General features: G+C 45.5%; 1 long non-coding RNA gene and 1 pseudogene across 1 annotated transcript; one reads left to right on the top strand and one right to left on the bottom strand.

The window, feature by feature from the left end:
* The first annotated feature begins 32,605 nt into the window (after window positions 1-32,605).
* On the top strand, window positions 32,606-121,832 carry LOC149452035 (uncharacterized). The gene is made up of 4 exons (XR_016314948.1): window positions 32,606-32,831; window positions 32,914-33,188; window positions 49,162-49,284; window positions 117,210-121,832. It is a non-coding gene; the product is annotated as an uncharacterized LOC149452035 (long non-coding RNA).
* Window positions 103,461-107,027, bottom strand: LOC149452036 (uncharacterized; annotated as a pseudogene).
* Window positions 121,833-144,179: the final 22,347 nt, after the last annotated feature.

Here is a 144,179-nt window from a genome sequence, read left to right as displayed (position 1 = left end):
AGCAGATTAGGGGCCTGGCAGCAGCTATGGGAGGCCCGTAATCTGCCAGCACCCTATGTCAAAAAATTGAACACACCAGCAGTGTGTGAGGAGACCTGAAAGTGGCACATGGCAGAGTGTGGCGATGGAGACAGCAGCAATGGGAGGCCGTACAGGGACCCATGAGAGACTCTGGACTTCGCAGCAGCATGAGGAGGCGGTATAGGGCCCATGGCAGATTAGGGGCCTGGCAGCAGCTATGCGAGGCCCGTAATCTGCCAGCACCCTATGACAAAAAATTGAACACACCAGCAGTGTGAGGAGACCTGAAAGTGGCACATGGCATGAGACACTGTGGACCTGGCAGCAGCATGAGGAGGCGGTATAGGGGCCCATGGCAGATTAGGGGCCTGGCAGCAGCTATGGGAGGCCCGTAATCTGCCAGCACCCTATGTCAAAAAATTGAACACACCAGCAGTGTGTGAGGAGACCTGAAAGTGGCACATGGCAGAGTGTGGCGATGGAGACAGCAGCAATGGGAGGCCGTACAGGAACCCATGAGAGACTCTGGACTTCGCAGCAGCATGAGGAGGCGGTATAGGGGCCCATGGCAGATTAGGGGCCTGGCAGCAGCTATGGGAGGCCCGTAATCTGCCAGCACCCTATGTCAAAAAATTGAACACACCAGCAGTGTGTGAGGAGACCTGAAAGTGGCACATGGCAGAGTGTGGCGATGGAGACAGCAGCAATGGGAGGCCGTACAGGGACCCATGAGAGACTCTGGACTTGGCAGCAGCATGGGGAGGCGGTATAGGGGCCCATGGCAGATTAGGGGCCTGGCAGCAGCTATGGGAGGCCCGTAATCTGCCAGCACCCTATGACAAAAAATTGAACACACCAGCAGTGTGAGGAGACCTGAAAGTGGCACATAGCATGAGACACTGTGGACCTGGCAGCAGCATGAGGAGGCGGTACAGGGGCCCATGGCAGATTAGGGGCCTGGCAGCAGCTATGGGAGGCCCGTAATCTGCCAGCACCCTATGACAAAAAATGGAACACACCAGCAGTGTGTGAGGAGACCTGAAAGTGGCACATGGCAGAGTGTGGCGATGGAGACAACCCACCGACTGTTTTGCTCGCTGCCAAGCTGCCACCCTCTTCTCCTGATGATGCGGAAGCAATAGCCTGATGACGACGAGGCTGCCAAGTGCGATCAGCCTCATCATCATCAATTAGGGTCTCCGCCTCACTACTAGCCCCCTCGGCTGCGTGTGGGTCAGGAGACAGACCTGTCTATAGACCGGCTACCGAGCCACTCTCCTAGCCACTACTTCTTCGCCTGGCTGCTGAAGAGGCGGATGTCTCCCCCCGTTCCTGACCGCCCTCTGTTAGCTCTTCCTCACTTTACTGGATGACACCGGGAGCACTGGCCTCTGGCTGTGAATAGTGCTGCCTCGACCCCTTCCTCTGCTGCCACGTCTGCTCGCTCCTAAAACATTGCCTCCTCTGCCACTTCTCTGCATGTTGTCTGACATACTCTTTAATTAAACGATTCTGTGTCCCTGAGTAACAATTCTGTGTCTGTCCCTGAGTAACAATTCTGTGTCCCTGAGTAACGTTTCTGTGGCCCTAAGTAACAGTTCTGTGGCCCTCAGTAACAATTCTGTGTCCCTCAATAACAATTCTGTGTCTGTCCCTAAGTAACAATTCTGTGGCCCTAAGTAACGTTTCTGTGGCCCTAAGTAACGATTCTGTGGCCCTAAGTAACGTTTCTGTGGCCCTCATTAACAAATCTGTGTCCCTCAGTAACAATTCTGTGTCTGTCCCTAAGTAACAATTCAGTGGCCCTAAGTAACGTTTCTGTGGCCCTAAGTAACGGTTCTGTGGCCCTCAGTAACAATTCTGTGTCCCTCAATAACAATTCTGTGTCTGTCCCTAAGTAACAATTCTGTGGCCCTAAGTAACGTTTCTGTGGCCCTAAGTAACGATTCTGTGGCCCTAAGAAACGTTTCTGTGGCCCTAAGTAACGTTTCTGTGGCCCTCAGTAACAAATCTGTGTCCCTCAGTAACAATTCTGTGTCTGTCCCTAAGTAACAATTCTGTGGCCCTAAGTAACGTTTCTGTGGCCCTAAGTAACGGTTCTGTGGCCCTCAGTAACAATTCTGTGTCCCTCAATAACAATTCTGTGTCTGTCCCTAAGTAACAATTCTGTGGCCCTAAGTAACATTTCTGTGGCCCTAAGTAACGATTCTGTGGCCCTAAGAAACGTTTCTGTGGCCCTAAGTAACGTTTCTGTGGCCCTCAGTAACAAATCTGTGTCCCTCAGTAACAATTCTGTGTCTGTCACTAAGTAACAATTCTGTGTCCCTAAGTAACGTTTCTGTGGCCCTAAGTAACGGTTCTGTGGCCCTCAGTAACAATTCTGTGTCCCTCAATAACAATTCTGTGTCTGTCCCTAAGTAACAATTCTGTGGCCCTAAGTAACGTTTCTGTGGCCCTAAGTAACGATTCTGTGGCCCTAAGTAACGTTTCTGTGGCCCTAAGTAACGTTTCTGTGGCCCTCATTAACAAATCTGTGTCCCTCAGTAACATTTCTGTGTCTGTCCCTAAGTAACAATTCTGTGGCCCTAAGTAACGTTTCTGTGGCCCTAAGTAACGGTTCTGTGGCCCTCAGTAACAATTCTGTGTCCCTCAATAACAATTCTGTGTCTGTCCCTAAGTAACAATTCTGTGGCCCTAAGTAACGTTTCTGTGGCCCTAAGTAATGATTCTGTGGCCCTAAGTAACGTTTCTGTGGCCCTAAGTAACGTTTCTGTGGCCCTCATTAACAATTCTGTGTCCCTCAGTAACAATTCTGTGTCTGTCCCTAAGTAACAATTCTGTGGCCCTAAGTAACGGTTCTGTGGCCCTAAGTAACGGTTCTGTGGCCCTCAGTAACAATTCTGTGTCCCTCAATAACAATTCTGTGTCTGTCCCTAAGTAACAATTCTGTGGCCCTAAGTAACGTTTCTGTGGCCCTAAGTAACGATTCTGTGGCCCTAAGTAACGTTTCTGTGGCCCTAAGTAACGTTTCTGTGGCCCTCAGTAACAAATCTGTGTCCCTCAGTAACAATTCTGTGTCTGTCCCTAAGTAACAATTCTGTGGCCCTAAGTAACGTTTCTGTGGCCCTAAGTAACGGTTCTGTGGCCCTCAGTAACAATTCTGTGTCCCTCAATAACAATTCTGTGTCTGTCCCTAAGTAACAATTCTGTGGCCCTAAGTAATGTTTCTGTGGCCCTAAGTAACGATTCTGTGGCCCTAAGTAACGTTTCTGTGGCCCTAAGTAACGTTTCTGTGGCCCTCAGTAACAAATCTGTGTACCTCAGTAACAATTCTGTGTCTGTCCCTAAGTAACAATTCTGTGGCCCTAAGTAACGTTTCTGTGGCCCTAAGTAACGGTTCTGTGGCCCTCAGTAACAATTCTGTGGCCCTCAATAACAATTCTGTGTCTGTCCCTAAGTAACAATTCTGTGGCCCTAAGTAACGTTTCTGTGGCCCTAAGTAACGATTCTGTGGCCCTAAGTAACGTTTCTGTGGCCCTAAGTAACGTTTCTGTGGCCCTCAGTAACAAATCTGTGTCCCTCAGTAACATTTCTGTGTCTGTCCCTAAGTAACAATTCTGTGGCCCTAAGTAACGTTTCTGTGGCCCTAAGTAACGGTTCTGTGGCCCTCAGTAACAATTCTGTGTCCCTCAATAACAATTCTGTGTCTGTCCCTAAGTAACAATTCTGTGGCCCTAAGTAACGTTTCTGTGGCCCTAAGTAATGATTCTGTGGCCCTAAGTAACGTTTCTGTGGCCCTAAGTAACGTTTCTGTGGCCCTCATTAACAAATCTGTGTCCCTCAGTAACAATTCTGTGTCTGTCCCTAAGTAACAATTCTGTGGCCCTAAGTAACGTTTCTGTGGCCCTAAGTAACGGTTCTGTGGCCCTCAGTAACAATTCTGTGTCCCTCAATAACAATTCTGTGTCTGTCCCTAAGTAACAATTCTGTGGCCCTAAGTAACGTTTCTGTGGCCCTAAGTAACGATTCTGTGGCCCTAAGTAACGTTTCTGTGGCCCTAAGTAACGTTTCTGTGGCCCTCAGTAACAAATCTGTGTCCCTCAGTAACAATTCTGTGTCTGTCCCTAAGTAACAATTCTGTGGCCCTAAGTAACGTTTCTGTGGCCCTAAGTAACGGTTCTGTGGCCCTCAGTAACAATTCTGTGTCCCTCAATAACAATTCTGTGTCTGTCCCTAAGTAAAAATTCTGTGGCCCTAAGTAACGTTTCTGTGGCCCTAAGTAACGATTCTGTGGCCCTAAGTAACGTTTCTGTGGCCCTAAGTAACGTTTCTGTGGCCCTCAGTAACAAATCTGTGTCCCTCAGTAACAATTCTGTGTCTGTCCCTAAGTAACAATTCTGTGGCCCTAAGTAACGTTTCTGTGGCCCTAAGTAACGGTTCTGTGGCCCTCAGTAACAATTCTGTGTCCCTCAATAACAATTCTGTGTCTGTCCCTAAGTAACAATTCTGTGGCCCTAAGTAACGTTTCTGTGGCCCTAAGTAACGTTTCTGTGGCCCTAAGTAACGATTCTGTGGCCCTCAGTAACAATTCTGTATCCCTCAGTAACAATTCTGTGTCTGTCCCTGAGTAACAATTCTGTGTCCCTAAGTAACGTTTCTGTGGCCCTAACTAACGATTCTGTGGCCCTAAGTAACGTTTCTGTGGCCCTAAGTAACGTTTCTGTGGCCCTCAGTAACAAGTCTGTGTCCCTCAGTAACAATTCTGTGTCTGTCCCTAAGTAACAATTCTGTGGCCCTAAGTAGTGTTTCTGTGGCCCTAAGTAACGTTTCTGTGGCCCTCAGTAACAATTCTGTGTCTGTCCCTAAGTAACAATTCTGTGGCCCTAAGTAACGTTTCTGTGGCCCTAAGTAACGGTTCTGTGGCCCTCAGTAACAATTCTGTGTCCCTCAATAACAATTCTGTGTCTGTCCCTAAGTAACAATTCTGTGGCCCTAAGTAACGTTTCTGTGGCCCTAAGTAACGATTCTGTGGCCCTAAGTAACGTTTCTGTGGCCCTAAGTAACGTTTCTGTGGCCCTCAGTAACAAATCTGTGTCCCTCAGTAACAATTCTGTGTCTGTCCCTAAGTAACAATTCTGTGGCCCTAAGTAACGTTTCTGTGGCCCTAAGTAACGGTTCTGTGGCCCTCAGTAACAATTCTGTGGCCCTCAATAACAATTCTGTGTCTGTCCCTAAGTAACAATTCTGTGGCCCTAAGTAACGTTTCTGTGGCCCTAAGTAACGATTCTGTGGCCCTAAGTAACGTTTCTGTGGCCCTAAGTAACGTTTCTGTGGCCCTCAGTAACAAATCTGTGTCCCTCAGTAACATTTCTGTGTCTGTCCCTAAGTAACAATTCTGTGGCCCTAAGTAACGTTTCTGTGGCCCTAAGTAACGGTTCTGTGGCCCTCAGTAACAATTCTGTGTCCCTCAATAACAATTCTGTGTCTGTCCCTAAGTAACAATTCTGTGGCCCTAAGTAACGTTTCTGTGGCCCTAAGTAATGATTCTGTGGCCCTAAGTAACGTTTCTGTGGCCCTAAGTAACGTTTCTGTGGCCCTCATTAACAAATCTGTGTCCCTCAGTAACAATTCTGTGTCTGTCCCTAAGTAACAATTCTGTGGCCCTAAGTAACGTTTCTGTGGCCCTAAGTAACGGTTCTGTGGCCCTCAGTAACAATTCTGTGTCCCTCAATAACAATTCTGTGTCTGTCCCTAAGTAACAATTCTGTGGCCCTAAGTAACGTTTCTGTGGCCCTAAGTAATGATTCTGTGGCCCTAAGTAACGTTTCTGTGGCCCTAAGTAACGTTTCTGTGGCCCTCATTAACAATTCTGTGTCCCTCAGTAACAATTCTGTGTCTGTCCCTAAGTAACAATTCTGTGGCCCTAAGTAACGGTTCTGTGGCCCTAAGTAACGGTTCTGTGGCCCTCAGTAACAATTCTGTGTCCCTCAATAACAATTCTGTGTCTGTCCCTAAGTAACAATTCTGTGGCCCTAAGTAACGTTTCTGTGGCCCTAAGTAACGATTCTGTGGCCCTAAGTAACGTTTCTGTGGCCCTAAGTAACGTTTCTGTGGCCCTCAGTAACAAATCTGTGTCCCTCAGTAACAATTCTGTGTCTGTCCCTAAGTAACAATTCTGTGGCCCTAAGTAACGTTTCTGTGGCCCTAAGTAACGGTTCTGTGGCCCTCAGTAACAATTCTGTGTCCCTCAATAACAATTCTGTGTCTGTCCCTAAGTAACAATTCTGTGGCCCTAAGTAATGTTTCTGTGGCCCTAAGTAACGATTCTGTGGCCCTAAGTAACGTTTCTGTGGCCCTAAGTAACGTTTCTGTGGCCCTCAGTAACAAATCTGTGTACCTCAGTAACAATTCTGTGTCTGTCCCTAAGTAACAATTCTGTGGCCCTAAGTAACGTTTCTGTGGCCCTAAGTAACGGTTCTGTGGCCCTCAGTAACAATTCTGTGGCCCTCAATAACAATTCTGTGTCTGTCCCTAAGTAACAATTCTGTGGCCCTAAGTAACGTTTCTGTGGCCCTAAGTAACGATTCTGTGGCCCTAAGTAACGTTTCTGTGGCCCTAAGTAACGTTTCTGTGGCCCTCAGTAACAAATCTGTGTCCCTCAGTAACATTTCTGTGTCTGTCCCTAAGTAACAATTCTGTGGCCCTAAGTAACGTTTCTGTGGCCCTAAGTAACGGTTCTGTGGCCCTCAGTAACAATTCTGTGTCCCTCAATAACAATTCTGTGTCTGTCCCTAAGTAACAATTCTGTGGCCCTAAGTAACGTTTCTGTGGCCCTAAGTAATGATTCTGTGGCCCTAAGTAACGTTTCTGTGGCCCTAAGTAACGTTTCTGTGGCCCTCATTAACAAATCTGTGTCCCTCAGTAACAATTCTGTGTCTGTCCCTAAGTAACAATTCTGTGGCCCTAAGTAACGTTTCTGTGGCCCTAAGTAACGGTTCTGTGGCCCTCAGTAACAATTCTGTGTCCCTCAATAACAATTCTGTGTCTGTCCCTAAGTAACAATTCTGTGGCCCTAAGTAACGTTTCTGTGGCCCTAAGTAACGATTCTGTGGCCCTAAGTAACGTTTCTGTGGCCCTAAGTAACGTTTCTGTGGCCCTCAGTAACAAATCTGTGTCCCTCAGTAACAATTCTGTGTCTGTCCCTAAGTAACAATTCTGTGGCCCTAAGTAACGTTTCTGTGGCCCTAAGTAACGGTTCTGTGGCCCTCAGTAACAATTCTGTGTCCCTCAATAACAATTCTGTGTCTGTCCCTAAGTAAAAATTCTGTGGCCCTAAGTAACGTTTCTGTGGCCCTAAGTAACGATTCTGTGGCCCTAAGTAACGTTTCTGTGGCCCTAAGTAACGTTTCTGTGGCCCTCAGTAACAAATCTGTGTCCCTCAGTAACAATTCTGTGTCTGTCCCTAAGTAACAATTCTGTGGCCCTAAGTAACGTTTCTGTGGCCCTAAGTAACGGTTCTGTGGCCCTCAGTAACAATTCTGTGTCCCTCAATAACAATTCTGTGTCTGTCCCTAAGTAACAATTCTGTGGCCCTAAGTAACGTTTCTGTGGCCCTAAGTAACGTTTCTGTGGCCCTAAGTAACGATTCTGTGGCCCTCAGTAACAATTCTGTATCCCTCAGTAACAATTCTGTGTCTGTCCCTGAGTAACAATTCTGTGTCCCTAAGTAACGTTTCTGTGGCCCTAACTAACGATTCTGTGGCCCTAAGTAACGTTTCTGTGGCCCTAAGTAACGTTTCTGTGGCCCTCAGTAACAAGTCTGTGTCCCTCAGTAACAATTCTGTGTCTGTCCCTAAGTAACAATTCTGTGGCCCTAAGTAGTGTTTCTGTGGCCCTAAGTAACGTTTCTGTGGCCCTCAGTAACAATTCTGTGTCTGTCCCTAAGTAACAATTCTGTGGCCCTAAGTAACGTTTCTGTGGCCCTAAGTAACGGTTCTGTGGCCCTCAGTAACAATTCTGTGTCCCTCAATAACAATTCTGTGTCTGTCCCTAAGTAACAATTCTGTGGCCCTAAGTAACGTTTCTGTGGCCCTAAGTAACGATTCTGTGGCCCTAAGTAACGTTTCTGTGGCCCTAAGTAACGTTTCTGTGGCCCTCAGTAACAAATCTGTGTCCCTCAGTAACAATTCTGTGTCTGTCCCTAAGTAACAATTCTGTGGCCCTAAGTAACGTTTCTGTGGCCCTAAGTAACGGTTCTGTGGCCCTCAGTAACAATTCTGTGGCCCTCAATAACAATTCTGTGTCTGTCCCTAAGTAACAATTCTGTGGCCCTAAGTAACGTTTCTGTGGCCCTAAGTAACGATTCTGTGGCCCTAAGTAACGTTTCTGTGGCCCTAAGTAACGTTTCTGTGGCCCTCAGTAACAAATCTGTGTCCCTCAGTAACATTTCTGTGTCTGTCCCTAAGTAACAATTCTGTGGCCCTAAGTAACGTTTCTGTGGCCCTAAGTAACGGTTCTGTGGCCCTCAGTAACAATTCTGTGTCCCTCAATAACAATTCTGTGTCTGTCCCTAAGTAACAATTCTGTGGCCCTAAGTAACGTTTCTGTGGCCCTAAGTAATGATTCTGTGGCCCTAAGTAACGTTTCTGTGGCCCTAAGTAACGTTTCTGTGGCCCTCATTAACAAATCTGTGTCCCTCAGTAACAATTCTGTGTCTGTCCCTAAGTAACAATTCTGTGGCCCTAAGTAACGTTTCTGTGGCCCTAAGTAACGGTTCTGTGGCCCTCAGTAACAATTCTGTGTCCCTCAATAACAATTCTGTGTCTGTCCCTAAGTAACAATTCTGTGGCCCTAAGTAACGTTTCTGTGGCCCTAAGTAACGATTCTGTGGCCCTAAGTAACGTTTCTGTGGCCCTAAGTAACGTTTCTGTGGCCCTCAGTAACAAATCTGTGTCCCTCAGTAACAATTCTGTGTCTGTCCCTAAGTAACAATTCTGTGGCCCTAAGTAACGTTTCTGTGGCCCTAAGTAACGGTTCTGTGGCCCTCAGTAACAATTCTGTGTCCCTCAATAACAATTCTGTGTCTCTCAATAACAATTCTGTGTCTGTCCCTAAGTAAAAATTCTGTGGCCCTAAGTAACGTTTCTGTGGCCCTAAGTAACGATTCTGTGGCCCTAAGTAACGTTTCTGTGGCCCTAAGTAACGTTTCTGTGGCCCTCAGTAACAAATCTGTGTCCCTCAGTAACAATTCTGTGTCTGTCCCTAAGTAACAATTCTGTGGCCCTAAGTAACGTTTCTGTGGCCCTAAGTAACGGTTCTGTGGCCCTCAGTAACAATTCTGTGTCCCTCAATAACAATTCTGTGTCTGTCCCTAAGTAACAATTCTGTGGCCTTAAGTAACGTTTCTGTGGCCCTAAGTAACGTTTCTGTGGCCCTAAGTAACGATTCTGTGGCCCTCAGTAACAATTCTGTATCCCTCAGTAACAATTCTGTGTCTGTCCCTGAGTAACAATTCTGTGTCCCTAAGTAACGTTTCTGTGGCCCTAACTAACGATTCTGTGGCCCTAAGTAACGTTTCTGTGGCCCTAAGTAACGTTTCTGTGGCCCTCAGTAACAAATCTGTGTCCCTCAGTAACAATTCTGTGTCTGTCCCTAAGTAACAATTCTGTGGCCCTAAGTAGTGTTTCTGTGGCCCTAAGTAACGTTTCTGTGGCCCTCAGTAACAATTCTGTGTCTGTCCCTAAGTAACAATTCTGTGGCCCTAAGTAACGTTTCTGTGGCCCTAAGTAACGTTTCTGTGGCCCTAAGTAACGACTCTGTGGCCCTCAGTAACAAATCTGTGTCCCTCAGTAACAATTCTGTGTCTGTCCCTAAGTAACAATTCTGTGGCCCTAAGTAACGATTCTGTGGCCCTCAGTAACAAATCTGTGTCCCTCAGTAACAATTCTGTGTCTGTCCCTAAGTAACAATTCTGTGGCCCTAAGTAACGTTTCTGTGGCCCTAAGTAACGATTATGTGGCCCTCAGTAACAATTCTGTATCCCTCAGTAACAATTCTGTCTGTCCCTGAGTAACAATTCTGTGTCCCTAAGTAACGTTTCTGTGGCCCTAAGTAATGTTTCTGTGGCCCTAAGTAACGTTTCTGTGGCCCTAAGTAACAATTCTGTGGCCCTAACTAACGTTTCTGTGTCCCTAAGTAACGTTTCTCTGTCCCTAACTCTCTCCCTGAATACAGCCAGGTCTGCCTCTGTTGAATGACTGGAGGCAAATGGAGAATTCTAAAATGGCCGCTATTTATAGCTCGACCATTACACTGTGCTGGCTGGCTGGCTGCTGATTGGCTAATGCGATCACATGTCATGAATGAATGCATTATGGGTCAGCGCGCCTTGTCTGCGCGCCTTCCCAGACATTCCCGCTCCGTCGCCGCACATGTCGCCGCCATTTTAGGAAAAATTTCGATTCGCGCATCCGAAGTCCCTAAGTAACAATTCTGTGGCCCTAAGTAACGTTTCTGTGGCCCTAAGTAACGTTTCTGTGGCCCTAAGTAACGTTTCTGTGGCCCTAAGTAACGATTCTGTGGCCCTCAGTAACAAATCTGTGTCCCTCAGTAACAATTCTGTGTCTGTCCCTAAGTAACAATTCTGTGGCCCTAAGTAACGATTCTGTGGCCCTCAGTAGCAAATCTGTGTCCCTCAGTAACAATTCTGTGTCTGTCCCTAAGTAACAATTCTGTGGCCCTAAGTAACGTTTCTGTGGCCCTAAGTAACGATTCTGTGGCCCTCAGTAACAATTCTGTATCCCTCAGTAACAATTCTGTCTGTCCCTGAGTAACAATTCTGTGTCCCTAAGTAACATTTCTGTGGCCCTAACTAACGATTCTGTGGCCCTAAGTAACGTTTCTGTGGCCCTAAGTAACGTTTCTGTGGCCCTAAGTAACGATTCTGTGGCCCTAACTAACGTTTCTGTGTCCCTAAGTAACGTTTCTCTGTCCCTAACTCTCTCCCTGAATACAGCCAGGTCTGCCTCTGTTGAATGACTGGAGGCAAATGGAGAATTCTAAAATGGCCGCTATTTATAGCTCGACCATTACACTGTGCTGGCTGGCTGGCTGCTGATTGGCTAATGCGATCACATGTCATGAATGAATGCATTATGGGTCAGCGCGCCTTGTCTGCGCGCCTTCCCAGACATCCCCGCTCCGTCGCCGCACATGTCGCCGCCATTTTAGGAAAAATTTTGATTCGCGCATCCGAAGTCTGCTTATTCGACGCGAATCGAAATTTTCCTAATATTCGAAACGAATTCCATTTCGCCTACTTCGATTCGCTCATCTCTAATTGAAAGCCTCACACATGTCAATCGTTTTGTTTAAAATCTGCTTGCTTATTTAGACTCCAATGCATTTTTCTGACAAACCTGCTGACAAATGTATGTGTAGGGGATTTGTAGAGGTGGGAGGGTTTTTTTTCACATGCTTTGTTTTCTTTATATTTTGATGTGTAGACTTTTTTTGTGAATGGATCTTCATACTAAGTGATTGTGTAAGTAAATCTTATGTGCAAGAAAATTTTACTTGATTCATCTTCCCCTTTGTTTCCTGCTATAACCTGTGCACACACAGTTCATTAGAAGTATCTTTAGATTGTAAGCTCTTATGAGCAGGAGTGTTTTATTTTCGCCACATCAGTGCTATTCTTTTTGTGACTCACCAAGATATTGACTCTACCTACTTGTTCCTGCTGACCAAATAAATGAAGATATATTTCATTAATAAATGTTGGACTGTTGTTTTTGTGTTTATTTTATGTTCAATATATGAACAACCTTAATAGTTACTTTGTATACTTACAAGCTACATTTGAGTAGATTATATAAGAGTGTGAATATGCAAGTGGGTGCAAACTGGCTTTTTCAAAAACAAAACAAAAAAAAGAACCAGTTTGCACCACAATATTATGTACCAATGAATACGTCACATTCACTGTGCAGCCAGCTACAGGTGTTCTACAATTCGATTTACAGTTATAAAATAGTCCACACTGTGTTGATTTTAGTGACAAATCACTAAGTAACACACATTCACGAAAGCTATCATAGCCGCGCATACAAATGCGCGATAGGGTACAAAATTGCGCGATCGCATACGAATAAGCGCCAAACAGGTGTACCCCATGGCGCACGAGCGGCTGTCCTCCCAGAAGTCCGCCATCACGTGCGCGCGCACCCGGAAGTGGTTGTGGGGAGTGTCAGTGGCTGAGGAGTGGTTGGCGGTTTTCCTGTGTCATATATTTTGAGAACTCTAGTGGCATTTGGACATGGCGAGAGCACAGTTTTCAACTGAGGAGATGATCCTTATATGTAAAGTAAGTATGGCCATTGCAAATATGTTAATAACATGTGAGGGACAGGTAATTGTGATTTTGTGGGTGGGGCCTAACAGAATCTCACTTGGTGCACATGCTACTTATCTGTACATTAGCTCCTGGGTATTGATGGGTCAATTATATTAACCACTTGCCTACTGGGTACTCATACCCCCTTCCTGTCCTGGCCAATTTTCATCTTTCTGCACTGTTACCCTTTGAATGACAATTGTGCGGTCATGCCACATTGTACCCATCTTAAATTTAGATCATTTTTTTCACACAAATAGAGCTTTCTTTGGGTGGTATTGACTTGCTGCTGTGTGTTTTACTTTTTGCTCGATAAACAACAAAATAGCTCATAATGAATAAAAGTCTGTTTATATTATAACATTTGGTAAACTGGTAATTTAGCAACACTGATGTGCGTTGATGAGGCAGCACTGGTGGGTGGCACTGCTGGCCACAGGTGGGCGGAACTGTTGGGTGGCACTGGTGGGCACTGATCATCGGTGCTGACCCCTGCTCTGATAACTGCTGGTTCTTGGCAGTACTTTCCAAACATTCTGACAGCGTGATGAAAGTGCAGCCAAGACCCGGCAAATGCATTTCCCTGTGATCAGCGTGTCATTGGACGTGGCTGATCACATGGTAAAAAGCCGCTGTGATTGGCTTTTACCATATGACGTGATCAGCTGTGTCCTTAGGACACAGCAATCACGGAGAGCGCGTTCTGCCAGGATGTCATATGACGCCCTCCCAAAGCTGCCTGGATGCAGTGTAGCGTTATTCGGCTATCTGCGGTCGCCAAATAGGAAACCAGCTAGGCCTTCATGGCTAATCTTTGAATATCTGGACATGTATACTGCGTATAATGCATTACATTCTACAATGTGTTGGTGTACATGGTATTACAGTGTGCAATGCGTTGCTGGATTCTGCATGACAGTGTACAGTGCATCACAGTCTACAATGTGTGGGTGTACACGGTATCACAGTGTGCAATGCGTAGCTCTATCCTGCATGATAGTGTACAGTGCATTACAGTCTACAATGTGTGGGTGTACACGGTATTACATTGTACAGTGTATTACAGTCTACAATGTGTGGGTGTACACGGTATTACATTGTACAGTGTATTACAGTGTGCAATGCGTTGTATACTGCAGTCTGCACTAAAGCATTTTACACTCATGCACTGTACACACTAACGCATTTGACATTTCTAGTGTGCAATGCGTTAGTGTGCAATGCCTTCGACAGTACAATGCATTTGCAGTATTGGTGTATGTTTATTAACCTCCTTAGCGGTTTTCCCGAGTGTAGCTCGGGGTAGAATTTCTATACCAAGAACGGTAACCCCGAGCTACACTCGGGCTTACCATGCAGCGTTCTCTGGGGGTCCCTGCAGCACTTACCTTGTCCTTCGCTCCCACGATGTGTCCCCTGCAGCGTCCCCGTCCATCTCCTCCGGCGGATGCCGGCATCTGACTTCCGTGTTCCGGTCCCCGTGACGTCGGAACGTTCGGGCGGCGGAACCGGCGGGAAATTTGAAATTTTTAAAAAATGACATTTTTGCTGTCATTGCTTTTTCACTGCATTTCACATACATTTTGTCCCCACTGCTTTGTCCTGTGCCCTGCCTGCATTTTGACTGTTCTTTCTGCCTGGAAACTTAGAAAAGTCCATGGCGGCCAAAAAGCGTCCCTTTACATCAAAAGCGGTTTTAGAACAGCGATAGTAAATCAGAACCACTTGCAGAATTGAGTGATAATGATTTGTGGGGAAATTCGTCATCAGACACTGAAAACGATTTTGCGACTTTGCTCAGCGATGTGCGAATTTGCCTCTGTATTTCAAATTTCAGTGTTTTTGGTTTGATTATATTATTGAATTAAATTGATTATTATTATATTATTATTTTTTATGATTATTAATTAAATTATAATTTATGATTTTGTGTTTCAAGTTTTATCATATCCGGAATGTTTAATAGACTCTTGTTCGGACAGATTTCAGTGAGTTATTCCTAACAATTACAGCCTACAATTAAAAACTACATATTTCCATGCAAAAAAATGGTACCGCTTTCAGCACAAAATTCCTGACATGATCATACCGCCAGGGAGGTTAAGCACAGATAATTAATCTGATTTTAGTTATCAAGGAGAAGTCTTCTCTGTCCCCCTGTTTATGAGGTGGAGGACAATTGTTTTCCGAAGAAGAGAGGAGACATTTTTTCAAGGAGATCTGTATAGATTTCCAGAGATATATGTAGATGGTTGAGGGGCTGCATGTGATCTCCGGAGATAATTGTGATTAACGATCACCTGAGTTAAACCAGTGAATGAAAAGTGTCAAAAAACATGGATTGAAAATAATCTGCACTGACCACTGTGCTTTGTCAAGCCACATATTGGCACATTCTGGTTTCACACAGATGCGATGTGAAATTTGCAGTGTTTTCTGTGCAAGCGCTGCACCGCATCACAAGCGCAACCCCTTCATGCCACCTGCTGCGGCTTTCTAGGTGAAGTTACCAACACACCAAAATTGGTACACAAAGCGTATTGCGATTTGCCAAATTGGATGGCATGCCTATTCACACCCATGTGCATACCCTGAAAAAGGGTCCTGCACATTTTTGGCCCGGATGCGGTGCAATTTGAGGTGTGCAAAATGTTTGTCTCTAATTGCAACGCACACAAATTGCATGTGATTTGCCCAGGAGTGCGGTGTTAGACCACAATGCATGTATGTGAAGCCAGAATAAAAGGATGTGAATTTTGTCTACTTTTACTTGCGCATGTTAACATTATGGAAGTGCATTATTCTTCTGTTTAACATGCTATAGAAATGCAACATGCATTTGGATGTAGTGTTTTTGTTTGTGCATTTTGGAAGTATTCTAAACACATATTGACCCTAGGGCCACACCATATCTTATGCAGGCCATAGATAGGTCGAAAATCGGCCGATTTTTCGGCCGAAAATAAAATCGGCCGATTTTCGGATCGTTAGTGGGCTATTTGTTCGGCCATTTTTTGGTATTTTGGCAGATTTTTTTTTCCGGTAAAGTTGGAAAAAAAAACGGGCGAATTTGCCGATCGGCCGATTTTCGCGGCAATGATGGGCAAATCGGCCGATTTTTTACTGATAAAAAATCTGCACATGAGCAGTGACCTGCAAGAGGAAGACAAAAAGAAGAAAAAGAAGAAGAGGATGAAGAAGAAGAAGAAGAGGATGATGATGAAGAAGAAGAGGATGAAGAAGAGGATGATGAAGAAGAAGAAGAAGAGGATGATGGTGAAGAAGAAGATGAGGATGAAGAAGAAGAAGAGGATGATGATGAAGAAGAAGAGGATGATGATGATGAAGAGGATGATGATGATGATGAAGAAGAAGAAGAGGATGATGATGAAGAAGAAGAAGAAGAAGAAGAAGAGGATGATGATGAAGAAGAAGAGGATGAAGAAGAAGAGGATGATGATGAAGAAGAAGAGGATGATGATGAAGAAGAAGAGGATGATGATGAAGAAGAAGAAGAGGATGATGAAGAAGAAGAAGAAGAGGATGATGAAGAAGAAGAAGAAGGATGAAAAATGAGAGGAATTCCAGTATGGCAAAAAGTGTCCCTGCAGAGAGCTCCGCTATTTCTTTGACAGTTCTTTGACATTTACAGCGGTTGCAACATTGTATCTATTTGTTTCCGAATAAAAACATCTGTATCCTAAATGGATACAAATACATTGTTGCAACCGCTATAAATGTCAAAGAACTGTCAAAGAAATAGCGGAGCTCTCTGCAGGGACACTTTTTGCAGGCTGTAGACGGAATGAAAATCGGCCGATTTTTTTTACCATTGCTTGAACAATCGATTTTTCATTTTTTAAAAGAAAAATCGGCCGTTTTTCTCCCCGTCTATGGCCTGCATAAGCATTAGTGTGCCTGGGGGAGGGGGGGACCTTTGGCCTTTCCAAACACAGTAGATGCTCCAAGAATGTTTCCTTGAACTCTTGAAATGGTTAAAAAGGAAAGACACTCTAGATAGCCTGCACTGAGAATTGACTGTCATGATGACGTGTCAATAATTATTTGCTCTCATTTTTCAGGAGTGGTACTGCTTGCGGTTGAAGCTGGTAGAAATCCACCTTCACGTCCTCCACTCACCTTCACTTGTGGCCAGTGGATATTTTGTGGCCGCAGGCAAGAATTGGCATCGAGGACCTGCATAATGACCCTGGCATGCCAGAGGTGGTTTGGAAGCAGCACAGCAATTTGACCATCCCTTTCCTCTATGTTGGTTTTAGGGGTGCAGAATTGCTTCTCGTTCGTGAACGGACTGTCGCCGGATATCAGAGTTCCCATATTTTCAAGATATGTTTTAGCCATGTTGGCTTATTTTTATGTTATTTTCCAAGTGTGTCGCACCTAACCGCACAGTAGTGTGGTGCCATGCGTATTAGTGGCTGTGAATGGGGCTGTTTTTAATAGACGTGTGTAGGTGCAACAACGTTTTCATCATGGTACCTGCGCACATCTACATAGGGCATTGCATTTCTTTGCTGTGCTGGAAAATGTGTGTTCTTGCATGCGTTTCTGCACCACCAATGGTGTGAACAAGTCCTAAGGGCCGGTTCACACTATAGAAACAGTCTAGATGTGTTCCTGATGGGTTTTTTTCATGCCCTTTTGGCATGCATGTTTAGTGTGTTCCAGTACATTTTGGATGCGTTTTGGACATGTTTACATTGCATTTTTGTATCCCTTGATCAATAAATAGATAGTTAAAGAGTGGGGCGGTGATCCATAGATTTGCATATGGGACAGGTGATGACGGGGTGGGGGAGGGGGTCAAGTTGTATAAGGAGACAGATTTAAAAGAGAAAAATGTTACAATGAAATATACACGGCATGAAACTTGCACATTTCCTAACTGGCAGAAGAACAGTACATAGGTAACATTCATCCACTTTCTAGTCATTAGGCAAAATCATAATTGATTGATCAATATTCCTGGCACTGACACAACCCAGAAAATTGATCTCCATTTTTTAGGATGTAGCCATGACTGGGATTAGAACCCATGACCCAAGTGCTGTAAATTCTGAGCTCTAACCACTAAACCACTGTGGGAGACACAGTTTGAGCTATAATGTAGAATAGTTACATTGTTTAAAAATGATAGAGCAAGCGCTGGTCGCTGATATAGACTAGTAAAATGGTATTACACAAGATAAATATAACCACGAACAGTAGTGCATGAAGTCGTGAAAGGTCATCCACCCCTGTGACAGTGTACTACACTATTGAGCACCTTTCTGGCTCCTGTGGCTGAGCGAATTCCTCCCCAGGACCATTTGGGCACCCACCCTGATGGATGGATTGAGCTGGATGGCTAACCCATAGCTGCCAGCATACCGCTGCACCCCCAGATGTGTGATGTGTATAACCCATGCACATTAATACTTTTGTTCTGGTGAGTGTAGACCAGTCCCAAGGGTGGTTTACCTTTCACGAGTTCATGCACTACTGTCCGTCACGGAGAGACCACACGTGCCATTCATAGGCACTCTCCGAGTTGGTACTCTCACCCGAAGGACATTCCAGTATTCAGGAATGATTCTATGAACTTATTTTAGCACCATTTACAATATTACATCATTGTTGCAATTCTTTGCACTTTTTGGTTTTTACATGCGTTCATTATTGATCACATGCATTTATAGCGCTGCACTTGTCTTTAACATAGAATAGTTACGTGATTAAAGAGAATGAAGATATATAATTATATTGGGAAATTAGAAGTATATAAATTATTTGAGATATAAGTGTGAAAATGTTTAACATTTGAATACAGAATGTATGACATTCATTAGTAAATGCATTAGTTTCCTGATCATTTTGGAGACACAGCAAAAAAAAGAAATAGAAGAAAATAGAAAATTCTAATACAGGTGTACTATTTATTACATTCTAAGAATTCTCTTTTGCCATCAAAATAAAGCCCGCGCTTGTGCGCCATCTAGCGAACATATCCGGTATTGCACCTAAACATGTGCCAGACGGGATACCACATTTAGTAATAGCAAAGTAGTCAGTAGACGCTCGTCAATGAGCTTGCTAGACGCTGGTCAGACGACTGATTGATTGACTGGAGTCTGCCTGAATGGTCAGACTCTGCTGATAGACTCACATCTTAGTGAGTCAGGGCCATAGAGTCTCTGGTAAAAGCAAAGTAAGAAGTTATAACAATATCGGATTATGCACCTGTCACAATGAGGTTAATATGGGGAAGAGAACATAAAAAGATAAACACGTGGAGATTAAATGAGACACTTCTTCAAGATCAGGAGATGGAACAGACAATTAAAAGAGAAATAGAGCAATATTTTGAAAGAAATGAGACTGAGGAAGTGTCGATGGCGACTGGAAGCCCATAAGACCTATATTAGAGGAATCTTGATAGTGATTGGGGCGAAGAAGAAAAAGGAAAGGAAATAGAGGATTAACATGCTTCATAAAGAATTATTTCAATTAGAACAGGTACATATAAAGAAAATAACAAAACAGATTAAGCAGCATTTAATGGAAAAACTAGAGGAACTAAAATTAATGGAGGAAGAAAAAAGGAGAGTGTTTAATAAGATGATTGGTGAAAGATATCGGTGGGGAGATAGACCAGGAAAATGGTTAATGAGAGCTTAAAGAAAAAAGAAAGCTAAGAACTATACAGAGAAAGTAAGAGATAATAAAGGCGAATTAAAATATTCTACCAAAAATATTGCAAAAGTGTTTAAAGATTATTATAGTAAGTTATATAATATAAATCCTCAATGGTCCATAATGGAAGAGGAAGAAAGAAGTAAAAAAAGACCAATATACCTAAAAGAGGCGGGGTTACCGAAAGTGAGAGAAGAGCAGTTAATATCCCTTGAGAGATCAATATCAGAAGAAGAAATCCAAAGTGCATTGAAGAGTACTAGGGCAGGGAAAAGTTCGGGTCCAGACGGATATACTGTGAGATACTATAAGAAATTTAAAGATCAGTTAATACCTAAATTGAATATATATATATGAATGCATTGGTAGGAGAGATAGAAATGAGGGAGGAATCCCTGTAGGTTCATATTACAATAATACCAAAAGAAGGTAAAGATAGTACACAATGCTCTAGCTATAGACCAATATCCTTACTAAATATAGACACTAAACTATATGCAAACGTTTTAGCAAATAGGTTAAAGGATTTAATGCTGGAGTGGATCCATATGGATCAAGTGGGGTTTGTCCCTGGGAGAGAGGGTAGGGATAATATATTAAGATCAATATTGCTTATACAAAAAAGTAAAAGAGAAAAATTCCTGGTTTTGTTACTGTCTTTAGAATCCCTCCTAGCAAAAATAAGGAAAAACACAGATATTAAGGGAATTTGGATAGGAGAGACAGAGCATAAAGTAGCGGCATATGCCGATGACTTGCTGTTCTATGTAGGTAAGCCAAGGATAACATTACCCAACTTATTGAAAACTTTGGAGGAATATGGGGACTTAAAAATAAATCCAACTAAAACAGAAATCTTGAATATAAGTCTTTCAAGAGGAGAGAAAAAAGCATTACAAAAAGAATTTTCTTTCTCGTGGAAGGAAAAAGAACTAAAATATTTGGGAATAAATTTAGCCATTTCCTTAAAGAACCTATATAAAGCAAATTATATTCCATTATTAAATGAAATCAACGATAAAATTAGAGATTTTGGCATAGGTGGTATATCTTGGATAGTGTTAAGGATCCGGGTATGACCAGAAATGTGTGGGAACACAGCCGTAGTCAGGGCTGGAGAGGTGGAATGGTCAGGCAGGCCGTTAGGTACTGTCAGGCATCGCCCGGCGGGATCTCTAGTACCCACAGAACAGGATTTCCCAGGGCGCGGAGTCTAAGCCCCAGTCTGCCTTTTCACCAGAGCCCCTGATGGTGGGGAAGGACTTGGCGCAGGACTGAGACCAGGTCGCGGCCCCTGAGTGCACCCAACTGTGGTAGAGGGGTCCGCCGAGGGTAGGTACCGGGGGAAAGCCTGGCGTGAAGAGGCTGGCAGACCTGGTAACAGGGACAGATCTGTGCAGGATGGATGGATGGATCGTCTGGGTAGCGTCAGGCGTAGTCAGGCAGGCCAGGTCAGCAACGCGTGGGCATCGAGGTACCGGAGGAGCAGGCAGAGAATAGTCAGGGTCACAAGCCGGGTTCAGTAACTCACGGGCAGCGCGGTACAGAGGATCAGGCAGAAGGATGGTCAGGCAAGCCAGGGATCAAGCAGGAGAAGTCAGCAGAGGTCAGGATCAGGCAGGGTCGGCAACAAATCAGATAGTCAGCAGAACAGGAACACAGGATACACGGTATAGGGTGCTCATGGGAAACATACACCAAGGCATTGACTGCAGGTCTGGCCATTCCTTAAATACACCTCCTGCCATCAGTCCCAGGTGTTGGCTGATTGCAGGAGTGAGCTTCTGGCTGCTGAGAGCACCCGCTGGTCAGCCCTGGTACTGCCGCCCACACAGCAGGTGAGTCCCACCACCAGTGCTGAGTCCATTCCTGACAGATAGGACGAATAAATCTAATAAAAAAATTGTTCCAAAAATTTTATATAAATTTCAGATGATTCCAATAAAGCTGCCAGGACAGTATTTAAGATAATGAAAAAAATTATGTTAAAGTTTATTTGGAGAACTAAAAAACCTAGAATAAGTTATGAAGTTCTAACCAGAGACAAAGAAAATGGGGGATTGGGTGTTCCTGATTTTAAAAGATATTATAACTCAGTATTGATAGCACAAATTTTTGACTGGACACATAATGCACAGAGGAAAAGTTGGATAAATATAGAAAACACATTAACCAACTCCCGTCCACCATATACAGTGAGGAACAGAAGTATTTGAACACCCTGGATTTTGCAAGTTCTCCCACTTAGAAATCATGGAGGGGTCTGAAATTCACATTGTAGGTGCATTCCCACTCTGAGAGACAGAATTTTTTAAAAAATTCAGGAAATCACATTGTATGATTTTTAAATAATTTATTTGTCTTGCACTGCTAAACATAAGTATTTGAACACCTAAGAAACAGCAAGAATTCTGGCTCTCAAAGACCTGTTACAGTGCCTTTAAAAGGTCCACCTCTACTCCACTCATTAATCTAACTTAGTAGCACCTGTCTGAGCTTTTTAAAGACACCTGTCCACCCCACAGTCAGTCAGACACCAACTACTACCATGGGCAAGACCAAAGAGCTGTCAAAAGACACCAGAGACAAAACTGTGGACCTCCACAAGGCTGGAAAGGGCTACGGGGCAATTGCCAAGCAGCTTGGTGAAAATAGATCAACTGTTGGAGCAATTGTTAGAAAATGGAAGAGGCTAAAGACAAACTGTCAGTCTCCCTCGGACTGGGGCTCCATGCAAGATCTCACCTCACGGGGTATCACTGATAAGAAAGGTGAGGAATCAGCCCAGAACTACAAGAGAGGAGCTGGTCAATGACATGAAGAGAGCTGGGACCACAGTTTCAAAGGTCACTGTCGGTAGAACACTACGCCGTCATGATTTCAAATCATGCATTGCACGGAAGGTTCCCCTGCTCAAGTCATCACATGTCCATGCCCGTCTGAAGTTTGCCAATGACCATCTGGATGATCCAGAGGAGGCATGGGAGAAAGTCATGTGGTCAAATGAGACCAAAGTAGAACTTTTTGGTCTAAACTTCACTCATCGTGTTTGGAGGAAAAAGAAGGATGAGTTGCATCCCAAGAACACCATCCCTACTGTGAAGCATGGGGGTGGTAACATCATGCTTTGGGGGTGCTTTTCTGTGAAGGGGACAGGACGACTGCACTGTATTAAGGAGAGGATGAATGGGGCCATTTATTGTGAAATTTTGAGCAACAACCTCCTTCCCTCAGTCAGAGCATTGAAGATGGGTCGTGGCTGGGTCTTCCAACATGACAACGACCCAAAGCACACAGCCAGGATAACCAAGGAGTGGCTCCGTAAGAAGCATATCAAGGTTCTAGAGTGGCCTAGCCAGTCTCCCGACCTAAATCCAATAGAACATCTTTGGAGGGAGCTGAAACTCCGTGTTGCTCAGCGACAGCCCCGAAACCTGACAGATCTAGAGGAGATCTGTGTAGAGGAGTGGGCCAAAATCCCTGTTGCAGTGTGTGCAAACCTGGTCAAGAACTACAGGAAACGTTTGACCACTGTAATTGCAAACAAAGGCTTCTGTACCAAATATTAACACTGATTTTCTCAGGTCTTCAAATACTTATGTTCAGCAGTGCAAGACAAATAAATTCTTTAAAAATCATACAATGTGATTTCTTGAATTTTTTTAAAATTCTGTCTCTCAGAGTGTGGGAATGCACCTACAATGTGAATTTCAGACCCCTCCATGATTTCTAAGTGGGAGAACTTGCAAAATCGCAGGGTGTTCAAATACTTCCTCACTGTAGTAATATGAAGGACGCAAGGTGGTTCTCTCATTCTGGGAGGACATCATATGACGTCCTCCCATTCAAACCGCGCATGTGCGGCTCCCTCGGACACAGCGGATCACCGATCCACGGAAAAAGCTGAAGACGTCAGCTCGGTCATGTGATCAGCTGTGTCCAATCACAGCTGATTACATGTAAACAGGGAAATGCCGGTTATCTGCATTTCTCTCCCCACGAGCTGTCACGCTGACAGCTTGTGAGGAGAGGAGAACCGGTAATCAGCATTCCTCGGAGGGGACATGTGCACAGATCATCAGGGCACTAATGATCAGTGTGCCCTGATGATCTGTGTAGCCCCAGCAGCGCCACCTGTCAGTGTCCATCATTGCCAGCTCTCAGTGCTCATCAATGCCATCTGACAGTGCCACATCAGTGACACATTTCAGTGCCACATATCAGTGCCCATCTGAGCTGCCTTTCAGTGTCACCCATCAGTGCCAGTCAGTGCTGCCTATCAGTGCCGCCTAACAGTGCCAGTCAGTGCCACCTAACAGTGCCAGTCAGTGCCGCCTGTCAGTGCCACCTACCAGTGCCGCCTATCAGTGCCATATATGAGTGCTGCCTTTCAGCGCCCATCAGTGCCACCTACCAGTGCCTCCTCATCAGTGCCACCTATCAGTGTTCATTAGTGCAGCCTATCAGTGCCCATCACTGCAGCCTCATTAGCGCACAGCAGAGAAGGAGAAAAATCACTTATTTACAAAAATTTTTACCAAAAACTAAGAAAAAACTTTTTTTTTCAAAATTTTCAGTGGTTTTTGGTTTAAGAAAAAATAAAAAACCCAGAGGTGATTAAATACCACCAAAATAAAGCTCTATCTGTCACAAAAAAATTATAAAAAATTCATATGGGTACAGTGTTGCATGACCGCACTTATTTTCATTCAAAGTGCAACAGCGCTGAAAGCTGGAAATTGGCCTGGGAAGGAAGGGGGTATAAGTGCCCTGTAGGCTAGTGGTTAAGTAACACACATTTGGATAAGATAATATGGTTACCACCCCACTGTCGTGGAATGATAGGCTGCACAAGTATATTTACAAGAATTGTTTTGAGAGTTTGGGACACAATGCACAAACAGATGGGATGGGAATTTAACTCAATGTTGATGCCTATCGTAAACACAGATTTCTTCCCACCGGGGAATGAAAAGGTTGCAGGGTGATGGATAAAAAAAAAGGAGATGCTCAACTAAGAGACCTAATGAAAGGCGAGAAAATCTGTCCCCTAGTAGAAATGAAAAAGAAGAAGGAGTTGTTCACTAAAGTAGATGAGTGGCGGTATTTACAAATGAGACATTTCATAGAAAAACTCTGTGGGCCCCTAACGAAGAAAGAACAGTGGAATCCATTTGAACAGGAAGTGCAAAAAAAAGAGATTGGATTAGAAAGGTAGATTAGATATATAGAATGGAGGAATTATACCACATAGATGAGGACAAAATGGAGTGGTTTCGAGAGAAATGGAAAAAGATTTTAAGAAGCTCAATCTAATTGAAAGTATATAGGAATGGAGGAAAACCCCAGGATCCTAAAAGAGAGAGGAATGATGCCGAGGGGAGGGGGAGGTGGGGGAAAGGGAAGGGAAAGTATTGAATGGGTATGGGTGGGGGGTAGGGGAGGTTTTGTAATTTTGTACTTTGAATGAAAATAATTGAATAAGTTATATTGAATCCTTTTTGTAATGGATGGAATAGATGAAATGAAAAACTCAATAAAATATTAATAAAAAAAAATAATTGACTCCACTTGAGCCAGTTTCAATGGATACTGTGGTAACCTATAAATGATAGCATCTGGTTTCAGCTTGATCTTAACAGGAGGGCAGTGGATCATATGTCCCGTGTTACCCTATTTAGCCCAAACATTTGAATTTGTGCTTTCGGATAAATTACTGGGCAAGCTCTCTGTAATATTGGTATTTAGTTCCAATTTACACAAAGCAATGTTTCTACCATTTGATGTTGGTCCGGATCAGAAGGTATGTTCACCTCCACTCCATCCTCGGAAAATTGTATTTGTGCTCTCATTTGGGAGAGCAAATCTTTTCCCAGCAAATTGCAAGGAACTGAATCGCTCAAGAGCTGGGAGGCTTCAGTTTGGGTCCAATTCGAACTTTAGTGGGATTTGTTTCCAATAGGGGGTATGATATACCCCTAGACCAGGGCTTAAAATTTCAAGTCCTGAGGTACTAGCCAGGCCTTAAGAGTTACTTGCCACCAACAAACACACACACACACACAGACACATGTATACACACACAGGCATGAACAGACACGCACACAGATACATGTACATACACATAAATACACACGCACAGACACATGTACATACAGAGACACATGTACACACAGACACATGTATGTACATACACACAAACACACACACATGTACATGCACATACACACAGACACATGTACACACACACATACATGTACATACACGCAGACACATGTATAGATACACACATGTACATGCATACACAAACACACATGTGCACACACACACAGTTAAGTGCTCTCTCCTCTCCCCTGAAGCCACCCCTGGCTGACGTAGAGGATCATGTGACCAGAGTGAGCTGAAATTAGGTAGGCACACACACACCCACCTATAAAAAGTTGCAGTACTTCGGTGTTCACTCACAGAGCTGGGTGCTACACTCTAGGGGGAGGCAGAGAGCACAGCACACACTTTTTCCTTTGCTTTCACTGCGCTCAGCTATCAAGCAGTCTGACGGCTCCCAGTGCCAATGACAGATCCGGCCTGAGCTCCGAGCCTGCTCAGCAAGACGGCCCTGGGGGATACACTCACCCCCACCATAATTTCCACTCACCATTGGCAAGCAAGCGAGTGGAAATGTCAAGGCCTGCCCTAGACCAACTCCCCTAATTGTATTTTGAATGGGAAGATTGAATGGGACTTCACTGGATTTAAAAACAGAACAAGCTGCCCCGGTGTCTACTAAACAATTTAGGGTCTGATTATTCAGTTGCATTTGTACATAAGCACTTCCTTGCGCATTTGTCAAGATTACAGGTAACACTGGGAGCTCTCCCCATCACTTGGGGTCTCTTTTAGATTCTTTCCAGGCCGCAATGGCCTACTTTGTCTTGGAGCTCTACACTCCCTCTTAAAGTGTCCTGGTCTGTTGCAGTTGAAGCAGACAGGTTTCCTTTTCTGTTTTAGGCCAAGATCTGCACCGTTCGACTGATCAGTGACAATGCAAATCCTCTGAGGTTTCTGTGAATCCCAGCTATATTCCTTTCAATAGCAGTTGCAAGTGACAACAAAGAGGATAGGGGCTTATCTCTCCAGTCTGGATTTGCAGTCAGTTTTTCCCTGATCTTTCCTCTCAACCCAGTAATGAAGCTATGTCCCAACACGGGTGATAGGGCACTGTTAGTAATGTCCCCACTAGCTGATTCCACAGCTTTTTTCAAAGTGATTGTAGTAAGTCATACAATCTTCCTTTGACCCTTGGGGCACTCCAGACACCTTGGTCCAAGACTGGGGAGGATAGACTGTTTTAATCCATTGTACCAATTGTTTGGTGAGTACACATTCTTGATGGCTGGAGTCAACATACAGACCCCCATTTACTAATGTGCCTAGGCACATTTCTGTGGGCTAACATCTACTTTTTAATAGCGACCGCTACTTTTTGCAGAACACATTTTAGCCGTCTGCTGTGGGCGCTTTCTTTTTAGAAGCTGTTTAATAGTAAATCTCTGTGTGGAGTCCTCTGACAGACGGCACTCGATCACGTCTACTGTGTTTAACAAACAGCACTATTTGTAGCTAGGCATATCTTTATGTATTCTATTTTAATTTCCTTAGTTCTATTTACTCTGTTTTGGTTTCTTATCCTTTATAATTATTTCTGTAATGATTTTACATATTTCCGGGGACATCATGCAGGTGACATGGGGCGGGGTCACTCAGATAATGTCCCTAGGTGGCTCCGCCCCTTACATATTTAAGAGCTGTCACCCAGCCTTGGAGTATACGGCTGAGCAACCATCATCAGGAATGGAACTTTTTTTTTTCTTCTAGTTTCGGGTCGCAGGCGCCTTACACTGTGATTGACGTTGGATTTACTTCGGGGGATTTTTCTTTTATTAAAGGACTTGTCAAAGACGGTGTCCTGTCTTTTGTTACACTACACTTTTGTTTTTTTTGTGAATTAGTAGCGGTACCATGTACCCCATACTCATTCACGTTAGGGGGGGCCAGGATCTGGGGGCCCCCTTGTTAAAGGGGGCTTCCAGATACTTATAAGCCCCTGTCAAGCACCGCCTGGCGGAGTCTCTAGCAACCCACAGCGCGGGGTTCCTCAGGGCGCGGGGTCTAAGTCCCAATCTGCTTATTCACCAGGGCCCCTGATGGTGGGGATGGACTTGGAGCAGACTGAGACCAGGTCGCGACCCCCGAGTACATCTGGCAGTGGTAGAGAGCACTGTCAGGGGTGTGCGGGAAATAGAGCCTGACGTGAGGCTGGCAGGCCTGGTAACAGGGACAGATCCATGCGGGATGGATGGATCATCAGGGTAACGTAAGGAGTAGTCAGGCAGGCCAGGTCAGCAACGTGCGGGCAGAGAGGTACCAGAGGAGCAGGCAGAGAATGGTCAGGGTCATGAGCCGGGTTCAGCAACGAACGGGCAGCGTGGTACAGATTATCCAAGCAGGAGACAATCAGCAGGGTCAGGATCAATGCAGAGGTCGGCAACAGGAAGCTTCACAGGATCAGAATACAGGAACAGGACAATAAGACCAAACGGTGCAGGGCTGGTTTAAATAGCCCACCTGGTGCTGACAGGCGCGCCTGGGTCCTAGTGCCTGCCAGCGCCGTCATAGGTGACAGGCGCGCCTAGGTCCTAGTGCGCGCCTGCCTGCATGTCTTGTCGGACACCTACGCATGTGCAGACTCATGCGTCGCGGTGATCCCTGACATTGCCCCCCCACTCTACTGGCAGCCTCTGGCTGCCCAACCGATCTCTCCTCTGTGGGTGGCTGTGAAAAACTCTTGGACAAGTCTAGGGGCGTGAACGTTTTGGGCTGGCTCCCATGAGTTCTTTTCTGGACCATAACCCTTCCACTTAATCAGGAATTGTGTCTGCCCGCCCCTTTTCCTGCAATCTATGATTGCCTCTACTTCAAATTCTACTTCCTCATCAATGGTTATGGCCTCCGGGGGTCTAGATCTCCGGGTCCAGGAATGGATCCGGTGTTGCGGGTTTCAACAAGGACACGTGAAAGACCGGGTGTATTCTAAAAGATTCGGGAAGTATGAGTTCGTACGCCACCTCGTTAATCTTTCGTTTCACCCTGAATGGACCCATGAATTTTGGTCCTAATTTTCTTGATGGGCAAGACATTTTCAGATTTGTTGTGGCTAGCCAGACCTGGTCCCCAGGGTGCAGAACGAGTTCGCCTCTCCTCCTCTTGTCGAAGGCCTTTTTATTATCTTCTTGGGCCTTTGTGATAGCTTCTTGTAAGATCTTGTTTGCTGAGAAAAACTGTAGCATATCCTGTGTAGCTGGCACTGGACTTCCGGAATCGTGTTGGGTAGAAATGTGGGATGGAATCCATAATTGGCGAAGAACAGAGATTGCTGGGTAGCAGAGTGATTCGCATTGTTGTATGCGAATTCGGCCAGTGGCAGGAGATTCAGCCAATCATCCTGAAGGAAGGAGGTGTAGCACCTGAGGTACTGCTCCAGAGTCTGGTTTGTGCGTTCTGTCTGCCCGTTGGTCTGTGGATGATATGCCGATGCCGATGATAACGACAGCTTGATTCCCAGGGTCTCGCACAGTGCTCTCCAGAATTTAGGTGAACTGGACCCCTCTATCTGAGACAATGTCCTTTTGGACCCATGAAGTCTCACCACTTCCCTCACGAAGACTTGTGCTGTCTCCGCAGCCGATGGCGTGTTTCTCAGGGGCAGGAAGTGGGCCATCTTGGACAGGCGGTCCACAATCACGAAAATGGCAGTGTGATCTTCGGATGGTGGAAGCCCCACGATGAAGTCGATGGAAATAATTTCCCATGGCCTGTTAGGTATTGGTAAGGGTTGTAGCAGACCCCAGGCCTTGCTCCTGGTGGGCTTGTTCCTCTGGCAGATCGCACAAGTCTTCACGTACGCTTCACAATCTTTAGTCATGCTTGGCCACCAGAACACACGTTGCAGCAGTTCCAAGGTCTTCCGTACCCCGAAGTGGCCAGCCAGAGGGTGATCATGGCAGTGGCCCAAAGACTGCGGTATGGGTTTCTTCAGTCACCATGATCCATCCCTCCTTCCACAAAAGTCCTTCCTTACTTTGTAAAGAAACCCCTGGTGGACTTGGCATCCCTACAGATGCAGCCTGTAGCTGGGACTGTAGCTCGGTCTGTAGAGCAAGGAAATTCCCTGCAGACAGGATGGTGTCCGGTTTGTGGGTTTCTTCAGGGTCTTCAAACATACACGAGAGCGCTTCGGGTTCTGTGTTCTTTGATCCTGTCCTGTATGTGATATGGAACACAAACCTTGAGAAAAAGAGTGCCCATCTAGCCTGACGTGGTCTCAAGCGCTTCGCCGTCCTCAGTTATTCCAGATTCTTGTGGTCAGTGAAGATCAGGATTGGGTGTGTGGCTCCTTCCAGTAGGTACCTCCACTCTTCTAATGCTGCCTTGATGGCCAGAAGTTCCCGGTCCCCAATATCATAATTCCTCTCTGCAGATGAGAGTTTTCTGGAGAAGAAGGCCACAGGGTGCATCAGTTCCTTGACGCCCTTCCTCTGGGAAAGCACAGTCCCTATCGCATTCTCAGATGCATCCACTTCCAGAATGTAGGGTAACGAGGAATCCGGGTGGCTCAGTATGGGGGCCTCGGTGAACAGCCTCTTCAAGCACTCGAAGGCCATCTGTGCCTCAGGTGTCCACCTAAAACGCACCCCTTGTCTGGTGAGTTGGGTGATGGGGGACACGAGGCCTGAAAAGTTCTTGATAAAAGTTTCTATAAAAATTGGCGAAGCCAATGAATCGCTGCCTTCTTGTCAGCCGGCACCGGCCATTCCAAAATAGCAGAGATCTTTTGGGGGTCCATGGCTACTCCCGTAGTAGAGATGATTAGTCCCAGGAAGGAGATGCTGCATTGTTCAAAGCTGCATTTCTCTGCCTTTGCGTACAGCCCATGCTGACGGAGCCGCCCCAACACGCTTCTAACATGATCTCTATGCTCCTCCAGGGACGCAGAGAAAATCAGGATGTCATCTACATAGATGACCACAAAAACGTCCAAAAAATCTCCGAACACATCATTGATGAAGTGTTGAAAGTGTTGAAAGGTGGCTGGGCATTGCACAGACCGAAGGGCATGACCAAATACTCGAAATGCCCAAACCTGGTACGGAAGGCTGTCTTCCACTCATCTTCCTCCCGAATACGGACCAAATTGTAAGCCCCTTAGATCTAATTTTGTAAAAATGGATGCTGTCCTGAGCCTCTGAAATATTTCTGGTACCAAGGGAAGTGGGTAATGGTTTTTTACCATGATCTTATTTAGTTCCCTGTAGTCCACACAGGGCCTTAGGGATTTATCCTTCTTCTCAACAAAGAAAATTAATTGTAATAATTTGAATATTAATTTGACCTACGAATGCAACTACTGGGAAATACATTTTTTAGACTTAACACTTTTTAGGGAAGGCACCAGGGTTTTAACCAAAAGTTTTTTTAAAGTAACAGATCATAATAGTTTCATCCCAAAAAATAGTTGCCATCACCCAAGATGGCTAAATGGCATTCCCAAGGGACAATTTCTACGTATCCGTAGAAACTGTGACAGGATGGAAGATTATAGTATTCAAGCAAACATTTTAAAATCACGGTTTGTAGAGAAAGGCTATAACACCAGCACTCTAGATGAAGCAATCCAAGAGGTGGGTAATCTTGATAGAGAGGACCTTTTGATTCCCAAAGTTAAACATCAAAAGGAAAGATTTTGCCCGTTTATTACCGAATTTTCCATTCACCATAAAAAGATCTCTAATATTATTAAGAAAAATTGGTCTATATTGAAAAATGACCCTATATTGGGAGGAAGGCTACCAGACCATCCAGAAATTACATTCAGAAAAGCTCTCCCATTAAGAAATATTTTAGCACCAAACATTGTCAATCCACCTAGACAGCTCTCTTTTACTTTTAATCATCAAGGTTTTTATCCATGTAACCGGTGTATGCTCTGTGTCTGTAATGGCATTCATAAAAAGCCGATAAAAAGTTTTCGATCGAATGTTACTGGCAAAACATACGCCATAAAAAAGGTAATAACCTGTTATAGCACCCATGTAGTGTACCTACTTGAGTGTTCCTGTGGTAAGCAATACATAGGCAGAACTACGAGAAGATTGAGAGACAGGTTAAGAGAGCATTTAACCAATATTAAAAAAGGATATAAAGACCACTCTGTATCCATGCACTTTCGTGTGCCTCATAATAAAAATCCACACAGTCTCAAATTTACCGGTATTGATATCGTTAATAACCATTGGAGAGGCATTTGTAAACGTAGAGTCGTATCTAGATTGGAAACGAAGTGGATATATACATTACATAGTTCAGCACCAGATGGCCTTAACATTGAGTGGGACATTAATTGCTTTATAGATACTAGTTGATAAAAATATGTCCCATATACTATATATCTTGAAGTTATTAATTACCACAGAAAGGGAAAGGGGTGTATATGGTTTCTATATTTACTCTGCATACATATAAGATAGTTATACTTAAAGGGTTTGATCCATTATTAGGAACATTTTCTTAGGGCAACGCTTTAATAGTATGCACACTACCCTGCATACTATTTTATGTTTCACTTTTAATGATTTTATTATATAGTGATATTTTTTAAGAATATTGGAAGATCTAGCACTCTATTAATATATAGAGTTGTGTGCATTGCAACTATTTTTATTCACAACTGGTTCTTTTTGGTACCTGTTCTTTAAACCTACTCAGCTTGCAGAGAAATAAATACTGAGTACATAGTCGAGTATAGATGATAACACATCCTTATTTAATGTGAAACTAACATCTTACGAATAAGACTAGGATGTCTATGGATGCCTACATATGCATGCATTTTTATGAAGATTCCTGCTATTATTATTATTATCCATTTTAGGTATATTTTATGATGTGCACTATTTGTTTTATATTTATATTTAAGATTCTATACATAATATTATATATATGTATACGTTTTCTGTATACACTGTTGTTTTACATATAACATACTTGTAATCATTATTAATGCTCACTATACATATTAGAGTGTATATGCTATCTAAAGATCCGCTGGTACCTGTAGTACTACAAGTGCTGCCAAAGAAAAATACATATGCTTTTTCCTCTATTCAATTTTAAGTAATCTGGCCCTGCATGATAGAGAATTCTAAATTAAAACTTTGACCAAATAAGAGTTTCAGTAATCTGCAGTAATCTCTGCTTGACATATGATTACCATATGGCAATAAATTTATCCCAAGAACATTATGCCGAATAAAGGAGGAAGTAGAGAGATCACCTCCACACTCCTTCCATTGATTTGCCATGTCTGCAATACCAGACTATAATCAACATGGGTCTTCAACAAAATGGCCGCCGCTAGCGCGATCTGCACATGTGCGAACGGCCGGAGCGGCAATCACCGCTAATTGATGTGCAGCTGTCATCTTTGCATAACAGGAGAAGTCACTGAGGGGGTCAGCCTTCTTTGATAACGTGCTAGAGCACGAAACATGTCAGAAAGCTGCCCTCAGTGACTTTTTTTTTATTCCACGTGGATACTCTATGCTGTGCATAACAGGAGAAGTCACTATACTCTATGCTGGTCTTCAGGCCAATTATATCTATACATGTAAGTTTTTATTCTTGTCATTACTTTATACTTAATAAAAGCAGTAGTGCACTAAGATACTCCTTTTGTATTTTCTTTTGAGCCTATCCCTAAGGGAATCGTCAGATGCATTTCAGAGCCCAGTTTTTCTCTGATGATCCTGCTGAATATACTACACATTCCTGGATACCTGGTTCATAGAAGGTTTGATGACATCCTGGTTGCTGGCTCCCTCCGGTGGTCTCCGATCAGAGTTCGGTCATTTAGAAGCCTGCCGGACATGCTGTGATTCCTGTCGCTGCTCGTCAGATTACCCGGGTCCAGATGTCCTACTTGGATGATTTCATTATCTACATGCGCTTAATATAGCGCTATCTGGTTAGTGTAACTCATTCTCACGCTTACCACCAGTGTCACGAATATTGCCTTACGTCAGACAGACTGTCACTCGTCATCACCTTATGTATGGAATAATCGAACTTTTGGCCGATTCTCACTTATATGTGAATTTAGGTGTATTATTAATCATATTTCATTCTAGCGCTGCATGCACTTTATTTATATTTTGCTTATAAGAGGTTTTTGAGGTATTGCCTTTTCATGCTAGCTGCTTCACATACATAGATCTAGCGCTCGTTTTTCTACATCAAAAAGATGTTCAATTCACATTCTTTGGTTTGTAGGGGGATCTGATGCTGTGCTGCAAAACCTAGGTCTACAAAGCAGCTACAGGCTCCGGAATCAACGATTGCCGTCGCTGATACGGTCCTTCCGGGTAGCTGGAAAGGGATAGGTACTTCTAAGTAGTTAGAACTATTAACGTAAGTGGAAGATGCGGCAGAAAACACAGATGCACACTTACCCAGTTTCGCTGGGCAGGAACGTACCATATGGCCCGCTTCCCCACAGTACAGGCAAAGATTGCTGAGCCGGCGTCTCTGGCGTTACTCGAATGTCAATGAGGGACGAGTTAACCCCACCTGCATGGGTTCAGGCGCGTCTGCTATCTCCGGGTATCGATTCCCAGTCGGCAGAGCGGCCTGCACTGGGACGTGGGGTAACACATACGTAGGTCTCTGACCCTGGCCGGACCTTTCCATCCTGCGTTCCCGCAACCGTCGGTCAATCTGGATAGCCTGAGTGATGAGGTCCTCCAATGTGGCTGGTATGCCCACTCTGGCTAATTCATCCTTCAGTGGCTTGGACAAACCTATGCAGAACTGGTGGCGCAGGGCCGCATTGTTCCACTGCGTATCCCCCATCCAGCGTCTGAATTCCGCAGCATATTCTTCAGCTGCCCTGCGACCCTGCCGGGGTGTTTGTAGGGCCGATTCGGCTGATGCTGTCCATTGTGGGTCATCATAGAGAAGCGCCATAGCTTCAAAGAAGGTCAATACCGACTCCAACTTTGGTTGACGGGTCTCCAGTAAATGGTGGGCCCAGGCCTGGGGTTCGTCCTGCAGCAGCAAAATAACGAATCCCACCTTCACGGATTCTGTGGAAAATGTCCGTGGCTGCAAACTGAAATATAGCTGGCAGGCATTGCGGAAGGCCCTGAATTTAGTGTGGTCCCCATTGAACCGTTCCGGTATCGGCACACGAGGTTCCGGTAAAGGCACAGAGGCCGCTGCTCCGGCAGGTGCTTCCGAGGGACTTCCGGCCGACGATGAGGGACCCGAATCCAGGGATGCAGGGGTGGATGTAGTTAACGTCTGGATCCGTCCTTCCAAATGGGTATACCCCTCCTGCAGCGTCTTTACTGCCTGGGTCAGTGCCGCCAAGTGCTGGCTTATGTCCTCCAACGGGGATGGTCCTCTTCCAGGCTTTGACATTTGGCCATTTGGTACTGTCAAGCACCGTCTGGCGGAGTCTCTAGCAACCCACAGCGCTGGGTTCCTCAAGGCGCGGGGTCTAAGTCCCAATCTGCTTATTCACCAGGGCCCCTGATGGTGGGGATGAACTTGGAGCAGACTGAGACTAAGTCGCGACCCCCGAGTACGTCCGGCAGTGGTAGAGAGCACCGTCGGGGGTGTGCAGGAAATAGAGCCTGACGTGAAGAGGCTGGCAGGCCTGGTAACAGGGACAGATCCATGCGGGATGGATGGATGGATCGTCAGGGTAACGTAAGGAGTAGTCAGGCAGGCCAGGTCAGCAACGTGCGGGCAGCGAGGTACCAGAGGAGCAGGCAGAGAATGGTCAGGGTCATGAGCCGGGTTCAGCAACTAACGGGCAGCATGGTACAGAGGATCAGGCAGAAGAATGGTCGGGTCAAGCCAGGGGTCAAGCAGGAGACAATCAGCAGGGTCAGGATCAATGCAGAGGTCGGCAACAGGAAGCTTCACAGGATCAGAATACAGGAACAGGACAATAAGACCAAACGGCAACTTGTGTCTGTACAGGGCTGGTTTAAATAGCCTGCCCATCGGGGACAGGCGCGCCTGGGTTCTAGTGCCTGCCAGCGCCGTCATAGGTGACAGGTGCGTCTGAGTCCTAGTGCCCCCCTGCCTGCATGTCTTGTCAGACACCTACGCATGTGCAGACTCGTTATTCGTGGTGATCCCTGACAGCCCCCCTGCCCGCAGATCCCCACAACCACCGACCAGGGTTGTGGGGAATAGGCCCGGTTGCTGAATCCTTACTACAGTTAGAAGAGATGGGGGAATGGTCTGAAAAAGAGGAACTGCATGCTCCATGGCACACTCAGTTTTTTAGACCACAGGCTAATCAGCCCCGGAGGCATAGTGAGGGGAACCACATGCTTCGCCGTAGTGAGCTGTTCTCTTCACTAATAAAGAATGATGTATCTAGACAGCAGATAGATGGCATGAACACAGAAAAACTTTATGCTTTGTATAAAAAGAATGGATTGCATAAGAAAAAGGTGAATAATATGAGACAGAAACCAGACCTTGTAAGCCCATCAGCCCCACCCATGGATTTGTCCCCATTTAAACTGCCTTCTTTTGGGGACACAGGGGTTGCAAGTCTCCTTTTATCCCACTGTGCCCTCAGCCCCACCGCCTTCTCCAGCTCTGGATTTGTCACTCCCTAAAGTAACAGTGGGCAGTGTACTCCCTCAATGCCCAGCACCCATTGTAGTTGTAACTCCCCAGCAGTTGGAAGGGTCAGAGCATAAACTTGAAATCTTGGGGAAAAGGCTGGATGCTGCCTTGGACGCTCTGGCCTGCTCAGGCTCTGATGCTAACAGGGAGGAGATCTTGCAACACCATAACAAAATAATTGAGGAAACCATTAAAGAAAATGCCATTTACTTTAATTACTTGACAGGCTGTTGGAAGAAGCTGAAGCTAGTGGGCAGCTAGATGCTCTTCCCAAATAGGATAGTGGCCAAGCCCTGCATGCCCTAAGTATTCAGCAAGTAAATTCGGTAGATTCCCCAATTCATATTTTTTTTAATGCTGAAACCTGCCCCCATGTGGAGTTAACTATCTGCTGGCGGAAGGGTAATATTCAGACAGGGCACTTGTGGATATGGGAGCGGAGGCCACATTAATTTTATGGAGACCCTAGAAACCACAAAGGAATCCCAGCAGTAGTCACAGGACTAGGAGGTAAAAGACGTTAGTACTGAGGTAGAATTACAGATAGGAAAAAACCCTTGTAAAAATTACAGAGTTTTGATTGTGCCAATCAAGGAATACATTAATTGGATGGACATCCTGAGAAGTATGACCTTGCATTTAACAGATGGCACTTATGCATTTGCAGTTCACAAAGCTGAAATTAGATTAGGGGAGGCTAAGGACATATTGGTAGGCACATTACAGATACCACCAGTAGTATTGCCCCCTGCAACACAAAAGGTGTACACAAAACAGTATCTCATACCTGGGGGACATAAGGAGATTACTCAAACAATTGAGGGCCTCCTCAAAGCAGGAGTTATAAAGACAATTACCTCTGCTTGGAATTCAGCTATTTGGCCATTGCATGAACCGGACGGTACGTACTGCATGACCGTGGCCTACCGAGCAAACAATATGGTGACCCCCACCAATGACAGCAGCAGTTCCTGAGGTGGTCACAATTATACAAAACATACAAAGACACTCAGATGTTTGGTATGGGGCCTTAGATCTGGCTCAGGGCTTTTTCACCATTCTTATAGCTGAAGTGAGCCAGGAACAATTTAGTTTTACCTGGAAAGGCAGACCGTTTATGTTTACCAAGTTACCCGAAGGCTATGTACATTCTCCCACCATCTCCTACCGGCTGGCGGCAGAACATCTGGCGGAGCTAACCCTCCCTCTTAGGTCAACAGATACAACATTACACAGATGACAATCTCATTCAAGGCTCAGAGGGTAGCAGACACTCTAGCCATGATAATTGACCTTATGAAACAAAAAGGGTGGGAGATTAACCCAAATAAGATACAAGGTCCCTCACAAACAGTGAAGTTTCTGGGTATTCAATGGCACTGTGGAAACAGAGAAACACCCCCCAAAGTTAAACAGAAAATACTAGATTTTAAAGAGCCGCAAAATAAAACTGAAGCACAAAGATGCATTAGGCTCTTTGGATTTTGGAGACAACACATCCCACATTTGGGCCAGGTTTTAGCACCCCTATATCAAGTTACCTGTAAAAAGAAGGAATTTGATTGGGGGAGGGAACAACAGTTGGCTTTTGAAACATACAAACAGTCCAGCAAGCTCTGGACTTATGGCCCTTATGCCCTGGGGATGTATAATTGCAAGTGTCGGTGCAGGATAAGTGGGCTAACTGCAGCTTATGGCAAAAACAGAACAGGAAGCTGGTCCATTTGGGATTTTGGACCCGTAAATTGTCAGAGGCAGGAGAAAGATATACTGCATTTGAGAAACAGCTGCTAGCTTGCTATTGGGCACTGATATAAGCAGAACAATGGACATTAAATCATGCTGTGATTTTTGAGACCAGAAATCCCAATTATGCAGTGGGTAATGAGTTCCCCAAAGTCTCACAAGATTGGCCTTGCCCAAGAGGCCAGTGTCATTAAATGGAAATGGTACATACAAGATAGGGCTATAGTAGGGCTTGCAGGTGTCTCTACTCTTCATAAACAGGTAGCACGTGAGGCCCTAGCAACCCCTTTAGATAATCCACATCCGCAAGTGGAATCACCTGTGAAATAGGGTAAGCCTTTCAGTGAACTCACACCGGAAGAGCAACAACATGCTTGATTCACTGATGGCTCTGCTAAATACAAAGGAGCAGAGCGCCACTGGAAAGCTATGGCCTACAGGCCTTTCAACAAACGATTCTTGCAGGAAGAAGGAAAAGGGAAGAGCAGCCAATATGCAGAATTGTATGCAGTGTATTTAGCCCTTGTAAAAGAAATGCCTGGTCAATGTCACCTGTATACAGACTCATGGTCAGTGGCTAATGGCTTGGCTATATGGTTGTCCATGTGGGCTGCTAAAGATTTTATGAATCACTTTAAAGAAGTGTGGGGAAAGAAATTGTGGCAGCAAATTTGGGACTTAGCACACCAAGGCACCATCACGGTGCATCATGTGGATGCCCATTTTTGGACTGACTCATTAGAACATCTGGTTAATTCTATAGCCGACCAAAGGGCCAAAGTGGCTGAAGTGTCCATCCCCCTGGACATGGATGCGGTGGAAGGACTGGCTGCTTGGGCCCATGGGAAATGCGGACTCCTGGGAGAAAAAGCCACTTGTTTTGTTACGCGAGCAAAAAATTGAGGTACAAGCTGGAGACGGCACTGCTAGATGGCGTAGTGAGCAGTGACGCCACAGCATCCCAGCCTCTGAGACACACCGAGATACGCCTCCAACACACGCTCTCGGTCTTCTCATGGTCTCTTCACGTGTTTATGGTCTCTTCACGTATTTACCTCAAACCAGAGGGTGAGTGTTTTCTGCTTTTCTGGAACACCACCTCTATCCTGCCAATGGACCAGCAGGTAATATCCAATTTTAAAAAGCTCTATACCAAGCACCTGTTCCACCGTTGCTGTGAGGTGACGAAGAGTACAAACCTCACCCTTCAAGAGTTTTGAAAGGACCATTTTAATATCGTGGTAGGCCTCAAAATCATCGATATTGCCTGGCAGGGGGTTACAAAAAGGACCTTGACCTCTGCATGGAAAAAGCTGTGGCCTGAAGTTGTGGCTGAAAGGGACTTTGAAGGTTTCAAACCTGAACCCAAAGAGCCAGTGGAGGAAGAGATTGTGTCCACTGGAAAGACTATAGGTGTGGAGGTGGATGAAAGAGACATCGACGAGCTCGTTGAGGAGCACTCCGAAGAACTGACGACTGAGGAGTTAAAGGAACTACAAGAGCAGCGGCATAAGGAGGCGTTAAGTGAAGTTAGTTCCAAGGTACAGGAGACAGAGGCAGAGGTCATCAATACAAAAGAGCTCAAGGAAATTTTGGCAATGTGGGAGAAGGTTGCAGATTATGTAGAAAAGAAACATCCTGAAAAACTTGCAACTAGTCGTGCAACAGCGCTATTTAATGACATTTGCCTAACTCGTTTCTGAAACATTCTGAAAGGGAGAATAAAACAGACCTCCTTGGACAGGTTTATTAAGAAAAGGCCTTTAATTGAAAGTGAGGAAAGTGTGGTGAAAAAGCCAAGAACTAATGAAAGAACCAGTGAAAAAGCCAGTGAGAGAGCCAAGACAGTGAAAGCGAAGACAGTGATGAAAATTAAGATAAGAAAAAAGAAGAAATCAAGGTAAGTACACTGTATAAGACCTTATTATGTCTTTACATACTCTTTCTATTATGTTTCTATACACTATTTGTTATTTAGAAATGCATTTTGAGGGTTGGAACGAATTAAGAGCATTTTAATTATTTTCATTGGGGAAAATTGATTTGATGTGCGAGCAAATTGAGCTACGAGCTCGGCCATGGAACAAATTAAACTCGTAGGTCAAGGTACCACTGTGTATGTATGTATGTATGTATATATGTGTGTGTGTATATATATATATATATATATATATATATATCTATTGTGACAGTAGGCAGGTGAAATCACCTGGTCGCGTCCTGGATGGACGATACATTTGTCCAAGGTTTAGACTCTATGGGGATTTGTTCCACTAGAGGGAAGTGCTGAGTCCTTCAGCACTGAGTTAATGAGCCCAGCTGAAGGTAGTGGGCTCATTAAGGCCATTATAAAACTTTCCAGCTTGCTTAGGGAGTTGCTCCAACCTGGAACCAGGAAGTGCATTTCTGACACTGTGGGGAGAGGCTGTATTGAACTGTGTTCTGCTGAGCTCCAGAAAGGCCTGAAAAACCAGGGGCTTGAGTGTCCCAGCCAGCCCAGGAAGGATGGCGGATCCTGGGCCTGGGCCTGGCCCTGCAGGAGGAGGGTCCCCTGAGGGGCTTAGTACCGGTCCCAGCTTTCCACCAGTGGAGGACCTGGGAGCGGCCCCTAGGAAGGGTGAGAACTACTCACAGTATCGGGTCCGTGTGGCTACCCGGGCCAAGGCGGTGGAGAAGGAAGAGGCCAAGCTCGGTAAGCTCAGTTTGGAGCTGAAGAAGCTTCGGTCACAGTATGAACGTGTATGGAGCTCCAAACGTGAGGCAATGAAGCCAGGCCTGGAAGCATTGAAGCAGCGTGTTTCCCTGCAGGAAAAATATGTGGCGGCGCTAAAGCGCAAGAGTGGAATCCTCTGGGAAAAGTACCAGAATGACGCCAGATTCAAGGCAGCAAGAAGCCGCAGTGTTGCAGCTGTGAGGGGCCCGGTGGAGGAGGCCTCCTCTGAGGAGGAATTGTCAGAGGAGCTCATGGTGGAAGGTGAGCAGGTGCAGGGGCCAGCTGAGCCCGCTGCATCTTCCCAGCATGGCACTGATTCCAATAAGGAAGACGCTGTGGCCACGGCGAGTGCGGGAGAGTCTGGTTCCCTCCCCCTTGGGCAGCAGCAGTCGGCTGATTGGGGGACACAGATGGAGGAAGTGGAGGCAGCGGGAGAGCTTTGCTTTGAGGCGGAAGTGGGGCAGGTACTACAGGCGGATGCCTTTCGCTTTGCTTTGGAGAAGTCTGATGGCGAAGTGGAGGAAGTGGCATCACGGAAGCCGCCAAAGCCGGTTCTAACAGAGTGGGCGGTGTATGAGAAGCTCAAGCGTATGCCTAACGCTCTGGAGAGTGGCCTGCTGGAAAGAGCTGGAGAACCGGCGGTTAAGACATGGTGCAGGACTCTTACGCATTGGGTGGTAATGTAGCAGTGGCTGGGGATGCATGTCTCTGGAGGGTCTGTGGTGGGGGTTCCCTCTAAGTTCTGGGGTTGGTGTTACTGCCCCTGTCAGTGCTCCAGTCCAGGTCCCGCCTAGTCCCAGTCCCTTGGGGGTGGTGGTTGCTCCTGGTGCAGTGCCTAGTTCCCCTGGTCCCCTTGCTATTGCTCAGGTCTCCCCAGGGTCTGTGGTGCGGAGTCTCACCTCTACTGGTCCAATCCCTCGGCCTTTGGCCTCTGCTGAGCCCGTTTCATCTGGGGCTGGCTCTACAGCCTCAGCTGCTCCGGCTGTGGTCCCTCTTGTTTCAGGTCCCTCTGCAGTGGGTACCTCTATGACCAGGCCCGCTTTGAGTTATTCGGCGGCATTAAGAGGGGGTCAGGAGTCAGCTAGGCCACTCCAAGCAAGGGCGGGGAACCTGCCAACATCTGCAGTTCGCAGGAATGTAGTACAATTAAAATGGACCGGGGAGGGTCCCCCTCTGAGCCGCAAAGAGGTTATAGACCGGGTCCTAGAAATGGGATTCCGGGCGGTTGACATTTTTGCCTTCATTGCCCCAGTGGGCACGGGCGAGTATGACCTGTCCTTTGTAAGGGCAGATCAGCTCGACCTTTCCTGGCAAAAATTCGAGGCCACCTACATGAAAAGCCCCAGGTGGGCGGGTCTCACCCCAAAGCTTATTTCACGTCAGAACGTGATTAAAAAGGTGACAATTCTCGTCCGGAACGAGTCTGTTCCGGCTTCAGATATAGTTGTCTGGCTGGGGAGATATGGAGATGTGTTGGGACCCCTTAAGAAAAGTTTAGATGATAGAAAGATCTGGACGGGAGGATGGACGGCACATGTCCGTTTGAGGGTGGTCGGTCACGTCCTGCAACATATCCCCTCCTCGGCCTTCTTGGGGAAAGACCGGCTGATCATTTTTTATCTGGGTCAACCTCGGGTGTGCCACAGATGTGGCAAGGGGCATTTCGCCGCCACCTGTCCTGTTATTAGGTGTTCCCTATGCCAGGAAATCGGTCACTTGGCGAGGGACTGCAACCATATTCGTTGCAATCTCTGCAGTGTTTAAGGACACTCCTATAGTCAATGTCCTGAGGCTCTACGCAACTTGCCTGTAGATGAGTTGGCAGCAGAGCTGGACCGGATGGATGCTGAGGAGGCTGAGTTGGGGGCGAAGAGGGCTGGTGTGGCTTCTGCAGTGTCTTCCGGGGCAGGAGGGGAGGCGCCTGAGGCCCAGCCCGTTTCAGTTACCCCTGCTGAGCCTGATCCAGTAGAGTCCCCTGCAGTCCCTTTTGTAGCACCTGTCCCCCTTCCCAGGAGAGGGAGGAAATTTGGTTGAGGCCGCCAAAGGAGTGGGGGTGGTTGAGTTAGGATCTAGGTCTGTTGTGCCTGTTCCCCCCGTCCTTCTCCCTCGCAGGCGGAGTGGGGGGGTCCCTCGGGAGGCCCATGGTCCTGTTTGGGAGGAGCGGGATGGGGTTCAGGTGGAGGAGGGTTGGTCTCTTGTGGGGAAGCGGAATCAGCCTGTCCTTTCTGAGGCGGGGTCAGTCTCCTCCTTGGAGGTGGAAGACTTGGCCCAGGATAATCGGTTTGGGGCTCTGTCGGAGGAGGAAGGGGGGGCTTCTAGTGACCCCACGTCCCCAATGGAGGATGAGGAGGGAGGTGGGTCCCTGAAGAGGGTGCGGGATCCTGCTCGAAAGTCCAGAAGGAAGGTCAAGAAACGCCTTTCTCAATCTCCTTAATGGCAGTTCCCGCTCCGTTGAAGGTGGCAACCATTAATGTTGCCAGCCTGAAATCTGTAAGTGCACGAGAAACAGCCTTATTTTTGATCAGTGGTATGGATGCTGATATTTTCTTTTTGCAGTAGACCAGGTTGCCCAGCTTGGCGGATATACACCTGGCCAAGCAGGAGTGGAGGCGTGGGCCCTCTTACTGGTCTCTTGCGGCTGAGCCTTACAGCGGGGTTGGGGTTCTTTTTACCGGCATGGTAACTGTCAGGGACCATCGCGACGCATGGGTCTACACAGGCGTAGGTGTCTGCCAAGACGTGTAGGTGGCAGGGCACTAGGACCCAGGCGCACCCGTCGTCTTGACAGTACTAGGCAAGCACTAGGACCTAGGCGGCGCCTGTCAGGTGCAGGGCGGGCTATTTAAACCAGCTCTGCACAAACACTTGTTGCCGAATGGTCTTTGTATGCTGTTACCTGTGTTGTGAGTATCTTGATCTGGATTGTTTGACCTTGCTGCCTTCTCCTGTCCTGACCCTTGGCCTGCCTGACTCTGCTCCTGGATGTTCCCCTTTAAATCTGATCTTTTGGTATTGACCCTGCGTGTGACCCGACTATCCTTTGCCTACCGTTTTGTACCTCACCGACCCGCTAGTTACCGACCCGGCCTGTATGACTGATTTAGCTCATCCATCCCGCAGGGATCACTAGGCTCCCTCACATCAGACTCTTAGCCCCCTGGAGCTCCTGTCAGACTCCTCTACCCCTGTTGGAGATACCTAGCAGCTGCGACCTGGTACCGGAGCGCTCCAAGTCCATCCCCACCATCAGGGGCCCTGGTGAACAAGTGCTCCGGTGCTTAGACTCCGCACTCTGGGGAGGCTCTGCCAGGGGATTGATAGAGGTGCTGTCAGGCAGTCCCTTACAGTATCATTCGGCCATGACTGAGTCTGGAGGGAATCCTTCCCCCTTTGAAGTGATGTGTCAACATTTGTCCGCCCTGACGCAGGCAGTAACTGCCCTGCAGGACAAATGCGCCCGATTGGAAGATCGGTTTGACACTTTAACTGTGTCTGGGGACCTCCCTCAGAGCCAGGCCTTAGCTGTTGATGCTGAGGTAACTTCTGGATCGCCCATAGGGGCTGCGGCTGCAGCTCCACCAGCCGAACCCCGCGTGCCCATGCCTGAACGTTTTCGGGGAGATCGAGCACGTTTTAGGACATTTAAAAATGCCTGTTACTTATATTTTGACTTACAACCTCGTTCGTTTACCACGGAGTCAGTCAAAGTAGGGTTTGTAATTTCCTTGCTGCAAGACGAACCCCAGGATTGGGCCCTTAGACTAAGGGAAACGCAGGACCCCCAATTGCAGACTTTGGACGCATTTTTTAAAGCCATGTCGGTCCTCTATGACGACCCCCAATGGGTGGTTTCGGCTGAAACCACCCTTTATGCCCTATGACAGGGTCGTCGAGCTGCGGAGGAATATGCCTCGGAGTTCAGGTGATGGATAGGGGACACGCATTGGAACGACGCAGCCCTGCGTCACCAATTTCGGGTCGGACTCTCGGAGGGGCTTAAAGATGAGTTAGCCCGGGTTGGCCTCCCCGAGTCCCTAAAGGATCTGATCGACCTGGCGATACAAATTGATCGCAGGTTACGGGAATGCCGGTCTGAGAGGACAGGTCAGGGTCAAGGAGCTACTTGGACACCCTCCAGGGGCACAGGTCACCCCGTTCTTGCTGATGTTCCACCAGCCGTTCCCACTGACACTTCTGAGCCTATGCAGCTGGGATTGGCTCGGCAGGCCCTCACCCCCGAGGAACGCCAGAGAAGACGTGCTAGGAACCTGTGCTTTTACTGCGGGGAAGCTGGGCATGCTGTGCGGAACTGCCCAGTAAAGACACGTAAGTCACGATCTAAAGTTCCTTTGTCTCTGAGTAACATAAGTCAATCCAGTTACTTAGCGGTACCCCTCTTGTTTCAGCTGCCGGAAAGAACCGTGCAGACCACTGCAATCATTGATTCGGGGGCCTGCAGTCGCTTCCTGGATCTTGGTTTTGCCCGCCAGCAGGGGATACCACTACAGGCCAGGAAATGGGGGCTTAATTTGTTCTTGGCTGATGGCTGTCAGATAAAATCAGGTTTAGTTGACCTAAGAAACCCCTCCCATACTCGCCACCATATTGGGCTCCCACCAGGAGTTGTTACATTTTGACGCTATTGCGTCACCCCTTTTTCCAGTGATTCTGGGGCTTCCGTGGCTGCAGGCCCACAACCCCCAGATCAACTGGAAAACCGGGTCTCTTAGTTTTTCCTCTGACTATTGTCAGAAAAACTGCCATGCCTTGGGGCCCCAGGGCCCCCAAATCCTCTTATGTGCTGAGGAGGATGCTAGCTTAAGACAGGTTGTGCCAGCAGCATACCACGGGTATTTAGATGTGTTTAGTAAACGGGGGGCTGACACATTACCCCCACATTGACCATATGATTGTCCCATCGATTTATTGCCAGGTTCTAAGATCCCTTTTGGTTGTATCTTTCCACTGTCTGAGAGAGAATTGGGGGTATTGAAGGAGTACATTGAGGAGAATCTCCAGAAGAGGTTCATCCGCCCTTCCACTTCACCGGCAGGGGCGGGTATTTTCTTTGTGGAGAAAAAAGACAGAACATTGAGGCCCTGTGTGGATTATAGGGAATTAAATTGGGTAACCATTAAAAACCGCTACCCCCTACCGTTGGTTCCTGAGTTGTTTCAAAGCCTAAGGACAGCGGTCTGCTTCACGAAGCTGGATCTGCGTGGGGCATATAACTTGGTACGCATCCGGGAGGGGGATGAGTGGAAGACAGCCTTCCGTACTAGGTTTGGTCACTTTGAGTACCTGGTCATGCCTTTTGGACTATGCAATGCCCCGGCTACGTTTCAGCATTTTGTGAATGATGTGTTTAGAGATTTCTTGGACATTTTTGTTATTGTCTACCTGGATGATATTCTGATTTTTTTTCCCCATCCCTAGACATCCACAGAAGCCATGTAGTTAAGGTCCTGGAGCGACTGCGCTTGCACGGCCTATACGCCAAGGCCAAGAAGTGTAGTTTTGAGCAGCAGAGCATTTCCTTTCTGGGTTTGATCATCTCCACTGCGGGGATCGCAATGGATCCCCAAAAGGTCTCGGCAATCCTTGATTGGCCAGCTCCAACCGATAAAAAGGGCGTCCAAAGGTTTATTGGATTCGCCAACTTTTATCGAAAATTCATCAGGAACTTTTCAGGTCTGGTCTCCCCTATCACGCAGTTGACTAAGTCAGGAAGTCGCTTTAAATGGACATCAGGAGCTCAAGAAGCATTTGAGACCCTGAAGCGACTATTTACCACCGCTCCCATTCTGGGTCACCCGGATACGGCACTGCCCTTTGTACTAGAGGTAGACGCATCCGAGAACGCAGTAGGATCCATCTTGTCACAAAGGAAGGGGCCCAAAGAACTGCTACACCCAGTGGCGTTCTTCTCTAGGAAACTTACTTCGGCAGAATGCAATTATGACATTGGGGACCGAGAACTGTTGGCCATCAAGACCGCGTTGGAGGAATGGAGATATCTACTGGAAGGAGCGGCGCACCCAATTTTGATTTTCACGGATCATAAAAATCTTGAATATTTGAAAACAGCCAAACGTCTAAGACCACGCCAAGCCAGATGGGCCCTGTTTTTCTTGCGATTCTCATTCCACATCACGTACAGGCCAGGTTCAAAGAACACAAAGCCAGATGCCCTGTCTCGTATGTTTGAGGATCCTGAGGAAGAACTCAAACCGGATACCATTCTGTCTGCTGGAAATGTTTTGGCTCTCCAAACGGAACTGAGAGCTAAGTTGCAGGACGCATCTGAGGCTTGTCCCACAGTGCCAGGAGTACCACTCTCCCGCGAAGAAGGACTGATACGGAAAGAGGGGCTGATTGTGGTTCCAAAGGAGGTGCAGACACAGGTATTAGGGCACTGTCACGATCACCCAATGGCGGGGCACTTCGGAACGGCAAAAACATTGGAACTACTTAAACGCACCTTATGGTGGCCTGAAATGAACAAGGACTGTAAACGCTACGTGGAATCTTGTGCGATTTGCCAAAGGAATAAACCAACCAGGAACAAGGCTTGGGGGCTGCTATGCCCACTACCCATTCCCACCCGATGTTGGCAGAAGATTGCTATGGATTTCATAGTGGAACTACCTCCATCCCAAGGACATACGGCAATTTTCGTTGTAGTGGACAGACTTTCAAAGATGGGCCATTTTGTACCACTGAAGGGGACCCCATCAGCAGAAGAGACCGCCAGGATCTTTATCAGAGAAGTAGTTAGGCTACATGGGGTTCCTGAGGATGTGGTATCCGACCGAGGGGTGCAGTTCACCTCCAAATTTTGGAGGGCCCTATGCAAGGCCCTGGGCATTAAGCTCTCGCTTTCTTCCGCCTTCCATCCTCAGACCAACGGGCAAACAGAGAGGACCAATCAGACGTTAGAGCAATATCTGAGATGTTACACTTCATTTGTACAGGATGATTGGCTGACCCTTTTGCCCCTGGTGGAATTTGCATTCAACAACACGAATCACTCTGCTACAGGACAGTCACCGTTTTTTTCAAATTATGGGTTCCACCCCACATTCATGCATGACCTGATTGCGGAAAGCACGGTCCCAGCTACCCAAAACATGATGGATTTTTTTTCAAACAATAACAAACGATTGCAAGAAGCCATGGCTAAAGCCCAGGAAGACAACAAGGAGGCGTTTGACAAAAAACGAAGGGGGGAATTAATATTGCAGCCTGGTGACAAGGTCTGGTTAGCAACGACTAACCTAAAATTGCAGTGCCCATCTAAGAAATTAGGACCAAAATTTTTAGGCCCCTTCCAGGTTAAACGCATGATCAATGAGGTAGCTTACGAGCTGGTCCTTCCTGAGACCTTCAAGATTCATCCTGTGTTCCAGGTCTCTTTGCTGAAACCAGTAGCCACAGACCCATTTCCGGATCGGAAATCCAGGCCCCCAGAGGCTATTATAGTAGGGGAACAGGAGGAATTTGAGTTAGAAGCAATCTTGAACTGTCGGAGGAGGGGGGCCAGACCCAGGTTCTGATTAAGTGGAAAAGCTATGGTCCTGAGGAGAATTCTTGGGAACCCGCTCAAAATGTTCATGCTCCTAGACTTATGCGGGGGTTCGTGCGTGATCACCCGCAGTGGAGAGATCAATTGGGCACCCATAAGGGGGGGCAATGTCAGGGACCATCGCGACGCATGGGTCTACATAGGCGTAGGTGTCTGCCAAGACGTGTAGGTGGCAGGGCACTAGGACCCAGGCGCACCCATCGTCTTGACAGTACTAGGCAGGCACTAGGACCTAGGCGGCGCCTGTCAGGTGCAGGGCGGGCTATTTAAACCAGCTCTGCACAAACACTTGTTGCCGAATGGTCTTTGTATGCTGTTACCTGTGTTGTGAGTATCTTGATCTGGATTGTTTGACCTTGCTGCCTTCTCTTGTCCTGACCCTTGGCCTGCCTGACTCTGCTCCTGGATGTTCCCCTTTAAATCTGATCTTTTGGTATTGACCCTGCGTGTGACCCGACTATCCTTTGCCTACCGTTTTGTACCTCACCGACCCGCTAGTTACCGACCCGGCCTGTATGACTCTGATTTAGCTCATCCATCCATCCATCCCACAGGGATCACTAGGCTCCCTCACATCAGACTCTTAGCCACCTGAAGCTCCTGTCAGACTCCTCTACCCCTGTTGGAGATACCTAGCAGCTGCGACCTGGTACCGGAGCGCTCCAAGTCCATCCCCACCATCAGGGGCCCTGGTGAACAAGTGCTCCGGTGCTTAGACTCCGCACTCTGGGGAGGCTCTGCCAGGGGATTGATAGAGGTGCTGTCAGGAGGTCCCTTACAGTAACGTGCCGGCGGGTTATTGAGGTGGAGATTGGAAGATGTCTGATCCTGGATGTCCTTGTGGGGGGGCAGAAACTGCGTCTTATTAATGTTTATGGGCCGCAGTCCAAGTGGCTTAGGAAATGCCTCTTCACAAAGATTAAACCTTTCCTTTTTACGTCCCGGCTGGTAGTCTTTGGAGGTGATTTTAACACCGTAACTAGGCCCAAGGACAGGAGAGGATCCAATGACAGGCTGGGATATGACAGTGTTTTTCTGAATGCTATAGTCAGAGAAGCAGGTCTGGTGGATGCCTTGGTTAAGAGCAGCCCAGACAGCACTGATTACACGTTTAGGAGAGGTAATAGTCAGAGTAGGATAGATAGGTTTTTTTTTTGAAGGAGGACTCTGCCTTTTCGGTACCTGAGTGTCGGGCGGTGGAGTTTTCCGATCACCTTATGCTTACTGTGACTTTAAATATTTCAGACACGCCACTGAAAGGGAAAGGCATCTGGAGGCTGAATTCGGCCCTGCTGAAAGACGAGGAGGTGCGACAATCCTTCGAGGAGTTCTTTCAGGCCCAGGTGACCATGCTGGATTTCTGCAACAGTAAGTCGGAGTGGTGGGAGCTTACTAAAGTTCGGATCGGCAGGTTTTTCAAGGCCATAGGTAAGAGAAAGCAGTTTAACAAATATAACGCCTACCAACGGTTGCGGAGGAAGCTTGACCGCCTTGTTTCTAGCGGTGAAGATTCTGGGGCAATCTCGAAGGTTAAGCTTCTCCTCAGAGAGTACCAGTAAGACCTGCGGGCCTCTTTGGTTCTGGAGAGGGATTATGGGAAGCACCACTCGTCTGACCCTTTCCAGAACTGCAAACGGGGTGCAGCGGTTAAGACGGTCTCTGCCCTGAGGGATGGTACGGGGTCCCTGACGAGATCCAGGTCAGGGATTCTGGAAGTCTCTAGGTCCTTTTATGTGGACTTGCTGAGTGAGAGGCGCCTTGACCGGACAAGGATGTTGAGCTTTTTGGAGTCTACACCAGGTCTGGAGGGTAGCGTCTCGTCTGCAAGTTTGACTGGGGAAATTACTGCAGAAGAGGTGGCCAAAGCTATTGACAGTCTGGCCATTAAGAGGACTCCTGGGCCAGACGGTTTAACAGCTGAATTTTTTAAGACCTTTAAGTCCAGCTTGGCACCTCGCCTTGCGGAGGTTTACAATTGCTGTTTGGATGAGGGATCCCTCCCTCCCTCCATGAGACAGTCTGCAGTTATCCTTCTGTCAAAGGGTAAGGATCCTTTGGCTATTGAGAACTGGCGCCCCATTAGCCTGCTCAATGTTGATAGAAAGATTCTGGCCAAGATCTTGTTCTGGCGCTTGTTGTCAGTGGCAGGCGTTTTGCTTTCTCGTCAGCAGCATTGCTCGGTCCAGGGCAGGAGCACCTTCACAGCGGTGTTAGCTGTCTGAGAGGCTCTGGAACGGTGTAAGGCTGAAGGATGGGGAAAGTTTTTGCTGGCAGTGGACCAGGCAAAGGCCTTTGATCGGGTCAATCACGAATACCTCTGGCGTCTCCAGGACCGGTACGGTTTGGAGGGGAGGTTCTTTGGCTGGTTGAAGACGTTATACAGGGAGGCTGAGAGCTTCATGTTGGTGAATGGTTGGGTTGGAGCGGCCCTTTGGGGTTGGATCGGGGTTCGCCAGGGGTGCCCGCTGAGTCCTCTGCTCTACGCCTTCGCTATCGACCCTTCGTCAGGAGGCTAGATGATGGAGCGTTGGGTGGGGTGTCGGTGGGTGCTGCTGGTGATCCACCCCTGAGGGTCGTTGCCTATGCTGACGACGTTTCTGTCTTCATCTCCGGGACTGAGGAGGCTCAGGAGGTGGTCTCGGAGATGGATCAGTATGCTGAGGCGTCTGGCTCCAAGGTCAATCGAGACAAATGTGAAGTTCTTTGGATGGGTAGGGAGGGTGAGAGCTTCTCACTTCCGGACACCTTCCCAGTGCCTCAACAGAGTGTGAAAATCTTAGGCATCAATTTTGGCCCTCCTGATTATGGCAAGTTAAATTGGGAAGCCAAACTGTCTGATGCTGAGGTCAAGGTGAGATGTTGGAAGGGGTGGCGGCTCTCCTTGAGGGAAAGGGTTGACCTGATCAAGACTTTCCTGCTTCCTGTATTTTTGTATGTCAAATTCGTCTGCCTCTTGCCAGAGTTGCTCTATACGAGGGTCTACATCTGCTTCTTCCAGATGTTATGGGGGAACAGGCTGAACCTTGTTAGGAGGGACGTAACTTACTCATCTAGGCGGGAGGGTGGCCTAGGTATGGTCAACCCGATAGTATTCTTCTCTCTGATGTTCCTGAAACATAATCTTGGTAGTATGTTAGTAGAGAGACCGCCTGCATGGGTAGGACTGTTCCAGATCTGGTTTAGGCCCTTTCTGAGCAGTTGGGAGAGTGGCGGGCCAGTGAGAAGCCTGCGGGTCAAGCACGGTAAGCTCCCGGCTTATGAGGCCCTGTGCCTGAAGTTACTCCGGCGGTGGCATGTAACGGCGGAGGAAGTCAGATCCCTCCCTAGGAGACTCCTAGGTGAGAGGATTGTGGCGACCGCTTTCCATGCGCCGTTGGCCTTGAAGGATTGCCCAGGCCATAACATGAGGGAGGGTTTACGTTTGTTAAATCTAGAACGGATTCCCTTGAAGTTTAGGGACCTGGCCTGGCTCGCCTTTCATGGCAGATTTTACGTGAGGGGCAACTTGAAGTATCGTCCTCTGGATGACCGTGGTTGTCCGAGGTCGGAGTGTCGGGGTGAAGTGGAAACTATGGACCATTTCCTGCTTCAGTGCCCCTTTAACGTAGAAGTGTACAGAGAGGTGGGTGGGGCTCTGGGTGTCTCTTTCCTCCATTGCATGTCTTATGCAGAGTGGGTGTATGGAGCATTTGAAAGCCGCCAGGATTTTGATTTGGACACCCTGTTCTTAGTTAGTGTAGTGGTCCGGTATTACACATGGAACGCACGGTGTCAGGTCTCTATTCGGAAAAAAGTCCTCCCCGTTCAGGTGGTGGTGCGTGACATCCTTGGTGAGGTTGGGAAAGTTCGGGGCCTTGAGAAAGGCAGGTGGCGGTGGAAGGCCTGGATGAAGGCGTGGAGGAACATCAGGCCTGTAGCTGCTGTCTGCTTATCTCGGGTGGTGGCATCTGTCCCTATTTTCCTCCTTTTTCACCCCCCTAGATTTTGTCAAGAAATATTCCATTTTATGAAAGGTTGCGACGCTGAAGGTCTATGTTTCTTGGCCTTCCTTCTGATAAGTTTGTACTGTTGTTTATGTGTTAAGTTCTCTTTCTATGGTAAGTTTAGGCCATAAAGGCCGAGTATTGCGGGAGATTGGAAATTGCATATGTCCTTTCTTTGGCCAAATAGGCCTACTGCATGGGAATATCCTGTGCTATATAAGTTCTTGGATATGGGAATGTTTTTGGCCATAAAGGCCTAATGTATATATGGATTTTTTTCTCCTTTTAGGGATGAACTTTCTCTGGCCATTAAGGCCTTTTGGACTTAAGTAATAGGCCAACATGGGCCTGGGACTACTATATAGTGAGCCTAAAGGGCGGTCTTTGTTAAAGTTTTTCCTTTTCAGGAGTTTCTGGACTTTTGTTTGTGCATGAGTTTCATGTTTGTATTTATTTATTTATGTTTTTTACTTTTATAAGAAAAGTATGTTGGATATGTATGACTCAAATACATAATAAAATATCTCCAATCTGGAACCAGATCTGTGCCTAAACTGACTGGGGAGCAACATCCTATCTGTGTGCAGAGAGACAAAAGCCTGTGTGGCTAGCCTCCAACTACCAGCAACTAGGTATAGCATCAGGGATAGCTAGGGATGCTATTTGTACAGTAAGTAGCCAAGTTGGCCAGGATTTGATTTGATGTTTCTTTTTGGTTTGACGTTTTTCTGTAAATATTGTAAATAAACTGCACCTTTTTGCTTTTCACCTACACGGTTGTTGTGCTGTGCCTGTGTTTTTGTGTTGTGCACCCATCCAGGGGGTCAAACACACCCGCAGCCGAGCGAACCCCATTACAATATATATATTTATATATATATACATATACTCACACACACCATAATTTGTAGACACTATAACTTTCACACATACCGATTAATATACACATATTGGGATTTATTTTTTATCAAAGATATGTACCAGAATACATGTTGGCCTAAATTTATGACTAAATTTGAGTTTACAGGATATTTATTTATAACTGAAAGTAGAAATGATCTTTTTTAAAAAATTTTTGTTTATATCACAGAAAAGAAAAAAACCCAGTGGTGATCAAATACCCCCAAAAGAAAAAAAGGACATACTTTTTTTTGGGTACAGCGTTGCATGAGCATGAAATTACCATTTGTAATAGCTCAGTGCCAAATAGAAAAAGCCTAGTTAGGAAAAGCTTCTGGGGTAAAGTGGTTAATATTGATAAATGTAAAGTAATGCACTTGGGGGCTAAAAATGTAACTAGAAACTACATGCTAAGGGGAGAGCATATGGGAAAACCAAGGGTGGAAAAGGAATGGGGGGGGTCCTAGTTTCATAGCTACATAGTTAGTCTGGTTGAAAAAAGACACAAGTCCATCCAGTTCAACCTATAGAAGGGAAAATAAAATTATATACAATCCCAAATACACAATCCCATTCTCACAGTTGATCCAGAGGAAGGCAAAAAACCCAATAAAGCATGACCCAAGTTGCTCCAGCAAGGGAAAACACTCCTCCTTTCTGTTCCCCCAAGAGGCAATCTGATATTCCCTTGATCAACTCTATAAATATTAGTATCCTGTTATATTCTGTAGATTTAGGAAAAAATCCAGGCCTTTTTTTAAAAAAAAAACAACCTATTGAGCTGGTCAGAACCAGCTCTTGTGGGAGAGTCTATTCCACATTTTCACAGCTCTTACTGTGAAGAAGCCTTTCCATTTTGGAGGTGAAATCTCTTTTCCTCCAGATGTAAAGAGTGCCCCCTTGTCCTCTGTGATGACCTTAAAGTGGACATCTCTACACCAAGTTCACTATATGGACCACCTATGTGATCCATGTTGATCATATCCCCTTAATCTCCTCTAAAGAGAGAATACATTCAGTTCAGCTAATCTTTCCTCATAGCGGAGCTCCTCCATGCCTCTTATCACTTTGGCTGTCCTTTTCTGCACTCTTTGGCTGTCCTTCTCCAGTTACCCAATATCCTTTTTTTTGTAAACTGGTGCCCAATACTGAACTGCATATTCCAGATAAGGTCTTGCTAATGATCTGTACAGGGGGCAAATTATGTCCCTCTCTGGAGTCTATACCGCTCCTAATACAAGAAAGATTTTGCTTGCTTGGAAAACTGCAGTTTGTTATTGTATGCTATTATTAGGCTTATGATCTACCAGAACATCTAAATCCTTCACCATTGATTCCCTCAGCTGTTTCCCCTCAGCATGTACAGTATGTCACAGAAGTGAGTACACCTGGGAGCGCTCGTGAGCAGCGCATGAGGATGGCTGCCTGGTAACCGCGCTGGTATGGTTGTTGGAGGATGATCCGGATTGTTTCTTGGAGCATTATTCAGCATGTTCACAGCATATGCTAGTGGATTGTATAAACATAGTGCAGTCTTTGGTCAGACAGGCTATGTGTAAGCTGAGCTTTGTTCAACCAGTACTACAGACATGGTCAGATTTGTTACACCCAGCCTAAGTCAGCTTGCAACAACCCAGTCCTGCTTCTAATCATTCCTCTGCTCAAAGCTCTCTTCCTCCATTTCCCCCAGCACCCCCAGTTACAGCCCAGTATACCCTGCTATCAACCACATGTCAGTACCCTGTTGCCACTCGCTGCACCTACCCTGCCTTTAACTCTGTAAAGAAGTCCTCTGTAGAAACTACTCCCTTCTCTGTTCCATCCTCCAGCTCTTCTCTGTCTTTAGCTGCTCCCTCCGTTTACAGCCCTGCATTTACTTGCAGTGTTTCAGTAACTAAACCCAACAAGAGGCGAAAATTCTTTCCAACCAGTACCATCCTGCTAGTATCCAAACCGGTCAGCCTGCTGTCTGAGAACCTGCCTTCTGTGATCCCACCTGATGACCTGACACCTGCGCTCCAGCCTGATGCCTTGATGCCCGCTGTCCTGCCCGATTCCTTGATGCCCGCTGTCCTGCCCGATTCCTTGATGCCCGCTGTCCTGCCCGATTCCTTGATGCCCGCTGTCCTGCCCGATTCCTTGATGCCCGCAGTCCTGCCCGATTCCTTGATGCCCGCTGTCCTGCCCGATTCCTTGATGCCCGCTGTCCTGCCCGATTCCTTGATGCCCGCTGTCCTGCCCGATTCCTTGATGCCCGCTGTCCTGCCCGATTCCTTGATGCCCGCTGTCCTGCCCGAGGACCCCGGTGCCCGCTGTCCTGCCCGAGGACCCCGGTGCCCGCTGTCCTGCCAGAGGACCCCGGTGCCCGCTGTCCTGCCAGAGGACCCCGGTGCCCGCTGCCCAGCCTGATGACCCGGTGCCCGCTGCCCAGCCTGATGACCCGGTGCCCGCTGCCCAGCCTGATGACCCGGTGCCCGCTGCCCAGCCTGATGACCCGGTGCCCGCTGCCCAGCCTGATGCCCCGGTGCCCGCTGCCCAGCCTGATGTGCCCCTGCTCGCTGCCCAGCCTGATGTGCCTCTGCTCGCTGCCCAGCCTGATGTGCCTCCGCTTGCTGCCCAGCCTGATGTGCCAGCCCCTGATTCCCAGCCTGCTTCTGGAAATCCTGTGTCCAGCAACCTGCCTTCCTGCGGTCTCCTGCAAGAAGATAAGTCTACCAGCAGGAAACCCAGGCAGTCGCTTGACTCCGGCACTGGGATATCCAGCCATTCACCTGACCCGGGCAGTGGAACATGTTGGCCATGAAGGACTGTTTGGAGCGTCCTGAGGCCGCTCCTTGAGGGGGGGTACTGTCAGGAATGGAAATATTTATTGATATGTATTGTGTCATACATAACCAGTATTAACTTTTTTTTACAAAAATATAAAATATAAATATATAAATAAGTACAAACATAACACATGAACTGAAATGAAAAAAAAAGTCCCTGGGGAACAAAAAACATAATAAACTTAGCCTTTACGACCCATGATGTAAGAGTCCAATTCCTGAAAGGGAAACTCACACATAGATATATACATAGGCCCTTATGGCCAAAGAACAGCAACCGCTGTTTCAGATTCTTAAACAGACTCATGCAATTTCCATATATAACTGCTGCATATGGCCATTAAGGCCTAACTATACAATAATAACTAAGAAGACAATAACAATCACATACACTGCAAAAGGATTAAAAAACCCGTAGACCTTCAGTGCCCTACCCCTGCCAACCTTTCATCAAAAAGACCTTATCTGCAAAATCTAGGGGGGTGAAAGAGGCAGAAACCAGGGACAGATCCCACCACCCGAGATCAACAGACAGCAGCCACAGGCTTGATGTTCCTCCACGCCTCCATCCAAGTCCTTCGCCGCAGCCTGTCATTCTCAAAGCCCCGAATTTTCCCAATCTCACCCAGGATGTCAATCACCACCACCTGAACAGGGAGGATTTTCTGCCGAATGGATACCTGACACCGTGCCATCCATGTGTAGTACCAGGCCACTAAACAGACTAAAAACAGAGTGTCCAAATTAAAACCCGAGCGAACTTCAAATGCTCCATACACCCACTCCGCATAAGACATGCGACAGAGAAAAGGAACACCCAGAGCTCCATCCACCTGTTGATACACTTCTACGTTAAAGGGGCATCGAAGCAAGAAGTGGTCCATAGTCTCCACTTCACCCTGACACTCCGACCTCGGACAACCACGGTCATCCGGAGGACGGTACTTCAGGTTGCCCCTCACGTAAAGCCCGCCATGGAAGGTGAGCCAGGCCTGGTCCCTCAACTTCAAGGGGATCTGCTCCAGATTTATCAAACCCTCCCTCATAACATGACTGGGCAATCTCTCAAGGACAATGGCGCATGGAAAACGGTCACCACAATCCTCTCACCCAGGAGTCTCCTGGGGAGGGACCTGACCTCCTCTGCAGTCACATGCCACCGCCGGAGTAACTTCAGGCACGGGGCCACATAAGCTGGGAGCTTACCATGCTTGACCCGCAGGCTTCTCACTGGCCCGCCACTCTCCCAACTGCTCAGAAAGGGTCCAAACCAGATCCAAAACAGTCCTACCCATGCAGGCGGTCTCTCTACCAACATGCTACCAAGATAATGCTTCAGGAACATCAGAGAAGAAAACCACCGGGTTGACCATACCTAGGCCACCCTCCCCGCTGGATGAGTAGGTCACATCCCTCCTGACGAGGTTCAGCCGATTCCCCCATAACATCTGGAAGAAACAGCTGTAGATCCTCGTATAGAGCGACTCTGGCAAGAGGCAAACGAAGCTGACGTAAAAAAAGACGGGGAGCAGGAAAGTCTTGATCAAATCAACCCTTTTCCTCAAGGAGAGCCGCCACCCCTTCCAGCATCTCACTTTTACCTCGGCATATGACGCTTTGGTTCCCCAATTTAACTTGCTGTATTCAGCAGGGCCGAAATTAATGCCCAATACTTTGATACTCTGCTGAGGCACTGGGGAGGTGTCCGGGAGTGAGAAGCTCTCACCCTCCCTACCCATCCAGAGAACTTCACATTTATCCTGGTTGACCTTGGAACCTGATGCCTCGGCATACTGATCCATCACTGAAACCACCTCCTGCGCCTCCTCTGGTCCAGAGATGAAAACAGAAATGTCATCAGCATAAGCCAAGACCCTCAGAGGCGGATCCCCAGTAGCACCCACCGGCACCCTGCTCACCGCCCCATCTAACCTCCTGACGAAAGGGTCAATGGCAAAGGCATAGAGCAAGGGGCTCAGCGGGAGCCCCTGGCGCACCCCGGATCTGACCCCAAAGGGCCGCTCCAACCCAGCCATTCACCAACATGAAGCTCTCAGCCTCCCTGTACAACGTCTTCAGCCAGCCAATGAACCTCCCCTCCAAACCGTACCGGTCCAGGAGATGCCAGAGGTACTCATGATTGACTCTATCAAAGGCCTTTGCCTGGTCCACCGCCAGCAAGAACTTGCCCCATCCTTCAGCCTTACACCGCTCCAGGGCCTCCCGGACAGCTAACACCGCTGTGAAGGTACTCCTGCCCTGGACCGAGCAATGCTGCTGACGAGAAAGCAATCCATCTGCCACTGATGACAAGCGCCAAAACAAGATCGTTGCCAAAACCTTTCTATCGACATTGAGGAGGCTTATGGGGCACCAATTCTCAATAGCCGAAGGATCCTTACCCTTTGACAAGAGAACTGCTGCAGACTGCCTCATGGAAGGAGGGAGGGATCCCTCATCCAGACAGCAATTGTAAACCTCCGCGAGGCGAGGTGCCAGGCAGGACTTAAAGGTTTTGAAAAACTCGTCTGTCAAACCGTTCAGCCCAGGGGTTTTCTTAATGGCCAGACTATCAATGGCCCTGGCCACCTCTTCTGCAGTAATTTCCCCAGTCAAACCCGCCGGTGGGACATTACTTTCCAGATCTGGCGTAGACTCCAAAAAGCTCAGCATCCTTGTCCGGTCAAGGCGCTTCTCACCCAGTAAGTCTGCATAGAAAGACCTGGAGACCTCCAGAATCCCTGACCTGGATCTTGTCAAGGACCCCGTACTATCTCTCAGAGCAGAGACCGTCTTAATCGCTGCACTCTGTTTGCAGTTCTGGAAAGGATTAGGTGAGTGGTATTTCCCACAATCCCTCTCCAGAACCAAAGAGGCACGCCGATCATACTGGTACTTCCTGAGAAGAAGCTTCACCTCCGAGATTGCCCCCGAATCTCCACCGCTAGAAACAAGGCGGTCGAGCTTCCTCCGCAACCGTTGGTAGGCGATATACTGATTAAACTGCCTTCTCTTACCTACAGCCTTGAAAAACCTGCTGATCCGCACTTTGGTAAGCTCCCACCACTCAGACTTACTGCCGCAGAAATCCAGCACCGTCTCCTGAGCCTGAAAGAACTCCTCGAAAGACCGTCTCCCCTCCTCATCCTCCAGCAGAGACTAATTCATTTTCCAGATGCCCTTCCCTCTCAGCGGCGTGTTTGAAACATTCAAAGTCACAGATAGCATAAGGTGATCGGAAAACTCCACCGCCCGACACACAGGTGGCGAGAAGGCAGAGTTCTCCTTCAAAAAAAACCTGTCTATCCTACTCTGACTGTTACCTCTCCTGAAAGTGAAACCAGTGCTGTCTGGGCTGCTCTTAACCAAGGCATCTACCAGACCTGCTTCCCTGATTATACCATTTAAAAAAATGCTATCATATCCCAGCCTGTCATTGAAGCCACTCCTGTCCTTGGGCCTAGTGATAGTATTAAAATCTCCTCCAAAGACAACCAGCCGGGATGTAAAAAGGAAAGGCTTGATCCTTGTGAAGAGGCACTTCAGCCGCAACTCCTGCCCCCGCACAAGGACATCCAGGGTCAGACATCTTCCAATCTCTACCTCAATTACCCGCCGGCACGTTACCATGCCGGTAAAAAGCACCGCAACTCCGCTGTAAGGCTCAGCCGCAAGAGACCAGTAGGAGGGCTGCGTGCTCCACTCACGCTTAGCCAGATGTATATTGGCCAAGCTGGACAACCTGGTCTCCTGCAAAAAGCAAGCATCAGCTTCCATCCCGCTGAGCAAAAATAAGGCTGTTTCTTTCGCTCTTACAGACCGTAGGCTGGCAACGTTAATAGCTGCCATTAAGGTAGTTGAGAGGGACGTTTCTTAACCCTCCTCTTGAATTTCTTGGCAGGGTCCCTCACTCTCTTAAGAGACCCCCCAGCATCCTCGTCCTCCATTGGGGAAGCGGGATCACCTGACCCCTCCTCCTCCCCCGACAAAGCCCCAAACCTATTCCCCAGGGCCACATCCCCCACCTCTAAATAGGACACCGACCCCACTGGGTACAAAACTGGCTTATTCCGCCTACCCACCAGGGACCACCCCTCCTCCATCTGAGCCCCTACTGGAGCAGAACCTTGGGACTCCCGGGACTCCCTACCGGGCTTCCCACTCCTCCGCAGCGGCAAGAGCACGGGGGGAGCAGACACTGAGGGACTAGACCTAACCTTTACCATCCCGGCCCCCTTAGCAGCCTCCCACAGCTGTTTCTTACTCCTGGCACACAAGGGGGAACAACAGGGGACTTCAAAGGGGTACGAATGCCCAAGCTCCCCGCAGAGATTGCATCGGATAACATTGCAGTCCCTGGCCAGGTGTCCTATTTCCTGACACAGGGAACATCTAATGATGGGGCAGGTGGCCGCAAAATGCCCCTTGCCCCCACACTGGTGGCAGACCCTCGGCTGACCCGCATAAAAAATTATCAGGCGGTCCTTTCCTAGAAAAGCGGAAGAGGGAATGTGCTGGAGCACATTTCCAACCACCTTTAAGCGGACGGTGGTCGTCCACCCACCCGTCCATATTCCCCTCTGATCATTGATCTTCCCAAGGGGCCCCATCACATCCCCATATCTAGTTAGCCAGACCACAATATCTGATGCTGGGATGGATTCATTTCTCAGCAGCACCGTTATTTTTTAATCAGGGACTGGCGAGAGACGAGCCTCGGGGTAAGGCCCACCCACCTAGGGTTGGTGACAAAGGTGGCCACATATCTCTGCCAAAAGAGGTCCAACAATTCCGGCCGCATAAAGGACACATCATATTCTCTAGTACTAACTGGAGCAATAAACGCGAAAATATCCGTGGCACGGGAGCCCATCTCTAGTATCCGGTCTATGACCTCACTCCTGCTAAAGGAGGGACCCTCCCCTGACCACTTGAGTTGAACAACATTTCGCCTCGCGGCGGAAGTGGGTAGATTACCTTCCCTTGCTCGGGCTGATCCCACTGACCCCTGACCTCCCCTAACAGCAGCGGAGTAACTGAGCCCCGATCTAGCCCCAGGGGCACTCACCACCGAGGGGGGATGGCCAGGGGAAGCCGCCCCACCAGCAGCAGCAACTGAAGGGGCAGACGCAGATGAGCCAGGACCTGGGGAAGCCTGGGGCTGGGGACCACCCACACCAGCAGGAGAACCGACCTGAACCTGACCCGCAGGAGCCTGGACCTGAGAACCCGGAGCCCCCTGAGGAGAAACTGGGGGACCTGCTGGTTGCACACCAGAGGCCACCATGCCCCCCGAAGGGGCGGGGCCTAGCGGGACCACAACCGGAGGGGAAACACCCTTAGTCAGGACTGTAGGGCAAACCTGCACCTCGGACAAATTTGCAGGCATTATACCCGCTACCCCAGTGTCCACAGCCATCTCACCAACACACTCAGCAGAGTCCTTCTCCTTCTGTACAGACAGCGGCGCCCCTGCCTTTGCCAGCACGTCCTTGGGGATGCGCTGCAGCATGACAAAGGCGGCATGCTCTTTCACCACCGGTTTGGCCGGCTTGCGGGGGATGACGTCACTTCCGGCTTCTTCCTCCGAGTCCTCGGACGTAAACCGGAAGTCGGCTCCACGCAGTTCTGGCACCGCCTCTGCCACGAACTGCAATCCGCCCGCCGATTCTGCCTCCTCCACCAGGGTCCCCCAATCCACAGGCTACTGCCCAGGGGGTAGGGACTCTGACGATCCCACAACCATGCTGTCTTCCATTTTAGGCGCCATTTTCTCTGAGGATGCTGCGGGCTCAGCCTGCCCCTGCTCCTGCTCGCCTTCCACCGGCAACTCTCCCGACAATTCCTCCACCGAGAAGGCCTCCTCCACTGGACCCCGCATAGCCGCAACACTGTGGCTTCTTGTGGTCTTAAATCTCGCTTCATTGAAATATTTTTCACTTAGGACGCCATTCTTGCGCCGCAGCGCTGCCACATACCTCCCCTGCTGGGTCACATGTAGTTCCAGCGCCTCCAGGCCCGGTTTCATGGCCTGCCGCTTTGTAGACCATACACGGTCGTAGGATGAGCTTCTTTAGCTCAAGAGTCAGCTTCTGGAGCTTGGCTCCTCCTTCTCTACTAACCTGGCCCGAGTGGCCACACAGTCCCGGTAGTCAGAGTAAGCTTCCCCCTTCTTAGGGGCCGTTCCCAGGTCCTCTACCGGTGGAAAAGAGAGGCCGGTACTAGACCCCTCCAGGGCCTTCCTCTCGCTGGACCCAGGCCCAGGATTCGCCATCCTACTTGGGCTGGGCTGGGCAGGGCACTTTAGCCCCAGGCTTCTCGGGCCTTCCTGGAGCTCAGCAAAGCACAGATCAGCACCACCTCTCCACACAGAGTCAGGAATGGAGATATTTTATTTATGTATTAATGTCATCACATTTTTTTATAAAAATACAAAAGAATAAGTATAAACATAACCCATAAACGTAACCCAAAGTCCCTGAGGAAAAAAAACACATCATAAAGGAAAACAAGGTATGCCGTCTATGCAGCTCAAACCATAAAGTCCCATTCCTGGAACGAAAGGCACAGAGAAAAGAACAATAATAACTCATAGGCCTTTACGTCCGAGAACAAGGAGCAACAAACCCGCTGTCCCTATCATGCACATAATAGAACAGTGCCCGATAGGACACTAAACTTATAAAGGGGTCTATATGAACCAAAGGGCAATAGTAAATGCATACAATTTCCATTTTCCTGCTGCAAATGGCCTCACGGCCCATACCGAACATAAATTGTGTATCAAATTATCAAACAATACAATAAATACGCACTGAAAAAGACTAAGAAACATAGACTGGAGCGTCTGCAGTCTTCCTTAAAAAAAGGATTCTCATCTCACAAAATCTAGGTGGGTGAATAAAGGAAGGAAATAGGGGTAGACCCCACCACCCGAGATCAACAGGCGTCAGCCACAGGCTCGATGTTCCTCCACACCTCCATCCAAGCCCTCCGCCACCACCTGCCTTTCTCAAGGCCCTGAATCTTCCCAACCTCACCAAGGATGCCACGCACCACCTCCTGGACAGGGAGGACTTTCTGCCGAATAGAGACCTGACACCGTGCATTCCATGTGTAATAACGAATCACTACACTAACTAAGAATAAGGTGTCCAAATCAAAACCCCAGCAGCTGTGGAATGCCCCATACACCCACTCTGCATAAGACATGCAATGGAGGAAAGGGACACCCAGAGCCCCACCCACCTCTTTATATACTTCTACGTTGAAGGGGCACTGAAGCAAGAAGTGGTCTATACTTTCCACTTTACCCTGACATTCCGACCTCGGACAACCACGGTCATCCAGAGGACGGTACTCCAAGTTACCCCTTACGTAAAGCCTGCCATGGAAGGCGAGCCAGGCCAGGTCCCTAAACTTCAAGGGAATCTGTTCTGAATTTACCAAATGTAAACCCTCCCTCATAGTATGGCCCGGGCAATCCTTCAAGGCCAACGGTGCATGGAAAGCGGTCGCCACAATCCTCTCACCCAGGAGCCTCCTAGGGAGGGATCTGACTTCCTCCGCCGTTACATGCCACCGCCGGAGTAACTTCAGGCATGGGGCTACATAAGCCGGGAGCTTACCATGCTTGACCCGCAGGCTTCTCACTGGCCCGCCACTCTCCCAACTGTTCAGAAAGGGTCTAAACCAGACCTGGAAAAGTCTTACCCATGCAGGTGGTCTCTCTTCCAGAATATTACCAAAGTTATGTTTTAAAAACATCAGAGAGAAAAAGACCACTGAGTTGACCATACCTAGGCCACCCTCCCGCCTGGATGAGTAAGTTACATCCCGCCTGACAAGGTTCAGCCTGTTCCCCCATAACATCTGGAAGAAACAGCTGTAAATCCTCGTATAGAGCTGACATATAAAAATACTGGGATCAGAAACGTCTTTATCAGGTCAACCCTTTCCCTCAAGGAGAGCCGCCACCCCTTCCAGCATCTCACTTTGACCTCGGCAGAAGACAGTTTGGTCTCCCAATTTGACTTGCTGTAATCAGCAGGGCCAAAATTGATACCTAAAATTTTCACATTCTGCTGAGGCACTGGGAAGATGTCCGGAAGTGAGACGCTCTCACCCTCCCTACCCATCCAGAGAACTTCACATTTGTCCTGGTTGACCTTGGAACCTGATGCCTTGGCATACTGATCCATCACTGAGACCACCTCCTGCTCCTCCTCCGGTCCAGAGATGAAAACAGAAATGTCATCAGCATAAGCCACGACCCTCAAAGGCGGATCCCCGGTAGCACCCTGCTCACCACCCCACCATCTAACCTCCTAACAAAAGGGTCAATGGCAAAGGCGTAGAGCAAAGGGCTCAGCGGGCACCCCTGGCGCACCCCGGATCCAACCTCAAAGGACCGCCCAACCCAGCAATTCACCAACACAAAGCTCTCAGCCTCTCTGTATAATGTCTTCAGCCAGCCAATGAACCCCCCCTCCAAACCGTACCGGTCCAGGAGATGCCAGAGGTACTTATGGTCAACCCAGTCAAAAGCCTTCGCCTGGTCCACAGCCAGCAAAAACTTTCCCCATCCTTCAGTCTTACACCATTCCAGAGTTTCCTGGACAGCTAAAACCGCTGTGAAGGTACTCCTGCCCTGGACCAAGCAATGCTGCTGATGAGAAAGCAAACCGCCTGCCAGTGATGACAAGTGCCAGAACAAGATCTTAGCCAGAACCTTTCTATTGACATTGAGAAGGCTAATGGGGCGCCAGTTCTCAAAAGCCGAGGGATCCTTACCCTTTGACAGAAGAATCACCGCAGACTGTCTCATGGAGGGAGGGAGAGATCCCTCACTCAGACAGCAGTTGTAAACCTCCGCAAGATGAGGCGCCAAGCTGTACTTAAAGGTCTTAAAGAACTCTGCTGTAAAACCATCTGGCCCAGGAGTCTTTTTAATGGCCAGACTGTCAATGGCTTTGGCCACCTCTTTCGCAGTAATATCTTCTGTCAAACTTGTAGGCGTGACATTACCTTCCAGACCTGGTGTAGATTCGAGGTGCTTCTTGCTTAGTAAGTCCACATAAAAGGACCTAGAGACTTCTAGAATCCCTAACCTGGATTTAACCAAGGACCCTGTACCATCTCTCAAGGCAGAGACCGTCTTAATCGCAGCACCTTGTTTGCAGTTCTGAAAAGGGTCGGGCGAGTGGTACTTCCCTTAGTCCCTTTCCAGAACCAAAGAGGCACGCCGGTCATACTGGTACTCCCTAAGGAGAAGCTTGACCTCTGAGATTGCCCCAGAATCCCCACCGCTAGAAACAAGGCGGTCGAGCTTCCTCCATAACCGTTGGTAAGCAGTATACCTATTAAATTGCTTTTTCTTACCTATGGCCTTACAAAACCTGCAGATCCGCACCTTAGTAAGCTCCCACCACTCCGACTTACTGTTGCAGAAATCCAGCACGGTCTCCTGGGCTCCTCGAAGAATTGTCTCACCTCCTCATCTTCCAGCAGAACCGAATTCAATCTCCCTCTCAGCGGCGTGTCTGAAGGTTTCAAAGCCACAGTAAGCATAAGGTGGTCGGAGAACTCCACCGCCCGACACTCAGAGAAGGCAGAGTCATCCTTCAAGAAAAAAAACCTGTCTATCCCACTCTGACTATTACCTCTCCTAAACGTGAAACCCGTGCTGTCTGGGCTGCGCTTAACCAAGGCATCCACCAGACCTGCTTCCCTGACAATAGCATTAAGAAAAACGCTGTCATATCCCAGCCTGTCATTGGCCCTAGTTACGGTGTTAAAATCACCTCCAAAGACAACCAGCCGGGACGTAAAAAGGAAAGGCTTGATCCTTGTGAAGAGGCATTTCCTGTCCCACTTGGACTGCGGTCCATAGATGTTGATTAGGCGCAGTTCCTGCCCCCCACAAGGACATCCAAGATCAAACATCGTCCAATATCCACCTCAATGATCCGCCAGCACGTTACCATACCGGTAAAAAGCACCACAACTCCGCTGTAAGCCTCAGCCGCAAGAGACCAGTAGGAAGGCCCGCGCCTCCACTCCCGCTTGGCCAGATGGACATCAGCCAAGCTGGCCAACCTGGTCTCTTGCAAAAAGAAAACATCAGCATCAGCATCAATATCACTGAGCAAAATATGGCTGACTCTCTAGCACTTACAGATTTTAGGCTGGCAACATTAATGGTTGCCACCTTTATCGAAGCGGGAAGACAATTGAGAGTGGCGTTTCTTAACCCTTTTCTTGACCTTTTTAGAAGGGTCTCCAGACCTCTTAAGAGACCCCCCTGCCTCCTCATCCTCCATCGGGGAGATAGGGTCCTCAGACACCTCCTCCTCCCCAGACAGAACCCCAAACATATTGCCAAGGGTCACATCCCCCACCTCCAAATAGGAGACAAACCCTGCAGATGATAGGACCGGCTTACTATGCCCACCCACCACCGACCACCCCTCCTCTACCTGGGCACCACCCTGCACACCCTGAACAGGGACTTGTTACCCCTGAGGCCACTTACTGACCTTGTCCTTCCTCCGTAAAGGGAGGAGGACCAGGGGAGCAGGCACCACCGACCCAGGCTTTGCACTCACCACCCCAGCCCCTCTAGCAGCCTCCACTAACTTCTTCCCCTTACCAGGAGGGGGGACAGACCTAGCAGGCAAAACTACCGGGGTACTATCAGAAATGGACTCAGCAGGAGGAACTATCACAGGAGGATCCAAAGAAGCCACCCCCTCCCCCACCGGGGTCCCCACTGAAGAGGACTTGGCCCTCTCTGCTGCTACCTCTGCCTCCTCAGCATCCATCCCATCCAGCTCGGCTGCAATTTCTGCCGCAGGGAGGTTTCGGAGTGCCTTTGGACACTGGCTATACGTGTGGCCTAGGACCCCACAGAGGTTGCACCGTACAACATTACAATCCTTCGCCAGGTGCCCAATCTCTTGGCAGAGGGAACACCTTATTACGGGGCATGTGGCCGCAAAGTGCCCCTTTGTGCCACACCTGTGACAGACACCTGCACTGAAGCAGCCAAAGCCTCATCAGGAGAGCCGGACACCGCAGCATCTCCCTCCACAGTAGCCCCCACCTTCGGAGGGGCGGAGCCTAGCGGGGCTGAAGGAACCAAAGCTCCCGCCCCCTGCTCTGCCAGGGGAGCTGTTACCACATGATCACAGACTACAGACTCCTTACCACCGACAGTGTCCTTAACCCCCATACCGTCCACACTTCCGGGGTCTTGCACCGCGTTCCCAACTAATGGTACTCCGTCCCGCACTAAGACAGAGCTCCCCAAGGAGCTTGGGATCCGCTGCAGCTGGACAAAAACAGCTCGCTCCTTCAAGACCGGCTTAGCCGGCTTCCGCACAGTATCCACCTCCTCCTCACTTCCGGATTCTTCCGAAGTAAACCGGAAGCTCCCGCTCCCCAGGTTCAGCTCCACTTCCGGAACGAAGTGCAGTTCTCCCGCCTCCACCTCCTCCACTCTCGATCCCCAATCCGCACAACGCTGCCTGGGGGGGAGGGAGCCTGAACCACCCACCTCCTTGGTGTCTTCCATATCTGCCGGCGCCATTTTTGAACTCGTTGCAGCGGGCTCAGCCAGCTCCTGCTCCCGCTTTCCTTCCTTCACCGGCTCCTCTGATAACTCCTCCATGGATGAGGGTATCCCCTACGGGACCTCTGGCCTCCGCCACGCACCTACTCCTTGCTGCTCTGAAGCAGCTATCATTTCCAAATTTTTCTTTCAGAATTCCACCTTTCTTCTTCAAAGCAGCCACATATTTAGCTTGCTGAGAGACTTTCACCTCCAGAGCTTCCAAGTCCAGTTTCATGGATTGCCTTTTAGTGCTCCATACCCGGTCATAACTGGATCTCAACTTTTTTAGCTCCAGGGTTAGCTTGGCCACTTTGGCTTCCTCCTTCTCCACCTCCTTCACTCTGACCACCACACGCCCCCGAAATTCTCCATAGCCTCCCCCCTTCCTTGGGGCTGTTCCCAGGTCCTCTACAGTTGATGGATCAGGACCGGTACTAAGTCCCTCAGGGGGTCCTCCACCGGCAGGGCCAGGCCCAGGAACAGACATCCTCCCTGAGCTGGCTGGGACACTCAAGCCCCCGGCTTTTCAGGCCTTCCTGGAGCTCAGCAGAGCACAGATCAGCACAACCTCTCCACACAGAGTCAGGAATAGAGATATTTTTATTAGGTGAACTTGCAACCAGCAAGCAAAATTATTTTATACAAAAGTAAAAAACATACAATAAATAACTCAAAACTTTCCAGTCCAAATATACACGGGATACTTCATCACAAAGAACAGCAAGACTTATAGGCAAAGGTATTTTAGCCTAGGGCTTGCACTAAAAAATGTCCACAACCTGCAAAGAAAACATTATGGCTTACCTGCCAAAAAAAACATAATATAGGCAAAGGAGGCCTTTATGACCCCCTTAGCCAACACTACAAACAATACTGTGTTCTATTAGTGGCCTTTATGGCCCATCATCTCTGTAAAGAGAAAGCATCGGCCTTTACGGCCAAACGACATGATTACATACATCAATTTTTAATCCAATTCCACACACTTAACTGTACTTGCATGAAAAAAGGCCTTTATGGCCTAATCAATACATATTATTTATACCAAAACTAAGACCAACCATTTAGCCTAGAGTCCTACTCACTCTGGACTCCTAGGCATAACACAAGAAACTTATAACCCTATCTACACCCAAGAAAAGACTAAGAAACTCAGATCTTCAGTGAATTCAGCCTTTCATAAAAAAGCCAAGCCTACCAAAATCTAGGGAGGTGAAAAGGAGGAAAAAGGGACAGGGACTACCACCTGAGATCAAAAGGCTGCAGCTACGGGCCTGATATTTCTCCACGCCTTCATCCAGGCCTTTCGCCCCCCCCCCCCCCCCCTGTCTTTCACAAGACCCCGAATTTTCCCAACCTCACCAAGGATGTCACACACCACCACCTGGACTGAAAGGACTTTCTGCCGAATGGAAACATGACACCGTACATTCCAGGTGTAATAACGGACTACTAAACTAACTAGAAACAGAGGCCTTGATTCACTAAGATGTGAGTGTATTAGCAGAGACTGACCATTCAGGCAGACTCCGGTCAATCAATCAGTCGTCTGACCAGTGTCTAGCAAGCTCATTAACGAGCGTCTACTTTGCCATTAGTGAATGTGGTATCCTGTCTGGCACATTTTTAGGTGCAATACCGGATATATTCGCTAGATGGCGAACAAGCACAGGCTTTATTAACATTGGCGTTTTTCTGATAGCAAAAGAGAATTTTTAGAATGTAATAAAGAGTACAGCTGTATTAGAATTTTCTATTTTTTTTTTTGCTGTTTCTCTAAAATGATCAGGAAAGTAATGCATTTACTAATGAATGTCATACATTCTATTTTCAAATGTTAAACATTTTCACACTTATATCTCAAATAATTTATATACTTCTAATTTCCCAATATAGTTATATATCTTCATTCTCTTTAATCACATAACTATTCTATGTTAAAGACAAGTGCAGCGCTATAAATGCATGTGATCAATAATGAACGCATGTAAAAACCAAAAAGTGCAAAGAATTGCAATAATGATGTAAACTGGTAAATCGTGCTAAAATAAGTTCATATAATCATTCCTGAATAATGGAATGTCCTTCGTGTGAGAGTACCAACTCAGAGAGTGCCTATGAATGGCACGTGTGGTCTCTCCGTGACGGACAGTAGTGCATGAACTCGTGAAAGGTAAACCACCCTTGGGACTGGTCTACACTCACCAGAACAAAAGTATTAATGTGCATGGGTTATACACATCGCACATCTGGGGGTGCAGCGGTATGCTGGCAGCTATGGGTTAGTCATCCAGCTCCATCCATCCATCCATCAGGGTGGGTGCCCAAATGGTCCTGGGGAGGAATTAGCTCAGCCACAGGAGCCAGAAAGGTGCTCAGTAGTGTAGTACACTGTCACAGGGGTGAATGACCTTTCACGAGTTCATGCACTACTGTTCGTGGTTATATTTATCTTGTGTAATACCATTTTACTAGTCTATATCATTTGACCAGCGCTCGCTTTATCATTTTTAAACAATGTAACTATTCTACATTATAATTCAAACTGTGTTTCCCACAGTGGTTTAGTGGTTAGAGCTCAGAACTTACAGCACTTGGGTCATGGGTTCTAATCCCAGTCTTGGCAACATCCCAAAAAAATGGAGATCAATTTTCTGGGTTGTGGCAGGAATATTGATCAATCAATTATGATTTTGCCTAATGACTAGAAAGTGGATGAATGTTACTTGCGTACTGTTCTTCTGCCAATTAGGTCATGTGCAAGTTTCATGCCGTGTATATTTCATTGTAACTTTTTTCTCTTTTAAATCTGTCTCCTTATACAACTTGACCCCCTCCCCCACCCCATCATCACCTGTCCCATATGCAAATCTATGGATCACCGCCCCACTCTTTAACTATCTATTTACTGATCAAGTGAATGTGTCTCATTTTCTATCAGCTACAGCTCAGATCTCACATTATTATACAATTGCTGATTGTATCTCACCACTAGTCTGATTGAATTCACAATTCCTGGTCAGTCCTGTTCCCTGACCTCTAATAACCTTTAGGGCCAGTTCACACTACATGTGTTTCAGTTGCTTTTTCAGCATCACAAACGCACAGAAAGAAGGTTATATGGTTGTCAATGTCATAGTTCACATCAGCGCTTGCATTTTCAATGCATTGCAGGTGCTGTAAACAAAGTTGACCACGCTGCATTGTTTCTGCACAGAACTGTACTGGAACACATTGAAACGTCCTTGAATGTACTAAAACGCACATGTCCCTAACTACATTGAATACAAAGAAAATAGAAAAAAATAAGTGGAAGGGATACAAAAATGCAATGTAAACATGTCCAAAACGCATCCAAAATGTACTGGAACACACTAAACATGCATGCCAAAAGGGCATGAAAAAAACCCATCAGGAACACATCTAGACTGTTTCTATAGTGTGAACCAGCCCTTAGGACTTGTTCACACCATTGGTGGTGCAGAAACGCATGCAAGAACACACATTTTCCAGCACAGCAAAGAAATGCAATGCCCTATGTAGATGTGCGCAGGTACCATGATGAAAACGTTGTTGCACCTACACACGTCTATTAAAAACAGCCCCATTCACAGCCACAAATACGCATGGCACCACACTACTGTGCGGTTAGGTGCGACACACTTGGAAAATAACATAAAAATAAGCCAACATGGCTAAAACATATCTTGAAAATATGGGGACTCTGCTATCCGGCGACAGTCCGTTCACAAACGAGAAGCAATTCTGCACCCTAAAACCAACATAGAGGAAAGGGATGGTCAAATTGCTGTGCTGCTTCCAAACCACCTCTGGCATGCCAGGGTCATTATGCAGGTCCTCGATGCCAGTTCTTGCCTGCGGCCACAAAATATCCACTGGCCACAAGTGAAGGTGAGTGGAGGACGTGAAGGTGGATTTCTACCAGCTTCAACCGCAAGCAGTACCACTCCTGAAAAATGAGAGCAAATAATCATTGACACGTCATCATGACAGTCAATTCTCAGTGCAGGCTATCTAGAGTGTCTTTCCTTTTTAACCATTTCAAGAGTTCAAGGAAACATTCTTGGAGCATCTACTGTGTTTGGAAAGGCCAAAGGTCCCCCCCTCCCCCAGGCACACTAATGCTTATGCAGGCCATAGACGGGGAGAAAAACAGCCGATTTTTCTTTTAAAAAATGAAAAATCGGTTGTTCAAGCGGCCGACGTTACCAGCAATGGTAAAAAAAAAAATCGGCCGATTTTCATCCCGTCTACAGCCGGCAAAAAGTGTCCCTGCAGAGAGCTCCGCTATTTCTTTGACAGTTCTTTGACATTTATAGCGGTTGCAACAATGTATTTGTATCCATTTCGGATACAGATGTTTTTATTCGGAAACAAATAGATACAATGTTGCAACCGCTGTAAATGTCAAGGAACTGTCAAAGAAATAGCGGAGCTCTCTGCAGGGACACTTTTTGCCATACTGGAATTCCTCTCATTTTTCATCCTTCTTCTTCCTCTTCTTCTTCCTCTTCTTCTTCATCATCATCCTCTTCTTCTTCATCATCATCCTCTTCTTCTTCATCATCCTCTTCTTCTTCTTCATCATCATCATCATCATCATCCTCTTCTTCATCATCCTCTTCTTCTTCATCATCATCATCATCATCATCCTCTTCTTCTTCATCATCATCCTCTTCATCATCTTCTTCTTCATCATCATCCTCTTCATCATCTTCTTCTTCATCATCATCATCCTCTTCTTCCTCTTCATCATCATCCTCTTCTTCATCATCTTCTTCATCATCATCATCCTCTGCATCATCATCCTCTTCTTCATCATCGTCATCCTCTTCTTCTTCATCATCCTCATCTTCTTCTTCATCATCTTCATCATCATCCTCTTCTTCCTCTTCATCATCTTCTTCTTCTTCTTCATCATCATCATCATCATCCTCTTCTTCATCATCATCTTCATCATCATCATCCTCTTCTTCTTTTTCTTCTTTTTGTCTTCCTTTTGCAGGTCACTGCTCATGTGCAGATTTTTTATCAGTAAAAAAATCGGCCGATTTGCCCATCATTGCCGCGAAAATCGGCCGATCGGTAAATTCGGCCGTTTTTTTCCAACTTTACCAAAAAAAAAAATTTGCCAAAATACCGAAAAACGGCCGAACAAATAGCCCACTAACGATCCGAAAATCGGCCGATTTTATTTTCGGCCGAAAAATCGGCCGATTTTATTTTCGGCCGAAAAATCGGCCGATTTTCGACCCATCTATGGCCTGCATAAGATATGGTGTGGCCCTAGGGTCAATGTGTGTTTAGAATACTTCCAAAATGCACATACAAAAACACTACATCCAAATGCATGTTGCATTTCTATAGCATGTTAAACAGAAGAAAAATGCACTTCCATAATGTTAACATGCGCAAGTAAAAGTAGACATAATCCACATCCTTTTATTCTGGCTTCACATACATGCATTGTGGTCTAACGCCGCACTCCTGGGCAAATCACATGCAATTTGTGTGCGTTGCAATTAGAGACAAACATTTTGCACACCTCAAATTGCACCGCATCCGGGCCAAAAATGTGCAGGACCCTTTTTCAGGGTATGCACATGGGTGTGAATAGGCATGCCATCCAATTTGGCAAATCGCAATACGCTTTGTGTACCAATATTGGTGTGTTGGTAACTTCACCTAGAAAGCCGCAGCAGGTGGCATGAAGGGGTTGCGCTTGTGATGCGGTGCAGCGCTTGCACAGAAAACACTGCAAATTTCACATCGCATCTGTGTGACACCAGAATGTGCCAATATGTGGCTTGACAAAGCACAGTGGTCAGTGCAGATTATTTTCAATCCATGTTTTTTTACACTTTTCATTCACTGGTTTAACTCAGGTGATCATTAATCCCAATTATCTCCGGAGATCACATGCAGCCCCTCAACCATCTACACATATCTCTGGAAATCTATACAGATCTCCTTGAAAAAATGTCTCCTCTCTTCTTCGGAAAACAATTGTCCTCCACCTCATAAACAGGGGGACAGAGAAGACTTCTCCTTGATAACTAAAATCAGAGTAATTATCTGTGCTTAATAAACATACACCAATACTGCAAATGCATTGTACTGTCCAAGGCATTGCACACTAACGCATTGCACACTAGAAATGTCAAATGCGTTAGTGTGTACAGTGCATGAGTGTAAAATGCTTTAGTGCAGACTGCAGTGTACAACGCATTGCACACTGTAATACACTGTACAATGTAATACCGTGTACACCCACACATTGTAGACTGTAATGCACTGTACACTGTCATGCAGGATGGAGCAACGCATTGCACACTGTGATACCATGTACACCCACACATTGTAGACTGTGATGCACTGTACACTGTCATGCAGGCTGGAGCTATGCATTGCACACTGTGATACCGTGTACACCCACACATTGTAGACTGTGATGCACTGTACACTGTCATGCAGGCTGGAGCTATGCATTGCACACTGATACGCTGTCCACTGTCACGCAGAATCCAGCAACGCATTGCACACTGTAATACCATGTACACCAACACATTGTAGAATGTAATGCATTATACGCAGTATACATGTCCAGATATTCAAAGATTAGCCATGAAGGCCTAGCTGGTTACCTATTTGGCGACCGCAGATAGCCGAATAACGCTACACTGCATCCAGGCAGCTCTGGGAGGGTGTCATATGACATCCTGGCAGAACGCGCTTTCCGTGATTGCTGTGTCCTAAGGACACAGCTGATCACGTGATGTGGTAAAGGCCAATCACAGCGGCTTTTTACCATGTGATCAGCCATGTCCAATGACACGCTGATCACCGGGAAATGCATTTGCCGGGTCTTGGCTGCACTTTCATCACGCTGTCAGAATGTGTGGAAAGTACTGCCGAGAACCGGCAGTTATCAAAGCAGGGGTCGGCCCTGATGATCAGTGCCCACCAGTGCCACCCAACAGTTCCGCCCACCTGTGGCCAGCAGTGCCACCCCCCAGTGCTGCCTCATCAATGCACATCAGTGTTGCTAAATTACCAGTTTACCAAATGTTATAATATAAACAGACTTTTATTCATTATGAGCTATTTTGTGGTTTATCGAGCAAAAAGTAAAACTCACAGCAGCAAGTCAATACCACCCAAAGAAAGCTATATTTGTCTGAAAAAACTGATAAAAATTTAAGATGGGTACAATGTGGCATGACCGCACAATTGTCATTCAAAGGGTAACAGTGCAGAAAGATGAAAATTGGCCAGGACAGGAAGGGGGTATGAGTACCCAGTAGGCAAGTGGTTAATATCATTGACCCATCAATACCCAGGAGCTAATGTACAGATAAGTAGCATGTGCACCAAGTGAGATTCTGCTAGGCCCCACCCACAAAATTGCAATTACCTGTCCCTCACATGTTATAAACATATTTGCAATGGCCACAGTTACTTTACATATAAGGATCATCTCCTCAGTTGAGAACTGTGCTCTCGCCATGTCCAAATGCCAATAAAGTTATCAAAATTTTCAACCAACACAAAACCTCCAACCACTTGTCATCCACTTACACTCCCCACAACCACTTCCGGGTGCGCGCGCACCAGATGACGGACTTCCAGGATAGCCGTTCATGCGCCATGCGGACACCTGTTTGGTGCTTATTTGTTTGCAATCGCGCATTTCTATGCACGGCTATGATAGCTTTCGCAAATGTGTGTTTCTTATTGATTTGTTTTTTTTAACCTTGGCTAATATTTGTTGCCAAAGGCCAAAAATCAACAAAGTGTGGACTATTTTATTACTGTAAATCGAATTGTAGAAAACCTGTAGCTGGCTGCACAGTGAATGTGACATTCATTAGTACATAACAATATCGTGGTGCAAGTGGGTTTTTTTTTTTTTTTTGGTTTTGAAAAAGCCAGTTTGCACACACTTGCATATTCACGCTCTTACAAGCTACATTTGAGCAGATTATATAAGTATACAAAGTAACTATTAAGGTTGTTTATATATTGAACATAAAATAAACACAAAAACATCGGTCAAACATTTATTGATCAAATATATCTTCATTTATTTGGTCAGCAGGAACAAGTAGGTACAGTCAATATCTTGGTGAGTCACAAAAATAGGATTCACGTGGCAAAAATAAAACACTCCTGCTCATAAGAGCTTACAATCTAAAGATACTTCTAGTGAACTGTGTGTGCTCAGGTTATAGCAGGAAACAAAGGGGAAGATGAATCAAGTAACATTTTCGTGCACATAAGATTTACTTACACACTTAGTATGAAGATCCATTCACAAAAAAAAGTCTTCAGATCAAAATATCAAGAAAACAAAGCATGTGAAAAAAAACCCCTCCCACCTCTACAAACCCCCTACACATACATTTGTCAGCACGTTTGTCAGAAAAATGCATTGGAGTCTAAATAAGCAAGCAAAATTAAAACAAGAGCAGATTTTAAACAAAAGGATTGACATGTGTGAGGCTTTCAATGCAAAGAGAAAAAACACAATCATTGTGCAATAACACACAAACACTTTACAAGGCCAAAAATATGCAAACATTTCCAGCCCACTTCCAAACACAGCCTGAGTGGTGTCTGGGGCAATTCAGCACAAAATCTCTTCTTCCCCCAAACCACACCATGCAAGGACTTAGTCACAAACCACCCGGCCTAGTAACAGGCCAAATTACTCACTACTGCACGTCTTTATATAAGCTAGGTTGTATTTGGAGCGCGCCAAACAAGGCCCCACACCCAATGAAGCCACACCCACCACTGACCTTAATTTGGTCAGTGAAAGTGTTTTCACCTGATGAATCCGCTTCCTACCTGCATTAACCCTTGGTATACAGGCCCCACAAATCAGAAAGATATATACAGTGAAATGTATGTGTGCAGCATACAACAGAACATTGAGCAGGGATGTAAAAGGGAACCCCAATTGGAACCTTTATTGCTACTATGGTCACAATTCCCTCCAGATTCTCGCATGAGTTAAGACAGTCACATGACCACATCTTGTATGCAATACTGAAAATGACAAATCGATTTGACTAGTATGGTGAATTTCCCATCAATTGGCAAAACACTCCAGAAATCAAACTTCACCAAACATTACACTCTGGGCAAAGCTGATTTACAAATCCTGCGACTTACAGTAAAATTGACCATTTCAATGCAATTTTCAAGACATCTGACACAGATCTCTATGCAAATTGCCACTAAAGTAGTACATGTACTACTATATACTACATACTATATACTATATGTACTATAGAAATCAATGTTTGAAACACACCCATGTGGTCGCTCTAATAGCATACAATAGGGTGCGACTTTGCAGACTTTGCCTCTCTCTGTCAGCTCTTTGCTTGCCAAATCCTTCACAAAAGTGGATGGAGTGTAAACCATCATTATCAAATCTATTAGTGCTCCAGGCTCTTATCCCATTGTATGACATTCCATTGTATGACATTCACATAAGGTGCAGCTTTGAAGGTGTTTCAACAGACAAGGCCTCATTCTAATTCACATTTTAGGGATCATTTAGACAGAAAGCAAAGATGTTGCCAGAACATCTATTTGAAGACAGCCACACACGGAGATCATGCTCCTTCCTCACCGGGGTTGGGATTCAAACCGACAACCCGAGAGTTGTGAGGCAGTAGTGCTAACCACTAATCCACGGAGCTACATTGCTAATCCAGCCTGTATTTCTGTGCTGTGAATCAATCTTAGGTCCCTGGGCAAGGTCAGTATAACTACCAGATATCTCCAATGTGACACAAATGTTGTGCTATGTTGCCAATTCAGATGTATGTTGGTTCTATGTATCCCAATACAAAGGATTGCAATACTAATACAGGCGTACCTCGGTTTACCAATGCCTCAGGGAACGTCATATTTGGGGTACAAATGCCAAACCATTTCAGTTAATTGGTCTGTTTACAAATGTTTGAATAATTTGGTATGGGCATGTGGCCTGGTATGGTTCAGGAAAGGGGGAGGCGCTCGCTTGTCCCCCCCCCTTTCCTGACCTGCTGGGCTGCATGCTCAGATAAGTATCTGTTATGGATTTTGGGGGGTACCCCATGCTGTTTTTTATTTAATTTCAGCGTGGAGTTACCCCTTAACATCCATACGAGACCCGAAGGGCTTATTATGGATGAGAGGGGGGACCCCACGCCGGGTTTTTTACAAATTGTTTATAATTCCCTGCAATACTTTTACATCAACTGTCAGTGGGGAACTCCGCCGACAGCTGAAACATGAGCGCTGCATTGGTTTTCGCTACTAAAATGCTGCATGAGTTGATAACATAACTCATGCGGGATTGTAGGAGCGACAGCCATGTGTTAATGTTTCAACTGTCAGCGGGGTTCCCCACTGACAGCTGAATGTACAAAAAAAAAAAAAGCGTGGGGTCCCCCCTCACATTCGTACCAAGCCCTTCGGATCTGGTATGGATATTAAGGGGGAACTCCACGCTGAAATAAAAAAAAAAACAGCTTGGGGATCCCCCAAAAATCCATACCAGACCCTTATCCGAGCATGCAGCCCGGCAGGTCAGGAAAGGGGGGGGGGACGAGCGAGCGCCCCCCCCTCCTGAACTATACCAGGCCACATGCCCTCAACATGGGGGGGTGCTTTGGGGAAGGGGGGCTCCCCCCCAAAGCACCTTGTCCCCATGTTAATGGGGACAAGGGCCTCTTCCGTTATTGGGATAATTGGTCGGCCATTTTTTGGGATTTTAGCATATTTTGTTTACCAGTAAAGTTGAAAATTTTTTGTTCCAAATTTACTGATAAAAAAAATGTGCCAAAATCCCGAAAAACAGCTGACCAATTAACCCACTAACGGCCCGAAAATCGTTCGATTTTTTTTTCGGCAGAAAAATCGGCCGATTTTAGACCCATCTATGGCCTGCTTTACATGGGTCTAAAATCGTCCGCAAAAAAAATCGGCTGATTTTCGGCCCGTTAGTGGGTTAATTGGTCAGCCATTTTTGGGGATTTTGCAACTTTTTTTAATTGGTAAATTTGGATAAAAATTGGCCGATTTTGCAGATCGGCCGATTTTAGCTGCAATGATCGGCAAATTGGCTGATCTTTTAACAGATAAAAAATCTGCACATGAGCCATGACCTGCAAGAAAAAGAAGAATAAAAAAAAAGAATAAGAAAAAGAAAAATGCAGGCCATAGATGGGGCGAAAACTGACCGTTTAAAAAAAAAAAAAAATTTGGTTGTTCAATGGGCCGACGTTACCACCAATGGTAAAAAAATTGTTCGATTTTCGCCCCGTCTACGGCCTGCAAATATAATAGCAAAGTAATTACTTCTGTCCCTGCAGAGAGCTGCGCTATTATATTTGACATTAAAAAGTATAAAGGTTGCAACATTGTATCTATTTGTATCCGAATAAAAACATCTATATCCGGAATGGATACAAATAGATACAATGTTGCAGTCTCTATACTTTTTAATGTCAAATATAATAGCGGAGCTCTCTGCAGGGACAGAAGGAATGTTTCAGCTGTCATCGGGGTTTCCCACTGACAGCTGAATTTCAAATTATTTCCGTGAATTAAATAAATAATAAAAAAAACAGCGTGGGTCCCCCCCTCTCATCCTTACCAAGCCCTTCAGGTCTGGTATGGATATTAAGGGGGAACTCCACACTGAAATTAAAAAAAAAAACAGCGTGGGTCCCCCTCAATATCCATACCAGACCCTTATCCGAGCATGCAGCCCGGCAGGTCAGGAAAGGGGGGGGGGACGAGCGAGCGCCCCCCCCCTCCTGAACCATACCAGGCCACATGCCCTCAACATGGGGGGGTGCTTTGGGGCAGGGGGGGCTCCCCCCCCCAAAGCACCTTGTCCCCATGTTGATGAGGACAAGGGCCTCTTCCCCACAACCCTGGCCGGTGGTTGTGGGGGTCTGCGGGCGGGGGGCTTATCAGAATCTGGAAGCCCCCTTTAACAAGGGGGCCCCCAGATCCCGGCCCCCCCCCTACGTGAATGAGTCTGCGGTACATGGTCCCGCAGACTTATTCACAAAAAAACTAAGTGTGGTGTAAAAAAAACACAGTACAGGGTCTTTGACAAGTCCTTTATTAAAACAATGTCCCCCGAAGTAGATCCAACGTCAATCACGGCGGCGGCGGCAGGGACCCGAAAAAAAAAAAAAAAAAAAAAGGTTCCGCTCCCGTCGGAGGCTTCCAGCCTTGTGAAGAAGAGGCTAGCTGACAGTTCTTATATAGGTATGGGGCGGGGCCAGCCGGGCACATCATCCCCGCCCCTTACCTATTTGAGAAATGTCACCCTGTCTCTCCACTGAGGCTAACTAGCTGAATGCAGGAGACAGTCTGACATTTCTTATATAGCTATGGGGCGGGGCCAGCCAGGAACAGCAAGCATGTGACATGGGGCGGGTCACTCGGATGATGTCCCCGGCTGGCCCCGCCCCATACCTATATAAGAACTGTCAGCTAGCCTCTTCTTCACAAGGCTGGAAGCCTGGGACTGGAGCGGAACCTTTTTTTTTTTTTCTTTTTTCGGGTCCCTGCCGCCGCCGCCGCGATTGACGTTGGATCTACTTCGGGGGACATTGTTTTAATAAAGGACTTGTCAAAGACCCTGTACTGTGTTTTTTTTACACCACACTTTTTTTTTTTGTGAAGGAGTCTGCGGGACCATGTACCGCAGACTCGTTCACGTAGGGGGGGGGGGCCGGGATCTGGGGGCCCCCTTGTTAAAGGGGGCTTCCAGATTCTGATAAGCCCCCCGCCCGCAGACCCCCACAACCACCGGCCAGGGTTGTGGGGAAGAGGCCCTTGTCCTCATCAACATGGGGACAAGGTGCTTTGGGGGGGGGGCCCCCCCTGCCTCAAAGCACCCCCCCATGTTGAGGGCATGTGGCCTGGTATGGTTCAGGAGGGGGGGGGCGCTCGCTCGTCCCCCCCCTTTCCTGACCTGCCGGGCTGCATGCTCGGATAAGGGTCTGGTATGGATATTGAGGGGGACCCACGCTGTTTTTTTTTAAAATTTCAGCGTGGAGTTCCCCCTTAATATGCATACCAGACCTGAAGGGCTTGGTAAGGATGAGAGGGGGGACCCACGCTGTTTTTTTTTTTTTTTTTTTATTGTGGACCTTTATTTTTACATTCAGCTGTCAAAATAAATATTATCTAGACCTTTGAAATAAGTAAAATCATTACAGAAATAATTATAAAGGATAAGAAACAAAAATAGAATCACTAGAACTAAGGAAATCTAATTAGAATACATGAAGATATGCAGAGTGCTGTTTATTAAACACAATAGACGCGAGCGAGTGTCGGCTGTCAGAGGAATCCACAGTAAGATTCACTATTAGTCAGTGGCTAAAAAGCAAACGCCCATGGCAGAAGTCTAAAATGTGTTCTGCACATGCTCAGTTGTATCTGCCAAAGACACTGCACGGGCATCTAGATTTTTACTGTGTCGATTTCCTTGAAAAAAACGATTTTTAACACATTCTTAATTTTTTTGGAAATAGCAGATATTGTTTAAAGTGAAGTCCTGATATTTGGCAAAGCAAATTTCTAAGTGAACATGTCTCTGCAGTGATTTTTCATGGTTTTAGACTTGCTTCTTAGCAAGTCTGTTTTGTGAGTCTGATTTCGGGCGTGTGTCTTTTTGTGAATTAGATTGGGCATCTGCTTATGGGCTCTGCTCAATAGTGAATTAGGTTGCAGGGTAAAAAATGACGGACGCCCATGAAAATTGGGCTTAAGCCCATAAATATGCGCCCACGCCCAATAGTGAATCAGGGCCAGAGTGTCCAAATCAAAACCCAGGCGGTTTTCAAATGCTCCATACACCCACTCCGCGTCAGACATGCGGTGTAGGAAAGGGACACCCAGAGCTCCACCCACCTCTTTATACACCTCTACATTGAAAGGGCACTGAAGTAAGAAGTGGTCCAGAGGACGGTACTTCAAGTTCCCTCTCACGTAGAGCCTGCCATGGAAAGCAAGCCAGGCCTGATCCCTAAATGTCAAGGGAATCCTTTCCAGATTAATCAACCGTAAGCCTTCCCTCATAATATGGCCCGGGCAATCCTTCATTTACCTCCTGCTCCTCTTCGGTCCCAGAAATGAAAACAGAAACGTCATCGGCGTAGGCCATGACCTGACACGATTCTTCCGGCAACGCTGGGACAATAACACCGGAGGGGGAACCACACTAGGCCCAGGCAAACTTGTCCCTCTAGCCGCCTCTTCAAGCTTAGAGCCTGAAGATATGGGCCCAGCAGGAGATTTAGGCACCAATGGAGTAGGGGACAAACTTACAGCTCCCATACTGACAGGCTCAGATTCTACAGGAGCAACAGGGACACCAGGGACTGCAGAGGAGACACTTTCCTTAGACATGACAGGCCCCAAGCTTTGTTCTGCACTACCAGCCCCTTCCGCCTCCATCCTCACCAACTCCTCCACCACCTCTGGCTGATTGTGCAAAGGCTCCGGGCACTGCGAGTAAGAATGGCCCAGCCACAGCACAGATTGCTCCTAATCTGGTTGCAATCCTTGGCAATATGGCCCACCTCTTGGCAAAGAGAACAACGCAGCACAGAGCATGAGGAGGCAAAGTGAGACTTGCTGCCACACCTGTGACACAATCTAGGCTGCCCAGCATAAAAAATTACTAGCCTGTCACGACCTATGGAGGCCGAGGAAGGAATGTTCTTGACCACATTATCTGCCACCCCCAGCCTCATAGTAACCATCCACCCTCCTGTCCAAATCCCCCTATCATTAACCTTCCTAAGGGGTCCCAGGACTTCCCCATACCGTTGCAGCCAGATCATGATATCTGCTGCAGGGATGGATTCATTACGCACCAGGATGTTAATGTTTTCAACCAAAGGCTGCCTAGAAATTAGCTTGGGGACAAGCCCCTCCCATCTCTCTGACCCCTTCAACCTGTCATCATACGTCTGCCAGAACACATCCAACATGTCACTCCTGACAAAAGATACATCGTACTCCCCTGACCCTACAGGGACAATGAGGGCAAATATATCGCTAGCTTTAAAGCCCATCTCTAGCAGGCGGTTCACCGTCTCTCTCCTACTAGGAGGGGGGCCCTGTCCATGCCACTTCAACTGGACCACATTCCTCATTTTGACTGATGAAGGGGGGACCCCTGACCTTACCTCCCCAGGGTGACCCATCAGCAACCGAGCCCTCTTTAGGGCAGCAATATAACTTGGGTCCTCAATAACAGGGCCAGATGCAGGGGCACCAACAGCCGCCGCATAACTCCTGACCCCAGATCCAGCAGCCGGGCCCCCAGCCACCTTATTGCTAGGAGTCCCAGCGTCAGGGCCCAACACAGGGCCACCTGCAGCTACAGTAATATCCTTCCCCCGAGACACCAGAACACTAGTGGCAGTTGCCCTGCCCTTATCAGCAATAGGACCCGGTGAAGATGCGCTAGCAACATTTACTCCATCAGCCCCCCCAAGAACCGGGCCAGGCCCAGGGACCTTCGTGGCAACCACAACTCCCCCCGACTCAGCATTAAGGGGGGAACTAAGGGAAACAGGCACAGATTTATCACATACATTTCCTGCTGAAATCATATTTACCCCCTCGTCCCCAAATGAGTCCTCCGGGCCTTTGGCCTGCAATGCCTCCACACTACCGGCACCCTGCTCTGAGCCAGGCTCCAGCTGGCTCCGCACATGAGCCAACTCTCTCTCTGGCAGTCTCTGCAGCTTGACGAAGACCGCCTTTTCCACAACTCTTGGCTTCAGAGGCTTGGAGACCCCAGTCTCTTCCTCATCAGGCTCCTCAGCACCAAACTGAAAATGTCGCCCCTGCAGTGGGGACTCCAACACTCTCACAAACTGCATCTCACCAGACGCCTCCGCAATCTCCACCTGCGACCCCTAGTCAGGCGGTTGTTGCCCCGGGGGGATCAGCTCCGCGGTATCCTCCACCTCCACCACCTAACCCTTAGCTTTGCCCGCCACTCGGCTTTGCACGGTTGCTTCAGGACTCTCCAACGGCACTGACTGTTCCTCCTCCATGCTGGTCTGCCCCTCTGCCAGATCGTCCAGGGATGATGACGACATGGCGCCTCTCACTGCCAACACAGCCTTCCCCCTGGCCAGCTTGCTACGATCCACAGCACCACCCTTCACACGGAGCAAGCTGCCAGCAACTTTTAGGGTAGACACAATCTTGCTCCTAACACGCAGCTTTTGCTCCAGCTTTTCCAAATCGGGCTTCATGGCCACACGTTTTTTACTCCACAAACGATCATATGCACTGCAGAATTTTTTTAACCTCTTTCAGCTTAGTTCGCTTCTCCTCTTCATGGCCGATCCGGCTCGCACATACATTCCTGCAATTTTTAAAAATCGCATAGGGCTCCCCCTTCCTCAGACCCTTTCTCACATCCCCAGATGACACAGAGGGACCGGTTCTCGGATCCTCAGAGGGGCCCCCACCACCTGGATCCTGCCCAGGGCCACTCATCGCTCCTGGGCAGGGAGGGGAATCCAGCTCCCGGCTCGCAATAGGCCCCCTGGAAGACTCAGAGCTCACTCTCCACACGACCACAGCTGCTGACACCAGACTGTCAGGAATAGACTCACCGCTGGTGGTCCTGGGGCTCATCTGCCGTGTGGGCTGCAGTACCGGTGCTTGCCAGTGGGTGCTTTCAGCAGCCAGGATCTCACTCCTGCAATCAAGCCATCACCTGTGGCTGATTGCAGGAGGTGTATTTAAGCAGTACCAGGTCTGCAATCAGTGCCTTGGTGTTTTCCCATGTGCCCTGTTGTCTGGATCCTGTTTCCTGTATCCTGTCTTCTGCCTGATTGACCCTCCTGCTTGACTCTGACTCTGCTAGAACTCTGCCTGCACCGACCACGGCCATTCCTGACCATTCTCCTGCCTGCTCCTGTTGTACCTTATCTGCCCGATTGTTCCTGACCCGGCCTACCTGACCACTCCACCTCTCCAGCCCTGACTACACTTATACATAGTAATTTTAATTTAAGGTTTGGATTTGTTTGCACTGCGTTTGTTTATTTTGTGCAGCTCTTAATAAATTTTATTATTATTTCATCAATTCTGAAGCCTGCTATTTCCCTGTGTCAGTCCACACATCTCTGGTCATACCTGGATCCCTGACAACGTTCCTCCGGGGTGAGTGAGGTTCGTAGCAACCCTATTTGCATGGGTTCAGATTCATCAGTACTGGGTGTGGCAGGACTGGTTGGTGCCATGCTCGCTGGAGGTGGTACCCTGGGTAGCATCCACATGAGGCGAACTTGGCCTGCGGATTTTTCCAACTTTCATTCTCTAAGTCGGCGGTCAATTTGGATAGCCAGATTAATAAGCTCTTCCAATGTGTTAGGTACTCCGACTCGAGCTAACTCATCTTTCAGGGGTTCGGCTAGGCCTAAGTGGAACTGGTATCGTAGGGCAGCGTCGTTCCAATTGGTATCGGCGCTCCAATGCCGGAATTCTGTTACATAGTCCTCAGCTGCCCTGTGACCCTGCTGGAGTGTAGTGCGGCTTCTGCCGACGCAGATCACTGGGGATCGTCATAGAGCTGTGCCATTGCCTCAAAGAAACTATTTAAGGAAGACAGCTTTGCATCTTCCTTTTCCAGCAAATGGTAGGCCCATGCTTGCGGTTTGCTCTGGAGGAGTGAGATCACAAACCCCACCTTGGTTGCCTCTAAGGAAAAGGTGCAGGGTTGCAACGCAAAATAGAATTCACAGTCGTTGCAGAAGGTCCTGAATGTGTGGCGGTCACCAGAAAATCTTTCAGGTGTAGGTACTCTAGGTTCAGGGGGCAACATCATCACTGTAGGGCTCGCCATGGCTCCTGGAGCGACAGTTGGAGTGGACGTCTCTGCAGTGCTAGCAGAGGTTGTGGGTGCAGATAGGGTCTAAAAATGGTCCTCCAGAAGGTTATACCCCTCTCACAGGCCCTTGATGGCTTGTGTCAGTGCTGCAATGTGCTGGCATATCTCATCCAGAGGAGAGGCCCCTCTCTCAGGCTCCGACATGGCCTTCTGGTACTGTCATGTACCTGGATGGGGAGCCTGACATGGAGAGGAGGTGTCCTCTTACGACTCCCACTCGGAGCCCCTGATAGTGGGAACAGAGGGCGCAGAGCCAGGAGTGGCATGAGTGCCGGGTAGGTCTGGAGCTGGCGGCAGGTAGGTGAAGACCCAGGAGATCTGGATGCAGGCCAGGTGCGGATGCAGGAATGTAGTTGCAGCAGGCAGGTATGGCCGTAATCAGGATGCAGACTGGGAATAGACACAGGAGTGTGGATGTGGCAGCAGGCAGGTATGGCAATGACCAGGATGCAGGCCGGGTGCAGGACCGTGGGTGCGGCAGCAGGTAAGTATGGCGGTGACCGGGATGCAGGCCAGGTGCAGGATCGTGGGTGCAGCAGCAGGTAAGTATGGTGGCAATCAGGATACAAGCCAGGTGCAAATACAGGTAAGTAGGTGCAGCAGAGTCAGAGAAACCAGGTCAGGATCAAACAAGCAAATCAAGTACAAGGGAACAGGCAAGCGGATAGTGAGGGATAGCCGGGGTTGGTGCAAGCAGAGTTCTTTCTTAGTCAGGTGAGATCAGGATACAGGCAACAGAATCAGGTTATGGAGTGCAGAACGTTATAGACCAGAAGGCATTGATTACACTGTATTACAGGTTTAAATAGCCCGGCCTGCGGTGACGTGTACCCTACTGTGCTTGCATGCTCCTGCTCATGGGTCCCCACACGCTCCAGCGCATGCGCACCGCCGCGGCCCAAGGGGATCCGTCGCCGTTGCATGGCTGCATGGTGTCAGGATCCCTGCCAATATAATACCATCTCTGGCCACTTATTATAGCTGAATTCTTTCTCCCATTTGGCCATAACTATATTAGCAACGCTTGCGGCATATTTGGCTCCCATAGCCACTCCCTTACATTGTTTATAGAAAGTTTTATTATACCAGAAGAAACTATTCTTCATTGCAAATTCCAATAATTCGATGATAAATAGTCTGTGAATTTTTTTAAGTTTGGTTTTATGTTTCAATACCCAGTGCACAGCTTCAATTCCATCATTCTGATCAATACTAGTATACAATGACTCCACATCTATTGTTAACAACAAGAAGTCATCTACAATCCTCAAAAGTTTCAGATGTTTAATCAAATCTCCACTATCTTTTAAAAAAGATTCATTATTAATTACAATTTCTTGCAAAAAGTGGTCAATATACTCACCAATTCTCGCAAATATTGCGTTAATGCCACTTATGATAGGCCTACCTGGTGGTTTAGTTCTATTTTTATGTAATTTAGGCTGATAGTAAATCGTGGAAATTCTAGAGTTTTTTAATACCAAATATCTTGATTCTTTTTTGTTCAAAATTCCTAAATCAGTACCCTTTTTAATAATCTTTTTTAATTGATTTTTTAACAACTTGGTACGATTTTTATTCAGTATAAAATAGGTATCTTTAATGTTCAATAATCTCTCCATCTCATTTTCATTTTCATAATCAATTTTATTTAATATCAATATACTACCCCCCTTATCTGCAGCTCTAATTACCACATTTTTCTTTTTTTCAAGTTTTTATACCCATCTCAATATCTAGAAGGATATTATTCTTTTTATTTTTAAATTGAATCTTTTTAATGTCATCTTCAACCATATGTTTAAATACTTCAAGAAATTCACGCTTAAGTTTTCATGAAATATCTAATGTTTTCATATCTCGTCCAAGGCATTGAACTATTTCACTCTTTTCGGCAGCAGAGATCCTTTTTCTTCCCCATATTTCTTGAAAATGGTGCTCTGCTTAATAATGGAACACCCTCCTTTAGTAGTTTTTCCTTAAATTGGGCTCACCTGCCAATCTAATTATCACAGGTGTCCGAGATTGAGAGTGATCAAAAGAGCCCTGAGACACAATGCCATCCATGAGTTAAACTGAAAAACAAAATATTTAATCAAATTGTGACACCTAAATAGAATTTGCATAATAATTTGGAACAGGGTGTAGATCTTCGAAATATGTGAAACCGTTACAGAAAATCATTATAAAGGATAAGAAACAAAAATAAAATCAATAGAACTAAGGAAAACAAATTAAATACATAAAGATATGCCTAGCTAAAAATAGTGCTGTTTCTGAAACTCAGTTAACGGTCGCGATTGCCAGACAGAGATTTACTGTAAGACACAGTCTAAAAGAAAAGCACCCGCGGTAGCCGGTTAAATTTTGTTCTGCACAAGTGCATTTCTATCAGTGCATAAACGTTGGAAAGGCATCTATTTCTTGCCAATCATTGATTTAAAATCTATTTTTTGCCCCTTGAAATTTTTTTTTTTTAAAGGAAAAAATTCTTTAAAGTGAAGTCCAGATATCTGGGAAACCAAATTTCAATGTGAACATGTTTCTACAGCGATTTTTCATTCCTTTAGACGTGCGCAGGACGTTGTAGGACATCTGCTTTTTTAGACGGATTCCTTTATTGTGTCCATTAGTAAATTTGTTTTTGTGTCTATTTCTTAGTTTAATAAATGTCTTTGCCATCTAAAAGTAGACGGATTCCAATGAAAAGTAGACTTTAGCCTACAGACGTGCGCCTAGACACCATCTATGCATTTTAGTAAATCAGGGCCTTCACTTCTGTCACATGTGCTCAGGGTGAACCTGCTCTCATCTGTGAAAAGCACAGGGCACTAGTGGTGGACCTGCCAATTTTAGTGTTCAATGGCAAATGCCAATCAAGCTCTATGGTGCCAGGCAGTGAGCACAGGGCCCACTAGAGGACGTTGGGCCCTCAGGCCACCCTCGTGAAGTCTGTTTCTGATTGTTTGGTCAGAGACATTCACACCAGTGGCCTGCTGGAGGTAATTTTGTAGGGCTCTGGAAGTGCTCATCCTGTTCTTCCTTACACAAAGGAGCAGATACCGGTCCTGCTGATGGACCTTCTACAGCCCTGGCCAGCTCTCCTAGAGTAACTACCTGTCTCCTGGAATCTCCTCCATGCTCTTGAGACTGTGCTGAGAGACACAGCAAACCTTCTGGCAATGGCACATATTGATGTGCCATCCTGGAGGAGTTGGACTGCCTGTGCAACCTCTGTAGGGTCCAGGTATCACCTCATGCTACCAGTAGTGACACTGACCCTAGCCAAATGCAAAACTAGTGAAAAACAGTCAGAAAAGATGAGTAGGGAAAAATGTCAGTGGCCTCCCACCTGTAAGAACATTCCTGTTTGGAGGTCGTCTCATTGTTGCCTTTCTAATGCACCTGTTAATATCATTAACACCAAAGCAGCTGAAACTGATTAACAACCTCCTCTGCTACTTAACTGACTAGATCAATATCCCAGGAGTTTAATTGACTTGGTGCTATACTCTGATTAACAAGTGTTCATTTAATTTTTTTGAGCAGTATATAGTTTTAGCTATGTACATGCCTTTATAATAGAAATATACAGCTGGTGCCATGCCAGGTTTTACTATTTCTCTTGCAGCATCCTACATAGCCACCCTTGCATACAGGGACTAGAGTTGTATTTTCCTACACTGTGTGTATTAATATAAAACATAAAGCCCTGTAACCTAGGCTGGCAAAGAACTCCCCCACTCATCCATCCTCCTCCCCTTTCCTTTGTCCAAGCTAAGAGACTGACTGGAGACTGGACTGTCCACTGCAAACTCTTTAGCCTGAAGACCAGAAGTTTAGAGTTGCAGCACTGAGAAAGTGATTTCAAGTTCTAGGTGTGACAGAACGCCTGTTTCCCTGATTGGGTGACTCCATCAGAGAACTGCTTCCTCACTGCTGGGACACAGTGCCAAGGTATTATATCTGGGCATTGCACCCAAGACTAGGCGACACCAGCTTGGATGCCAAACAGGAACTACTTTATTGAACAGAAATACAGTTTTATACACTCTAGAAATAGGGGCAGTCCGCAAAAACAAATGTTACACATTGAGGTAAACATCCTGCACTTATTAGATAACGAGGTGAAGCAGATATCATGATAGCATGATAATGTAGGCACCTCCAGAAGGACTTGCCAATAGACAAACAATAGGATAGTCAATTAACTCAATTAACAAAGGGAATGCACACCTAGGAGGCACAGGATGGTAGAAAGACAGTAAACACATCACACCTTAATAAACAAATGAGAGCAAAAGTCCTCAGCATGAGGTTGTTTTGAGCTGATTATATCAACATTTTCTTAAGAGTCTCTGAGTCTAGGAAGGTGGTGGGGGGTTGAAGCAATCAATGCTAGCTTGGGCACAGAGACACCAAACCTGTATCCTGGTCCTTCAGTTCTCAGAGTCTGTTTGTTTTGGGAAGATGTGGATTTGAATCCGAAGTGAACTGCTCCAAAGGCCCCCCCCCCCAGGCACACACCAAAGAAAACAGCCCCCCTCAGATGCCAGGGCCATGGTCAATAGGTAAGAGGCTAGCCTGTAGTCCTGTAGTTGGGTCTGCCGCATTTCTCTCCCCTCAAAAGTAGACTAGCCAGGTCCCAGACCTCTACCTGGTCTGTAAATTCGTTAGTCAGGCAGAGTGAATCCACATAGTTGGTCCACACAATCCCCATTCTTGGCCACAGCGAAAAATTGTCATTGGTAGGCGAGGAGCAAAGGTTGTGGGCGCTCTGTCTGGCTGTCAGCTCTTCAGCTGGGAGGTTTTTACCTTTCCGGGGTTTGATCTGCTGCTGGGGAAAGGGTCCAAATCCGTGGAGCCGTGAAGACATGGTAGGTGCTAGGCAGAGATGGCATTCTGCCCTATTGCCAGCGCTTCAGCTGGGGATCCCAAATCCTGAACTCTGGCTGACTGCTGGGGATGGATGATGACCACCCTCTCTCCCAGACTATGGATTGCAGCTGGGGAGGGAGGACGACTTCCTTCCCTCCCTGGTCCTTGAATCGTTGCTGGGGAGGATGAGCTGGCCGCTCCCCCTCCCGTACCCTCAACCGGCCGCTGGGATGACATTTCCCTGGTACTGTCTCCCAGGTGCATAGATCCTTGCTGGAGAGCAAAACAGTTTCTTCTGTTCTGGCTGACTGTTGGGGAGGGAGGACGACCAGCTCTTTTTTTGGACTGTGGATCTTCTGCTGGGGAGGGAGGATGTCTTCAGCCCCTCCCTGGATCTTGAACTTCTGCTGGGGAGATGAACTGGCTGCTCCATCCCCTAAACTCCCAGTCTCCTGCTGTGGTGCCAGGATGGCTTCCATCACTCCCAAGTCCCTGAACTGCCGCTGTGGAGGGAGGACAATCACCTGCTCTCCCAGACTGTGGATCTGCTGCTGTGGAGGGAGGATGACTTCCTCCCCACTATGGTCCATGAATGGAGCGGCTGCTCCATCTCCCATATCCTCATCCAGTTGCTGGGATGACATTTCTCCAGTACTTGCTGGGAAGGAAAAACTGTTTTGTCCACTCTGGTTGACTGTTGGAGAGGGAAAACCACCTCCTTTCCTGGACTGTTGAACTGCAGCTGGGGAGATGAGCCGGCTGCTCAATCTCCTGGACTCCCGGACTTCCACTATGGAGCGAGGATGACTTCCTGCACTCTCGAGTCATTACCCTGCCACTAGGGAAGGAGGACTACCACCTCCTCTCCCGGACTGTGGGACTGCCTCTGGGGAGATGAGTCAGCTGTTCCATCTCCTTGACTTCCGAACTCCCACTGTGGAGCAAGGATGCCTTCCTTCGGTCCCGAGTCCCTAAACTACCCTTGGGGAGGGAGGACGACCACCTCCTCTCCCAGACTTTGGAACTGCCACTAGAGAGAGAAGATGAGCACTTCTTCTCCTTGGGGCCCTGGAACTGCTGTAGGTTAGAGGCAGAGATCTTGGACCTTCTGTCCTGTTGCCAGCTCTTCTGCTGGGACTGTGTATGGGCAAACTATGAGTAAGTTCTTGTTTGACTGAAACGCATTAGTGTTGCTTGCATTCTGGAACTATTTTTACTCTGCATCTGAATAAAATGTCTACAATTCATCTTCACCTTGTTGCTGATCCTATATGATTTGTGTATGGGCAAAGACTGGCGGTACTCTGCCCCGCTGCCAGTACTTCAGCTGGGGTTAGGAGTTCCACTGTATCGGCCTGCTGCTGGGATGAAGGGCTGCCAGCCCTGGCTCCCTGGAGTTTTGGAAGTGCGGTTGTTGCTGGGCAGAGGTCAGCGGCAGTGTTGTATTTAGGTTTTGTGCTGCCCTAGGCAATACAAAAATCGGACGCCCCCACACCAGACACCCCCCCCCCCCATGGAGAGAGAGCCTGACAGTGATCAACAACACCCCTGCCCCCAAAGCCTTCCACTAACCCCCCCATGTCGACCAAGAGAAAGACACATTCACAGCTCTGGACATCCCTGGAAATGACAGTTGGGCTCTGAATACACCATCAAGCAGCCTCTCACAGATACCACCTGGTCCCCATGCTGCATATGTCCCTTTTTCCATGGGGCAGAGCTGGCCCCCCTAAAAAATTCTGCCCTAGGCAAATGCCTTGTTTGCCTTGTGGTAAATACGCCCCTGGTCAGCGGTGCTCTGCCCTTATGCCAGCTCTTCCACTGGAGGCTCACTTTAATAGAATAGTCTAATAAATCCCCAGTCTCTGGAATTGCTGAAAATCCAGGGCACTTGGGCCCAATGCCAGTGCTTTGGCGGGTGACTCATAATCCATTCCATCTATGAGTGCTGGGGCATACTGTTGAGCTTCATCGAACAGTCTTTTATATGCTTATTCCAGCTTCCATTCTTGTGTAACTATAAAGTCCAAGTCAGGGCTCGATCCAAGCTCACTGGGAAGTTCCAACTCCCTAGCATCTCGAATGTCCTCCCATCTACACTCGGCTGCACTACTGAAATATGGATCTTTCTGAAGCATCTCAAATATTAATCCTGGGCCACCAAAGTCACAGTCTTCTATGGAATTGCTGTTCTTCAGCCAAGGGCATGCTTGGGTAGCACACCATTGCAGCGATACCCATCGTCGTACACCATTTCTGTGTGGACCAGCCTATACAGCTCCATAATCCATTTATCCCGAGGATGCTCTCCTAGGAATGGTATACACAAGTCCAACTGCAGCCAGTACCTATCCAGGAATATAGAGAATCTTTCCATAACAGTCTTGTTCGACTTGGAGAGCCTCCATCCAGAGCTTCTGGCAGATTGCATCTGTCAATTCTAGCATGTCCTGGGCAGAACCAGGCTCTCCATATTGGTATTGGTAAGTGATATTCTTTTGCATTCAGCACTGGAACTCCTCTTCTGCGGCAACTGACTCCTGGAACACTTCTTTGATATCACCCAACACTGGATCCCAATGGTGGTTTGGAAGAATTTTAATAAATAGTTTACTGGGCAATGTTTATGTTTTTTGTGCTGATTGCGATAAATTAAAAAATACAGAGGGTATATTATTACTTTATCTGTACATTTACTGTATTTTTTACTTGGCCAAACACCTGAAACTCTTGAAATTTTGAAGCTTAAAGTTAACCTGTGCAGACTAAGCACAGGGGCGTATCTGCCGTGAGGCTAACAAGGAGTTTGCCTTGGGCAGCGTTTTTCAAAGGGGCAGCTCCACTCCCCAAGCAGAAGGACTATTGGCGTCACTACAGGGGGTCAATTGTACGTGTCCTGAGGTGGACTGTACTGGGCACAGGCGGGGGGGGGGGCGGTCTCAGCTGGTCTGTGCTCGGGCGGGAGGGAGGGTTCAGCTGGGCTGTGCTTGGGTGGAAAGGTGGCCTCAGTTGGGCTGTGCTTGGGCGTGGTGGTGGGCTCGGCTGTGCTCAAGTGATAGGGCGGTGTCAGAGCTGGACATGGGCAGGGGAGCATGCTTGGGTGGGATCGAGTGAGGGGGTAGCTCGGCTTGGCTCGGTTGAGCCGACTGGCCAGCTGGCCTGGGCTTGGATGGAGGTGGGTTCAGCTGGGCTCTGGCACCAGGGACGGTCTTGGCTCGGCTTGGCTGGGGGGGAAGGCCCCCCCCGCTGTGAAAAACAGAGATGGAGTGGGCCCACTGCAGTTAAAAACAGAAGTGTTCAACATATTTCACAAACCTGGCATCTGATGGGTCCCCACGGAGGTATTTTTTTAGCTCCTCCATTACTTCTGCAGCATACTGACATTCCCCTATATCATATCCACAGTCTCTGACCTTTTACTCTAGTATGTTTGCAGTCACTGTCCATCTCCTGTATCCTGTCCGCAGTCTCTGACCTTCTCCTGTATCGCGTTTGCAGTCTTTGACCGTCTCTTATATTGTGTCCGTAGTCTACCTTCTCCTGTATCGTGTCCGCAGTCTCTGTCTGTCTCATGTATCACGTCCACAGTCTTTGACCTTCTCCTGTAGTATATCTGCAATATCTGACCATCTGTTGTATCATGTCCACAGTCTCTGACCATCTGTTGTATCATGTCCACAGTCTCCGACCTTCTCCTGTATCATGTCCGCAGTTTCTGACCATCTTCTGTATCATGTCCGCAATCTCTGATCTTCTCCTGTATCATGCCTGCAGTCTATGACCATCTCCTGTATCATGTCTGCAGGCTCTGACTTTCTCTTGTATCGTGTCTGCAGGCTCTGACTTTCTCTTGTATCGTGTCTGCAGGCTCTGAATTTCTCTTGTATCGTGTCTGCAGGCTCTGACTTTCTCTTGTATTGTGTCTGCAGTCTCTGACATCTCCTGTATTGTGTCCACAGTCTCTGACCTTCTCCTTTATCATGTCCGCAGTCTCTGACCATCTCCTGTATCATGTCCGCAGTCTCTGACCATCTCCTGTATCATGTCTGCAGTCTCTGACCATCTCCTGTAGTATGTCCACAGTCTCTGAGCTTCTCCTGTATCATGTCCGCAGTCTCTGAACATCTCCTGTATCATGTCCGCAGTCTCTGACCGTCTCCTGTATCATGTCTGCAGTCTCTGACCATCTCCTGTAGTATGTCCGCAGTCTCTGAACGTCTCCTGTATCATGTCCGCAGTCTCTGAACATCTGTATCATGTCTGCAGTCTCTGACCATCTCCTGTATCATGTCCGCAGTCTCTGACTGTCTCCTGTATCATGTCTGAAGTCTCTGACCATCTCCTGTATCATGTCTGCAGTCTCTGACCATCTCCTGTAGTATGTCCGCAGTCTCTGAACGTCTCCTGTATCCTGTCCGCAGTCTGTTACCATCTCCTGTAGTATGTCCGCAGTCTTTGAATTTCTCCTGACATGAGTCCGTAGTCTCTGACCATCTCCTGTATCATGTCTGCAGTCTCTGACCTCCTGTATCAGTCTCTGACTTTCTCCTTTATCATGTCTGCAGTCTCTTATTGTCCCCTGTATTGTGTCCGCAGATTCTGATCTTCTCCTATAGTGTGTCTGCATTCTCTGACCTTCTCCTTTAGTATGTCTGCAGTCTCTGACCTTCTCCTGTATCATGTCTGCAGTCTCTGACCATCTCATGAAGTATGTCCACAGTCTCTGACCATCTTCTGTATCATGTCTGCAGTCTATGACCATCTCCTGTATCATGTCTGCAGGCTCTGACTTTCTCTTGTATCGTGTCTGCAGGCTCTGACTTTCTCTTGTATTGTGTCTGCAGGCTCTGACTTTCTCTTGTATTGTTTCTGCAGTCTCTGACATCTCCTGTATTGTGTCCACAGTCTCTGACCTTCTGCTTTATCATGTCCACAGTCTCTGACCATCTCCTGTATCATGTCCACAGTCTCTGACCTCCTGTATCAGTCTCTGACTTTCTGGGGGGGGGCATGGCTGGATATAGAGTTGAGTGTATGGAAATAAAAGCTATTAGAAGGATTTTGAGCTTTATTCACTTTTTTCAACACACTGCTATTATTTTGCCCTGGCTCCCTGGAGTTTTGGAAGTGCGGTTGTTGCTGGGCAGAGGTCAGCGGCAGTGTTGTATTTAGGTTTTGTGCTGCCCTAGGCAATACAAAAATTGGACGCCCCCACACCAGACACCCCCCCCATGGAGAGAGAGCCTGACAGTGATCAACAACACCCCTGCCCCCAAAGCCTTCCACTAACCCCCCCATGTCGACCGAGAGAAAGACACATTCACAGCTCTGGACATCCCTGGAAATGACAGTTGGGCTCTGAATACACCATCAAGCAGCCTCTCACAGATACCACCTGGTCCCCATGCTGCATATGTCCCTTTTTCCATGGGGTAGAGCTGGCCCCCCTAAAAAATTCTGCCCTAGGCAAATGCCTTGTTTGCCTTGTGGTAAATACGCCCCTGGTCAGCGGTGCTCTGCCCTTATGCCAGCTCTTCCACTGGAGGCTCACTTTAATAGAATAGTCTAATAAATCTCCAGTCTCTGGAATTGCTGAAAATCCAGGGCACTTGGGCCCAATGCCAGTGCTTTGGCGGGTGACTCATAATCCATTCCATCTATGAGTGCTGGGGCATACTGTTGAGCTTCATCGAACAGTCTTTTATATGCCTATTCCAGCTTCCATTCTTGTGTAACTATAAAGTCCAAGTCAGGGCTCGATCCAAGCTCACTGGGAAGTTCCAACTCCCTAGCATCTCGAATGTCCTCCCATCTACACTCGGCTGCACTACTGAAATATGGATCTTTCTGAAGCATCTCAAATATTAATCCTGGGCCACCAAAGTCACAGTCTTCTATGGAATCGCTGTTCTTCAGCCAAGGGCATGCTTGGGTAGCACACCATTGCAGCGATACCCATCGTCATACACCATTTCTGTGTGGACCAGCCTATACAGCTCCATAATCCATTTATCCCGAGGATGCTCTCCTAGGAATGGTATACACAAGTCCAACTGCAGCCAGTACCTATCCAGGAATATAGAGAATCTTTCCATAACAGTCTTGTTCGACTTGGAGAGCCTCCATCCAGAGCTTCTGGCAGATTGCATCTGTCAATTCTAGCATGTCCTGGGCAGAACCAGGCTCTCCATATTGGTATTGGTAAGTGATATTCTTTTGCATTCAGCACTGGAACTCCTCTTCTGCGGCAACTGACTCCTGGAACACTTCTTTGATATCACCCAACACTGGATCCCAATGGTGGTTTGGAAGAATTTTAATAAATAGTTTACTGGGCAATGTTTATGTTTTTTGTGCTGATTGCGATAAATTAAAAAATACAGAGGGTATATTATTACTTTATCTGTACATTTACTGTATTTTTTACTTGGCCAAACACCTGAAACTCTTGAAATTTTGAAGCTTAACGTTAACCTGTGCAGACTATGCACAGGGGCGTATCTGCCGTGAGGCTAACAAGGAGTTTGCCTTGGGCAGCGTTTTTCAAAGGGGCAGCTCCACTCCCCAAGCAGAAGGACTATTGGCGTCACTACAGGGGGTCAATTGTCCGTGTCCTGAGGTGGACTGTATTGGGCACAGGCGGGGGGGGGGGCGGTCTCAGCTGGTCTGTGCTCGGGCGGGAGGGAGGGTTCAGCTGGGCTGTGCTTGGGTGGAAAGGTGGCCTCAGTTGGGCTGTGCTTGGGCGTGGTGGTGGGCTCGGCTGTGCTCAAGTGATAGGGCGGTGTCAGAGCTGGGCATGGGCAGGGGAGCATGCTTGGGTGGGCTCGAGTGAGGGGGTAGCTCAGCTTGGCTCGGTTGAGCCGACTGGCCAGCTGGCCTGGGCTTGGATGGAGGTGGGTTCAGCTGGGCTCTGGCACCAGGGGCGGTCTTGGCTCGGCTTGGCTGGGGGGGAAGGCCCCCCCCGCTGTGAAAAACAGAGATGGAGTGGGCCCACTGCAGTTAAAAACAGAAGTGTTCAACATATTTCACAAACCTGGCATCTGATGGGTCCCCACGGAGGTATTTTTTTAGCTCCTCCATTACTTCTGCAGCATACTGACATTCCCCTATATCATATCCACAGTCTCTGACCTTTTACTCTAGTATGTTTGCAGTCACTGTCCATCTCCTGTATCCTGTCCGCAGTCTCTGACCTTCTCCTGTATCGCGTTTGCAGTCTTTGACCGTCTCCTATATTGTGTCCGTAGTCTACCTTCTCCTGTATCGTGTCCGCAGTCTCTGTCTGTCTCATGTATCACGTCCACAGTCTTTGACCTTCTCCTGTAGTATATCTGCAATATCTGACCATCTGTTGTATCATGTCCACAGTCTCTGACCATCTGTTGTATCATGTCCACAGTCTCCGACCTTCTCCTGTATCATGTCCGCAGTTTCTGACCATCTTCTGTATCATGTCCGCAATCTCTGATCTTCTCCTGTATCATGCCTGCAGTCTATGACCATCTCCTGTATCATGTCTGCAGGCTCTGACTTTCTCTTGTATCGTGTCTGCAGGCTCTGACTTTCTCTTGTATCGTGTCTGCAGGCTCTGAATTTCTCTTGTATCGTGTCTGCAGGCTCTGAATTTCTCTTGTATCGTGTCTGCAGGCTCTGACTTTCTCTTGTATTGTGTCTGCAGTCTCTGACATCTCCTGTATTGTGTCCACAGTCTCTGACCTTCTCCTTTATCATGTCCGCAGTCTCTGACCATCTCCTGTATCATGTCCGCAGTCTCTGACCATCTCCTGTATCATGTCCGCAGTCTCTGACCATCTCCTGTAGTATGTCCGCAGTCTCTGAGCTTCTCCTGTATCATGTCCGCAGTCTCTGAACATCTCCTGTATCATGTCCGCAGTCTCTGACCGTCTCCTGTATCATGTCTGCAGTCTCTGACCATCTCCTGTAGTATGTCCGCAGTCTCTGAACGTCTCCTGTATCATGTCCGCAGTCTCTGAACATCTGTATCATGTCTGCAGTCTCTGACCTTCTCCTGTATCATGTCCGCAGTCTCTGACTGTCTCCTGTATCATGTCTGAAGTCTCTGACCATCTCCTGTATCATGTCTGCAGTCTCTGACCATCTCCTGTAGTATGTCCGCAGTCTCTGAACGTCTCCTGTATCCTGTCCGCAGTCTGTTACCATCTCCTGTAGTATGTCCGCAGTCTTTGAATGTCTCCTGACATGAGTCCGTAGTCTCTGACCATCTCCTGTATCATGTCTGCAGTCTCTGACCTCCTGTATCAGTCTCTGACTTTCTCCTTTATCATGTCTGCAGTCTCTTATTGTCCCCTGTATTGTGTCCGCAGATTCTGATCTTCTCCTATAGTGTGTCTGCATTCTCTGACCTTCTCCTTTAGTATGTCTGCAGTCTCTGACCTTCTCCTGTATCATGTCTGCAGTCTCTGACCATCTCATGAAGTATGTCCACAGTTTCTGACCATCTTCTGTATCATGTCTGCAGTCTCTGATCTTCTCCTGTATCATGCCTGCAGTCTATGACCATCTCCTGTATCATGTCTGCAGGCTCTGACTTTCTCTTGTATCGTGTCTGCAGGCTCTGACTTTCTCTTGTATTGTGTCTGCAGGCTCTGACTTTCTCTTGTATTGTTTCTGCAGTCTCTGACATCTCCTGTATTGTGTCCACAGTCTCTGACCTTCTGCTTTATCATGTCCACAGTCTCTGACCTCCTGTATCAGTCTCTGACTTTCTGGGGGGGGGGCATGGCTGGATATAGAGTTGAGTGGACAGTAGCCTGAGAAGCTCCCACCATCCTGACCTATCCTGAATACCGCTGTGGGGCTGTGTAGCGGCCGTTTACCATGGGAACCCTGCTAAACATCCAGTATCGCATTGGGATCATCCACAATGCCATCCTGTCAGAAAGCGCCCGGTACTCTGGCAGGGAAGAACAAGCCGCCTCCTCAGGTTACTGGAGCGGGTGCCATCTTGGCTGGGAAGCTCCATACACCCCTCGCTGAGCTGGAGATGGAGGCGGATCAAGAGGGTACCACTGCCCTTGCAGGGAGATACTGACAACACTAGCCTCATCCTTGGGACTATATATCAATGCAAAACCTCTCTTCTGGTCAGAATTGACCGAGTGGCTGAAGAGTGTAACATCATCTGAAATTACTTAGACAAGATTAGAGGCTGCCTCTCCAACACCGAGGATCGAATCTCCGCCTTGGAAGACATCACGGCTCAACACACTGAACTCTTGAAAATTGTACAAACTACGGTAAAGCACTTGGTTGTCAAGGCAGATAATGCGGAAAAAAGGCTCCGCTGCAACAATGTCAGATTATTGGCCTACCAGAGGAAGCAGAGGTTGTGCAACCTGCTGAGTTCACGGAGACATTTTTTAAAGACCTCCTGCAGTTGAAGGAATTATCGCCCACATAGAGTTGTGTTCAAAATAATAGCAGTGTGTTGAAAAAAGTGAATAAAGCTCAAAATCCTTCTAATAGCTTTTATTTCCATACACACAAATGCATTGGGAACACTACACATTCTATTCCAAATCAAAACATGAAAAAAAAATATCAAATTTGTGCTGTTCCTCTAAAAAAAATTTAATAAAAGTGAATATTAGACTGTTCAAAAAAAATAGCAGTGTTTGTATTCTTCTTTACAAACTCAAACATTCACTATATAAACTGAAAAATGTTTGAAGATTTTGCTTTCCTTTGAATCACTTAATATTTAGTTGTATAACCACTGTTTCTGAAAACTGCTGTACATCTGCGTTGCATGGAGTCAACCAACTTCTGGCATCTGTGAACAGGTATTCCAGCCAAGGATGATTGGACTACATTCCACAATTCTTCTCTATTTCTTGGTTTTGCCTCAGAAACTGCATTTTTGATGTCACCCCACAAGTTTTCTATTGGATTAAGATCCGGGGATTGGGCTGGCCACTCCATAACGTCAATCTTATTGGTCTGGAACCAAGATGTTGCACGTTTACTGGTGTGTTTGGGGTCGTTGTCTTGTTGGAACACCAATTTCAAGAGAATTTCCTCTTCAGCATAAGGCAGTTTGACCTCTTCAAGTATTCTGATGTATTCAAACTGATCCATGATCCCTGGTATGCGATAAATAGGCCCAACACCGTAGTATGAGAAACATCCCCATATCGTGATGCTTGCGCAACCATGCTTCACTGTCTTCACAGTGTACTGTGGCTTGAATTCAGTGTTTGGGGGTCGTCTGACAAACTGTCTCCGGCCACTAGACCCAAAAAGAACAATCTTACTTTCATCAGTCCACAAAATGTTGCGCCATTTCTCTTTAGGCCAGTCAATGTGCTCTTTGGCAAATTGTAACCTCTTCAGCACGTCTTTTTTTCAACAGTGGGACTTTGTGGGGGCTTCTTGCTGATAGCATGGCTTCACATAGGCGTCTTCTAATTGTAACAGTACTCACAGGTAACTTTAGACCTTCTTTGATCTTCCTGGAGCTGATTGTTGGCTGAGTCCTTGCCATTTTGGCTAGTCTTCTATCCATTCGAATGGTAGTTTTTCGCTTTCTTCCACGTCTTTCAGGTTTTGGTTGCCATTTTAAAGCATTTGCGATCATTTTAACTGAGCAGCCTATCATTTTCTGCACTTCTTTATATGTTTTCCCCTCTCCAATCAACTTTTTAATCAAGGTACGCTGTTCTTCTGAACAATGTCTGGAACGACCCATTTTCCTCATAATTTCAGGGAGAAATGCACTGTAACCAGCATGTACAACATTTGCTGCCTTCCTTCCTTAAATAAGGGCAATAATAATAATTTTTCAAAGAATGAATGACCTGACTAATAGAACTCCACACTGCTATTATTTTGAACATACCCCATTCAATTAGTGATTCAATTACACAGAATCAGCAGCATGCATGTCATGACTGTTGGGTCTGTTGGATTTCTATTAATCTACTACACCTGCTAGTAAATTATTTGCCATGTAGAAATATCATTTCTACCAAAAACAGTGATTGATCAGGTTAGTGGTGTCTGACTGCTATGATTTTGAACACAACTGTATGTGATAGAACAGGGTCACAGGGTCTCCATGGGGAAAATAATACCTGGCGCACCTCCACGTCCCTTTCTGGTTCGCTTCCTTAATTACAGGGATAGAGATTGTGTTCTCAGCGAGGCCCGGAAACACCCTTATTTACCGTAGGATAATACCACATCTTTACCCTGATTTCTCAGCCGAAGTGCAGAAGAAGCAAAAATCCTTCACAAATATTCAAAAGCGACTTCGAGACAAGAACATTCCTTATAGTATAAGAAAAATTGGTGTAGCACTAAGACAAATGCCACTAAACATACATATACATATATAAACAAGTGCTTATAAATAATCATGCATATATAAACCTATTGCATCTCCCCTAATGGGGGAACGTGACTATATGCTTGTGATGGTTGCACACAACACCATGCAAAGGAATAATATACTTCAACAAGTGACAAAGGTGAATATATTGCAGTCCACTTCACACAAAGACTGTGATCCTTTTAAAAAGCGTGAGAGTGCCACTGGTGCCACAATCCAAAAATGGTTTGAGTGCCTCCTCACCTCCCCGCACTGACCACAAGGGCCAATACGCCTTTGCACCTTATAAGGTATATTCCTCGAATGTCAGCCGGTACAGGTCCACACTGGATGCTACTTCAGGCGCTGTTGTCCAAAAAGCCACCTCCAGCTGCTATATAGTGGTGGTAATATACCACCAGATGATGCTCAGAGACATAAGAAGAGACTTGCCATAGCGTAATACCGCAATATTTATTGATAAAATATATAAAAAATGCCCACTCACATGTCCACAAACAGTATACAGCCTTATGTAAATCCTCCTGTATCCTAGTGCTGTGGGTGTACCCGGAGTCCCAATATGGCGCGTACGTCGGAAGTGACGTCACCGCGTACCGGGAGTGTCGTCAGGGCGTACCAACGCGTTGCATCACGGATAGCACGTGATGAAGTCACGTGCTATCCGTGACGCAACGCGTTGGTACGCCCTGACGACACTTCCGGTACGCGGTGACGTCACTTCCGACGGAAGCGCCATATTGGGACTCCGGGTACACCCACAGCACTAGGATACAGGAGGATTTACATAAGGCTGTATACTGTTTGTGGACATGTGAGTGGGCATTTTTTATATATTTTATCAATAAATATTGCGGTATTACGCTATGGCAAGTCTCTTCTTATGTCTCTGAGCATCATCTGGTGGTATATTACCACCACTATATAGCAGCTGGAGGTGGCTTTTTGGACAACAGCGCCTGAGGTAGCATCCAGTGTGGACCTGTACCGGCTGACATTCGAGGAATATACCTTATAAGGTGCAAAGGCGTATTGGCCCTTGTGGTCAGTGCGGGGAGGTGAGGAGGCACTCAAACCATTTTTGGAATGTGGCACCAGTGGCACTCTCACGCTTTTTAAAAGGATCACAGTCTTTGTGTGAAGTGGACTGCAATATATTCACCTTTGTCACTTGTTGAAGTATATTATTCCTTTGCATGGTGTTGTGTGCAACCATCACAAGCATATAGTCATGTTCCCCCATTAGGGGAGATGCAATAGGTTTATATATGCATGATTATTTCTAAGCACTTGTTTATATATGTATATGTATGTTTAGTGGCATTTGTCTTAGCGCTACACCAATTTTTCTTATTTCTATATATGTACTTTTTGGTCAAAAGGAGGGTGTTGGCAGCTTAGTGTGTGTGTTTTTTCATCTGAAGCGCAGGAGGTTTCAATATATTCCTTATAGTATGATGTACCCCAGCCAACTAGGGGTACCTCATGGGGGTATGGTTCGATTCTTTGACACCCCTGAAGCTGCAGGTGACTGGCTGGCCAAGTTAACCACTTGCCCTCCAGATGATTTACCTCCCTTCCTGACTAGTCTAATTTTGGCGTTACGGCACTGCGTTACTTTCACTGACAATTGCGAGGTCATGCAAAGCTGCACCCAGATGAAATTTATGTCCTTTTTTTTCCCACAAATTGAGATTTCTTTTGATGGTATTTGATCGCCTGTGCATTTTTTATTTTTTGCTCTATAAGCAAAAAAAGACCGACAATTTTGAGAAAAAAAACAATATTTTGGACTTTTTGCTATTAAGCATGTTGTTGGAATTCTAGAGTTGTGAATCTCTTTTAATATTCTTGTATCTTTAGGTGATTGTAGGAATAAATCCATTCTAGAGCCAGCTAAGAAAAATCAGTGTGATTTTATTTGATCATACACAAAAGATACAAAGTCAATACAAAAATAACAATTTCAAATACAAAAAGAAATGTAGCTTAAAATAAAATAAAAATAAAAGATATAAGTTGTTTGTTCCTTGAATAAAAGCAAAATGTGTGCATGTGTGTGTCCTATGTCCAGCATGAGCTTAAAATGGCTACAGAACCCAAGTCTCCAACAGCTTTAAAAAGCTTCTTTTGTTTCAAATTCGCTGGCTCATTAATCACTCCCCTTTTCACCTCCCACTGTAATTTAGGCTTGTGTAACATGAGTTCCTGCCAGCTTGAGCCAGGCTAATTAACATGACTGACAAACTCAGTAGGGAGTAACAACTGGAGCCTTGCATTACATAGAAAATTAAAGCTGTCCAGACAACTGTGACTGATGAACAAAAATATAAGTTCTGAAAGTTATTAAATGAAATCATAACAAAGTATACATTACATAGGACCACTTTAAGATAATATAAACTTAAAACTATCAATCATTGAGTCTAAACCTTACCTTCTAAAATTACGAACTCCAGACACAAATAATTCACACCTGTCATTACTTAGCTCAAAACCTTACCATTCACATCCAATTAGAGGGTATATATTCTGGCCAGGCATATATCAGAACTTACTAGAGACCAAATTAAAATTTAGATGTTAAAAATTAATATTACATTCCCCTCTGATATATGAATAATTATATTTTATATAATTCTCACACCTTATATATCACATTCACATAGGTTTTGATTTAATAATTTCAAATGTATCATTATTGGTAACTGAGTTAGCAAAACCAGAAAGTATTTTTCTCTTAAGTTTATTTTGTAATAAATCATCTCCTTTCCTCATTTCATTTCTAATTCACCTATAAAAATTTCTCATTTTACACAAACATAATTGAAACAAAATGCATAATATGATAAAGATAAAAATAATCATTATAGGATGTAATAAAATATGTCTTGCTGCAGAAGCAACTGAAGTTTTTCCCCACATTGATACAGTACGTTTAGATTTTGACCACCAAGAGTGACCTGAAAATTCAGACCACTCATGTTCTTGCAAGTTCCCTTGTTCATGTTTAAACAATATTTCTGCATTTTGGAGTTCATATGATAAAGCTATCAGTAAACCTTTATCTTTTTGTATAACGTTTGCCCAATCTTTCCAAGGGAATTCATCCACCTGAGATATATTGTACTGTATGGGAAGAGCACTTACATTTTTCATAAGTATGTTTGCAAATTCATTCTCATCCCATTAACACTTATTGCTAAAAATATATCCTTCTATACAAAACAGACCTCAACTTAAGTTTTCTGTATGCGTACAAGAAGAGAAGAAAGATTTAACCCTTTCTGAGTTTGACATAACTTGGAAACAAACCTTTTTATCTAAAATTGAAATTAACTCAGAAGTGGTTTTAACCTTTTCTATCCTTGCTGAACACAAAGTATGGTCATGATAACAAGAATTAAATATACCTTTATCTTGATTAGGTAGACAAATAACTTTAGACTGCAATTGTAAACATGAAGACAGATCTAATTGTTTTAACTTGAAATTATTATCATTAAATGCAAAATCTGTATATTGTAGTTGATAATATAGTAACTGTGTATTGCTAACAGGTAATCCCAAGACAGTGATTGGAACCAACGTTTGTTCTTTTCCTGCTACGGGAATCATTAAAGAACTATAACATATGTTCTGATAACATCCTATCCATTTATTTACCCACAGATCTGTATGATTTATTGCATATGCATACTCTCTGGGTACATTTTGTACAATACCTAGAGGAGTTATTCCACTTTGAAAGGCTTGAGCTATTATTTTAAAATTTGTGGAATATTCCATCTGGATTTTTAAACATGCTCTGGCTATATGGGAATGCTGTTCACTTGTCATTAAATTAAGAGTAATATTCTGTAAATGTAATATAGATGGACCCATAATATTAGCTGTTTTAATCACCATATTCTCCAATATCTGATTTAAATTTCTTTGTACCTTAATGCTATTGCTTCCCACTAAACCAGCTGTCTCGAGATCAGACTTTAATGTACTAATGTCCATACTATTTGTTATACTTCCAATAGTACCTACCCCTCCTAAAATACCTTCAACTATACCACGCTTATTCCTGAGGATTTTTAATATTAATTCCAAACCATCTTTCAATACCTAGTTCCATATTAACCAGATGCTCTTGACATTTTTGAAACCTTGTTGAGATTTTCCATTCTTAAATATTGAAGTTCCACAATATAGTAACAAACTTTCCTTCTCTTAATAGGAGTCTGGTTTGGAAATGGTTAATTTGGAAAGGACTAGCTGGAATACATTTCTTATCTGTGCACTGTATTTTTTTAGGGGATATCACAATTACTTTTCTATTTACACATTTCATTGGATAATTTTCTATTGATATGCAGCATTCATATATACCTGTGTCATTAACAGATAGATATATTGTTTTGATGATACACAAATTTATCATTATCCGAGTTCAAATTACTAAAAATACTTTTATGGATAATATCAGTTTTATAGTGATGAAAACTGGCCAAAAATTCACCATTTCTCTTCCAAGTTAATAATGAATTTTGAGGTAGGCATATTTGTGTACTACACATCAAATTCAGATTATCCTCTCCTTCTATGAGTCTTAAAGATTGAGGAGATATTTCTATCTCTGGGACAATCAAATTACCACAGTAACAATTACTTTGACTTTAGTATGAACCAAAGCTCTTGCTACTTGTAAATCCCATATTTTAACTATGTCCTCTTTTTCATTCCCATTTATATTCAGATGTTCGGGATCAAGAAATTGTGAATACCTTTGTAATTGATACCAAATATCTGCTTTAGAACTTTCTAGTTCCCCAGAATTTAACATATCTCTTGTAATATCTCCTGACCAAATAGTAGGCTCATTTCCTTTTAAAACTATTGCCCAGAATCCCATATCTGATAAGTTACATTCAAAGATACTAGTTTTGTTATTGATTATATAAGTTCCTTGCATTTTAACAAATTTTGATTTAGACTATTTTAGCTCTTACTTCAATATCATTACTATGAATGAAATACAATTCCATACAAAATGTTCTTCCATAGCCTATGCACACATATCCTAACAAGTCTTTAGCTGTATTAATGTCACTGTTCTTTGCAAAAAATCTTTTGTTCCTAATAAGTGTAATGTCTTTCTTGTGTAGGGCTTCAATCCTGTTAACCTCTGCATTGCTGGAACAGTTTATGATGTATATTACCACTGATGTAATTGTCACTAGAGAAAAGATAAATCCTGTGATAAGTCTTTTCTTTTTACTGCTTTGTTTTTCTTTATGTTCTTTTGTTGTAATTGTTACTTCTTTCTGGAATCTGCGATTCTTTTTCTTTTCCAGATTTTTGAAAACCATTCCTGTAAAATAAATGCAGTATCATTATCACAGCATAAAAAATTTACATTGGTCGGTGTGCATCCACATTTTTTGTTGTCTACGAGCACTTTTCACTAAATCGAGAGGTCTTTGAACTTGTACCATTACTCCTTGAACATCCAAAATATCAAATGGACCTTCCCCATTGCTTTACCATGGTCCAGTTTTCCTGAAAGTTTTTATCATTACTTGTCCTTTTTAAAACTTTGAAGAGTGTGGAGGAGCCATTTTTTGCATGCGAGTAGCTGCATGTGGTACAATGGTGTTCAGATTGTCTTGCAACATCTGTAACCACTTTGTTTTTTCTATTGCCTCTCTTTACAGTGTAGACTAAAAAGGTTCATGGGGAAACACAAGCAGCAATTTCCTTCCTGTCATTAACTCTAAAGGAGAATACTGTGTTGCAGAAGATGTTGTATTTCTGACACTCATCAGAACCAATGGTACAGCATCAACCCAAGTATTTCCTCTGTCCAATAACTGTCACATACCTGATGGGAGACTGGAACGACGAGGTCGGCCTCACTTGTGTCACTAGCCCTGACCCCGCTGGAGTTGGAACAGAGGGAGTCTAGTACCCAGGGGAACAAGAGTGCCAGTAGTTGTTGTTTGCAGCTCTTGCAGATGATGACCTTGGAAGGCTGATGATCCTCTGATTTTGGCACAGTAGTAGTAGACAGAGCAGGTCTTGTAGATTGCCAGGCATGCACCAGAGCAAGGCAGGTAGTGAGGACAAGAGACAGGAGCAATGTCATGGAATAGCCAGGGTCATCAACAGTCGAGCAGCACGGTACAGAATCAGAAGGAAAAGCCAAGGTCAGGAGCAGAGCCAAAGTCAGGAACCAGTATCAGTGGTGATGTAGAAGGCCGAATAAACCCTTTTTCCAGACTCTCATCAAGGACCTCTAATTCAACTTCGGATAGGGGGTAAATTCGTCCAAAAGGAATTTCGGCGCCGGGCAGGAGCTCAATCGGACAGTCATAGGAACAATGAAGAGGAAGAGTATTGGCACTCTTTTTATTGAATACGTCCAGATACTCATGGTATACCACAGGAACGAGTTTCATGATCTCGGGATCAGAGTGAATACTGAGAAGAGGGGTTGCTGCGCTTGTTTCTTTAGGAATACAGTGATTCAGACAGTATTCTGAAGGGAAGAGGATCTCTCCAGACAACCAATTGATGGTTGGGTTGTGTGCTCTTAGCCAGGGCATGCCGATAATAACTGGAGAAATCAGGGAGGTAATGATATCCAGACATAGAAATTCCTAGTGTCCTGAGGGGGAGTAGCATAACATTGGCATGGTTTCTTGTGTCACAGGGCCAGAACTGATACCGGACCCATCTGCAAGATGAACTGCCAGTTTTTGTGCCTTGGCACGGAGTGGAATCTTATTCTGGGTAGCGAAGTTAGCATCCATAAAACAACTACAAGCACCCGACTCTATAATGGCCGGGACCGTGATTGTCCTTTCGGCCAGTCGTAGTTGAAGTCCTCCATAACCCTCCCTCTCTATCCTTCTCTTCTTTTGAGACTCACTGCATCTGGCTGTTTTCTCTCATTTCTCTGAGGATTGCAGTGATCTATCGGCCTCCTGGACCGGTGTCCCGCTTTCTTGATGATTTCTCCACCTGGCTACCCTACTTTCTCTCCTCTGAACTACCCACTATCATTCTCAGAGATTTTAACATCCCTATTAATGTCAACAATCCGGCTACATCCCAACTCTTCAACATAACCTCATCTTTTGCATTAGCACAATGTATACAGTCCTCCACTTACTCTGATGGGAATACATTAGACCTTGTTTTCTCCCGTCTTTGCACTCACTACAACCTCACAAACACCCCCTCTCCTCTCTCTGATCACAATCTCATCACCTTCACAGTGTCTTCGTCTTCAAACACCTATCCTTCCAAGCAGCAAACAATTACCCGCAGAAACCTTCACAACTTGAACCCTGCTGCTTTCCACTCTGCAACTGACCAACTCTATGACAGAATCTCTCCCCTGTTCTGCCCTGACCTAGCCACTGCTGTCTATAACAGTTCGCTTTCATCCACATTAGACTCACTTGCTCCTCTAACAACACAAAGCTTCAGACCACGACCGTTACAACCTTGGCAGACTGACAACACCAGAAATCTTAAACGACATAGTCGTGCGCTGGAGCGATTGTGGCATAAAACCAAATCTCAGCAAGCATTCACCCTATATACCGTATTTTTTGCTCCATAAGACGCACCTAGGTTTTAGAGGAGAAAAACAAGAAAAAAATATTCTGAACCAATGGACTGCAGACACAGTACAGGAAGTGACCAGACACTGCAGACATAGTACAGGAGATGACCAGAGACTGTAAACATAGTACAGGAGATGACCAGAGACTGCAGACATAGTACAGGAGATGACCAAAGACTGCAGACATAGTACAGGAGATGACCAAAGACTGCGGACACAGTACAAGAGATTACCAGAGACTGCAGACAGTACAGGAGAAGGACCAGAGACTGCGGACTGTCAGGAAGCGAGGAGCCAGACACACAAGGAGGTGCAATTAAAGGTAGGTTTCTTTACACAGAAACAAGGCAAGAGTCTATGCAAGTCCGACAGCAACAGCGGATGACTTGGTAGGACAGAAGTTCTCCTGCCGAGGTCATCTTCCAGGATAATCAAGTCGAGAACCAGCGGGAATCGTAGCCAAAGCTGGGGTCAGAAGCCAGGAAGAATGGTCGCCAGAGCCGGGGTCAGAAGCCAGGAGGAATGGTCGCCAGAGCTGGGGTCAGAAGCCAGGAGTCTTTGCCAAAGCCGAGTCGGTATCCAGGAGAGCAATGAGTGAACTGAACAGGAGCTTGCTGCTGTGCAACAGACAGGACACAAATGCAATGGACAGCTACAAACAGCAGACTTAAATGTGATAAGCAGCCACCTCCTGGGAGGAGCTGCAAGGGCTGAAAGCATAAAGGATACCACAATGCTTTGCAGACACCTAAGATGGATGCCAGCACATGGAGCAGCACAAGCCCTGAGGAAAGGTAGGACCTTGACACGGACATAGTACAGGAGATGACCAGAGACTGCGGACACAGTACAGGAGATGACCAGAGACTGCAGACAGTACAAGAGATGACCAGAGACTGCGGACACAGTACAGGAGAAGGACCAGAGACTGCGGACACAGTACAGGAGAAGGACCAGAGACTGCGGACATAGTACAGGAGATGATCAGAGACTGCGGACACAGTACAGGAGATGGACCAGAGACTGCGGACATACTACAGGAGATGGCCAGATACTGCAGACATAGTACAGGAGATGACCAGACACTGCGGACACAGTACAGGAGATGACCAGAGACTGCGGTCATAGTACAGGAGATGACCAGAGACTGCGTACACAGTACAGGAGATGACCAGAGACTGCGGACATAGTACAGGAGATGGACCAGAGACTGCGGACAGTACAGGGGATAACCAGAGACTGCGGACAGTACAGGGGATGACCAGAGACTGCGGACACAGTACAGGAGATGACCAGAGACTGAGGACAATACAGGGGATGACCAGACTCTGTGGACCTTTAGGGAGGGAGGGGGAGCGGGTACCTGAATTTGACACTTCCACTTCTGCGGAGCTCTCCTTCCTATACTGTGGGCACCCGGCTTTGACAGCCGGGTGCCCACTGCGCATGTGAAGAAGCGCTGCGCTTTGTGAATGGCCCCTTCATCTCCTGGGACCTGTCATGTGTCCCAGAAGACGCCGGACCATTCACAAAGCGCAGCGCTTCTCGTGCATGCGCAGTGGGCACCTGGCTGTCACAGATGCCGGGGCAGGAAGAAGTCGGTGCGGGAAGACTACAGCGCTGGACCAAGGAACAGGTGAGTTCCTGCCGCAGAGAACAGCTGAGCGGCCGGCCTGGTATTCTGACATGGTGGCGGAGGAAATACCGGACCGGCCGCTTTATATTTGCTCCATAAGACGCAGTGACATTTTCCCCTTTTTTGGGGGGCAAAAAAAGTGCGTCTTATGGAGCGAAAAATACGGTAAATCTGTTCTCTTAACATACAAGTTCTCCCTTCATGCTGCCAAACAAGCCTACTTTGTCACTCTTATTAATACCTTGTCATCCAGTCCTCATCGTCTCTTCTCTACTTTTAACTCTCTACTTTCTCCACCTCCACCCAGTACCTCACTCACTGCTCATGAGATTGCAAATCATTTCAAAAACAAGATTGACGCAATTCGTAGGGGCATCGCCACTGCACAGACATCCATCCCACTTAGCATACCTTATACTAAACCTCCCTCAACACTTTCCTCTTTTGACCTTGCCACTACCGAAGAGGTCACTAAGGTTTTCTCAGAAGCCCGTCTCACTACCTGCCCCCTGGATCCCCTCCCAACTACTACGGTCACTCTTTTCTTCCATCCTATGCTCCCTCACTCACATCTTCAATCTTTCCCTCTCTACTGGTGCCTTCCCCTCCCCTCTAAAGCATGCGCACATCACTCCCATACTTAAAAAGCCCTCCCTGGACCCCACCAACCTGAACGTAAGACCCATCTCCCTGCTGCCATTTACCTCTAAACTCCTAGAATGCTTAGTCTACAATCGCCTGAGCTCCCACCTCACCGACAACAACCTTCTTGACCCTCTACAGTCTGGCTTTCGCTCACTACACTCCTCTGAAACTGCCCTACTAAAACTCACTAATGATCTACTAACTGCTAAAACCAATGGCCACTACTCTGTACTCTTACTACGTGACCTCTCTGTGGCTTTTGATATGGTTGACCATCCCCTCCTCCTCAAAAAAACTCCACTCTCTTCGCCTCAGAGACTCTGCTCTCTCCTGGTTCTCCTCCTACCTATTGCAGCACTCCTTCAGTGTTACCTATAACGCTGCCTCCTCCTCTTCACTCCCTCTTTCTGTAGGGGTCCCTCAAGGTTCTGTCCTTGGACCCCTACTCTTCTCCATCTACACCTCCTCCCTTGGTCACTTGATAAACTCTCATGGCTTTAAGTACCATCTCTATGCTGATTACACACAAATCTATCTTTCTACCCCTCACCCCACCCCTTCAGTCTCCTCTCGCATCACTAATTTCTAAGTGACATATCGGCATGGATGTCACTCCACTTCCTCAAACTCAATCTTTCCAAAACTGAGCTCTTAGTATTCCCACCAGCCCGTGCCCCCTCCCCTGACTTCTCCATCAAGATCATTAACACAATCATCAGTCCCTCCCCTCATGCCAGGGTACTAGGTGTAATCCTAGTCTCCCATCTGTCCTTTCAGCCCCAAATCCAATCACTGTCCAAATCTTGTAGACTTCACCTCCACAACATCTCCAAGATAAGCCTATTCCTAACCTCGTAAACTACTAAGCAACTTATCCACTCCCTTGTTATACCTCGCCTTGACTATTGTAACTCCCTCCTCATTGGCCTACCTCACCACAGGCTATCCCCTCTTCAGTCTATCATGAATGCTGCTGCCAGAATCATCCACCTTATTAACCGTTCTGTATCTGCCATCCCTCTCTGCCAATCCCTCCACTGGCTTCCCGTTGCCCAACGGATAAAATTCAAAACACTAACAATAACGTATAAAGCCATTTATAACTCTGCCGCAAATTACATCACTGATTGTGTCTCTAAATATCACCCAAACCGTACTCTCCACTCCTCGCAAGACCTCCTACTCTCTAGTTCCCTTGTCTCCTCCTCCCATGCTCATCTCCAGGACTTCTCCAGAGCTTCCCCCATCCTCTGGAAATCTCTACCCCAATTTATCAGACTAATTACCTACTCTGCTCACTTTTAGGCGATCTCTAAAAAACCTATCTCTTCAGGGAAGCCTATCCTGCCCTCAGCTAATACTGGAATCTTCTACTCTTCCAACCAGTCCATCCCCCACAGTTACAACCTTTTGTACCACTAGCCCCTCCCTCCAAATTCCAAGGAGCAGGGCCCTCAAATCCCTCTTGTATTGAACTGTATTGTCTCCCGTTATATTGTCTAGCGCTGAGCAAACTGTTGGCGCTATATAAATCCTGTATAATAATAATAACATGGAAGAACAGAGGATTCACAACTGCTGCAGGAGAACCAATCCAAAATTGGAAATATGTTCAGGAACTCTTTGAAGCGGTCACCCTCCCAAGGGAAGTAGCCATCTTGAAGGCCAAGGCACATACTGGAGGACAGACTATGGAAGAAAAAGGAAATCAGCTGGCTGACCATATAGCCAGACAGACTGCTGAGAATTCAATAGAAAAAAGTATGACCTTAATCGCTGACTATGCCAAGGAAGAAGAAGAAGCTTGCATAAGAACTGAGAAGGAGAGAGAGCGAATAAAGAAGGCAAAATAACTGATTAGGAAGTTGCAATAATCTGCAACCGATGGTTGGTATGAGATCATGGAAAGAGATGGAGCAAAGAAAAACCAAGATGGACTGCTGTGCATAGATAATGCAATATGTGTCCCACCTCAAACAGAGAAAATGATCATGCAACTAGCCCATGGCCCAGGTCATGTAGGGGGGGGGGGGTCTGAGGTCTGCCTGTGTCAGGGACAATGAGGACTAGAAGTCCCAGCATGGATGGGACAGAAGGGTGGCAGCCAGCAAACCTGGAGGATGGGGAAGGAAGGACCAGCTCTGTGACACCACCTAAGACAGGGTTGTGTTTTCCACATCAGACTGCTGTAATTCATAATGACCTTGTTTCTTATGTAATTGCCTTACACAAGCAATTAATTGCAACGCACAAGCTTGTTTTTGATTCCATTCCAGATCAAGTAACTGGAACACATGACTTACAGCCAGATGACTGGGTCCTAGTAAAAGAACATGTAAAGGTGCCCTTGGGACCAAAGTTTGAAGGACCCTACCAAATACTCCTGAAAACTGCCACAGCTGTAAAATTAGAAGGAAAACAGACGTGGATACATGCCAGCCATTGCAAGAAAAAACAGCCAATCTCAAAAGATGAGTAAACTGTTGTTATGCCTTTGCTTGATTACAGTTGACCACTGTAATCAATAGATGGCAAATCATGTGACCCATGTATCAAGACTACTAGAATAGGATCCATAACCACTAGAATATTACTATGGCATTCTCATTATCAATGTGAAGGCACAGTAACTGACACTTGTGTATACAATGAAACCGCTTATTCAACGTGCACTGTAGGGAACCAGGCAACCTGTTATGACCCCACCTATGAACCCACCAAAACTTGGTTAACCATACGAAGCTTCGGCTCCACAGGAAAGCTGATAAACCGTACCCTGATAACTAACCCTAATGCTGCAAGCCTGATCTTTGATGTATATTAACTGAGGTTTTTTTCTGTTTAAAAAAAAAAATTTTGTTACAGAGAACTTGCTGAGTTTTGTTGTCCCCCACTGCACTTCCTATAATTAGTTTTACAAGTGACACATACAGACCCAGCTCCCCCCCCCCCCCCCCCCATCTTAAAATCTTGTGCTTCCTATCTACTTAAGCTAGAGAAATAAAAAGCAGAAGTATGAAACCGCAAAAGATATTTGCTAGCAGCTCAAAGATTACTAAGTACTAAGGAAATATATATATATTTAGTCTGTTGTGCATTTAATTCTGCTAAGATTTTTTTTTGCTAATGAATAAAAGTCTTGTTGCTCATAGGAACCACAATTGTAGGATTGCTTGCCTATTTGTTTTTTTTTTTTCAGGTGTACTAAGTGTGGAATACAAAAGATTACTACCATGACAGTTAACCTCCCTGGAGGTATTCCCGAGTGTAGCTTGGGATAAAGTTTCAGCACCACAAGCGGTAACCCCGAGCTACACTCGGGAACACCTTGCAGCGCTGCTCCGGGATCTCTTCTTCACCTACCTTGTCCTGCACTCCCGTGATGTCCCTCCTGCAATGTCCTCCGGCTGATGCCAGAATCCGTCTTCTGGGTTCCGTTCCCTGCGTCATCAGGACGTATGGGGACGGAATGGCGGGAAATTTAAAAATGTGAAATAGTGACATTCATTAAATACACTAAAATCACATAGTAAAACAATACTGTATCAAACCATTTCACATACATTTTGTCCCTAGTGCTTTGTCCTGTGCCCTGCCTGCATTTTTACTGTTCTTTCTGCCTGGAAACTGAGAAATGTCCATGGCGTCCAAAAAGCGTCCCTTTAGGTCAAAAGCGGTTTTAGACCAGCTAGAAAACAGTGATAGTAAATTAGAACTACTTGCAGAATTGAGTGATGATTCGTGTGGAAATTCGTCATCAGACACTGAAAACGATTCTGCGACTTTGCTCAGTGACGTGTGAACTTGGTGCTATATTTCAAATTTCAGTGTTTTTGGTTTAATTATATTATTGAATTAAATTTATTATTATATTGTTATTTTGTATGGTTATTAAATTATAATTTATGATTTCGTGTTTCAAATTTTAACATACCTGAGATGTTTACTAGACTCTTGTTCGGACAGATTTCAGTGAGTTATTCCTAAAAATTACAGGCCTACAATAAAAAAAATACATATTTCCATGCAAACAATTTGTACTGATTTGAGCACAGAAATAATGACATAATCAGACCTCTAGGGAGGTTAACCTCAGAAAGATTACCCCAAGGAGAGAAATAGATTGTTAACCTAGTAGATGTAATATGGCGCCAAATACAGGTGAAACTCGAAAAATTAGAATATCGTGCAAAAGTTCATTTATTTCAGTAATGCAACTTAAAAGGTGAATCTGATATATGAGATAGACTCATTACATGCAAAGCATGATAGTTCAAGCCGTGATTTGTCATAATTGTGATGATTATGGCTTACAGCTCATGAAAACCCCAAATCCACAATGTCAGAAAATTAGAATATTATGAAAAGGTGCAATATTCTAGGCTCAAAGTGTCCCACTCTAATCAGATAATTAAGCCATAACACCTGCAAAGGGTTCCTGAACCTTTAAATGGTCTCTCAGTCTGGTTCAGTAGGAATCACAATCATGGGAAAGACTGCTGACCTGACAGTTGTGCAGAAAACCATCATTGACACCCTCCATAAGGAGGGAAAGCCTCAAAAGGTAATTGCAAAAGAAGTTGGATGTTCCCAAAGTGCTGTATCAAAGCACATTAATAGAAAGTTATGTGGAAGGGAAAAGTGTGGAAGAAAAAGGTGCACAAGCAGCAGGGATGACCGCAGCCTGGAGAGGATTGTCAGGAAAAGGCCATTGAAAAGTGTTGGGGACTTTCACAAGGAGTGGACTGAGGCTGGATTCAGTGCATCAAGAGCCACCACACACAGATGGATCGTGGACATGGGCTTCAAATGTTGTATTCCTCTTGTCAAGCCGCTCCTGCAAGATGCTTGAAGTCCAGTGTGAAGTTTCCACAGTCTGTGTTGATTTGGGGAGCCATGTCATCTGCTGGTGTTGGTCCACTGTGCTTCATTAAGTCGAGGGTCAGCGCAGCCATCTACCAGGAGATTTTGGAGACCTTCATGCTTCCTTCCGCAGACAAGCTTTATGAGGATGCTGACTTCATTTTACAGCAGGACTTGGCACCTGCCCACACTGCCAAAAGCACCAAAACCTGATTCAATGACCGTGGGATTACTGTGCTTGATTGGCCAGCAAACTCGTCTGACCTGAACCCCATAGAGAATTTATGGGACATTGCCAAGAGAAAGATGAGAGACATGAGACCGAACAATGCAGAAGAGCTGAAGGCAGCTATTGAAGCATCCTGGTCTTCCATAACACCTCAGCAGTGCCACAGGCTGATAGTTTCCATGCCACACCACATTGAAGCAGTAATTGCTGCAAAAGGGGCCCAAACCAAGTACTGAGTACATATGCATGCTTATACTTTTCAGAGGTCTGATATTGTTCTATGTACAATCCTTGTTTTATTGATTGCATGCAATATTCAAATTTTCTGAGATTGTGGATTTGGGGTTTTCATGAGCTGTAAGCCATAATCCTCACAATTATGACAAATCACGGCTCAAACAATCTTGCTTTGCATGTAATGAGTCTCATATATTAGTTTCACCTTTTAAGTTGCATTACTGAAATAAATGAACTTTTGCACGATATTCTAATTTTTCGAGTTTAACCTGTAAGTGTTGTGAATGGGTAAAGCTTAGAATCCACATATGCCAAGAAGCAGTTTTATCCCACTTAGCAGTGAAGTAGCACTGTGGACTTTCTGGTGTCATATTAGGTAGGGAATATAGTGGTGACCCCCAAGGGGGGTCAAGAGGAGGAAATTGAGTAAAAATATAGGAGTCTGATAATTATTGTTCTGATAATTAATGTATATACTAAGAGTTTTTATTGCAGTTCTTTTTTTTCTTCTCAGGAAATGTGATTTTAAGTATGTCTGAAACACAAACCCAGCCGGCTGGAAAAATGTTAACTTCCACTTCCAAGTATATGAAAAGCATCTTATGGTCAAACCAGTTTGAACCAGCAACCACCTATTTATAGATATATTACAATTACATTTTTGATGCCTATGCTTCCCATGGAAATAGACAAGTAGAGGAAATATACATATGTACTGTATAAATACTGTAATGTTATCTTTTTAGTAGCAACATCTTAAAAACAGTAACTTTATTATTTGGCAAATTAACTTCGACAGTTTAAAATATACTAAAATGCTCAAATACTGATAGAACAGTGTTTTAATAATCAACTTTATTAGCATCTTAGTTTTTTACAGCGCATATTACATTATATTGTATTTTTCTAAAATTATACAAATTTTAAATGTCATAAAAGATACAACTGATATTTTTAATGTCATAAAACATACAATTAACATTGACTAAAAGTACTAAAAGAAATAAATTATACAAACCATACATTTTAAATTATCAACTCTTAAATCCACGTTAGATATATCTTTTACACTTAACAGTACACCACACAATATTATTTTGCCCATGGGACTTATTATGAGGCACATCACTGAGTAAACAAATCTAAACAGAACAATTCTATCATGTGTCAATGAGACAATAGCAGAGAAAGCAGGTAAACATACTCAACTGAAACCTACAATGATGTCAATAGGACCTGCAAAGTGGGCCATAGTAACAGATCAGTGAGTAAACAAAATAGTTTATTCAAGTACCCTAAAAAAGAATAAGGGATATGTAAATAATCCCACAAAATGTTGTAATACTCATATACACAATCATAATAAGAAAGGTGATTACTGAAAGGACCTGAACAATAGGGAGTGTTAGTTGTATTCTAGACATCTCTAGAGTGATATGTGGAGTGCCAGACAGCTCACAGGAATGTTGCAAGCCTCACCAATACATACACAACACTAAAATGCAACAAAAGCATTCAACAACTACACCAAAGTCTGTCATATTTACAAGAGGGTACAATTGTGTTTGTTTTAATGGTTTTAAAACAATGTACAATAAAGAGTGACTATTTTTTACAACAAAAACAATGTGTGAATTTTGTACAGTATATTGTGTATTGATATATTATAGAATTATTCTAGATTGGTTTACTCAGTTTAAATTTGTTTACTCAATGATGTGCATATAAAGTCCCATGGGCAAAATAATATTGTGTAGTTATTGTTGCAATAGTGATGGAGGCTCACCACTTTTGTGCATCTGATCACAACCATCCATTAATTCTTTAAACTTTTAAATATAAAGTAATATACACCCTTGGTGAATAGGTAAGGGGCCTGGGATATATTTGTCAAAAATATTAGGGGAAGATAGCACAATGGCAAACATATGCACCACATATAGATTTTATGCAGGTAACTAGAAATACTTGTGTTAATTATTAAATGCTAGGTGATGCACACCTGTGGTTTTATCATTTTAATTAGCTCTTCTTCAGACTATTAATTTATTATAGGTACTTATATAGCGCCATCAATTTACGCAGTGTTTTATATATATATATATATATATATATATATATATATTGTACATTCACATCATTCCTTAGCCTTCTTTAGACAGGATCCGATTAACCTACCAGCATGTCTTTGAAGTGTGGGAGGAAAACGGAGTACCCAGAGGAAACCCATGCAGGCACAGGGAGAACATGCAAACTCCAGGCAGGTGGTGCTGTGGTTGGGATTCAAACCAATGACCTTAGTACTGCCAGGCAGAAGTGCTAACCATTTAGCCACTGTGCTGCCCATGATTAGACAAATATATATGATCATAGAAGAAAGACATTACAGTATGTATTTTGCCAAAGTAAACCTGTTGAAATTCTGAGCAATTCCATGTGAGCATGTGTTTAATAAGAGGTTACTTTCACTGACTAATGCATGTCAAAACAATTGGTACATTGAGAGATATAAGAACCAGAAGCAGAGGAAGACTAGAAACACAACTACAGGCATTGCAGTGGTCTACTGAATTCACAGCAAGCTGATGAGTGTGGTCAATTGTAAGTTTTGGTTTTTTTTTGTAAATATAGCTAAAAAGTGGAATGTATAGGATGCATTTTAAAGGCAGAGGTATCTTGTTAACCAAGTTAAATTACTCCTACTCTGCGAAAAATATGTTGACTAACTAAAATGCTAACTCCCCACTGCATTGTGAAGAAAAAAATTGACAGGAAAACTGCTTTAATTGTGGAAGGAGGCAAGAATACTATATTATGGAGTAGGGGAAGAGAAGATGCAGTGAGACAAGATGCAGCAGATTAGATTGTACAAAACAAAGAGGCAGAAACAGTGAGGAAGAGTGGAGAAGGGGAGCATCAAGACCAGATAGTAAAGGATAAGGAGAGAAGACCAGATTGTGGAGAAGGAAGTAAGAGGAAACAAAGAAGAGTGGGGAAGAGCTACATTTAGGACCAGTTAGTAAAGGGTAAGGAAAGGTGACTTCAAGAGCAGATTGTGTAAGAATGAGGCAAAAGAGCAACGGGGTAGATTTTTCTAAAACTATAGAGTGCAAAATCCAGTGCAGCTGTTCCTGGTAGCCAATTAGTTCCTGACTTCAGCTTGTTCAATTAAGCTTTGATTAAAAAAACAAAAACAAAAATGGGAAGATGATTGGTTTCTAATCAGAGTTGCACCAGATTTTGCACTCTCCAGTTTTAGTAAATCAACCCCAATGAGACTGGATTGTGGAGAGGGAGGCATCAAGACTAAACTGTGAGGAGGAGGAGACAACAAATAGCACACCTAGATTATAGAGCAAGAAGAAAGAAACTCATTGGGGGAGATTTGCTAGTTACATAGTTAGTCTGGCTGAAAAAAAGACAAACGTCTATCCAGTTCAACCACTTAACAAAAAAAAAAGTCATACTCCTATACACTCCGTTGATCCAGAGGAAGGCAAAAAAACCCAACAAAGCATGATCCAATTTACTCCTGCAGGGGAAAAAAATCCTTCCTGATCCCCCAGGAGGCAATCGGATATTCCCTGGATCAACTTTACTTATAAATGTTCGTAACCAGTTATATTCTGTGTATCCAAGAGAGAATCCAAGCCTTTTTTAAAGCAATCCACTGAGCTGGCCAGAACCAACTCTTGAGGGAGTCTATTCCACATTTTCACAGCTCTTACTTCACTATATGAACCACTGATGTATTTATACATGCTAATCATATCCCCTATTAATCTCCTCTTCTCAAGAGAGAACAAATTCAGTTCCTCTAATCTTTCCTCATAGCTGAGCTCCTCCTTGCCTCTCACCAGTTTGGTTGCCCTTCTCTGTACTCTCTCCAGTTCCCCAATGTTCTTTTTACTAAAGCTGGTTCACTCAGAATCTTGTGCACCAGTGTGTGGTAGCCAATCAGCTTCTAACCTCTTGTTCAATTAAGCTTTAGCAGTATAACCTGTAAGCTGATTGGTTTCCCTGCAGAAGTGCACAAGAATCTGAGTGCACCAGCTTTAGTACATAAATAAACCCCATTGAGACCAGATTATGGAGAAGAGGTAGAAAAGATTGTGGAAGAGAGGCGGTGGAGTGTCTAGATTGGATTGTAGAGGGGAGAAAGGAAGAAAGAGAGAGAGAGAGAGAAAGAGAGAAAGAAAAAGACCACATAATGGAGGAGAATAAAAATATATGCTGGTACATATAGTTCCACAAAAGAAACTCAATTTATGCTGAGCTCTTTAAAAGTGGGACTCGGATAGTGACAGCTGCTAACGGTTATGGTAACCAACTTCCTTCACATACTTGCAATCATAGTGGTGGACAGAGGGAGGTCTTCCATTACTGGAGCCCTCATCAGTAAATCATGGAACATTTCAGAGCCTTTTAATGAAGTCAGGGATGTATGGCTTTCTTCTGACAGATGCTGTGATGCAAGTGTGTGGAGAGTGGGCTAAAGGGTAGAGATCAGCAACTGTTACTAACCACTCTGAAATAGGTCTACATGGAGCAGATTTTTCTCAATCTGGGTCACTTGCAACCAGGGGCGGACTGACCATTTGGAAACCCGGGCACTGCCCGAGGGCTCGGGGTCGGTAGGGGGCCCCATGAGATGCCCCTGGTACCTTTTTCATAGGCTTTTTTGAGTTTGGGAAAGGACACAGGGGCCCCATTATCCCCTATTGCCCGGGGGCCCCATGAGTTGTCAGTCCGCCCCTGCTTGAAACTATCCAAATATTTTACAGAGATATTGAACTAGGGAGTAGATGCCTCCCTTTCTCTCTTCTCAGTTTGCCCCTGATGAAAAGCTGTGTAGAAAATTCACCTGTATTGTAAAAGTCAATCCTAGTGTTTCTCTCTTACTGTTAAATTCTCTCTATTTATCCATTGATATGATAGATGGCTACATTTATCAATAGGTTAGGTTAGGAGGCAGAAAACAGCAAACCCAAATCTATCTTTAAAAAAAGATATTTGAAAGCATTTTCATGTTCCCTTTATTGATCTCCCTTTATGATCTACTGTTTGCTTTGACATACTGCATTCCCTGGAAAGTAACATCTGTTCACGTATTTTTGTTATTAAAGGCTTTGTTTTAATTGCCCAGGTTTGTTTGTAGATTTACTTACGTAGTTAATGATGTTGTAGTCAAATTCAATTCTGTTCCAACATTGACTCCTTATGGAGTATCAGGTTAGTCTTTGGGACGTTCTTGAGCTCCTGAAACAGCTTTCCCATGTTCTATATATTCCACAGCTCCATAAAGCAAAATCCCCACCACTACTACACACATCAATATATAGAGTTTGATGTAAACACATAAAAATGAGCTATATCCAAAAGCAATTGCAAATCCAAGAGATTCCCAAAGTGAAAAATTGGCAAAGGCGGCTTCTTTATTCTTTTCAAACAATACACCATATAACGCTGCAATAACAAAAAAAAACAGAGACTTTAAATAACCCAAAATTCCTGTGATTTGCTCACAATTCACAGCATATAAATCCAACTGAAGTAATAGTCTGTTACAAATTCTTAAAGCAGACTTTGCACTCCAAACTGTCCTCACTTCTAGCCTCCGCATGCAAAATCATTAGGTATAAACTGAATTTTGTTTTCTTTATTACCAATCACTGGAGGCAAGTCACTTCACTGGTTATATGTGAGGGTTTTCTTCTGCTTGATCCCTACCTGCTACATTTGCCACCTGACTCAGCTTACTCACTTCCCGGTGGGGCAATACTAAGGACCGAAACTTGGCACTAGCATGCAGCAAAACCCATCTACACAATCAGCAGCTCGGGTGAAGACCAGTTAGTGCTTAGACCTTGTGCCTCAGGTGAGCCTGCATGCTTGTGTATTTATAGTCTGAACATGTTGGGCGCTATAGCAAGTGCTGAGACTCATTTCCAGCAGCAAATTGCAAAGCTACAAGAGTTTGGTGTTACCTACCAAGAAAAAATTTCTAAATTAGAAAAAGTGTGGTCAAAGGGTAACAGGAGGTTGCTCTGCGAGATTTTCATTCCAGAGATTATGCTATTGCACATTTTACTCTTACACTCAAGTCCAAAAACCGTTGCCATTACAGTGACTTTCGTAACCAATAGTGCATATATTTACAAATGCAACCTACTGCATTTACTTCTGAGAAAAAGATTATATTTTTGTTATCAACCTCCTGACTGAGAAAGCCCTAGGTTTGGGCCTCCCCTTATGTTGAAAAAGACAGAGATTGAGACTTTTGTGACTGCCATGAATCAAGATTTTGATTATCCCAACCACTGTGCTACTGCTGAAGCAAAGTTGCATAGTCTGTGGCAGGGTAGATGCTGTGTACACTGCTGAATTCTGACTTTGGATCCCAGATACCACTTGAAACCCAGCAGAGCAAAAAAGTCAGTTCTGTCAAAGGCTCTCTGAACAGGTAAAAGATAAGCTCGCCAGAGTAGAGACTCCGAACGATCTTGAGGCTTTCATCCAATTATGTATTCGTTTGGTCAGAGACTTACAGAAAGATGGAAGGGGAGACTGAGAATGTTGGGAATTATTGGTGGCATGCATTTCTTTGCTAGTCAGTTTGTTCAGAAGGATCCAAATGTTTCTCTGGATCTTAACACTCCTGAACCTATGCAAGCTGATGCTATTAAAAGATCCATTTTTACTCAGGAGGAAAAGAGAAGGCATTCTGAAAGCTTATGTTTATACAGGTGAAACTCAAAAAATTAGAATATCGTGCAAAAGTTCATTTATTTCAGTAATGCAACTTAAATGGTGAAACTAATATAAGAGATAGACTCATTACATGCAAAGCAAGAAAGTTCAAGCTGTGATTTGTCATAATTGTGATGATTATGGCTTACAGCTCATGAAAACCCCAAATCCACAATCTCAGAAAATTAGAATATTACATGCAATCAATAAAACAAGGATTGTACATAGAACATTATCGGACCTCTGAAAAGTATAAGCATGCATGTGTACGCAGTATTTGGTTTGGGCCCCTTTTGCAGCAATTACTGCCTCAATGCGGCGTGGCATGGAAGCTATCAGCCTGTGGCACTGCTGAGGTGTTATGGAAGACCAGGATGCTTCAATAGCGGCCTTCAGCTCTTCTGCATTGTTCAGTCTCATGTCTCTCATCTTTCTCTTGGCAATGCCCCATAGATTATCTATGGGGTTCAGGTCTGGCGACTTTGCTGGCCAATCAAGCACAGTAATCCCACGGTCATTGAACCAGGTTTTGGTGCTTTTGGCAGTGTGGGCAGGTGCCAAGTCCTGCTGGAAAATGAAGTCAGCATCCCCAAAGGCTCGTCTGTGGAAGGAAGCATGAAGTGCTCCAAAATCTCCTGGAAGATGGCTGCGTTGACTCTGGACTTAATGAAGCACAGTGGACCAACACCAGCAGATGACATGGCTCCCCAAATCAACACAGACTGTGGAAACTTCACACTGGACTTCAAGCATCTTGCAGTGTGTGCCTCTCCATTATTCCTTCATACTCTGGGTCCTTGGTTTCCAAATGAGATGCAAAAGTTGCTCTCATCAGAAAAGAGGACTTTGGACCACTGAGCAACAGACCAGGTCTGTTTTTCTTTAGCCCAGGTAAGACGCTTCTGACGTTGTTTGTTGTTTAGGAGCGGATTGACAAGAGGAATACGACATTTGAAGCCCATGTCCGTCTGTGTGTGGTGGCTCTTGATGCACTGAATCCAGCCTCAGTCCACTCCTTGTGAAAGTCCCCAACAATTTTGAATGGCCTTTTCCTGACAATCCTCTTCAGGCTGCGGTCATCCCTGCTGCTTGTGCACCTTTTTCTTCCACACTTTTCCCTTCCACATAACTTTCTATTAATGTGCTTTGATACAGCACTTTGAGAACATCCAACTTCTTTTGCAATTACCTTTTGAGGCTTTCCCTCCTTATGGAGGGTGTCAATGATGGTTTTCTGCACAACTGTCAGGTCAGCAGTCTTTCCCATGATTGTGATTCCTACTGAACCAGACTGAGAGACCATTTAAAGGCTCAGGAACCCTTTGCAGGTGTTATGGCTTAATTATCTGATTAGAGTAGGACACTTTGAGCCTAGAATATTGCACCTCTTCACAATATTCTAATTTTCTGAGATTGTGAATTTGGGGTTTTCATGAGCTCTAAGCCATAATCATCACAATTATGACAAATCACGGCTTGAACTATCATGCTTTGCATGTAATGAGTCTATTTCATATATTAGTTTCACCTTTTAAGTTGCATTACTGAAATGAATGAACTTTTGCACGACATTCTAATTTTTTGAGTTTCACCTGTATTGTCAGGACTCTGGACATTACACAGGTAATTTCCCAACAAAATTAAAAGAACAATTGCTGCAACTGATGCCTGAACAAATAAATTAAATTACCCAGTCTGTCTTCCCATTGATTTATGAAGCGATTAAAAAGGTAATTCTCTACTACAGTATCTAATTTTTTTCATCTCTAATAAACTGGTATACACTGTTCGAAAATTGGCAGGTTCAGCAGGAACTGACTGACTTTCGATTGGTGTGTACAGAAGTCTGTCCTACAGAAGCCGGTCTAAGAACTGGCTTTTGTCAAAGGGACTTCCCTAGCTGCAAGCATGATCAGTGTTTTTTGGCTGGGGGGAGTTTGGACCCCTATCAGAGTACAATAGCACAGCTGGTAAGATCACTGCACCAACATCACTTTTGTTAGTACGGTGATCTGTCAGTTTTTTGCTTCTGCTGGGTAGAACGAAAAAGCTTGCAGTGTGCACTGGACTTTACACTGAGGGCAGTAATATTCCTTGCTCTGTTGGACTCTAGGGATGGGGTGGGGTACTGTATGGACATACAATTTACCCAAAGCAATATTATTTAAATGAGAAATTAACCAGCCCCTATTCATATGGAAAAGGTTGATGGTTCATCACTTTTATCTTCAGAATCTGTTACCCATGAAAAGGTTCCCCTTGAACTTGACATTGAATGAACTTGAGCTGAAAATTTGATGCAGACCATCGTAAGACTATCAACCTTCCTGTCATCCTGGGCATTCCTTGGTTTTTGGCCCATAATCCCTTCATTAACTGGAGAACACAGACTATAAATTTTATGTCCCCCTGTCCCTTTTGTAAGGAACATTGGAGAGAACCTTGTCACATAAGTTTTCCACTGATCAAAGAATCACAAGTTGATGTGGTAACTACCCAGTCATATGACAACCTGCTTCCTTGAGTACCATGAGTTCCAGGACATCTGTGGACATGCTCAAGAAGCAGGGCCGGATCTAGCCAGTCTGATGTGGGGGTGCAGTAAAAAATGTCAGGGGGGCAGAAGAAGTGAGGTCAGCAGGGCAGTGTATAGGAGGCAGTAGGGCAGCATACAAGGGCTCAGCAGGGTGGAGGATAGTTTCAGCAGTTTGTAGGGCAGTGTACAGTGGGTCTCAGGGCACTGTACAGGGGTTAGCAGGGCAGAGAAAAGGGAGTCAGCAAGTTAGTGAGCAGTGGGTCAGCAGGGCAGTGTACAGAGTGTCAGCAGGGCAGAATTTGAGAGGTCAGCAGTTGAACGTACAAGAATCAGTAGGGCATAGGATAGGGGTCAGAAGGGCAGGGGAAAGGGGTCAGCAGAGCAAAGGATAGGGGTCAGCTGAGTGAAGGAGTGAAGGAGTTATCAGGGCAGTGTACAGGGGTCAGCAGGGTGGAGGACAGGGATCACATGGGCAGAGAACAGGGATCAGCAAGGCAGAGGATAAGGATCTGCAGTGCATTGTACAGGGGTCAACAGGACAGAGGACATTGTTCAGCAGCGTAGAGGACAGGGGTCAGTATGGCAAAGAAGAGGGGTCACAAGGACAGTGTAAAGGGAGTCAGCAGTGTAAAGGACAGGGGTCAGCAGTGCAGAGGGCAGGGGTCAGCAGGATGGAGGAGAGGGGTCAGCAGGATTAAGGGCAGGGGTCAGCAGGATGGAGGAAAGGGGTCAGCAGGATTAAGGGCAGGGGTCAAAACTGCAGAGTGCACTTCATGGAATGCATGAAGGTAAAAAACTTTGCGCCTTTATAACCACTTTAAAGAAGGGCTTTATTAGACACTCATCAACTCCTACAGGGGCAGCCCTGTTCCTTGTTGAAAAAAGGACATACTTGCATAAATTACAGGGATTTTAATAAAATCACTATTAAAATTGTTATAATAAACCTTACCTGTAGGTACAAGGAATATCTCCTATGCACCATTTAGGAGATATTCAGTGTCCCTGCAGCTGGTGACGTCACTGGCACATATGCTCTGAAGGAACACTGTTCCTTTTGAGCTCTGTGCTGTAGTCAAGACTCCTGTGCGCATGGGTGGGAGTGACATCATTGTGGCTCAGCCATTCAAGTGGCCAGAGCCCACAAACCCAGAAGGAAGACTGGGTGAAGATAGATCTAAGGTAAGTCTTTCATAATGTGCTAGTATGTGATGCATACTAGCACATTATGACATTACCTTGCAGGGAGAAGATTTTTTTTTTTTAGGGCGAGTTTACTAACACTTTAATCTCTGTTGGAAAGACTCCATTCTGCCAAACTTTTTACCAGACTAGAACTACAGGGGGCATATTGCCTTGTCTGCATTCGTCAAGGAGATGAATGGCAGACTGAATTTAGAACTAGATATGGACATTTCAAGTCTTTGGTCATGCCATACCTTTTTTTCACCGCAACTTTTCAACATGTCTTCAACGATGCCCTGTGGGATTTGTTGGACCAGTTTGTTATTGCATACGTGGACGATAGCCTTATTTTTTCTGATAATCTAGAGGAGCATCACAAGCATGTTTCCAAAGTCTTCAAAAGATTGAGGGTGAATAAACTTTACATTAAAATGTAGAAATGCAAATTTGAACAAACCCAGATACAGTTCTTGGGTTAAGTAATTTTCCCTGAAGAAGTGAGCATGGATCCTTATAATATCAAAGCAGTGGTGAATTGGCTTGCCCCAAAAACTGTTTAGGAAATACAATTTGCCATCTTCTACAAAAACTTAATAGGAAACTTTTGGGCCACCTGAGGCACAGACTGATTTTAGTAAGCTAAAGATTCTTTATTTCTGCACCAATTTTGGTACATTCAGATCATGAACTGCCTTTTATCATGGAAGTGAATGATTCAGATTCTGCCATGGATGCTTTCCTTTCTCAGCAAAATTTAGCTTTATCCCTGTGCTTATTTCTCGTTTAATGTCTTCAGCCAAAAGGAATTGACATTGGAAATAAAGAGTTGCTGACAATTAAAGAAGCCTTTTCTGAATGAAGGCATCTGCTAGAAGAGGCTAATCATTCTGTAACTGTCAAATAAATTCAACTGCGCAAATTCCCCACTTTCACAATGTACAAAGGTGAAACACTTTAAGAGGACATCCTCTCTTAATAAAGTTAAATAGCAATTAAATATGCTATGTGTGAAAGAAAAATTCTCTTTAAACATAATAATCATGTAGACAACTATAAATATACAATAAAATGTGCAAAGTGATACATATAAGTGATATCATATACGTTCCATGTGAGGAACAATAAAGTATTCAAAGTCCATGTGAGTGACAACTTCCATAAACAATTTATGAAAAAAGACATCCGTTTCTTGAATACAATATCAATAATGTTCATCTTCTTTTCATCCAACAAATCACCAACGTGAACGGACCACCACCATGCGTGTAGATAATAAGACCCCTATTATAGGGGGTCTTATTAGGCTCTATATAGATGTAGCTCCATCCAGACCTCTATATCATAACCAGGACCCAGATTTCACTTAGGTCAGTAAGCCATTCCCATAGCGTTATCAGGACAATGTCATGTAAAATAAAACATGCCTCTCATGCAGTAAAACTAATGTGACTTTATTAAGCAAATAAAATCCTACTTACAAAAATAAAAAGGAATATCAGCATTCATATACAGCTTCCAAGATGGCGGACAGCCCAATGACATCAGAGGGAGGCTCTTACCGACACGTTTCGTCATGAATAGACGTCTTCCGGGGCTGGGGAACCACCCTCAGTCATCACGCATAAAGAAAAAACAAGCCTTGATTTGGAATAGGACCAACTTCAATCATATACAGGAACCAGAAAAGGCATTATGTCCGGGACCAATCCTCGATTTGGAATATAATCTATTTTAGCCATATACAAGGAACTGAAGGAGGTAATTACATCTGGAACCGCGGACAGTAATAATAATAGTGAGCTGGGGTCAACCAAGCCTCACTCTCATATCTATATTATGAAGTCCGCAGTCCAACTCGAATATAACAAAAATTCATAACACAGCGTATAAGCAAATCACTAAAAAGGGAATTCGAGTGTAAAATAAACCTACTTGGCTGATGACACATTGAAGTGGGTAAATATATTCCAAATAGAAGGTAAAGAATTAAGAGTGTAAATTTCACTTACTACGATGCCATCTAGTCCGGTTAGACACATTTCAAGGAAAAATGCTGGATAGGGTTGCTAGGTGGCGCACAAGCAAGGGCTTTGTCCCGTTAACGTTTTTATGTACCAATATAATTATATATCTTCATTCTGTTTAACCATGTAACTATTCTACATTCCAGCTCAAACTCTGTCTGCTACAGTGGCTTAGTGGTTAGTACTCAGGTCATGGGTTCTAATTCCAGTCATGGCCACACCTGTCTGGAGTTTGCATGCTTTCTCTGCACGGGTGTGTTTCTGCCAACACTCCAAAGACATACGGTTAGGTTAATTGGGCCTAGTATATGTCTGAGTTTCTGGCCTTAGATTGTAAGCTCCTTGACATAGACTATTGTGAATGAACAAAATATGGAGGTCAATTTCCAGGGTTCTGTCAGTGCTAGGAATCAATCAATTAAGATTTTGGCTACTGACTAGAAAGTGGAAAGGGAATGAATCTTACCTGGGTCCTGTTCTTCTGACAAGTTTGAAACTTTCAATTTTCCTGCTGTTTATATTTGATTGCAACTTTGTTTCTCTTCTCTTATACCTCTCTCCTTATACAACTTGACCCCCCACCCCCCTGTCATCACCTGTTCCATCTGCAAATCTATGTATCACCGCCCCACTCTTTTTATTTAACTATTTACTGATCAAGTTAATGTGTCTCATTTCCTATCACGTACAGCTCAGATCTAGCATTATTATAAGATTCCTAATTGTATATCCCCACTAGTCTGATTGAATTCACAATTCCTGGTCAGTCCCGTTCCCTTACCTATAATAACCTTTAGGGCCAGTTTACACTACATGTGTTTCAGTTGCTTTTTTCTGCATCCAAAATGGACAGAAAGATTATATGGTTGTCAATGTCATAGTTCACATCAGCGCTTGCAGTTCCAGTGCGTTGCAGGTGCTGCCAAAAAAGTCGAACAGGCTGCATTGTTTATGCATAGAACTGTACTGGAATGCGGTAAAACGCCCTGGAACGCACTAAAATGCACATGTCCCTAATTAAATTGAAGAAAAAGAGAAGGAAAAAATTAACTGGAATGCATAAAAAAATGCACTGGAACACGTTAAAAACGCATCGAAAATACACTGGAACACGCTAAACGTGCATCAAAAAAGTGCATGCAAAAACGCATCTGGAACACAGCTAGACTGTTTCTATAGTATGAACTGGCCCTTAGGACTTGTTCACACCATTTGTAGTGCAGAAACGCATGCAAGAGCATGCATTTTCCTGCACAGCAAAGAAATGCAATTCCCTTTGCAGATGTGCGCAGGTACCATGATGCAAACTTAATTGCACCTCCACACATCTAGTAAACACAGATGCATTCACAGCCACCAAACCGCATGGCACATTACTGTGTGGTTAGGTGCAACACACTTTTAAAATAATATGCCTGCAGTGTTTTTGCATGTTCCCACATGTTAGGCAGCCCACTGAAATGAATGAGCTGAGGAAAAAAAAAAGTAAAAAATTCCACATTCACACTGGTCCTGTCAGGAATGGACTTGCCAATAGTGGTGGGACTCACCTGCCTTGTGGGCTGCAGTACCAGGGATGGCCAGCGGGTGCTCTCAGCAATCAGAGACTCACCCCTGCAGTCAGCCAAAACACCTGTATTTAAGGAATGGCCAGACTCACAGTCAGGGCCTTGGTGTGTGTTTTTCCATGGGCCCCTGTATCTTGTAACCTGCATTCCTGTTCCTGTTTCTGCCTGACTTGTTGCTGACCCTGCCTGATCCTGACCTCTGCTGACTTCTCCTGTTTGATCCCTGGCTTGTGACCCTGACTACTCTCAGCCTGCTCCTCCTGTACCTACCTGCCCGATAGTTATCGACCCGGCATGCCTGACTACGTTGTGCTCTATATGTGTATGTACCTGTGTATCTATATCAGTTTAGGTTTGGGTTTGTTTCACCTTGTTGTATGTATTTGTGTTAGCTTGGGGTTTGGTGCACTGCGTTTATATTTGTATTGTTAGTCTTAATAAATTGTCTTATTTATACCATATCTGAAGCCTGCGACCCTGTGTCAGTTCACACCCCTCTGGTCATACCCGGAGCCCTGACAGGTCCTCTGGCCTGTACAGCATGAATGAGTGGGTTGTTCATGTGGCTGGAGCCACCTGTTACACTATGGGGACACAGCAGCTGTATGAACACAGGTTTTAATCTGACAGGTGTGCAGGTGTGGGGAAGTGGCCCTGAATGCTCACTGTCCGTGTTCAGGGCTGTACACCTGCACCCATATGCTTGTCAAATTAGGACCTGCAGCATTTCCATAGTGTAACATAGGTTGCCTGCAAACGGCAACAGCCACAAAAACAAACCACTGATTCACACTCTACAAACCACAGCCCCTTATGAATGAGCCCCAAGACCTCAATTACATACAGATTTAGTTATTAACCACTTGTCTACCGGGCACTTATACCCCCTTTCTTAGCAGGCCACTTTTCAGCTTTCAGAGCTGTCGTACTTTGAATGACAATTGCGCGGTCTTGCAACCTTATACCCATATAACATGTTTATCATTTTTTTTCTCACAAATAGAGCTTTCTTTTGGTGGTATTTACTTGCCGCTGGGTGTATTACTTTTTGCGCTATAAACATAGTTTGGATTTGGAGCATGCCAAACAAGGCCCCACCCCCAATGAAGGCCGCACCCACCGTCATTCATTTGGTCAGAGAAAGTGATTGCACCTGATTATCCAGCACCAATCCTCTTCCCACCTGCATTAATACTTGGTATACAGGCCCCACAAATCAGAAAGAAAGCAACAATGAAGTGTACCTGTGCAGCATACAACAGAAAATTGAACATATGTAAAGAGGAACCCTATGGCAACATTTATTGGCACTGTGGGCACAATTAACTCCAGATTATCGCATGTGTTCAGGCAGTCACATGACCACATCTTGCATGCAATACTGAAAATGTCAATTCACTTTTGCTAGTAAAAAAATAAATTGGAAAAACACGAAATCAAACATAAAAAGACCTTACACCCCGGCACATCAAAGCTGATTTGGAAATCGTGTGACTTACAGTGAAGATGCCGATTTCCATATGATTTGCAAGACATCTGACACAGATGTCTATGCAAATCGCTACAAAAGTAGAACACGTACTACTTTTGAAATCGGTGTAGGAAACGCACCCATGTGACTGCTCTAATAGCGGACAATAGGGTGCAACTTGGCAACTTGGCATACAATTTGCAAGTCGCATGTCATGCAAATTGCATGCCAGGTCGCAATCCATGTGACTGCTCTTAGAGCGTTCATAATGGTGTGGTTCAAACTTGGTCGGAGCCACAACGATTTATAAAGTAGTGAATACACTACTTTTGGTGCGAGTTGCAGAGAGATCTGTGTCAGATGTGTTGCAAATCACACTTGAAATCGGCATTTCCCCCGACTTTGAAATCATGGGACTTACAGTGAAGATGCCGATTTCCATATGATTTGCAAGACATCTGACACAGATGTCTATGCAAATCGCTACAAAAGTAGAACATGTACTACTTTTGAAATCGGTGTAGGAAACGCACCCATGTGACTGCTCTAATAGCGGACAATAGGGTGCAACTTGGCATACAATTTGCAAGTCGCATGTCATGCAAATTGCATGCCAGGTCGCAATCCATGTGACTGCTCTTAGAGCGTTCATAATGGTGTGGTTCAAACTTGGTCGGAGCCACAACGATTTATAAAGTAGTGAATACACTACTTTTGGTGCGAGTTGCAGAGAGATCTGTGTCAGATGTGTTGCAAATCACACTTGAAATCGGCATTTCCCCCGACTTTGAAATCATGGGACTTCACTGTAAGTCACATGCTTTAAAAGTTGGGCTTGATGTGACCGTGGTGTAAGTCGCACGATTTCAAAATCCACTTTGATGTGACCTGGGTGGTGCGAGTTGCATGCCAGGCGACTTGCAAATCGTAGGCCAAGTTGCAACCTATTGTCCGCTATAGGCTCCGTTCACATCAAATCCAATGTTGAAATCGCGCGACTTCACTGTAAGTCGCACAACTTCAAAATCTGCTTTGATGTGACCAGGGTGGTCCCCAATCACATCAAGTGCGATTTGGCATGCGATTTACATGCCAGGCGACTTGCAAATTGTAGGCCAAGTCACAACCTTTTGTCCGCTAGAGGCTCCGTTCACACCCAATCTGATTTTGAAATCGTGTGACTTCACTAAGTTGCCTGATTTCCAAATCGGATTAGATGTGACTGTGGTGTTAACCCCCGGTCACATCGGGTGCAATTTGGCATGTGATTTGCAAGTCGCAGGGCATGCAAATCGCATGCCAAGTCTCATCTAGGGTGAACGATTTCAGGTGCAATTTGGGAATTGAAATCGTACTTGATATTGGATCTAATGAATGTGAATGTGAGTGTCTTAACATACACAATTTGCTGCAGCACAATTTCAAAAGCAGTTCTTGTCTACCTTTTTCTGCATTTTGTAGCGATTTCACATATAAACTACAATAGAAATCGCAATGCAAAACACAATTGAAAACGCAATAACTAGTTGGGAAATCTATAGAAAACACAGCGAAATTGCCAACAAAAAGTGAAATTTTAAATCACATCCAGTGTGAACCAAGCAGGTGTTATCTGCATGCTTGGACAAGGGTCTGTTATGGATTTGGGGTGGGGGGACGACGACTCCATGCCATTATTTTATTAAATTTTGGCATGGGGATTCCCCTCCAAATCCTTTTCTCTCTCCCTCCCTCTCAGCTCTTGGCTTGACAAACCCTTCCCAAAAGGGGGCAGAGTGCAAACCAGCAACATCAAATCAATCATTAGTCCAGGCCCTTATCTCACCCCATTGTTTGACATTCACATAAGGTACAGCTTTGAAGGTGTTTGAACACAGACAAGGCCTCATTCTAATTCACATTCTAGGGGTCATTTATACAGAAAGCAAATATGCTGCCAGCACATGTATGTTAGGGAAGCCAATCTATGTTAGGGCAGCCACCCAGGGAGAACATGCAACTTCATTGCCATGATTGGGATTTAAACCGATTACCCTAGTGCTGTGAGGCAGCAGTGCTAACCACTTATCCACTGAGCTGTGACACCCACCCAGCCTGCATTTCTGTGGTGTGAATCAACCCTAAGTCTCTGAGCAAGGTCAGTGTAACTATCCAGATATCTCAAATGTGACACAAATGTTGTGCTATGTTGCCAATTCAGATGTATGTTGGTTCTATGTATCCCAATACAAAGGATTGCAATACTAATACAGGTGTACCTCGGTTTACGAATGCCTCAGTTAACGTAATTTTCGGTTTACGAATGAAAATCCATTGAAAATAATGCTTCGGTTTACACATTTTTTAATAATTTTTTTCGCAATACAAAGTGTATGTCAGTACTGATTTTTAAATGCAAATGCCAGACTTTTTTTTTCTTCACTATAGTTCACAAGATTAGCTGTCACTTTCCATGGAGTTACAGGAAACTTTTCTTTTAAGAAACTAAAAGTAAACATTGTTTCCTTTTAGGGAAATAAACTCAAACAAAACATTCTCTTTTAGCTGGGGGAAAGGGACAGCTGAATTTCTGAGTATAGTGAAGAAAAAAAATGTGATAATTACATTTAAAAACCAGCACCATAATAAATAAAAAAAACGGCATGGAGTCCCCCTCCCATCCATACCAAGCCCTTATCCGAGCATGCATCCCGGCAGGTCAGAAAAGGAGGGGGGGACGAACGAGCACCCCCCCCAAACCATTTCAGGCCACATGCTCTCCACATGGGGGGTGCTTTGGGGCAGGGGGGCTTCCCCCCAAAGTACCTTGTCCCCAAGTTGATGGGGACAAGGGCCTCTTCCCCACAACCCTGGCCAGAGGTTGTGGGGGTCTGCTGGCAGGGGGGCTTATAGCAATCTGGAAGCCCCCTTTGACAAGGAGCCAGCGTCGGGAACGGCACCTTTTTATTTTTTTTATTTTTTCGGGTTGGCGGCGGCATACATTGAGATTGACATTGGATCTACTTCAGGGGACATTCTTTTAGATTTTTCTTTTAATAAAGGACTTGTCAAAGACTGTGTCCTGTCTTTTTTTTACACTACGCTTTTTGTTTTTTTGTGAATGAGTAGCGGTACCATGTACCCTATACTCATTCACATAGGGGGGGGGCGTGTTCTGGGGGCCCCCTTGTTAAAGGGGGCTTTCAGATTCCTATAAGCCCCCTGCCCGCTGACCCCCACAACCACCAGCCAGGGTTGAGCGAAAGAGGCCGTTGTCCCCATCAACATGGAGACAAGGTACTTTGGGGGGAGCCCCTCTGCCCTAAAGCACCCCCCCCCATGTTCTTGACTGTCATGAATTCCCTTAAAAAACTATTTTTTAACCACTGAAATTTTTTTTTTAAATGTAATATATTGTTTAAAGTGAAGTCCAGATATTTGGAAAAGCAAATTTCAAATGTGAACATGTTTCTGCAGTGATTTTTTTGTTTTGTTAGACGTGCTTCTAGGACATCTGCTTTTTTGGACTGATTCCAGTATTGTGTCTAGTTAGTAAATTCGCTTTCGAGTCTACTTGTTAGACTCTCTTTAGTAAATGTCTTTGCTGTCTAAAAGTAGACAGACTCTAAAGAAAAATGGACTTTAGCCCACGGAAATGTGTCAATGCACATTAGTAAATCAGGGCCTATAAATCCACTTGGTTTCAAGCTTAGAAATCTCCCTCCTAGTGGCACTCCCTCGCCAGTGTGGGATAAATTTATCAATTCCTAGAAATAGAGTGCCAGTAGGGTCATTACTATGAAATTTGGCATAGTGTCTAGAAACGCTATGCCCTTTGAAACCTCTCTTAGTATTACCCACATGTTCCCCCAATCTGATTTGAAGAGTACGGGTAGTCCTCCCAATATAAATTGGTAAACAAGCAAGTGCTGATTTAGATGAATTGAATAAGTAAAAGCAGCTTGCAAAAGGAAAAAACCTCTAAATCCTTGAAAACCTCTATATCAAAACTGCAGCGCTAAAGATCACAAATAAAATCACTGTGATTGACATGAGTACAGTAACAATAAAAAGTGACAGGTGATATATAAGGCGCTGATGTATAGCGCAACAAAGTGATAACGGTGCGTCGTCCTACATTGGATGAATATAAGGTACATCATAAATGCATGACAGTCCATAAATAAACATTTCCTTAAAAGTGCTTATATCATCCTGTGTGTAGAAATAATGATCACTTCTCAATGGAATTGCATATAAATGGTGCTCGTGACATCTTGTGGATATGGTAAAAGAGGTGTGCTTGCATTCACCGGACGCACAACCAAATTGTGCATATGAATGATAATCAGAAAGGTACTGGTGGTCATCTAGGAACCGACGGGGATAAGGCACTTCTCAGGTACTCATTACATCCTGGATACGGACTTCAGACCTCTCAGTAAGGACCCTCTCCGTAAACTAGGACAGCTCCTTGGTATTAAAGGGCCAGGAGCCGGCGCCTCCTGGCCCTTTAACGGTTTCAGAAGCCGGGAGGTGGGCGGGGTTTTAGGATCATGTGACCGCCGTGATTCGCTGTCACGGTGGTCACATGATCGGGAAAAGTCCTGATCACAAGAGAATGGGATCTTTCCGTGAGTACCGCACAGGGCGCACGCTCTCAGCACATATGTTTTTATTAATTGCACACAAATGTGCAGCCACTCAGCATCAAGGCCCAGATGCCGAAAGGCCGCACATTTGCGTGCGCTCGGTGTGAAGAGGTTGAGGAATGGTAAGGCTGATACGTTACCGTGGAAGTTGTCTGGGTCTTTCCAGGAAAGTGTCTTTGGATGTACTATTCTGCCTCAAAAAAACTTCCTAGGGGCCACAAGTGTGAAAAAATGTTTCATTCTTCTCTAAGTGGAAGAGTGGAATTTGATAATAAAATTGGCAGTGCCTCCATCCAGGACAGGCCTTTGTAAACAGAGAGGATTCCCTTCCTGGGAAATTACCCAGTAATCTAATCAATGTCATTGGAAGCAGAACTACTGGAAACAGCATATAACATTAACCATAAGCATACAGATGCACGCCAGTATAGAAATAATACAAGCTTTACATAAGAAAAGATTAATAACAGTACATACAGTACATTAAATGCACAAACAGATATCACAGGGCCCAATAGGAGTCCTGGTGGAATTGCGCACATACACCAGGGTGTACACAGTTATTTATAGAGACACCTCCAGATGAATGTTGCAGAAAAGTCCCAGACAAGATCTGCAGTCATATGGAGACCCTCCAGCCATTAATCAATCAGCCTGGAATGCAGACCTATTTATCTGGCAATAATCTCCTCTTCTAATCTGGTATTATTAGCATGTACCTGATTTCTCTCTCTCTCTCTCTCTCTCTCTCTCTCTCTCTCTCTCTCGCCACTACCTCCTTCCAGGAGCTTTTCTTTAAAACCCCGGAATGAGGAAATAGCAAACAATTATACATTACAGTCTGACAATAGCAGCTGACAGTTAAGGGCAGTGGATCGCTGCACACTTCCCCTGGTGAAATGTTTACATCCTTTCAAAAGCAACACAATGTTTATGATAACTATCAGTTTAACTGGTTGCCGTCCAGCCACTGTATTAAAACAGCCACAGGGAAGCACCCCTACGCAAAATCACGTTTTAAAACGTCATATTGCAAAACAGGTAGGGGGCGTGCGCGCGCCCTACCCGCGCCACCAATCGTGGCCGTGGGTGTCAATCACCAGGTCCCGGCTGGTCATTGCCTGCCGGGTCACGGCAATTACCGGCAATCACTAACAGGGAGCACGGCTGCAGTGTTTACACTGCAGCTCTGCTCCCTGTCAGTTCCTAACATATGTTCCTGAGAGCAGAGTTTAGCTCTTGGGATCAGTGTGTTCCTGTGAAGTACACACCCCTCACCCACTAGTAAAACACTCCCCTCACACAGTTAATCCTTTGATTGACTAAAAATGTTAACCCCTGCCTCCCCAGTGCCATTACTACAGTGCCAGTGTTTTTTTTCACTGATCACTGTACTGGTGCCACTGGGGATGTCAGTGACCCCAAGTCAGTTCCCCCCAGTGTCAAAATGTCCGCCGCAGTCCCGCCATAAGTCGCTGATCACTGTCATAAATCACTGAACACTGCCATAAGTCGCTGATCGCCGCCATTATTATTATAAAAAAAATCCCAGTATCTTTACCGCCATTTGTAGATGCTATAACTTTCACGGAAACCAATTTACACGTATTGGGATTTTTTTTAGCAAAGACATTTCGCAGAATACATTTTGGCAGACATTTATGACAAAATTAGATTTTTAAATTTTTTTTACTGGGCATGTAAAAAGTCCAAAATATTGTTTTTTTTTTCAAAATTGTCAGCTTTTTTTTTTATAGCGCAAAAAATAAAAAACTCACAGGCGATCAAACACCACCGAAAGAAAGCTCAATTTGTGGGAAAAAAGGACATAAATTTAATATGGGTGCAGTGTTGCATGACCGCGCAATTGTCAGTTAAAGTAATGCAGCGCCGAAACACAAACCGCTTCTGTAACCGCTTCCTGACCGCCTTATAGCAGAAATACTGCTACAGGGCAGCATGGGTGCGCAAAATCACATATATATATATATTACACACACACACAGGTGAAACTCGAAAAAATTAGAATATTGTGCAAAAGTTTATTCATTTCAGTAATGCAACTTAAAAGGTGAAACTAATATATGAGATAGACTCATTACATGGAAAGCAAGATAGTTCAAGCCATGATTTGTAATAATTGTGATGATTATGGCTTATAGCTCATGAAAACCCCAAATCCGCAATCTCAGAAAATTAGAATACTATGAAAAGGTGCAATATTCTCGGCTAAAAGTGTCCCACTCCAATCAGCTAATTAAGCCATAACACCTGCAAAAGAGTTGCTGAGCCTTTAAATGGTCTCTCAGTCTGGTTCAGTAGGAATCACAATCATGGGAAAGACTGCTGACCTGACAGTTGTGCAGAAAACCATCATTGACACCCTCCATAAGGAGGGAAAGCCTCAAAAGGTAATTGCAAAAGAAGTTGGATGTTCCCAAAGTGCTGTATCAAAGCACATTAATAGAAAGTTATGTGGAAGGGAAAAGTGTGGAAGAAAAAGGTGCACAAGCAGCAGGGATGACCGCAGCCTGGAGAGGATTGTCAGGAAAAGGCCATTCAAAATTGTTGGGGACTTACACAAGGAGTGGACTGAGGCTGGATTCAGTGCATCAAGAGCACCACACAGATAGATCCTGGACATGGGCTTCAAATGTCATATTCTTATTGTCAAGCCACTCCTGGGCTAAAGAAAAACAGGCCTGGTCTGTTGCTCAGTGGTCCAAAGTCCTCTTTTCTGATGAGAGCAACTTTTGCATCTCATTTGGAAACCAAGGACCCAGAGTATGGAGGAAGAATGGAGAGGCACACACTGCAGGATGCTTGAAGTTCAGTGTGAAGTTTCCAGTGTCTGTGTTGATTTGGGGAGCCATGTCATCTGCTGGTGTTGGTCCACTGTGATTCATTAAGTCCAGGGTCAACGCAGCCGTCTACCAGGAGATTGACGTCAGATTGCCCGTCAGTACACATTTAACCTCCCCAAATGACCCCTTTTTGGAAAGTAGACACCCCAAGGAATATGAAAAGAAGTATGGTAAGTATTTTGCAGATCTCATGTGTTGCCACAAGTTTTTGGAAAATGAAGAAAAAAAAACAAAAACATATTTTTTCTATTCTGTTTTTATATTTCAAAACCTTGTGAGAAAAAATGAGATCTGCAAAATACTCACCATGCCTCTTTTTAAATTCCTTGGGGTGTCTACTTTCCAGAAAGGGGCCATTTGGGGGGGGTTTGGTGCTATCCTGGCATGTCTGGGCCTTCGAAACTGTAATAGGTATTGAGGAAGGGAAATGAGGAAGTTTCGCACCTTCAGGCTTTCAAAATGGTCATTGGATTTCAGGCTCCTGTATGTGGCAAGTCTCACACATGTGGTATCCCCATACTAGGTAGAAGTAGCAGAATGTATTTTAGGGTGTAATTCCACATATACCCATAGCTTGTGCGAGAAATAAATAATTTAAATGACAACTTTGTGTAAAAAAAAATGTTTTTGTCATTTTCCGGAAACTTGAGGAAAAAAAATAAATCTTCCATGGACTCAATATGCCTCTCAGCAGATAGCTTAGGGTGTCTATTTTTCAAAAAAGGGGTCATTTGAGGGTGTTTGTACTATCCTGGTATTTTAGCACCTCAAGAAATGTGATGAGCAGTCAGAAAGTAAAAGCTGTGTAAATTCCATTATCTATACCATAGTTTGTAGACGCTATAACTTTCACACAAAGCATTAAATTTACACTTACTGGGTTTTTTTTAACCAAAAACTTGTAGCTGAATACATTTTGGCCTAAATTTATGACAAAATTTTTGTTTTTTTTGGATATATTTTATGACTGAAATGTGAAAATATATATTTTTTTAATTTTTTTCTTAAAAAATGTTTTTGTTTATAGCGCCAAAAATAAAAAGTGCACAGGTGATCAAATACCACCAAAAGAAAGCTCTGTGTGAAAAAAAGCACATAAATTTAATTTATGTACTGTAAATCACAGGATAAGTGAGCGCTTAAAATAAAATGATAAAAATGAATAAAATTGAATAAAATGAGATAATAGCAGCTGAACACCAAAAAAGGTACCGTATAAACCTCCAAAATAGTCAATATACATAAAGGGGGGGTGCAGCGCTAAATTATTGTACTTAGAGCATATATACACATTTATGTAAGACAGTATTAAGGTGCAGATAAAGTGCAAAAAATTTTTTGTCACTTATAGGTGACTATAGGTGATTAAACATAGTCTATAACGTGATCAAAAAAGATCCCAAGAAGATCTTCAAAAAATCCAATGGCTGGATCCGTGGATGAGGTGATAAATATGTAAAGATTGCGCACTCACCAGATACGCAATCACAATGCGCATTCAAAGCAGATACTCTCAGGACATTCAGGATCCTTATATGAGTCTGGTCAGATCTGGTCAAGAGCCCCTCGCCACTTGATAGTATTGTCACACATGAAAAGGCCACTCTTTTTTGCAAAATGTTCGGTGATTTTGGTACAGTCCTAATTCTTATCCCTCATTCTCATGTTAGCATGATGCTCTCATCTTCTCTCTGACAATCTGCTTGTGGGTGGTTCCTTGACATTCTCATGTACAATGCAGGCTATTTGCTCTGTATTGTACTTTATGACACTGGAGTTCCTTCAACCACCAAAGTGCTTTAGAGAAAGAGCCGCAGGAGTCAGTCGCATATCCTGAAGGCAATCAGCTTTGTGTTCACCGGTCTTTGGCCTCTGCAACACACAGGAGAAACCCGAAAAGACAACACCTACATCAAACAACGTAAAACCGGCAACTTCTGCATCCAAAAACCTTTTTTCAAGATCCCTTCAGATGAAGTCCGGAAGTGACGAAACACGTTAGAGGAGTGACGTCATCACGCACGCACGCTAACCGGAAGTGTCGCCGCGGCCATTTTGTTGGTTGGAAACATGTGGTTTTCAACCTGAAACTTGAAAGAGGAATATAGGAAGCTGGATATCCCTGTTTTATATGTGAGTTGCTATTAAAATTTGTCCAATTTTATGGATTCTGCCTAAAGAGCCTTTTTATGCTTTTATGAGGAGTTGGGAGAAAACCTAAGGAAATGAAGGATTGAGAAATACGGATCTCCTATGTCAGTTCATGCTTTAAAATACTGCAAGAGGGTAAAAGTACCTAGCATCACTTTTTGGCTGGAGTTTAGAGGGTACTAGTACATAGTATCACTATTCACTTGTGATTGGAGTGATCACGTTTTTTTCACGTTTTGGGTTTTACTTACTTTATTTATTTAATTTTATTCACCTATTTGGATTGTGATATATATTGGATTTATTTTGCACAAAATGATTTTGAGTGTGTTTTTGTGTTGTGCACAGAGTGAAGTATATATATACATTTTGTGAAAGGGTAATGCACTATGAATTTTCTTTTTTTCTATTTTTTTTGAGGTGATCATAGAGTCTTAGAACCAATTTCTGCTTTATTGGATTGAAAGAAAAACATTTTTTTGGAACTTGGACACTTTGGCCCTGATTCACTATTGGGCGTGGGCGCATATTTATGGGCTTAAGCCCAATTTTCATGGGCGTCCATCATTTTTTACCCTGCAACCTAATTCACTATTGAGCAGAGCCCATAAGCAGATGCCCAATCTAATTCACAAAAGGACACACGCCCGAAATCAGACTCACAAAACAGACTTGCTAAGAAGCAAGTCTAAAACCATGAAAAATCACTGCAGAGACATGTTCACTTAGAAATTTGCTTTGCCAAATATCAGGACTTCACTTTAAACAATATCTGCTATTTCCAAAAAAATTAAAAATGTGTTAAAAATCGTTTTTTTCAAGGAAATCGACACAGTAAAAATCTAGAAGCCCGTGCAGTGTCTTTGGCAGATACAACTGAGCATGTGCAGAACACATTTTAGACTTCTGCCATGGGCGTTTGCTTTTTAGCCACTGACTAATAGTGAATCTGATTGTGGAATCCTCTGAGAGCCGGTACTCGCTCGCGTCTATTGTGTTTAATAAACAGCACTCGGCATATCTTCATGTAATCTAACTAGATTTCCTTAGTTCTAGTGATTCTATTTTTGTTTCTTATCCTTTATAATTATTTCTGTAATGATTTTACTTATTTCAAAGGTCTAGATAATATTTATTTTGACAGCTGAATGTAAAAATAAAGGTCCACAATAAAAAAAAAAAAAAAAAAAAACAGCGTGGGTCCCCCCTCTCATCCATACCAAGCCCTTCAGGTCTGGTATGGATATTAAGGGGGAACTCCACGCTGAAATTTAAAAAAAAAAACAGCGTGGGTCCCCCTCAATATCCATACCAGACCCTTATCCGAGCATGCAGCCCGGCAGGTCAGGAAAGGGGGGGGACGAGCGAGCGCCCCCCCCTCCTGAACCATACCAGGCCACATGCCCTCAACATGGGGGGGTGCTTTGAGGCAGGGGGGGCTCCCCCCCCCCAAAGCACCTTGTCCCCATGTTGATGAGGACAAGGGCCTCTTCCCCACAACCCTGGCCGGTGGTTGTGGGGGTCTGCGGGCGGGGGGCTTATCAGAATCTGGAAGCCCCCTTTAACAAGGGGGCCCCCAGATCCCGGCCCCCCCCCTACGTGAAGGAGTCTGCGGTAGATGCTCCCGCAGACTCCTTCACAAAAAAAAAAAGTGTGGTGTAAAAAAAACACAGTACAGGGTCTTTGACAAGTCCTTTATTAAAACAATGTCCCCCGAAGTAGATCCAACGTCAATCACGGCGGCGGCGGCAGGGACCCGAAAAAAGAAAAAAAAAAAAGGTTCCGCTCCCGTCGGAGGCTTCCAGCCTTGTGAAGAGGCTAGCTGACAGTTCTTATATAGGTATGGGGCGGGGCCAGCCGGGCACATCATCCCCGCCCCTTACCTATTTGAGAAATGTCACCCTGTCTCTCCGCTGAGGCTAACTAGCTGAATGCAGGAGACAGTCTGACATTTCTTAAATAGCTATGGGGCGGGGCCAGCCGGGGACATCATCCGAGTGACCCGCCCCATGTCACATGCTTGCTGTTCCCGGCTGGCCCCGCCCCATAGCTATATAAGAAATGTCAGACTGTCTCCTGCATTCAGCTAGTTAGCCTCAGTGGAGAGACAGGGTGACATTTCTCAAATAGGTAAGGGGCAGGGATGATGTGCCCGGCTGGCCCCGCCCCATACCTATATAAGAACTGTCAGCTAGCCTCTTCTTCACTAGGCTGGAAGCCTCCGACGGGAGCGGAACCTTTTTTTTTTTTTCTTTTTTCGGGTCCCTGCCGCCACTGCCGTGATTGACGTTGGATCTACTTCGG

This window comes from Staurois parvus, unplaced genomic scaffold (genome assembly GCF_062004578.1).
Source record: "Staurois parvus isolate SC_StPar_1 unplaced genomic scaffold, SC_StPar_1.0 ptg000501l, whole genome shotgun sequence".
Classification (NCBI taxonomy): Eukaryota; Metazoa; Chordata; class Amphibia; order Anura; family Ranidae; genus Staurois; species Staurois parvus.
The sequence above is the reverse complement of the archived record's forward strand: the minus strand, read 5'-3'. Positions and strand labels throughout refer to the sequence as shown.